Source organism: Monodon monoceros, unplaced genomic scaffold (assembly GCF_005190385.1).
Source record: "Monodon monoceros isolate NGI ecotype Baffin Bay Population unplaced genomic scaffold, NGI_Narwhal_1 Contig473_ctg1, whole genome shotgun sequence".
Classification (NCBI taxonomy): Eukaryota; Metazoa; Chordata; class Mammalia; order Artiodactyla; family Monodontidae; genus Monodon; species Monodon monoceros.
The window spans coordinates 453,297-597,475 of NW_021700609.1; positions in this window are offsets into that span (position 1 = coordinate 453,297).

Consider the following 144,179-nt stretch of genomic DNA (forward strand, 5'->3'; position numbering starts at 1 on the left):
TAAAGTTATGGTAAACTTTAATGTGCATTGACTGTGTAAGAGAATACAATAATCTCATATTTGGTTAGGTCCTCTGAGAAACCAAAACCAAGACAGGATTTAGTATGCGTTATTCATTAGAACTATTAGGGAAAATAAGCAGGGTGTTGAAGAGCCTGGGAGAGATTGTTAGATTTCAATGCAAGTCTAACCTCAAGTGAAGGAGAGAAGAAAGGAAGATTAGGTGAAAGTGTTAGGCTGCCCCATATATCCAAGGAAAATTTGGCAAGACAGAGGCCCTCAAGCCAAACTCTACTCTTAAAGGATTTCTGTACCCCTTAGGAATGGGCTTGTGTCAGTAACATTTTAATGATCAATTATTGGCTGGAAGTAACTCATGGAAAGCCTGACCTTGTGTGAAAACAGTGATCAGTTTCAGAGTTAAGTAGCTGGTGTGCTCAATAAAATAAATTCCCTGTACTTGAAGATATGATAATCACATTATCATGGTATATACCTAGGAGTGGAAATGCTAGGTTATATAGAAGTTATATGGTAACATTTAAAAATCTGCTAAACTGTTTCTTAAAGTGACTGCAATATTTTACGTTCCCATCAAAAGCCTATCAGAGTTCTAGTTTATTCCTCTCCCTGCCAACACATTGTATGGTCATCATTTTAAGTGTGAGTCCATCTAATACATGTATAATTGTATCTCATTACATTTTAAAATTAATATTTATGCTAAGCATCTTTTTATATGTTTATTTGCCATTTCATATATTTTTGGTGAATTGTCCAAACTTTTGTGCATTGTTTTAATTCAAGTATAGTTGTCTTACAATATAATGTTAGTTTCAGGTATATAACATAGTGCTTTAATAGTTTATAGGTTATACTCCATATTAATTTATTATAAAATATTAGCTATATTCCCTGTGCTGTATATTACATTCTTGTAACATTTATTTCATATCTAGTATTTTGTACTATCTAAGCCCAACACTTATTTTGTCCTCCCAAACTTCAGCCCTCTGTTTTGTTATATTTATTTGTTTTAATTTTTAGATTCCACATATAAGTAGACGTATTTGTCATTTTCTGTCTGAGTTATTTCAGTAAGCATAATAACTTCCAGGTCATCCATGTTGTCACAAAAGACAAAATTTCATTATTTTTTATTGCTGAGTTTGTGCAGTTTTAAATTGGATTGTTTGCCTTATTAAGTGTTAGAGTTGTTTTATGCATATTCTTGGATACAACTCTTTCATCATATATATTGTTGCCAATAATTTACCAGTCTGAGATATATCTATTAATTTTCTTAATAATGTATTTTGAAAAGCAAACTTTTCTATTAAATTTTGAGGAAGTCCAATTAATCATTTTTTATCCTTTTATGGGTCATGCTTTTGTTATTGTATCTAATCTTTGTACAACCTAAAGTTGCAAAGAGATTCTACTTTGTTTCTTCTGGAAATTTTATCGACATAGCTTTAACTTATGTCTCAGATCTATTTTGAGTTATATTTTTATATGAGTGAAATAAGGATATAAGTTCATTTATTTTTATATAGATATTCACAACCAGCATTGTGTTACAAAAGTTATGCTTTTTCATGAATAACCCTGACACCGTTGTTGAAAAATTAATTGGTTATATATGCATAGATCTATTTTTAGATCATATGTCAATTTAAATTATTTGTGAGTTATGACATCAATACCACACTATCTCAATTATTGTAGCTTTATATTAAGTACTGGAATCAAGTACTGTAAGACTGACAAATTTGATTTTTATCAAACTTGTTTATAACAAGAAGAAATCCTCTATATTCATTATAGGAGAAATCTGTTTAACCTTAGCTTCTGAAAAGCTTCCACTCCAATCACTTAAAATACACTTAGTCTCAACAATATGTAGAAAAATAAATCACTAAGTGTATCAAACTTGGGTATGATTTCCTTTCACTGAAAGAAGACTGCCAAGAAAAATTCTTGTGGATGGTTGTATGAAAAGGTTTTCTGGTTACTATGTGAAATTCTCCATTTTACGCAGGTTGAAAATGTCTTTACTTCTATTTTCAGTTAGAAGCCTGAATGGAGAAAATGCTCAAATAAGCCTATAGAAACACTAGCATTACATGTTTTTTAAATAATACTCTATCAGCTTCAGCCATTTTGGCGTAAGTTCCTTATACTGAAAGAGGACTGTGCATCAAAGTTATTTCATCTAGATTGTAAAAAACACATATATCTAGTATACGAGAAGATGTGCTTCCATGCCTTCTGAACAATTTTCACTGATGTTTGCTTTGAGAGCACAGACCTTAGTGCAGCTTTAAAGTAAACCTTAGAAAGTGTACGTGTGCAGGTCTCAAGTATTTCAGTTCATGCGCAAACTTTTGGGTGCAATTTCCATATACTGAAAGAACACTGCATAAGTTTTCTTTCATTTGGATAGTGAAACACAGACATATTTAAACTCTGGGAAATAAGTCTTTCCAGTCTGAAAGGCTCTCAATTCTATTTGCCTTTGGAACATAGACCTAAGCGTACCTTAAACTACCTCTACAAAGAGCACTATTAACTTTCTCTTAAACTGTACACTACATACATCACACTCCTAATATCTCTTCCACTCATTGCAAGAATAGAATGCTTAGTTCACTTTGCAAGAAGCATGTTCCTTATTTGATAATACTGTTTAACTATGCCTTCTGAAAGGCTTTTCTTCCATAAGCACACTTAGTTAACTTCATCACTCAGGAATATAGAAAAGCTAGGCTTACAAGTATCAAAAAGAAATATTAAATATATCAAAACTAACTATAATTCGTATTACTGAAAGAACATTGCCAAGAAAACAACTTGGAGGTAGCTTTGTAAAAATGTCCTCTGAATACTGTGGGAAATTCTTTGTTCTATGTGGGTAGAAAAGGCACTGGATTCTATTACCAAGTAACTGTGTTGAGGAAAAACTCAAAGAGCTTAGACTTTTATTTGTCTGTTAAATAGTCAGGACCTGCTTCAGCCAGTTTGGGTAAGTTTTCTATACTGAAGAAAGCAATACATTATTTCTTTCATTTAGCTTGTAAAAAAAAATATTTGGGAAGCAAGTCCTTCCATGTCTTCTGAACTGTTTTCACTGATATACATCTTGAGAGTGCAGAACTTAGAGCAGCTTTAAAGTAAAACTTAAGAAGTATAGCTATTCAGGTCTCTCAAGTCTTTCAGTACATGCTTATGCTTTTGGGTACAAGTTATATGTACTGAGAGAACACTGCATAAAATTTCTTTCAACTAGCTTGTGAAAAATACATATATTTCCATTATGGGAAACAAGCTTAACTAGAGAGTTTGAAATGTTCTCACTACTATTCACATTTGGAACATAAACCTAAGTGCAGTTTAAATTACCTCTAGAAAGAGCTACATTAAAGTTCTCTAAAAGTACACACTACATATATCACACTTCTAGTATATCTTTCATGAAATGAAAGAACATAGTGCATAGTACTTAGTTCACACAGAAAGAAGCAGTCTGCTACATTCCTTAGAAGAGAATCCTGCTTAACTATGCCTTCTGAAAGGTTTTTCTTCGATTGTACTTAAGCACACTCAGTTAACTTCAACAACACATAGGAATACAGCAATGCTACGCTTACACATATCAGAAAAAAAATTGCTAAATGTATCAAACATGGGTAATTTTTCCTATTATTGAAAGAACACTGGCAGATAATCTACTTGGGATTAGCTTTGTATAAGGTCCTCTGAATATTGAGGGAAATTTTACCTACTATGTGGGTTGAAAAGGCCTTTGATTCTATTCTCATTAGGTAACTGCATTGAGGAAAGTCTCAAAGAGGCTATAGAAACCATAGAATTACACGTATTTTATATAACATATGACCTGTTTCATGAAACTGGGTTAAGTTCACAATACTGAAAGAACACTGTGCATCAAATTTCTTTCTTCAAGATTTAAAAAGTACATATATTTGGTATATGAGAAACAGGTCCCTCCATGACTTTAGGACAGTTTTCACTGATATTGCCTTGAGAGCACAGAGCTTAAATGAAGTTTTCAAGAAACCTTAGAATTTGCATTTAGGTCTTTAATCCATTTTGAGTTAATTTTTGTGTACAGTGTTAGAGAGTGTTCTAATTTCATTTTTTACAGGTAGCTGTCCAGTTTTCCCAGCACCGCTTAGTGAAGAGACTGTCTTTTCTCCATTGTATATCCTTGCCTCCTTTGTCATAGATTAGTTGACCATAGATGTGTGGGCTTATCTCTGGGCTTTCTATCCTGTTCCATTGATCTATATTTCTGTTTTTGTGCCAGTACCATATTGTCTTGATTACTGTAGCTTTGTAGTATAAGCTGAAGTCAGGGAGTCTGATTCCTTCACCTTTGTTTTTTTCCCTCAATATTGCTTTGTTTATTTGGGGACTTTATCTATTTGGGATCTTTTGCATCTCCATACAAATTTTAAGATTTTTTGTTCAGTTCTGTAAAAAAATGCCATTGGTAATTTGATAGAAATTGCACTGAATCTGTAGATTGATTTGGGTAGAATAGTCATTTTCACAATATCAATTCTTCCAATCCAAGAACATGGTATATCTCTCCAACTGTTTGTGTCATCTTTGATTTCTTTCATCAGTGTTTTATAGTTTTCTGAGTACAAGTCTTTTACGTCTGTAGGTAGGGTTATTCCTAGGTATTTTATTCTTTATGTTGCAATGGTGAATGGGACTATTTCCTTAATTTCTCTTTCTAATCATTCATTGTTACTGTATAGGAGTGCGAGAGATTTCTGTGCATTAATCTTGTATCCTGCAGCTTTACCAAATTCATTGATTAGTTCTAGTAATTTTCTGGTGGCATCTTTAGGGTTTTCTATGTATAGTATCATGTCATCTGCAAGCAGTGACAGTTTTACTTCTTTTCCATTTTGTATTCCTTTTATTTATTTTTCTTCTCTGATGGCTGAGACTAGGACTTCCAAAACTCTGTTGAATAATAGTGGTGAGAGTGGACATCCTTGTCTTGTTCGTGATCTTAGAGGAAATGCTTTCAGTTTTTCACCATTAAGAATAATGTTTGCTGTGGGTTTCTGGACACTATAAAGCTCCTAGAGGAAAACATAGGAAGAGCATTCTTTGACATAAACCACAACAAGGTCTTTTTTGCCTCACCTTCTAGAGTAATGGAAATAAAAACAAAAATAAACAAATGAGACCTAATGAAACTTAAAAGCTTTTGCACAACAAAGGAAACTATAAACAAGACGAAAAAACAACCCTCAGAATGGGAAAAAAATATTTGCAAACGAATCAATGGACAAAGGATTACTCTCCAAATATATAAAGAGCTCAATATTTAAAAATCAAACAACTCAATCAAAAAATTGGCAGAAGACTTAAATAGACATTTCTCCAAAGAAGACATACAGATAGCCAAGAGGCACATGAAATATGCTCAACATCTCTAATTATTAAATAAATGCAAAGCAAAACTACAATGAGGTATCACCTCATACCAGTTAGAATGGGCATCATCAGAAAATCTACAAACGAAAATGCTGAAGAGGGTGTGGAGAAAAGGGAACCCTCTTGCACTGTTGGTGGGAATGTAGATTGGTACAGCCACTATAAAAAACAATATGGAGGTTCCTTAAAACACTAAAAATAGAATTTATGACCCAGCAATCCCACTACTGGGCATATACCCAGAGAAAAACCATAAATCAAAAAGACACATGTACCCCAATGTTCATTGCAGCACTATTTACAATAGCCAGTTTGTGGTGGCAAACTAAATGCCCATCGACAGATGAATGGATAAAGAAGATGTGGTACATATATAAAATAGAATATTATTCAGCCATATAAAGGAACAAAATTGGGTCATTTACAGAGACTTGGATGTACCTAGAGACTGTCATACAGAGTGAAGTAAGTTAGAAAGAGAAAAACAAATATCGTATATTAATGCATATATGTGGAATCTAGAAAAATGGTACAGAACAACCAGTTTGCAAGGCAGAAATAGAGACACAGATGTAGAGAATGTATGAACACCAAGGATGGAAAGTGGGGGGTGGTGGTGGTGGAATGAATTGGGATATTGGGATTTATATATATACACTAATATGCATAAAATGGATAACTAATAAGAACCTGCTGTATAAAAAATTAAATTAAATTAATTAAAAAAATAAACGTTAGCATTTGTAGGTGTACAAGACTCTCAACTCTTTGAGTATAGGCTGACACTTTTGGGTACATATTTCATATACTGAGAGAACACTCTGCAAAAAAGATTTGTACTGCTAGCTTGTGAAAAATATTATACATTACACTATGGGGATCAATCCCTTCCAGGCAGTTTGAAAGTTGTATGTTCCTATTCACCTTTGGAACATACGCCTAAGAATAGCTTCAGATACTTCCACAAAGTGTAGTATTAAGGTTCTCTTAAACTATACACTCCATACATCACACTTCCTGTTCCTCTTCCACTCCGTAAAAGAACACAGTGACCAGTACTGAGTTTGCATCGCAAGAAACAGACCACTACATTATTTATACAAGAATCCTGTTTAACTATGCCTTCTGAATGGCTTTTATTCCATTGTCCTTAGGCCCACTCAGTTAACTATAACTCTCACAACACTAGGCTTACAAGTATCAGATAATAATCAGTCACTGTATCAAGCCTGGGTACAACTTCTTATTACTGCAAGAACACTGCCAGGAAAACTTCTCTCAAGTGTAGCTTTGTCAAGTCGTCCTCTGAATACTCCAGGTACTTCTTTGTTCTATGAGGGGTGAAAAACCCTTTGATTCTATTCTTGGTTAAGTAAATGCATTGAGGAAAGTCTTAAAGAATCCAGTACAAACAACAGGGGTACAGGTCTTTTGAATAATACACTACCTGCTTCAGCCAGTTGGGTAAGTTGTCTATGATGAAACAACACTGGGCATCAAATTTCTTTTATCTAAGAGTCTCATGAAAAGAAATCCTATGTGTTAATATATGGCATTCAGGTCCTTTCATGTCTTCTGAATAGTTTTCACAGACGTTCACCTTGAGAGCACAGACTTTAGTGCAGCATTAAATAAATCCTGTGAAAATGTAAGCATGAAGGTATCTCAAGTCTTTCAATTTTTTCATAACTTTTTGGGGAACAAGTTCCCTATATGGATAGAACACTACATAAAGTCTCTTTCATCCAGTGTGTAAAAAACACATACATTTACACAATGCAAAACAAGCCTTTCCAGAGAGTCTGAAAGACCCTCACGTTTATTCTCCTTTGGTACATAGACCAAGCAATTCTTCAATTACCTCTGGAAAGTGCAGGACTAAAGTTCTCTTAAACTATACACAACATACCTCACACTTCTAGTGTCTCTTTCTACCAAAGGAAAGAACACATTGGATAGTAATTAGATCACATAGAAAGAAGAAATCCACTACATTCCTAATATGAGTATCCTGCTTAACTATGCATTCTGAAAGACTTTTTTTCCATTGACCTTAGGCATACTTAGCTAACCTCAACAGCACATAGAAATATAACTATTCTAGGCTTACAAGTATCAGATAATAATCACTAACTCTATCCAACCCAGTCATCATTTCCTATTACCAAAGCAATACTGCCAGGAAAATACCTAGGGGGTCACTTTGTAAATGGGTCCTCTGAATACCTTGGGAACTTATTCCTTCTATGTGAATTGAAACAGCCTTTGATTCTATTCTCAGGTATGTTACTGCATTGAGGAAGGCTCACAGAAGCCTATAGAAACATTAGTGTTCCACGTCTTTTAAATAATACACCAACGGATTTTGAACAGAAGGTGGCAGAATAGGAGGATGTGGAATTCATCACTCCTGACAAATATATCAAGAATTCATCTACAAATAAAAAAAATTCCCACAGAGCACCTGCTGAACATCAGGGGAAGACTTTGGACATCTAAAATAATGAAAGACAAAAAAATACATAAAAGTGGAATCAAAAAAGGGTTACCCTGGCAGGAAGCTGAAGGTAAAGGGAGGTCCCCACACCCAGATAAACTCCCTCATAGTGGGGAAATCAGCTGGGACAGAAAAAGACCTTTGGGGGATCAAATGAGAACGCAGCAGATGGTCTGTGGAAGGCAGGACAAAGTAAGACCTGCATGCATGTTCTACACCACAGCTCTGCACATTCCAGCCTGAATCATGAGTCACTTGTTGTGAAAGGGGTTTGGGTGCTGGAAAGTGGGGTTTGGAGCATGGACCCTGGGAGGAGGCAGATGTTGGCTGTGAAAACACAGCCTGAAGGGACAGGAGTAAGGAGCTCCACAGCTGGGAAAGTCTGTGGAAAAATCCTGAGATACCATAAAACAAGGCATCATTGAGTGGTATGCAAGGGGAAGAACCACCTTTATAACCCATTTCCCTAACTAGTAGCTTCTTCAGTCTCTGTGGGCATGGGGAGGAGCCCTCATCTAAGCTGCCCCACTCCTCCCTTGGGCTGAGGTCTCCTCCACCCATGAGGGCTCTGGGGGCCTGAGCGCTACGTATCCCAAAACTTCCTTGGGAATCAGCCATGGGCACACCTGCCTGGGATGGAAGCTCACTTATGCTGGTGGGGGCTGAGTGCTGAAACATGGGGTTGGGAGAATGGATCAGGGAGAAGAATGCTGTTGGCTGCGCAGATATAGCAGAGGGGATGGGAGTGAGGGAATACACGTCGAGGAATGCCCCTAGAGAAAGCATGGTCTGCCTGAAAATTGAGGCACTATTGTTGAGAGACACTCAGGGAACAGGGCTGCCACATCACCCATAGGCCAGTTCTGGCCTCCATGGACACTGGGAGGGAAGCCCACAAGAGCGAGTGCACCACCATCTGTTCCAACTGCCTGCCAGTCCCCCTGCCACAGGCAACTTGCAGACACTCCAATTGTGGCTGTAGTGTCACTGCCCAAACATGAGTGAGTGAGTGTGCCTCAAGCAGCCACTGCTTTTGCTCCCTCTCACCTGTGCAAGGAACAGATGCCTGAGTGCACTGCACATTCAGAGGTGGGGTTAAAACCAAAGCTGAGCCTCACGGGTGGTGTGACTAAGGAAGAGGAACAGAAATCTTTCTGTGAATCTGAACAAGCTGTGGATTAAATCCCTGAGATTGGCTGGGTAAATACTGTGTCTGTGGAATACCTGAATAGACAATAAGTGTTTCAACAATTGAGACCAGTCTAGCTTTCCCAGCACTGGACTCAGGGAACAAGTACATGTGGGAACAGGGCCAGGTCAGAGTCTGAACTGGCTCCACTGCACCCACAGCAGATACAGAGATCTACCTAGAGTATTGGAAGGCCTCCAGGGAGGCGGTGATTGGCTCTGGCTCACTATGGGAGCAAGGACATGGACAGAGGATGCCCTGGGAAAATATTCGTATTACAATTATTCTTTTCTTGTTTGTTTCATTTTACTTAGTTGTTGGTGTTGTTGCTTTTATTATTTTTCATTTATTTTTACTTTATTATCTTTTTAAATATATATAATTTTTATTTTTCCATTTTTACTTGTTTGTTGCTTTGTGTATTTTTCTTGTTTCTGTTCCTTGTTTATTTCTTTTCTTTCATTGTTTTTATGTGTAGATTTTATGTTTTCTTCACATTTTTATTGTTTTCTTTTTTTTTCTGTGTGTGTGGGTGTGTTGTAAGTGTGTGCTGTGTTGTTCTTGCTGCTGATTGCTTGCTGTTGTTTTTGCTATTTGTCTTGGGTTTTGTTTGTCTGGTTTTTTCCTTTTCTTTTCTTTTTTCTCAGGCCAAACTGTGTGGCTTGTGCCCTTTTGGTCCCTGGCCAGGGGTCAGGCCTGGGCCTCTGGTGAGAGCATAGAGACCAGGACACTGTACCAGCAGAGAATTCCCATGTCCAAGGGATATTAATTGGCATGTGCACTCCTGGAAGTATCCATATCAACACCAAGGCCTAGCCACACACAACTGCCGACAGGCTCCAGTGCTAGATACCTCATGCTAAACAATAAGCAAGACAGGAACACAGCTCCACCCATCAGTAGACAGGCTGCTTAAAGTCATACTAAGGTCACAAACACTCCAAAACACATCACCAGGTGAGGCCCTGCTGTACAGTGGGAAAAGACTCAACTCCACCCACCAGAGTGTAGGCAACAGGCCCTCCCACCAGGAAGCCTACACAAGCCCCTGGACCTACTGCACTCACCAGGAGCCAGACAGCAGAAGCAAGAAGAACTACTACCCTGCAGCTTGTGGAAAGAAGACAATAAACACAGTACTTTATACAAAATGAGATGACAGAGAAATATGTTGCAGATGAAGGAGCAAGGTAAAATCTCTAAAGGCTAAATAAATGAAGAGAAAATAGGCAATCTATCTGAAAAAGAATTCAGAGTAATGGTAGTAAAGATGATCTAAGATCTCAGAAATAAAATGGATGTACAGATCGAGAAGATTCAAGAAATGTTTAACAAGGACCTAGAAAAATAAAGAATAAACAATAAGTGATGAACAATACAATAACTGAAATGAAAAATATAAGAGAAAGAATCAATAGCAGAATAACTGAAGTAAAAGAATGGGTAAGTGGGCTGGAAGATAGAATAGTGGAAAAAAATGCCAAAGAGCAGAATAAAGGAAAAAGAATAAAAAGAATTCAGGACTGTCACAAAGACCTCTGAGACAACATTAAACACACCAATATTCAAATAATACGGGTCATAGAAGAAGAGAAAATGAAAGGTTCTGAGAAGATATTTGAAGAGATTATAGTTGAAAACTTCCCTAACATGGGAAAGAAAATAGTCAATCAATTCCAGGAAGCATAGAGTGTCATACAGGGTAAACCCAAGGAGAAAAACACCAAGACACATTAATCAAACTAACAAAAATCAAATACAAAGAAAAATATTAAAAGCAGAAAGGAAAGCAACAAATAACCTACAAAAGAATCCCCATAAGGTTATCAGCTGATTTTTCAGGAGAAACTCTGCAGGCCAAAAGGGAGTGGCAGGATATATTTACAGTGATGAAAAGATCTCATTCAGATTTGATGAAGAAATCAAAGTTTTACAGATCAGCAAAAGCTAAGAGAATTCTGCACAACCAAACAAACCTTACAACAAATGTTAAAGGAATTTCTCTAGGTGAGAAACACAAGAAAAGAAAAAGGAAGACCTACAAAAACAAACCCAAAACAATTAAGAAAATGGTAATAAGAACATACATATCTATAATTACCTTAAATGTAAATGAAATAAATGCTCCAACCAAAACACACAGACTAGCTGAATGGATATAAAAACAAGACACGTATATATGCTGCCTACAAGAGAACCACTTCAGAAATAGGGACACATACACACTGAAAGTGAGGGGATGGAAAAAATTATTCCATGCAAATCAGAATCAAAAGAAAGCTGGAGTAGCAATACTCATATCAGACAAGATAGACTTTAAAATAGGGACTATTACAAGAGACAAGGAAGGACACTACATAATGATCAAGGGGTCAATCCAAGAAGAAGATAAAACAATTGTGAATATACATGTACCAACATAGGAGTACCTCAGTACATAAGACAACTTCTACCATCCATAAAAGGAGAAATAAACAGTAACATAATAATAGTGGGGATTTTAACAACCCACTTACACAAATAGAGAGATCATCCAGACAGAAAATTAATAAGGAAACACAAGCTTTAAATGACATGATAGACCAGAGACTTAACTCATATTTATAGGACATTCCACCCAAAAGCAGCAGAATAAGCTTTCTTCTCAAGTGCTTGAGGAATATTCTCCACATCTTGCATCACAAATCAAGCATCAATAAATTTAAGAAAATTGAAATTGTATCAAGCATCTTTTCTGATCACAATACTATGTGATTGGAAATCAGTTATAGGAAAAAACTGTAAAAAATGCAAACGTATGGAGGCTAAACAATACGCTACTAAATAGGCAAGAGATCACTGAAGAAATCAAAGTAGAAGTCAAAAAATACCTAGAAACAATTGAAAATGAAAACATGATGACCCAAAACCAATGGAATGCAACAAAAGCAGTTCTAAGAGGGAAGTTTATAGCAATACAATCCTACCTCAGGAAACAAGAAAAATCTCAAACAACCTAACATTACACCTAAAGCAACTAGAGAAAGAACAAACAAAACCCAAAGTTAGCAGAAGGAAACACATCATAAAGATCAGAGCAGAAATAAATAAAACAGTAATGAAGAAAATAATAGAAAAGATCAATAAAACTAAAAGCTCGTTCCTTGAGAAGCTCAACAAAATGATAAACCTTTAGACAGACTCATCAAGAAGAAAAGGTAGAGCACTCATCAATAAAATTAGAAATGAAAAAGGAGAAGTTACAATGGACACCACATAAATACAAAAAAATAAAAAATAAAAAAAGAGAGACTACTACAAGCAACTACATGACAATAAAAGGACAACATAGAAGAAATGGACAAATACTTAGAAAAGCACAACCTTCCAAGACTGAACCAAGAAGAAATAGAAAATATGATCAGACCCACCACAACTAATGAAACTGAGACTCTGATCAAAAATCTTCCAGCAAACCGAAGTCCAGGACCAGAAGACTTCTCAGGTGAATTCTGTCAAACATTTACAGAAAAGCTAATATCTATCCATCTCAAACTCTCCCAAATAATTGCAGAGGATGCAACACTCCCAAATTCATCCTATGAGTCCACCATCACCCTGTTACCAAAACCAGACAAAGATATCACAAAAAAAGAAAATTACTGACCAAAATCATTGATGAATACAGATGGAAAAATCCTCAACAAAATACTAGCAGATTCCAACAATACATTAAAAGGATCATATACCATGATCAAGTAGGATTTATCCCAGAGATGCAAGGATTCTTCTTCAATATACACAAAACAAACAACATGGTACACCGTATTAACAAATTGAAGAATAAAAAGCAATGATTATCTCAACAGATGCAGAAAAAGCTTTTGACAAAATTCAACACCCATTAATGATAAAAAGATCTCCAGAAAGTGGTCATAGAGAGAACCTACCTCAACATACTAAAGGCAATATATAACAAACCCACAGCAAACATTATTGTCAATGGTGAAAAACTAAAAATATTTCCTCCAAGAACAGGAGCAAGGCAAGGGTGCCCACTCTCACCATTATTATTCAACAAAGATTTAGGAGTCCTAGCCACAAAAATCAGAGAAGAAAAAGCAATAAAAGGGATGCAAATTGGAAAAGAAGGAAAACTGTCACTGTTTGCAAATAACATGACACTATAAATAGAAAATCATAAAGATGCCACCAGAGAACTACTAGAGCTAGTCAATGAATTTAGTATTTGCAGGATACAAAATTAATACACAGCAATATCTTGCATTCCTATACACTAAAAACAAAATAACAGAAAGAGAAATTAAGGAAACAATCCCATTTATCATATGAACAAAAAGAATAAAATACCTAGGAATAAAACTACCTGAGGAGGAAAAGACCTGTACACAGAAAACTATATGATTCTGATGAAAGAAATCAAAGATGATACCAACAGATGGAGAAATAGACCATGCTCTTGGATTAGAAGAATCAACATTGTCAAAATGACTATACTACACAAAGCAATTTACAGATTCAATGCAATCCCTATCAAATTACCAAGGGCATTTTTCACATAACTAGAACAAAAACTTTTATAATTTGTACAGAAACACAAAAGATCTTGAATAGAAAAATCAATCTTGGGAAAGAACAGAGCTGAAGGAATCAGGTTCCCTGATTTCAGACTATACTACAAAGCTACGGTAATCAAAAAAGTATGGTACTGGCCCAAAAACAGGAATATAGATCAATGAAACAGGATAGAAAGCCCAGAGATAAATCCATGCACCTATGGTACTTAAGCTATCACAAAGGAGACCAGAATATACAATGGAGCAAAGACAGCCTTTTCAATAAGTGGTGCTGGGAAAACTGGACAACTACATGTAAAGGAAAGAAATTAGAATACTCACTAACATCGTACACATAAATAAACTCAAACTGGATTAAAAATCTAAATGTAAGGTCAGACTCTATAAAACTCTTAGAAGAAAACATAGAACAATCTTTGACATAGGTCACAGCAAGATCTTTTTTGACCCACCTCTTAGAGTAATGAAAAGAAAAAGAAACAAATGGGGCTTAATTAAAGTTAAAATCTTTTGCACAGCAAAGGAAACCATAAGCAAGATGAAAAGATGGCCCTCAGAATGGGAGAAAATATTTGCAAACAATGCAAATGACAAAGATTCATCTGCAAACTATACAAGCAGCTTATGCAGCTCAATATTGAAAAAACAAACCACCCAGGCAACAAATGGGTGGAAGACTTAAATAGACATTTCTCCTGAGAAGACATCCAGATGGCCAACAAACACATGAAAAACTGCTCAATATCACTAATTATTAGAGAAATGCAAATCAAAACTACAATGAGGTATCACCTCACAGTGGTTAGAATGGTCATCATCAAAAAATCTACAAGCAATAAATGCTGAAGAGAGTGTGGAGAAAAGGCAACCATCTTGCACTGTTGGTGGGAATGTAAATTGATTCAGCCACAGCCACTGTGTAGAACAGAATGGAGGTTCCTTAAAAAACTAAAAATAGAATTACCATATGACCCAGCGATCCCACTATTAGGCATATACCCAGAGAAAACCTTAATTCAAAAAGACACATGCACCCCAATGTTCATAGCATCACTATTTACAATAGCCAGGACATGGAAGCAACCTAAATGTCCATCCACAGAGGAATGGATAAAGAAAATGTGGTACATATATACAATGGAATATTACTCAGCCATATAAAGGAACAAAATTGGCTCATTTGTAGAGATGGAGATGGACTTAGAGAGTGTTATACAGAGTGAAGTTAGTCAGAAACAGAAAACAAATATTGTATATTAATGCATATATTTGGAATCTAGAAAAGTGTTATAGATGACCTTACTTGCAAAGAAGAATTAGAGACAGAGACATAGAGAACGAATGTATGGATACCAAGGGCAAAAGGAGCGGGGTGGCAGGAATTGGGAGATTGGGCTCAACACATATATACTATTGATACTATGTATAAAATAAACAACTGGGGCTTCCCTGGTGGTGCAGTGGTTGGGAGTCTGCCTGCTGATGCAGGGGATGCAGGTTCGTGCCCCAGTCTGGGAGGATCCGGCATGCCATGGAGCGGCTGCACCCGTGAGCCATGGTCACTGAGCCTGCGCGTCCGGAGCCTGTGCTCTGCAATGGGAGAGGCCACAACAGTGAGAGGCCCGCATACCACAAAAAAAAAAAAAAAAAAAAATAGACAACTGAGGGGAACATAATGTATAACACAGGGAACTCTACCTAATGCACTGTGGTGTCCCAAATGGGAGGGAAATCCAAAGGGAGGAGATATATTTACATGTATTGCTGATTCATTTTGGTGTGCAATAGAAGCTAACACAACACTGTAAAGCAACTATACTCCAATAAAAATTAATTAAGAAAATAAAAATATATAAATAATACACCACCTTCCGCAGCCATTTGGGGTAAGCTCCAAAGAATGGTTTTCACTGATTTTCTCCTTGATAGTACAGAGCTTACTGCAGCTTCAAAGCAAACCTTAGAAAGTGTAGGCATGCCACCTGTCATGTATTTCAGTACATGCTGACAATTTTTGTTGAGTTCCTTATGTTGAAAGAACACTGTGTATCATATTCCTTTCATTTATCTTGTGAAAAAATGCATACATTTACATTATGGGAAACAAGTCTTACCACCTAATCTGAAATGATCTTTTCTATTTTCCTTTAGTATATAGACCTAAGTTCAGCTTAAATTACGTTTAGAAAGAATAGTATTATAAGTCTTTTAAACTATAAACTTCATACATCACACTTCTAGTATCTCTTTCACTCAATGAAAGAACACCATGAATAGTATTTCCTTCTCATAGCAAGAAGCTATTCTCTATATTCCTATATGATAAAGATGTTTAACTAAGGCTTCTGAAAATCTTCCCCTCCATTAGCCTTATGCCCTTGGTTAACCAAACATCACTTAGGAATATAGAACACTAGACTTACAAGATTCAAAAAAAAATCACTAACTGTATGAAACCTGGATATAATTTCCTTTCTATGAAAGAATATTCTCACGAAAACTTGAGGGTAGCTTTGTGAAAAGATATTCTGGGTACTATGGGAAATTCTTTATTCTACCCTGTTTAAAAACTCCTTTCCTTCTTTTCTGTTAGGTACCTCTATTGATAAAAGTCTCAGAGTAACCTATATAAACACTAGTGTTACACATCTGTTAATAAAACACTACATGCTTCAGTCACTTGGTAAGGCAGGGTCTGGCTACTCTAGGTTCTTTAAACTTTCATTTAAATTTTAAGATTGCCTATTATTTTCTTAAAAAAAAAGAAAAACCTGCTGGAAGGAACAGGATCTTTGAGAAGAATTATATTGAAGTGATTGGTAATTCGGTTGATATTTAACATATAAATATATTGAGACTTCTCATCCATGAACATGATATAATCATCCTCCATATATGTAGTGCATTTGTTCCAGGACCCTGATGATATAAAATGTGCCTCATATAAAATGACGCATTTGTACACAACCTACACACATCCTCCTGTGTACTTTAAATCATATATAGATTACATATAATACCTAATACAATGTAAGTACTGTATCAGTAATTACCAGTGCAAGGCAAAGTCAATTTTTGCTTCCTGGAACTGTCTAAATTTTTTTTAAGAAAATATTTTAGGGCTTCCCTGGTGGCGCAGTTGTTGAGAGTCTGCCTGCCGATTCAGGGGACACGGGTTCGTGCCCCTGTCCGGGAAGATCCCACATGCTGCAGAGTGGCTGGGCCCGTGAGCCATGGCCGCTGAGCCTGCGTGTCCGGAGCCTGCACGTCCGGAGCCTGTGCTCCGCAACGGGAGAGGCCACAACAATGAGAGTCCCGCGTACTGCAAAAAAAAAAAAAAAGAAAATATTTTAATGGATTCTAAAGGCCAACTGTATTTTTAAAATTTATTTGCACCTTTAATTTTTCCTAGAAATGTTTTGTACTTTTCATTTTAAAGGCTTACACTCCTTAATTATTTAAATGTAGCTAAATTTATTCTTTTGAAGATTTTTTTGTTACTGTATATAAAATTGTTTTCTTAATTTTATTGCTGGAATGTTTTCCTCTAGTTTTTTTGTATAAATGCATTAAAGATCCTGTATATTGGCCCTTATGTTATTCATTACATATTTACCATGAGCCAATACTGCTAGCTCAAAAACTCTGTCATCAACCTCAAATTTTCATGCAACCAACTGTTTTAAATATGGCCAAAATAAATATACTTTTAGCCATTTAGAGCCTGCCTTCCATGCATACCCTTGAAAACTGCACCCTACAAATGCTAGCTATTTTTAGGATAAACCCTGAGGCAATAAAACATCTCTAGTTCCTGCTGCCCTTTGGAGCTCTCTTTTCCAGAGATGCTCTGATATGCTGGTAAGCAAAATGACATCACTTAAACACATAAGCACCCACTCTGATTTTTATTTACCTAGGAGTTTTGTGGCCTTCTACCTTTCTGGGTAATGGTCCCATACAACCTTCCTGGAAGGTTTTCCACTGTGAAGTAATCACCCTTCTATGCAACATGTGAAAGTACTGTCATTATAAATAATGGGTGCAGTTGTCACATTTTGATCATGACATTTTCATTGATCAGTTCTGAAAATCTTGAACTCACAAAGTATTGAAATACAATTGATTTTTGTATTGATTTTATATCCTGTGACCTTACTTTGCTGATTTTTAAAATCAGATTTTACAAATTTTATTGAATGTGAATATACCAAAACAAAATCTGCTTTCACCTGTTAGTAGGAACTATTTCTTGGAAAGAATTTGGTAAGATGTGGTGCAAAACCGTATTATGTCTTATAAGCTAAGTAATTTCTTAAATTCTTCAAGTACTATATGTGTGTGTGTGCCTGTGTGTGTGTGTAAGTGCGTAAAGTATGTGTACATTCTTTGTGATTTTCTACATGAAGGAAAATATTATCTATATTATAGATAACATTTTAGATATTATAATAGATATTATATATATATATATCTATAAACTATTAAGGATAGTTTTACTTCTTATTTTCAAATCTGTATGATTTTAATTTATTTTTCTTGCCAAATTTAACTGGCTACAACCTCCAATAAAATTTAAATAATTGAGGTTTTTCCTCTTTTTCATTTTGTCTTGTTGGACCCTACCTTATATGGTCAAACGTGCAAACCAGGCACAAAGTACTAGGACAAGTGTGTGATGTGTGTTATTTGGATTATCTGCTCTTGGAGATTAGTTATGCCCTTTTGTTTCAATTGGTATGGGATAGTTAAAAATTTTACCACACAGGATGACATAAAACAAGCTCCACCTTGGAATTAAACAGAACAGTGATAGCTAAATATAATTAGAAAATCCTCATAGATATTGAAATTCAATGATGTACTTTTAAATTAGTCACAGGTCAACAATGAAATAGCATTGCAAATTACAAGTCAATAAAGGAAAGCTAAAAACCTATTCACAATAATTTTCAGGAGGTATGAGCAGGTCCTGGGTAAAAGATATCTTAATAACCAAAGGAAATCCTGGTCTTTCCAACTCAGGAGGAAAAAATTAATGAAAATGTTAGATAATATTTTGTATATGTATTATTACATTTTCAGGTGGTATTAATGCAGTCTATAATATTGGCATTATTACAGACCTTACACTAGTATTTCAGCATTATACACATTTCAAGGTTTTCTCTGTGTAGTTAACATTGTAATGGTATCATGGGATTAATATCTTTCTTTGTTCTTTTCATTTTTCCCAAACCAAGTGAGACCTCTAAGATTGATTTTTTATAACTTAGAAGTATGAACACATCAGACCTCTCCTTTTTACTGGTTTTATGACTAAAATATGAGTATTCAAATAAAGTGCTATAGTAAACTTGGGTTTGTGTTTAAAGACACATATGAAGATTCTCCTTATTTGCAAAATTGTAGGCTAGTGTCAGGTTGGGAGAAGGAAAAAAATCAACCAGTATGACGGGGATTGCCTGTGAATTTAAACCCTGCTTGTTCTTAAAAATTCATATTCATGGGTGGAGTCAAGATGGCAGAATAGGAGAACATGGAGTTTACCTCTCCTCACAAGTACTTCAAGAATACATCTGCAGGGCTTCCCTGGTGGTGCAGTGGTTGAGAGTCCACCTGCCAATGCAGGGGACACGAGTTTGTGCCCCGGTCCAGGAGGATCCCACATGCCGCAGAGAGGCTGGGCTTGTGAGCCATGGCTGCTGAGCCTGCACGTCTGGAGCCTGTGCTCCTCAACGGGAGAGGCCACAGCAGTGAGAGGTCGTGTACCACAAAAAAAAAAAAAAAGAATACATCTGCAAATGGAACAAATCTCACAGAGCACCTGCTGAACACTAGCGGAGGACTTTGGACACCTAAAACGATAAAAAAAAAATCCCCACTCAACTGGGTAAGATGAAAGAAAAAAAAAAGAAAAGAGGAAATGGGAAGGGACCAGCACCCCTTGGGGGGAGCTGAAGGAGAGGAGAGGTCCCCAAACTCAGAGAAGACCCCTCACAGCAAGACGTCAGCTGGGACTGAGAGGAACACCCAGGGGATTGGAGGGGAACAACAGCAACCAGTCTGTGGAAGTCAAGAGAAAGTGAGATCTGCATGTATGATCTCTGCCGCAGCTCTGCACACCTCAGCCTGAGTGGTATGTCTCCTGGTGCTGAGTGGGCAGGGTGCCAGAAAGTGGGATTTTGAGAGTGGATCTAGAGAGGGGACTGGTTTCAGCTGTAAAGAGACAGCCCAAAGAGTTGGGAGTAAGGAATTCCACAACCACAAAAGTTTGTGGAAAAAGCCTAGGCAACCATAGAAATAAGGCGCTGTTGTTGAGTGGCATGCAAGGGGTGGGGCCACCATTGCAGCCCCCTTCCCCACCTACTGGCCCCTACTTCCACAGGCACTGGGAGGGGCACCTATCTGAGCAGGCTCACCCACCCCCCAAGCCAAGGCCTTCTCCTCCCAGACAGGCTCTGGAAGCCCACACAATGGCCCAGCCAGAGCTTCCCTGGGAGTCAGAGTTGGGTACCCCAGCCTGAGACTGGTGTCCGACAAAGCTGGTGGGGGCTGGGTGTTAAAGCATAGGGTTAGGAGAGTGAACACGGGGAGATGACTGCTGTTGGCTGCTTGGAGAAGGCCTGAAGGGACAGGAGTGAGGAGTTCTACAGCTGGGAATGCTCTGAAGGAAGTGAATTCTGCCTTGGAAAACAAGGTACCATTGCTGAGTTATGTGCAAGTGGTGGGGCCACCATTGTGGACTCTCTCCCCACACACCAGTCTCTGCCTCCATGGCACTAGGAGGGACTCCCACCAGAGTGAGTGTGCACCAATCTGTTATAGCTTCCTGCCAGCCCTTGCCTCTGTGGGCACTGGAGGTGGATCCCATTGGAGCAAGCACACAAGCAAGTATATCCCACTGAGTCGCTGCCATCAACCCCTCTTGCCTGGGTGGGGAACAGACTACTGAGGGTGACCCACACACAGAGGTGGGGCCAAAAACAAATGGGGCTGTGTGACAAAGGAAGAGGAACTGAAAGTTCACTGTGCAACTCCACAAGTCATGGATTAAACCTCTGTGATCGTCTTGGTAAATCTTGCATCATTGGAATATCTGAATGGACAATGAGTGTTCCCACAACTGAGACCATTCTAGCTTTAGCACCTGTAAACTACATGTTTGGGGGCAACTACATGTAGGATTTGGGCAAGGTCAGAGTCTGAGCTGCCCCCACCATGCCCACAGTGGGTCCAGAGACCTACATAGAGGTCTTTGAGGACCTCCTGTGGAGGTGGGGGTTGGCTGTATCTCACAGTGAGGGAAAGGACACTGATATTAGAAGCCCCAGATAAAAAAGAAATTTTTGTTTATTTTGTTTTGTTGTTTATTTTTCAATTTTTTATTTCTTTTTTAAAAATTTTAAATATATTTTTATTTATCATTTTTATTTTACTTTTCTGTTTCTTTTGTTTTCTTCTGTCTTTGGGTTTCTTTGTTGTCATTTTTTCTTTTTTCTTTTTTTCTAATTTGGTCATTTTCTTTGTTTTCTTTACTTTTGCACCTTATATAGGTGCACCTCAATATAAAAGGCAAATGCTAACATCCATAAAGAAGAAATCAACAATAATGTAATAATAGTGAGGGACTTTAACACCTCACTTACACAAATGAATAGATCATGTAGACAGAAAATTAATAAGGAAACACAAGGCTTAAGACATATTAGACCAGATAGATTTAACTGATATTTATAGAACATTCCATCTGAAAACAGCAGAAGACAGTTTCTGCTCAAGTTCACACAGAACATTCTCCAGCAAAGATCACATGTTGGGTCACAAATGAAGCTTTGGTAAGTTTAAGAAAATTGAAATCATTTCAAGCATTTTTTCTGACCACAACGCTATGAGATTAGAAATCAATTACAGGAAAAAAACTATAAAACCACAAACATATGGTAGCTAAACAATATGTTACTAAATAATCAATGAATCACTGAAGAAATCAAAGAGGAAATCAAAAAATACCCAGAGACAAATGATAACAAAAACAGGATGACCCAGAACCTATAGGACACAGCAGAAACAGTTTTAAGAGAGAAGTTTATAACAATACAATCTTACCTTAAGAAACAAGAAAAAATCTCAAATAAACAATCTATCCTTATACCTAAAGCAATTAGAGAAATAAGAACAAACAAAACCTGAAGTTAGTAAAAGGAAAGAAATAATAAATGTCAGAGCAAAAATAAATGAAATAGAGATGAAGAAAACAACAGCAAAAATCAATGAAATTAAAAGCTGGTTCTTTGAGAAGATAAATAAAATTGATAAACCTTTAGCCAGAGTCATCAAGAAAAAAATGGAGGTGATTCAAATCAATAAAATTAGAAATAAAAAAGTAGAAGTTAAAATGAACACCACAGAAATACAAAGGATCATAAGAGACTACTGTGAGCAACTATATGCCAATAAAATGGACAACCTAAAAGAAATAGATAAATTCTTAAACAGATGCAACCTTCCAAGACTGAATGAAAAAGAAATATAAAACATGGACAGACCAATCACAAGTACTGAAATTGAAAATGTGATTAAAAATCTTCCAAGAAAGAAAAGTCCAGGGCCAGATGGCTTCACAGGCCAATTTTATCAAACATTTAGAGAAGAGTTAACATCTACACTTTTTGAAAGTCTTCCAAAAAAATTGCAGAGGAAGGAACACTCCCAAGCTTATTCTGTGAGGCCCCCATCACCCTGATACCAAAACCAGACAAAAATATCACACAGAAAAAGGAAATTACAGGCCAATTTCACTGATGAACATAGACACAAATATTTTCAACAAAATACTAGCAAACTGAATCCAACAACACAATAAAAGGATCACACACCCTGATTAAGTGGGATTTATACCAGGGATGCAAGGAGTCTTCAATATACACAAATCAGTCAATGTGATACACCACATTGACAAACTAAATAAAAAAACCATATGACCATCTCAATAGATGTAGAAAAAGCTTTTGACAAAGTCCCACACACATTTATGATAAATACTCTCTAGGAAGTTGGCATAGAGGGAACCTACCTCAGCATGTACAATATACCATATAAGATAAACCTAAACCTAAAATCATACTCAGTGGTGAAAAGCTGAAAACCCTTCTGCTAAGATGAGGAGCATGACTGGATGTCCACTATCCCCACTTTTATTCAACATAATTTTGGAAGTCCTAGCCACAGCTACCAGAGAATAAAAGAAATAAAAGGAATCAAAATTAGAGAAGAAGTAAAACTCTCACTGTTGGCAGATGACATGATACTATACTATAGAAAATTCTAAAGAGGCTAACAGAAAATTACTAGAGCTAATCAATGAATTTAATAAAGTTTCAGGATAAAAATTAATATGCAGAAACCTCTTGCATTCCTATACACTGACAAAGAAAGATAAGAAAGAAAGATTAAGGAAACCATCTCATTTACTATCACATCACAAAGAATAAAATACCTAGAAATAAATGTAACTAGGAGTCAAAAACCTCTACTCAGAAAACTATATGATACTAATGAAATAAATCAAAGGTGATACAAACAGATGGGGACATAGACCACGTTCTTGGATTGGAAAAATCAACATTGTCAAAATGATTATACTACCCAAAGCAATTTACAGATTCAATGCAATCCCTATCAAATGACTAAGGGCATTTTTCACAGAACTAGAACAAAAAAATTTACACTTTGTATGGAAACACAAAGACCCTGAATAGCAAAAGCAATCTTGAGAAAGAATAAGAGCTGAAAGAATCAGGCTCCCTGACTTCAGACTATACTACAAAGCTACAGTAATCAAGAAAGTATAGTACTGGCACAAAAACAGGAATATAGATCAATGGAAGGGGATAGAAAACCCAGAGATAAATCCACACACCTATGGTCACCTAATCTATCACAAAGGAGACCAGAATATACAATGGAGCAAAGACAGCCTCTTCAAGAAGTGATGCTGGGAAAACTGGACAGCTACATGTAAAAGAATGAAATTAGAACATTCCCAGAAACACCATACAAAAAGATAAACTCAAAATGGATTAAAGACTTAAATGTAAGGCTGGATACTATAAAACTATTAGAGGAAAATATAGGCAGAACATGCTTTGACATAAATCACAGCAAGATCTTTTATGATCCACTGCCTATAGTAATGAAAATTAAAACAAAATAAGCAAATGGGACTTAATTAAACTTAAAAGCTTTTGCACAACAATGAAAATCATAAACAAGAGGAAAAGACAACCCTCAGAATGGAAAAAAAATATTTGCAAACAAAGCAACTGACAAAGGATTAATCTCCAAAATATAAAAACAGCTCATGGAGCTCAATATTAAAAAAAAAAAAAAAGAAAACCAAAAAAAACACCCAATGAAAATATGGGTGGAAGACCTAAATAGACATTTCTCCAAAGAAGACATACAGATGGCCAACAAACACATGAAAAGGTGCTCAACAACACTAATTATTAGAGAAATGCAAAACAAAACTACAGTGAAACATCACCTCACATCAGTCAGCATGGCCATCATTTAAAAAATCTACAAACAATAAATGCTGGAGAGGGTGTGGTGAAAAGGGAACCTTCATACACTGTTGGTGGGAATGTAAATTGATGCAGCCACTATGGAAAAAGTATGGAGTTTCCTTAAAAAACTAAAAATAGAACTACCATATGATGCAGCAATCCCACTACTGGGCATATACCAAGAGAAAACTGTAATTCAAAAAGATCCATGGACCATAATATTCACTGTAGCACTATTTACAATAGCCAGGATGTGGAAGCAAACTTATTTACAATAGACAGGATGTGGAAGAAACCTAAATGTCCATCCACAGAGGAATGGATAAAGAAGAAGTGGTATATATGTACAATGAAATATTACTCAGCCGTAAAAAGGAAAAAACATAGTGCCATTTGCAGAGATGTGGATAGACCTAGAGACTGTCATACTGAGTGAAGTAAGTCAGAAAGAAAAAATCAAATATTTTATAATATTGCTTATATGAGGAATCTAGGTAAACATTACAGATAAACTTATTTGCAAAGCAGAAATAGAGACACAGATGTAGAGAATAAACTTTATACTAAAGATGAAAGGGGGTGGGTTGAATTGGGATATTGGGATTGACATATATACACTACTATGTATAAAATAGATAACTAATGAGAACCTACGATACAGCACAGGGAACTCTACTCAATGCTCTGTGGTGACCTAAATGGGAAGGAAATCTACAAAAGAGGGGAGATTATATATATATATGATTCACTTTGCTGTACAGCAGAAACTAACATAACATTGTAAAGCAACAATGTTCCAATAAAAATTAAAAAAAAATAAAAAATGGTGAGAGTGGGCATCCTTTTCATTTCAAATTTTAGTGGGAAGGCTTTCAGCTTTTCACCACTGAGTATTATATTGGCTGTGGTTTTGTCATAAATAGCTTTTATTATATTGAGATATGTTTTCTCTTTACCCACTTTGGTAAGAGTTTTTATCATAAATGACGCTGAATTTTGTCAGATGCGTTTTCTGCATCTATTGAGATGATCATGTGTTTTTTGTCTTTCCTTTTGTTTATGTGGTGTATCAAATTGTTTGATTTGTGTATGTTGAATCATCCTTGTGAACTGGGAATGAATCCCCCTTGGTCATGTTGTATGATCTTTTGTATGTGTTGTTCGATTAGGTTTGCTGGTACTTGGTGAGAATTTTTGTATCTATATTCATCAAACATATTGGATTGTAATTTTCTTTCTTGCTGGATCTTTGTCTGGTTTTGTTATCAGGGTGATGGTGGCTTCATAGAATGATTTTAGGATTCTTCACTCTTGGAAGAGTTTGAGAAGGATTGGTAAAAGTTCTTCTTTGTATGTTTGGTAGAATTTGTCTGGACTTCTGTTTGCAGAGAGTTTTGAAAATTACAGATTCTATTTCACTTCTAGTGAGCAGTCTGTTCAGATTAGCTATTTATTCTTGATTCAGTTTTGGTGGGCTGTATGTTTCTAGAAAGATGTCCTTTTCTTCTAGGTTGTTGAATTTGTTGGCCTATAATTGTTCATAGTATTCTCTTATTTTTCTTGTATTTTTGCAATATTCGTTGATATTTTTCCTTTTTCATTTCTTATTTTGTTTATTTGGGTTCTCTCTCTTTTCTTCTTGGTGAGCCTGGCCAGAGGTTTGTCAATTTTGTTCACCCTTTTCAAATAACCAACTCTCGCTTTTATTGATTTTTTCTATTTTTTTAATATCAATTTTATTTATTTCCCATCTGATCTTTATTATTGCCTTCCTTCTGCTTACTTTATATTTTGCTTGTTCTTCATTCTAACTCTTTTAGTTGGTAGGTTATGTTGTTTATTTTTCTTGTTTTTTGAGGAAGGCCTGTATTGTTATAAACTTCCCTCTAAGAACTGCTTTTGTTGCATCTCATAGATTTTATATGGTTGTGTTTTCATTGTCATTTGTTCTAAGGTATTTATTTCTGTTTTCCTCATTGACCCATTGGTTTTTTAGTAACATGTTGTTTAACCTCCAAGTAATCATTTTATTCTTACTTCTTTTCCTGTGGTTGATTTCCAGTTTCATGCTGTTGTGGTCAGAGAAATTGTTTGAAATAATTTCCATATGCTTAAATTTCTTGAGGTTTGTTTTGTGCCCTAATATGTGGTGAATCCTAGAGAATATTCCATATGGATTTGAAAAGAATGTGTATCCTGGGTTCTTTTTTTGATGTATTGTCCTGAAAGTATCAATTAAGTTGAACTGTTCTATTGTACCAGACCCAAAATATCTCTAGTTCTCACATTCTTATTTTGATATTTCTGCCATGCTGTTTTCCCTTCACCCTGAATAAAGGCAAGTGCATATGAACCCACAACTTCACCTACATTTTGTTTCCCCTTTCCATAATCTCTGCTGAAAAAAGGGAGTAAAATTCCAATTTTCCTTCTCCTTTTAAGAGGTGATTAACACTCCTTTATATTTTCTTTCTTCAAGAGGGCAATAAGCTTCATAATTCTTGTTTAATACAAGAAAGAATATCCTCTTTACCTTATTAGAACAACTCTGTGATCTGTGTCCCTCAAGCATGGTACTTAATATGAACGTTATAGGAATACTGATAAGTAGGAATTACCAAGAGAAAATTTATTAATTATCATTCAAAAATATTAATTGAATATCATTCAAAAAGGGAATTATCAGAATACTATTTTAATTCCTTAGATGTTTAGAATCAAGACAAATTTTCTTTTCATTCTACTTTGATTTTATTCCTCAAATCTGATCAATGAACATTTTTGCCCTATAATCAATCAGTAATATTGTATGCCACACCATGCAGTGGAGTTCCTGATCTTTAATTTTTACAGCCTAGTATTATTTTAAGAATGCTTATGAAGGCAAATTTAACACACAATAAAATGGACACTTTTTAAACTATCTGGAATTTATTAATATTTGACCTATATGTCCATACATAAAATGATCACCAAATTAAGGTAGTCTTATCCATAACCCCAAAGGTTTCCTTGTATCCCCTCATAATTCCTCACCTGACCCTCAAGTTAACTCTCCCTCTTATTGTACCCTCCCTAGACAACCACTGACTTTCTGGTGTTACACATTCATCTGTAATTTTCTAGAGTTTTATAAAAGTAGTATTGTAAAATTATTTACTCTGCAAACTTTCATGTTTGGCTTCTTTCATTCTTTGTACTTTTTCAAGATTCAACCATGGTTTTACATTTATCAATAGTTGATTCCTTTTTTTTGTAGGGTAGTATTACATTGTATGGATTCACTATGACTTGTTGATATGTTTACCTGTTAATTGATATTTGGCTTTTTCCCTCATTCTATTCTATTCTATTCTATTCTATTCTATTATTATAAATAAAGATGCCGTGGACATCCATTATGTTGTAGGTGTGTAATATAGATTTTTAAATGGATGAATGGATAAATCTGGAGGTAATGTCTTTTTTCCAAATCCCTGAAGATTCTAACCTAGATTGCCTCAATTTTTGACAAAATTGTGAATTTTTATATTCTCATAAGTGGTAAAAATATCATAGCTTAATATTTTTACTGGAAAATTTTCATGTTTGAAGTGAGATGTTTGATTTATAACACCTCTTATAATAAACATATGATGCTTAATTTATCTGGAAACTAAACATAGTATGGTGAGTAAAGTAATACACAGAAATGAAATTTCTTACTGACATTTTTTCTGTGTAAATAAGTATCTGAAAAATTATCAGAGATTTAAAGAAAAAGGAATATTAAATAATGTTGGGGCTTCCCTGGTGGCACAGTGGTTGAGATTCTGCCTGCTAATGCAGGGGACACAGGTTCGAGCCCTGGTCTGGGAGGATCCCACATGCCGCAGAGCAACTGGGTCCATGAGCCACAACTACTGAGCCTGCATATCTGGAGCCTGTGCTCTGCAACAAGAGAGGCCGTGATAGTCAGAGGCCTGAGCACCGCGATGAATAGTGGCCCCCGCTTGCCACAACTAGAGAGGGCCCTCACACAGAAACGAAGACCCAACACACCAAAAATAAATAAATAAATAAATAAATTCCTACCCCCAATACCTTCTTAATAAAAATAATAATGTTAGTTTACCATTAATATAATAGTAATATTACATTTGCATTGTGGTTCATAATTTACTGGCTGTTTTTATGTGTATTATTTCATATAATTCTAATTAAAATCTATGATTAAATATAGGACATTGCCTTTGTACCCTTCCAGGGTTTAGAGTAAGAGTACATAGGCAGGTACCTAGGACTTTCATGCTCCTCCAGTGTAAAGATTAGAATAGGTGAATGTTCTCTAGGGCTTCTTATACTTACCTTACAGATATATTATTCAGCAGAGGTCTGTGGTAGACCACAGTGTGATAAAATTTATATCTTGCCCTTAGTAATACATCCAGAGAGCCTCCTCATTGAAAGATAAATACATGTTACTTCCTAGAATACAAGATACCTAGGTCTTTGCTAAGTTATGTTATTTAAAATGAGACTATGAAAGGATATCAACAAAATGGCAAAATAGAAATCCCCAACTCTCATTTTGCAACAGAAACAACAATTTGGCACCTATCCACAGACAATAGTGCCATTGTGGGAGCTTTGGAATCCAGGAGGGATGTTGTAAAGCCCTTGTGGAGCCTCAGATAAAGGAGGACCTCTTTGAGAAAACAGGCTCATGTCCCAGTGGCAGGACTGCCAATTGTGGGGTCCTGGCTGTAGACCTAGAAGTAGTTCAATAGAGGACTCATCTCTGATCTTGCTTGTCCACAGTACCACAACCAGCCCTTTCTTTGAAAAGATCTGTGAGATGCACTCCTGTCTTTGTCCTAGTAATAGTCCTACTGATTGCAGACCCAATAGCAGATACAGAAGTAGCACTGTGACCTGGCTTTAAGTCCAGCCTACTGTGGCTTGGAAGTATTCCTGCCTACTCAGGGGCATGATGGAAGGCACAATCTTCCCTGCCTCCAGTTAGAAACCCTCCAACCAGACCTGAAAGTAACCTTCAACAAGACTCCAGTCCTAAATGACCACAGCCCTGGAGGCAGTCCTACTCACACAAGTCTCTGCTCAGGGATCTGGTAGGAGCCATCAGGGACCTGGCTGGTACTGTATCTGTCCATTTCCCTTGTAACTGGTCTGCCATCTGCAGACCTGGCTGTGAACCAAGAAGTGGTCTCATGACCCAATTCCACCCCTGCTTGACTATGGTCCCAGAGGCAGTCTCGTTCACTCAGGAATATGCTCAGCATCCAGGCAGGAGACCTTTCAGGAACTAGGCAGGAGGTACATCTATTCATACCTGTACTAACAGGCTCACACTCTACAGACCTAACTGTGGACCCAGAAGTGGTACCATGACCCAGCTCAAGTCCTGCTCAAACACAATCTTAAAGGTAGTCCCATTGGACAAGAACCTGTCTAGATATCTTTATCTGCCTAAACTAGGTGCATGGCTACAGAAATCAATAAGAATCAAGCAAATGACACAACCAAAGGAAGTTAACAAAGTTCCAATAACTGACCTTAAAGAAGCAAAGATCCCATTATTGTTTGATAAAATTTTAAAATAATTATCTTAAAGATGTTCAGTGAGCTGCAAGAGAACACAGACATTAAATGAAATCAGGAAGACAATACATTAACAAAATGAGAAATTTAACCAGAAATAGAAGAGTTTCAATGTCAAACTTGATCAGGCAGAAGATAGAATCAGCAAGTCATTTGACACTGTCTAGTTAGAGTGAAGAAAGCATATGTGTCCTATGGAACACCATTGAAAGAAATAAAATATACATTATGGGAGTCTCAGAAGAAGAGAGAGAAAGCAGTAGAAAACTCATTTAAACAAATAATGCTGAGAACTTCCCAAATCTAGAGTGGGAAACAGATATCTCAATTCATGAACTTCAAAAGACTCCAAATAGGTAGAACTCAAAAAGATCTACATCAAGACACATAACTGAATTATCAAAAGTCAATGACAAAGGCAGCAAGAGAAAGATGACATCACAAAAAAGGGAACCCTCATAAGATTATCAGATTTCTCAGCAGAAACTCTGTAGGCCAGGAGAGAGTTGGACAATATGTTTAAAGTACTGAAAGAAAAAAAACCCTGCTAACCAAGAATACTTTAGCTGATAAAACTGTCCTTTAAAGATGGAGAGAGCTAAAGACTTTCCAAGACATACAAAACTGAAGAGATTTGTCTCCACTAGAACTGCCTTACTAGAAATGCTAAATAAAATTCTACAAGTTGAAATGAACAGATGTTAAACAACAACATGGAAGTGTATAGAGGATAAATATTATTGATGAAGGTGATTATAAAGACAAACACATAATACTGTAATAATGTAATGGTGACACATATAGGGCAAAAATCAGTAAGAACAACTAACCACAGGGAGTTAAGATGGAGGAGGAGTAGGAGGACTTCTAGTTCACCTTTCCCCCCAAATGCATCAAGAATACATCTACAAAGGGAACAATTCTCACAGAGCAACTGCTGGACACTAACAGAGGACCACATACACCTAAAAGGACAAGAAACATCCCTGTGTAACTGGGTAGGATGAAAGAAAGAAAAAGGAAAAGGAAAGGAGAGGAAGCAGGACGGAATCTGTCTCCCTTGTGGGGAGCTGAAGGAGAGGAGAGGTTCTTGCGTCCAGGGAAACCCCCTCACCAGTGGAGATATCAGCTGGGATAGAAGGGGAGCAATGGAAGCTTGGAAGAGAGTGCAACAACCAGTCTGTGGCAGGCAGGACAGAGTGAGACCTACACAGACGGTCCTAGCCACAGCCCTGCATGTCCCGTCCTAAGATATGTTTCAGCTGGTATGGACAGAGGCTGGGTGCTGGAATGTGGGGTTTGGAGGGCAGACTCAGGGTGAGGAGAGCTGTTGGCTGGGAGAAGACAGCCTGAGGGGATGGGAGAGAGGGGCTCCACAACTGAGAATGCTACTAGAGGAAGCCCAGACCACTATAGAAGTGAAACACCATTGTTGAGTGATGTGAAAAGGGTGGGATGGCCCTTGCAGCCTCTCTCCCAACATGCTGGTCCTTGCCTACTGGGGCACTAGGAAAGGTTCCCTCCAGGACTGTCATTCTCACACCCACAGACGTCAGCTCACCAACGCCACTTGCCTCCACCAGGGCAGGGTTTTGTGCTCCAGTGCAAACTTAGGAGCAGATGCCTGTGGGTGGCCCACATGCAGAGGTGGATCTTAAACCACAGCAGAACCCCAGGGGCCACAAAACTAAAGAAGAAGAGCTGAAATCTCTCTTTGTTGTTGTACAAACCATGGACTTACACCCCAATGACTGCATTTATAAACTCAGCACATCTGAATGGTCAATAAATGCTCCTGCAGCCAAGATGGGTCTAGTTAGCAGTTGTGGACTTTGTGGACATGTACACATGGGGGATGGGCCAGGCCAGAGTCTGAGCTGCTCCCATAGTGCTCATATTGGCTCCAGATCCATAATTACTGCAATCATGAGACCTGACTTCAGTGGATCTATACTGATGGCCTGCTGAAAAAAAAAAATGCCTAAGAGACACAAGGGCCAATTGCTAGCATACTCACCACTAAGGTGAGGCTGACAGGAGTGCCAAAAACAGTGTAATCTGAGAGCTCACACAATGGGTGATAAGTGACACAACAGAACACAGTCATAGGTGAACATCTTCAGAGGAGGAATACTTGATGGCTTCTCTCCCAGTAGGAGTGTTCCAATCCCACCTACCTCATACTGAGATTATAAACACAGCTAAGAAACAGGTCTGGGGACATCTACACCAACTAATAGGGAGCAGACTCCACCCCTGACAAGACAGTGACAACCACAGAGAAAAGGAAAGGCCCTGCTCAATATCCAGAGCAGGCTGTTGTCACCAAACACCAGGAAACACAGTTGTCAAGGGGAGAATGGCCAGTGTACACTGAAGAAAGAGATGGTAGACATCTATACTATGTCTAAGTCCTAGCACAAATATGTGTGTTTATATATATATATATTAGATCCATAGACCCATGCAGGTTACTCAGGGAGGTTCACACATAAAAATAACCCTCCAAGACAGAGAGTCTGGCATTGAGAGGAAGAACTCGCAGAGGACTTAGCTTTGAAAGCCAGGGGAGCTTGAGGGCAGGAGATCCACAGTTTGGGGGAAACAAAGGCACCACTCTTGGAAAGTATACACAAGGTCTCACATGCACTAGGACCCACAAAGCAGTACCTACAAAGGAACTTGGGGTAGACCTACCTATGGGTCTTTGAGGATCTTCTGGGGAGCTGGGACTTGCCTGTAGCTCACTGTGAAGGCAAGGACACTGATAGTGGAGGCCCCAGGGAATATTATTTGGTGTGAGCTCTCCTAGAGGTCCCCATTTTGGCATCAAGATCTGACCCCACTCAACAGCCTGCAGGGTCCACTGCTGGAATGTCTCAGACCAAACAACCAGCAAAACAGAAACATAGTCCCATCCATCAGCAGACAGGCTGCCTCAGGTCATACTAATTTCACAGACACCCCAAAAAACACCCCTTGACATGGGCCTGTCTGACAGAGGGACAAGACGCAACTCCACTCACCAGAAGGTATGCTCCTGTCCCCCCACCAGAAAGCCTGCATAAGTCTTTGGACCAACCTCACCCACCAGGTGACAGACACCAGAAGCAAGAGAAAATATGATTCTGCAACCTGCAGAAAGGAGTCCACAAACACAGTAAGTTAGATAAAATTGAGAAGACAGAGAATTATGTTGCAAAAGAAGGAGCAAGATAAAAACCTACAAGAACAACTAAATGAAGAGCAGATAGGCAATCTACCTGAAAAATAATTCAGAGTAATGATAGTGAAGATGATCCAAAATCTCAGAAAAAGAATGATAGCACATATTGAGAAGATACAAGAAATGTATAACAAAGAGATAGAAAATTTAAAGAACAAACAGAGATAAGCAACACAATAAATGAAACGAAAAATGCACCAGAAGAAATCAATAGCAGAATAACTGAGGCACAAGAACGAATAAGTGAGCTGGAAGACAGAGTAGTGGAAATCACTGCCATCGAACAGAATAAAGAAAAAAGAATGAAAATAAATGAGGACAGTCTCAGAGACTTCTGGGACAATATTAAATGCACCAAGATTCACATTTAGGGGTTCCAGAAGAAGAAGAGAAAAAAAAAAGGGCCTGAAAAAATATTTAAAGAGATTATAGTCAAAAACTTCGCTAATATAGGAAAAGAAATAGTAAACCAACTGCAGGAAAGCAGAGAGTCCTATACAGGATAAACTCAAGGAGAAACATGCCAAGACACAGATTAATCAAACTAACAAAAAATAAATGCAAAGAATAAATATTAAAAGCAACAAGGGAAAAGAAGCAAATAACATACAGGGTAATCCCCATAAGTTTATCAACTGATTTTTCAGCAGAAACTCTGCAGACAAGGAGTGGCACAATATATTTAAAGTGATGAAAGAGAACAATCTACAATCAAGAATATTCTACCCAGCAAGGCTCTCATTCAGATTTGAAGGAGAAATCAAAAGCTTTATAGACAAGCAAAAGCAAAGAGAATTCAGCACTAGCAAACCAGCTTTACAACAAATGCTAAAAGAACTTCTCTAGGGAGAAAAGAAAAGCCCACAACCAGAAATAAGAAAATCACAAATGGGAAAGTTCACTGGTAAAGGCAAATGTATTGTAAAGTCAGGAAATCATCCACACACAAATATAATATCAAAACAAGCAACCATGAGAAGAAGAGAGTACAAATGCAGGAAATGGGAATTGCATTTGAAATTAAGAGACCAACAACTTAAAACAACCTTGTATATATACAGACTGCTATATCCAAACCTCATGGGAAATGCAAACCAAAAACCTACAATAGATACACACACAAAAAAGAAAAAGCTATCCAAAGACAACATTAAAGATGGTCATCAAACCACAAGAGAAGAGAACAAAGGAGGAAGTGAGGCAAAAAGACCTACAAAAACAAACCCAAACAATTTTTTAAAAATGTCAATAAGAACACACATATTGATAATTACCTTAAATATAAATGGATTACATGCTCCAACCAAAAGACACAGACTGGCTGAATGGATACAAAAAGAAGACCTGTATGTATGCTGTTTACAAGAGACTCATTTTAGACCTGGAGACACATACAGATTGAAAGTGAGGGGAAGGAAAAATATATTCCGTGCAAATGGAAATCAAAAGAAAGCTGGAGTAGCAGTACTCATATCAGACAAAATAGATCTTAAAATAAAACTCTTACAAGAGACAAGGAAGGATACTACATGATAATCAAGGGATCAATCCAAGAAGAAGATATGACAATTGTAAATATATATGCACCTAACATGGGAGCACATCAATATATAAGGCAAATGTTAACAGTCATAAAAGGGGAAAAGGGCAATAACATAATAATAGTGGGGGAATTTAACATCCCACTTACACCAAAGGACATATCATCCAGGGAGAAAGTTAGTAAGGAAACACAGGCCTTAAATGACACATTAGACCAGATAGACTCACTTGATATTTATAGAACATTTCATCTGAAGGCAGAATAATACAATTTCTTCTAAACTGCACTTGAACATTCTCCAGGATAGATCACATCTTCAGTCACAAGTCAAGCCTTGGTAAGTTTAAGAAAACTGAAATCATATCAAACATCTTTTGTGACCACAATGCTATAAGAGTAGACATCAATTACAGGACAAAAACTGTAAAAAACACAAACACAAAGAGGCTAAACAATATGTTACTAAACAAGAAACACTTCTTTGAAGAAATCAAAGAGGAAACTAAAAAATATCTAGAGACAAATGAAAACAAATGCATGGTGATCCAAACCTATGTAACACAGCAAAACTGTTCTAAGAAGGAAGTTTATAGCCATACAGTGTTACCACAAAAAATCAAGAAAAATCTCAAATAAACTACCTAAACTTACAACAAAAGCTACAAGAGAAAGAAGAATAAGCAAAACTCAAAATTAGTAGAAGGAAAGAAATCATAATGGTCAGAGCAGAAATAAATGAAATAGAGGCAAATAAAACAATAGCAAAGATCAATAAAACTAAAAGATGGTTCTTTGAGAAGATAAAATTGATAAACCATTAGGCATACTCATAAAGAGAAAGAAAAGGAGAGAACTCAAATCAATAAAATTAGACATGAAAAAGGAAAAGTTACAACAAACATCACCGAAATACAAAGGACCATAAGAGGTTACTACAAGCAACTATATGCCAATAAAATGGGAAACTGGAAGAAATGGGCTAATTCCTAGAAAGGTACAACCTTCCAAAAATGAATCAGGAAAAAATGGAAAATATGAACAGACCAGCCATAAGTACTGAAATTGAAAATGTGAATAAAAACTCCCAGCAAACAAAAGTCCAGGACCAGATGACTTCACAGGCAAATTCTATGAAACATTTAGAGTTAAAACCTATCCTTCTGAAACTCTCCCAAAAATATTGCAGAGGACTGAACACTCCCATGCTCATTCTATGAGGCCACCATCACCCTGATACCAAACCAGACAAAGATACCACGAAAAAAGTAAAGTACAGGCCAATATCACTGATGAACATAGACGTAAAAATCCTCAAGCAAACTGAATCCAACAACACTTTGAAAGGATCATACACCTTAATAAAGTGGGATTTATCCCAGGGATGCAAGGATTCTTCAGTATATGAAAAGCAATCAATATGATACACCACATTAACAAACTGAATTATAAAATCCATATAATCATCTCAGTAGATGCAGAATAGATTTTGACAAAATTCAACACCCATTTATGATAAAAATTCTCCAGGAAGTGTGCATAGAGAAAGCCAACCTCAACATATAAAAGGCCATATACAAAAAACCCACAGCAAACATCATTCTCAATGGTGAAAAACTGAAAACATTTCCTCTAAGATCAGGGACAAGACAAGGGTGTCCACTCTTGCCACTTTTATTCAACATAATTTCACAAGTTCTAGCCACATAATCAGGGAAGAAAACGAAGTAAAAGTAATCCCAATTGGAAAAGAATTAAAACTATCACTTTTTTTCAGTTGACATGATACTATACATAGAAAATCCTTTAGGATTTTAGGTTAACAGAACACAACTAGTGCTCATCAATGAATTTGATAATGTAGCAAGTTACAAAATTAATACACAGAAATTTCTTGCATGACTATACACTAACAATGAAAGATCAAAAAGAGAAATTAGGGAAACAGTTCCATTTACCATTGCCTAGGAATAAACCTACCTAGAGACAAAAGAACTGTAGGCAGAAAACTATAAGATACTGATGAAAGAAATCAAAGATGATACAAAAAGATGGAGAGATATACCATGTTTTTCGACTGGGAGAATCAATATTGTCAAAATGACTATACTACCCAAAGCAGTCTACAGATTCAATGCAATCCCTATCAAATTACCAATGGTATTTTTCATAGAATTAGAACAAAAAAAATTAAATTTTTATGGAAACACAAAAGACCTCAAATAGCCAAAGCCATCTTGAGAAAGAGAAATGGAACTGGAAGAATCAGACTCCCTGACTTCAGACTATACTACAAACCTACAGTAATCAAAACAGTATGGTACTGGCATAAAAACAGGAATATAGGTCAATGGAATAGGACAGAAAGTCATATAAACCCAAATAAAGTCAAATAAACCCAAGAACATACGGTTAACTAATGTATGACAAAGGAGCAAGATTATACAATGGAGAGAAGACAGTCTTTTCAATAAGTGGTCTTGGGAAAACTGGACAGCTACATGTAAAAGAATTAAATTAGAACATTTTCTAATCCCATACACAAATCTAAACTCAAAATTGATTAAAGACCTAAATGTAAAGCAGATTACTACAAATCTCTAGAGTAAAACACAGGCAGAACACTCTCTGACATAATTCGCAGCAAGATCTTTTGATCCACCTTTTAGAGTACTGAAAATAAAAGCAAAAATAAATAAATGGGATCTAATTAAACTTAAAATCTTTTGCACAGCAAAGGAAACCATAAACAAAACGAAAAGACAACCCAAAGAATGGGAGAAAATATTTGCAGATGAAGCGACCAACAAGGGATTAATCTCCAAAATATACAAACAGCTCATGCAGCTCAATATCAAAAACAGAAGCAACCCAATCAAAAAATGGGTGGAAGATCTAAACCAACATTTCTACAAAGAAGACATGTAGATGTCCAAAGAGTGCATGAAAAATTGTTCCACATCACTAATTATTACAGAAATGAAAATCAAAACTACAATGAGGTATTACCTCACACTGTTCAGAATGGCCATAATCAAAATATCTACAAATTATAAGTGCTGGAGAGGGTATGGAAGAAATCTATCCCTATTACACTCTTGGTGTGAATGTAAATTGGTACAGCCACTACAGTATGGAGGTTCCTTAAAAAACTAAAAATAGAGCTAATATATGATCCTTCAATCCCACTCCTGGGTATATATCCAGAGAAAACCATAATTTGAAATTATACATGCACCTCAATGTTCATTGCAGCACTATCCATAAGAGCCAGGACATGGAAGCAACCTAAATGTCCATCAACAGTGCAATGGATAAAGATGTGGTATGTATATACAAAGGAATATTACTCAGCCATAAAAAGAAACAAAATAATGTCATTTTCAGCAACATGGATGGACCTAGAGATTGTCATACTGAGTGAAGAAAGTCAGACACAGAAAGACAAATATCATATAATATCACTTATATGTGAAATCTAAAAATTATATATAAATGAACTTAATTTCAAAACTGAAATTGAGTCATAGATGTATCAAACAAATTTATGGTTACCGGGGGGATTGGGGTAGGGATAAATTTGGAGACTGTGATTGACATATACACATTACTATATATAAAATGGATAAGTAGTGAGGACTTACTGTATAGCACAGGAAACACTTCTCAATACTCTGTAATGATCTATATTGGAAAATATTCTTTAAAAAGTATATATATGTATATGTATAACTGATTCACTTTTCTCTGCAACAGAAACTAACACAACATTTTAAATCAACTATACTCCAATAAATATTATAAAAAATAACTATAGCAACAGAAATTTGTCAGTATTTCATAATACAGAAAGAAGTATAATCTAACTTCAGTTAGATAAACTTGTGTGTGTGAATGTGTGAGTTGTCAATATTTGTGTGCAATTCAAGTTGTTGTTATCAGCTTTAAAGAGATTTCTATAATTATAAAACTGTTGATGTGAGCCCCATGTTAACCATACAAAAAAAGAACATATGCAGTAGACACAAAATTGGAAAAAAATGAATGAAAGCATACCACTATAAAATAAATAATCAAACCACAGAGAAAATAACAGAAGAGAGAAACAAGAGAACTACAAAACAGATGGAAAATAATTAACCAAATGGCAATGGTAGGTCCTTACCTATCAAGTTGGTCTAAACTTCCCAATTGAGTCTTCAAGCGGCTGAATGGATAAAGAAAAAAAATTTTTAAAGATCCAACTATATGTTGTCTATAAGAGATTGTCTTTTACATTTAAGGACATACAGAGGCTGGAAAAGAAGTGGAAAAGATATTCCATGCAAATAATAACTAAAGGAGAACAGAGGTGGCTATTCTTAAAGTCAAAGAAAGTAGACTGTAAGTTAAAACTCTCACAAGAGTCAAAGAAGTTCGTTTGGAAATGATAAAATCATCAACAGGGAGGTATAAAAAATACATACAGGGAGGTATTGTAAATACATATGCACCTAAAATCAGAGCATATAAATTTATAAAACAAACATGGAGAGAGAAATATATAGCAATAAAATTATTTGATAGACTTCAATACCTTATTTTATAATAAATCATCCAGAGAGAAAATTAATAAGAAAACAGCAGAACTGAAGAACACTATAGAGCAAATATAACTACAGTCATATACAGAGCTTTGTACTCAATAGAAGAAGAATACACATCCATCTCAAGTGCACAAAGAATATTTTCCAAGATAGATCACATGTTAGGAAGTTAGGAAGCAAAACAAGTATTAACAAATTAATATGATTGAAATAAATCCCAGGTATGTTTTCTGACGACAGTGGAATTAAAATAGAAATCAGTAACAGTAAGAAAACACAGAAAACACACAAATACATGGAAACTAAAAAACACACCCTTAAACAAACATTGGATTAAATAAAAAATGAAAAGGGAATTTAAAAAATATCTTGATACAAATGAAAACAGAAACATAACATTCAAAGTGTATGGGATACAGCAAAAGCAGTACTAAAAGTTTTTATAGTATTAAATGCTTATATTAAAAAAGAAGAAATCTCAAGCACACATAATAACTCTATATCTTAAGGAACTATAAAAAGAACAAACTAAGCTCAAAGTTAGCAGGAAGGAGATAATAAAATAAGAACAGAAATAAAATAAAAACCATAGAAAATCAGCAAAACACAGAGTTGTATGTTTTTTAAACATAAAAAAGTTGGAAATCCTGCCTCTTGTGACAATATGGATGGAGTTTGAGGGCATTATGTTACCTGAAATAAGTGAGATAGAGAATGATAAGTACTGTATGTTCTCACATATATGTGGAATCTAAAATAGTTGAACTCATAGAAGCAAAAAGCAGAGCACTGGTTGCAGGGCCTGCAAGGTGAGGGAAATGGAAAGATGCTGGTCAAAGGGTACAAAGTTTCATTTATGCAAGGTAAATAAGTTTTGGAGCTCTAATGTATAGTGTGGTAACTATAGTTAATGATACTGAATTTATTATTGAAATTTTCTAGAAGTATAGGTCTTGAGTATTCTTTTTGTTTGTTTGTTTTTGGGGTTTTTTTGTATGTTTTTTTTGTTTGTTTTCTTTTAATATCTTTATTGGACTATAATTGCTTTACAATGGTGTGTTAGTTTCTGCTTTATAACAAAGTGAATCAATTATACATAAACATATGTTCCCGTATTCTTATCACACACACACACACACACCTAAATAATAATTATTGAAGTGATGTATATTGTTTGTTAGCTTGATTGTAGCAATCATTTCACAATGAATACATATATCAAAACATCATTATGCACTCCTTAAACATATACAATATTTGTTAATTATACCGCAATGAAGAAAAATAAAGTTTTGAAACTTTTTAATGGAACGTATGTCAATAATTCCAATAGTTTCCTGCTGATGGTTTATAATGTCTAGTAGATTATCCTTGTGTTATTTTCAGGACTGGTAAATATTAGATCTCAATTAATAGAAGCTAATAAATTAATAAAAACTAATAAGTAAGACAAGCTAATGATAGCTATTGAATTACAGATATTATTTTTATTTTATTTCCAGGTACTATTGGTGCCATTTAGAAATTAATTAAAAGTAACCTAGACAGCATAATGGAAGTTGCTATAGGTCACACAGCTGATAAGAGGCAAATCAGTTATTAAACCCAGTCAGGCTGCATAAGAACATACATTTGAAAACACTATTCTATGCTTCCCTAGAAAGGTAACTTACCACACTGAGCTATGTAGAGTTCTGTGAATCACCTGGACATACTGTCTGAGCAGCTTTGAATCTGCTGGACTTTTAACAGTTTTTACAATCTGAAAAAGTGGTCAAGTTAATAAATGTGGATTGGACTTTCTAGTCACTTTAACATGTATGATGTCACCAGAGATTTAACTGGCAGTATAGTTAAAGCTCTAGAACCAAACTACCTGAGTTTGAACCTCAGATTCTTCATTTCTTAGCTACTTCATTTTGATCAATTTGCTTAAACTCTCTGTGACCAGTTGTCTCAGCTTTATTGGAGACAATAAGAGTAGTAAACTCAGATTTCATAGAATTATACCACGCATTTAATTTATAGTCAATACAGTTAAAACAATGCCAGCAACCTAGTAAGCATCAATTTATGAAGGCTATTTACAGTTTATACTCTAGACAGAAAAATTATCCTAAAATCTTAGTCTCTAGAGCAAGTATTATTCAGTCTTTGCAGAACTCTTTAGAAACGAGCCAATCTCATCTTAGATTGCAATGTTTTTCTGCACATTTTTTAACCCATGAGAAGATTCACAGTGATTTTGGAGGTCCTTTCCATTAATAGCTTTGATCGTATAGTTATAGTTATTCCCTGCCTTCCTCTCATCATGATCAAGTCCACATATATATATATATACATGCATCCAAGCCTAATCCTAATTCTTTAGTACTCTCTACATCAGTGTAGCCTTTGTCTCATAACACCCTAACCCCCTTCATCACTTACTTTTTCTCTATGTTGTTCATCACTTTCTTATAGAATCTATATTTATGTTGCTTTTTACTTGACTCACTCCACTGGAATATAAGCCACATGAGGTAAAAACAAGATGTAATGGAACAAAGAATAGGGAGAAGCTAAATTTCTTGTAGTAGAATTCACTGTTTACTTATTATTTCTCATACGTTTCTCCTATTCTTACTTGAAATCATTCCTTAGTTTTTATTGTATGGATCACACTTTTTCAAAATTTCTACACTTTCTCATAGCAACAGACCAGAAAAGAATGAGAACTAATTAATAGTATAATCTGAGATTCTATATTTGTGTGTCTTCTGTATAGCATGTCAAAATGTGAATCCATTTTAAAACTACGTGCAGGTTTTTAAATACTTAATCAGCAGCACAAAATATTACTATAGAGACATTGTCATATATGCTGTGGAATCGTGCAGCACTTGAGAGTAAGCATACAATAGTCACTGAACTTGGTCCTATAAATCTATCATCCTCAGCAATGCCCCTCTATGTACTATGATTTTCTTTTTAAATGGCCTAGGGGATATTAATACTACCATTGTAAGTTAGAAATGAAGGGACTGAGACTTATAGAAGTTGAATAACATTTATATTTGGATGATGAAAAACAGAAGTTATAAAGTGTCTAAATTTTTTTCTTTTTCTTTGGAAAGCTGTTCACTGAACTTTACTGCAGGTACATACCATTGTGATGACTACAGAAGAAATATTAAGCTATCTCCTTGAACTTAAAAATTTAGTTGTGCTGTTGAAGCATCCAGGAATGTTATGGTAAAAACAAGCAAACAAACAAACAAAAAATAATTCAATAGTATAAAGTAAGTATTAAATGATTTTAACAATGCCATAGGAATTTTAAAAAATATTAAAGTACCAATGTGAGCTACAGACAGGCAACATATGTAAGGGAAAATAATATTTGAAGAATTTTGTTTTGTTTTTTTAATTATTTTTAAAAGTTTTATGGGCAGGCCACCTTAGATGGCTGTTCTCTTGTTCTCTGTACATCCCCTGCTTGACCAGTGCCTACTTCACCTACACCCTACTCACATGACTGACCTTCTCACATACTTGCCCCCAGCCCCAGCTAGTGACTGTTCTAATCTTGAGATCAGAACACCTCCACCATGATAGCTTATCAAAGGCGTAGTGAGGGGCACGTCTCTCTGCTGGTTTCCCTGGTAACTGATAAACCAACCTGATGTCAATTCCTCTTATAACCGGAAACCTCCCCCTACCCCAGGGGCAAAGATGGCTGCTATGTCCTGCCCACTGTCTGCTGCACATGGTGCGGTATCACTCCAGGACCTTTCTTCAGACATGTAAGATCCCTCTATCCATTAAATCACTGATGTCTTTTTTGCTGACTTTGGGCTCTTTCTTTGGTCTTGAAGCTGGGCAAGTACAGGGCTGTAGGACTAGAGTGTACAGCCCAATATAGGTGGAAAACAAAAAACTACTCCAAGTATTTAAATGGGGAAAAAAGAAAACAACACAGGTATTGACACAAAAAGCAATAGAATATGAGAAACCACAGAACGTACTATTGGACAACACAGAGATTAACAACAGCATGAACTGCTAATCACCACAAAGTCGGAATTAATGAAATCAGCTGTATTCTTAAAGTTCAAGGCCTGTAGTTACTTTGAATGTGGGTGCACTGGAGGGAGCTGGAGACACAGAGGAAATGCAGTAGAATCTACCTAAGGCAGAGAAAACAATAGAACGTGCATGCCTTCTTCTTTCTGTTGTCAGTGACTCCCGTTGTCTGAACCCAGCTGATGTAACTTGATACAGGAGCCCGGGAAACAGATACTGTAGAAGTCAGGCTCTGTGATATAGAGCTGGAAAAGTCAAAGAGGTAAATAGGAGTAAAGACTTAGTAGTACATATAAATACTGGAGATCAACATAGGCATCTGAAGGCTGAAGCTGAGCTTTCCTGTTGCATGCCATAGATGAGGAAGTTGGAATTCATCTCCTAGGCAACATGAAGAAAAAAGGGAAAGAAATAAAGAAAAAAATAGGAAAGAAGGAAGGAAGCAAGGAAGCAAGGAAGCAAGGAAAAAGGAAAGAGAATGGAGGAAGGGAACTGATGGCCAGTGGTGGAAGGACCAGTTAATAATCTCTTGTTAAATTATGAGGGCTGAGAATTACATTGGTGGTAGCAGTGAGAATAATATGGGAGATGTAAAAAATATGTTATAGACATAGAGTGTATGGTTACTAATTGCGTATAGGGAATAAATTACAAGATAATTAGACAATTTCAAGTCTGAGAGATAAATACCTTGTTTCCATAATAGATAAATAAATTGGGTGGAGCATCTCCTTTATTCCAATGTGTTCAAATATGGCTATCATATAATATTAAAGATCATGAATTCCAGAGACACAGTTCCTATGCCACTTACTAGATTTGTGACTTTGGATAAGTTGCTTAATCATTCTAAGCTTCAATTTCTTTCTTTTTTTTTTTTTTTGTGGTACACGGGCCTCTCACTGTTGTGGCCTCTCCCGTTGCACAGCACAGGCTCCGGACGCACAGGCTCAGCGGCCATGGTTCACAGGCCCAGCCACTCTGCGGCATGTGGGATCTTCCCGGACTGGGGTACGAACCCGTGTCTTCTGCATTGGCAGGCGGACCCTCAACCACTGCAACACCAGGGAAGCCCCTAAGCTTCAATTTCTTAATCTGTAAAATTAAAATAATAATATTATCACCTAATGTGATTTTTATGAGAATTAAATGAGTTAATACTTATAAAGTCTCCCTAACACTAAATATTGTTAAATTTAGGTAGCATCTCTGTGGAGATATTCTATAGGCAATTAAAAATTGTGTTTTGAAGAAAGATTACATAATGAGATATATATTTGGAAGTCAGAAGAAAGGTGTTGGAAAAATCTGTAAGAAAGACGTGATCTTAAGGAGAAAAATTCTGGAGAATCTTTACTAACAGTGTGGCAATACTACTTAGTCAAAATATAAGGAAATAAAGAAAGGGTAGCATTTGAAAGATTGAAGGAAAAATTAAGAAAATAAACACAAAAGTATAACATTTGAAGAATTATGGAGTCATAAATAGTCAAGTATTACAAGAAATGAGAACTGACACAAGGTGATAGCTTTTGCTAAAAGAGGATTTTTTAAATAAAAATAATAATTTAGAGTCCCAGTTCAGTACAGGGATAGAGCATGGCTGAAGACTACCTGAAGCAGAGAATAATAAACATCCTTTATCGGTAATGCATGATAAGATTAGTAGGATAAGGGCTTCCCTGGTGGCACAGTGGTTGAGAGTCCGCCTGCTGATGCAGGGGATGTGGGTTCGTGCCCCGGTCCAGGAAGATCCCACATGCCACGGAGCGGCTGGGCCCATGAGCCATGACTGCTGAGCCTGTGCGTCTGGAGCCTGTGCTCCACAACAGGAGAGGCCACAATGAAAGAGAGGACCGCGTACCTCAAAAAAAAAAAAAAAAAGTTTAGTAGGATAAGAAGTAAGAAATAAGCCATCCACTTGAATATAAATGCATCTTAAAGTGATAAGCAAATCACTTTAGATGCATGTTGATTCTAACATGCAAATTTAAAGTTAAAATGTGATTGGAACAGGTTTTCTACTTTCTCCTGCAGATTTAAGTACTTTCTTATTCTTGGCCCTCTGTCATTTAAGTTATGTGGTTACACAAACATGATTTGAAGTGTAGCTGTCATCTAGTCTAATTTAGAGTTCTTCCCAAATTACTATGTCCACATTTACATATTTGTGGTCAATATAAAATTCAATTCCTAGTCAAGAGACACTGCAAAGAGTTTAACAGAATTTTTGGAATAGTACTGAAACTAAAAAAGTAAAATTAGAGAATTTTAAACTTAGGATTTGAAGTTGGTTTAAAAGTTATGGAATGAAATACTCCATAAAACAAGGTGTCCAGCCTTGGATGAAATAATTCTAAGTACTGCATTCTCATAGAAATATACTTTTCTTTTTTCTTCTTTTATCAGTTGTAATGTTCATAATTTGTAATTGCACATATTTGTAAAATAAAATTTTAAAGACATAAGTATAAGATTAAAAACAATATCCTCTTTTCTTCAAGCTCCCTTCTCAAAATAAATAACTTTCAACTTTCTAGTTATTTCATCTAGAATTAATCTCCCTAAACCTGCATGATAAAAACTGCTATATTTTAATCATAAGTAATAGGGATCATTAAATATATGTTATATTAGATAAAGACTGTAGCACACTTAAACCACTTTCCTCCTCCTCTCCATTCTTCAAATATAGCTATCTCACATTTTTCTTTAAATCTATTATTCTGCTTATGAAAATATTGTTCTATACCAAGATAAGCAATATATTTGAATTACACTTCCATTTTTGTAAAACTTTCTCTTTTACTCAAATACCTGATTGAACTTTTCATTTGCATAACTTTTTTTGAATTTATACTAAAATATTTCCAACCTTCTGAAAGCTCTGTAATATACTTATAAATTTTCACATGTTTAATCCCATTAGATAACTGAAAAGTTCATTTTCCTTATTGGACATAAAAAAGGAAAATGAACAGTTGTTCTTTCTCCTACACTGCTGTAACTCTAGGGTTTCCTTGTATGGTCATTATAGGAATTCCCTCAATGACCCAAAGCTCCATGCCACACAGACATATTTCTTCTTGTGTTAGGTCCATTGCCTCCATCACAAGTATCTTTCCTGTTTTCTACCTTGAAATATCCTGAGAAAGGACACATATCAGGAAAATTTGTTGAGACTGCTCTTCTGAGTATATTTTTCTACATGCTTTATGCTTGATGAATAATTTATCTGAGTATCAATTTCTAAATTGAAATTTATTTTACTTCATAAAATTAAGGAATTACATCACTGAATTTTAGCTTCCAGTACTAGTGTTCAGAAACTTAATACAATTTATATTTTAAATCTTACTTCACTGTGACCTGATTTTGGTTTGTCACTTCTTACAAGGAGCTTTTAGTATGTATTATTTTTCCCTGATTTTCTAAAATTTTACACTATATGTCCTCGTATGGACCTATAACTTAGTTGGGCAATAGATTATCCCTTTCATCTGGATACTTATGACACTCAATTATAAATGTTTTTTATTATTTCTCTGAATATTTTCTTGCTACTCTCATCCCAATCCAGTCACTGCCTTCTCAGCAAAATAATTGTTTTAGCTGAATATTGAACTGTCATGACTGCTCCTCTAATTTCCTTATCATTTTCATCTATTGACTTTGTCTTTCTGTTCTAAATTTTAAGAGATTTATATAACTTTAACTTACACATTTTTATTTGTCTATTTCTATTAATTTTATGTATCACACGTTTAACATCTAATATTTATAATATTCTCTGACTTTTCTTATTATTAGCATAGATACAATGTATTTCCTTACCTCTGAGGATAAGATTCTGAGGTTTCTTTTAGGTTGGTGGTGTTCCTTAATCATTTTGCCAACATGCTTATTTAAAAGTGAGATATTGGGCTTTCCTGGTGGCGCAGTGGTTGAGAGTCGGCCTGCTGATGCGGGGGACGCGGGTTCGTGCCCCGGTCCGGGAGGATTCTGTGTGCTGCGGAGCAGCTGGGCCCGTGAGCCGTGCCAGCTGGGCCTGTGCATCCGGAGCCTGTGCTTGGCAATGGGAGAGGCCACAACAGTGAGAGGCTCGCATACCGCAAAAGAAATAAATAAAAAATAAATAAAAGTGAGACATTAATGTGCTGATTGGACCATTTGTGTACATTGTGGACATCTCTATATCTTATCATCAGTCACACCAGGTAGCTAGCGAGTTCCCCCCCCCGCCCCGCAAAATATCAGTGCATGCAAGTAATTCAGCTGCTTCAGAGAAAGATTCCCTAATCCCTTGTTAAGGACTTTAAACTGTCTGTCTAAACTCTGGAGTTGTGATGGAAGGTTAAAAGAGTTTGGAAGTTGTGCTATGAGCATTAAGTGCAGCAGGTCTAATGGGCAAAGCTATGTTACTGAAATAAGAAGTGTACCTGGGTGTCTCCGATCCTTGGTCAAAACATAAAACATACTGATTTAGAGTGTAACTTTTTAACCATGCATGCGAAGCAAGTTTCTGGACTATTGATACCAGTGATAACAGTGTTGATCTCAACACTGTTTATTGATAACTCTAATATTGACAATTTGTAGCCGGTTTTGCTAAGATTGGAAGAAGGCTATGCCATTAGGGCTAGTTATATGTTGAGAGTATGCTTATATGAACATCTGAGTGTAAGAAACCACAGTTGAGACTCTCGAGCTTCCTCATGCTGAGGTGTTTTGTGCATGTGTTGGTGGTTTCTGATTTGAAATAGAAAGCATATCCTGTATGACACCTACAGAGACATAACAATTCCAACTAACGATTATGATGCAGGTCCTTACAATAATTTTGTCACTATATTGTATCACTTATTAGTAACAATGTTAGATTTGTATGCATTGCTATTTTGAGTCCTGTAAGCTTTTTTTCCCCCACAGTTGGGCTTCTCTAACTGCCACTGTTACTGTTTAAGCCCTCTTTTAAGTTATTTATATTCCGTAAATCCCCAGTTTAGTCTGATTCCTCATCTAGACTTTTTGCTATTACTTGTGTTCCTGTGACTTCAGTCTCTGGCTAAATATATTCATAGAGTACACCTTCTAGTTTCTGTGGGAATGGTTTAGTTTTGGGATATAGTAATTTGTCAGGCTTATCATACTGACTTTCAATCAGGTCCTTGTTTTTAAACACTGGCTGCTTTAATTTAACTGTTTCCCTTACATGCTTTTAATTCCTGACTCTCATGGATTTGATGGGGGAAGCAGCTTACTCTTCCTGGTTTTTCTGATAAGTCATTTTTGATTTTTAGTCTACTCTCTAATTTTATTTATCTTAGTAATTTTGTTTAAAATGGAGTCTGTGCTTTTTGTTCTTGTTTTTTCTTCTGAATATGTGTGGGGCGTGGCAATTTCTGTAGCTACCTCCAAGCTAGAAGACTCAAAGATAGAGTTTTCATGACTGGAGCTAATCAATCTAGACTTGAGCTAATCACAGAGGTAGATATACCCCCTGGGGAAAAAGCCAAAAGAAAGTTAAGAAATTTTTTTTAAAGTTAGACTTTTGTTTCAAACCCAAAGGCAAAATTCCCCATTGGAAATTCTGAGTGTGTGTGTGTGTGTGTGTGTGTGTGTGTTGATGTGGGAAAGAGTGTGGGTGTTCACGTTTTCTTCAGTAATCCACACCCAAACATTTGTACATTAGGAAAAGAGAAGAAAAAAACATAAGAATATTTAAGCATGTCAGTAAAAAGACAGGGAGATGATGGCCATGCTTTCTTCCATGTGACAAAATGCTTTGGCCCATTTTAATAGTTTTATACATGTGTTAAAAAGAAACAAAAGAAAAATATTTCATATACTAAATTATTCAGTTCAACTAATTATTGTGATGTACAAATCAATGTGACTCAGTCAGTGATCTGCAAAATAAAAATATGCTTGAGTATATGTTCCAACTCACTAGGAGTGAGCAGTTAGATAGGAAAAAATGGCAAAGAGCTTTCTTTACTTCATCTTTTCATTGGCAGCCAAGTTAATCTTCACGGACTTGTAATTGTGCCAAAATATGTCTTCTTGGAAATTTTATCCATTCATTCTATGACCTTTGCACTCTTCAACTTAAACTCTCTTCCCTAATAAAACAGAGATATTACCTAATCTCTACTGTAGACATAATGCACCATGTGTTAGGTATTCTTATTTTGAGACAGTTGGTTATTCCCTTATTTTCTTAATCACTTTCTTGGAACTTGCTCAAAATTCTTGATGCCTTTTAAAATTCTGAAATCTAGGATATCATATTGGCTTTTATGTATCAAATGTAGTCAAGATAAAGCCTTCTGTAACAGGCATTTGGGAAGGAAATAATTAAGAGAAGATCTGTAACTAATCTTCTTCCTCCTATATTGGCCTGTATCAGACCTTCCTGTGAGCACTTTTTGGAATTTACCAACAAGAAGATGACTGTGGAAATTCTTATGCTAGATTGGTTTTAGCAAAATACCTGGTCTGCCTAGACTGCTTATCAAAAATAAATCTGAAATGTGTAAAGTAATGAAGCTCAACTGGTTGGAAATGGAAATAAGTCACTTAGATTTTCTTCCTGCATAAAACAAATGGAGTATAAAAACAAAGACATTTCAGGCTCCTCAGAGCTATGTGGTATCACATCCAGAGTCTGCAACAGTTCTCATACTCAGAAACCAAAATGGGTTCCAATACCGATTGAAGACTTAGCAGAGAGCAGAATCTGATTGTTTAGGCTATTCTGGAGATGTTGCTGTGTTAAAACCTGTTTGATCTTTATTGTATTTATTTATTTTTATTGTATACATAAGTAATCATTAGTCACTATTATCCAGTAGTGCTAGAAAAGATTCGTGATTAGTATTTAGTACTTATCCCCCTGCATATTGTATGATGTAAAACTGATTATTGAATCATTATTAACACTAAATTTAGACAAGAATATTAGTGTTCTACTGCAGGTCCTTAACTTTAATTTTATATATCTAACATTATTTGAAGGGATTTCCAACAGATAAAGGAAGTGTATTTAAATTTGGAAAGAAATCCATTTACAGGTATGGGTTTAAAAGACTATGCAAAGAATTTTGCAAGTGCTATAACTAGTGTTTGCACAGGTAAGTTAAACTGAGTTTCAGAAATAAAAACTATATTAAAAAATTTTTTTCAGGGTAAAAACCCAGATTTGTAGTGTTTCCACGGTGAACACACCTCACCATGGCTGCATAAAGCTGTGTTTTAATAAATGACTTTAAAATTCCTGAGTACTTAAAGATCTACTTTCAGGACCCAATAGAGTCAACACACCACTGGCTCAAGTTTGAGCAGGAAATTGTGAGATAAGCTTTGACAGTGTTTTTTTTTTTTTTAATGTCTGAAATTTTGATTCTAGAAATATATACAGAACTATACATTTGTCACTAATTTTCATTATTGTGATTTTGGCAGGGATGTGCTGAGGAAGTGTGGTTATTTTTTCTCACTACATAAAATAGTTCACTTTCTTATTTTAAAGAATTAAATTTTTCTTTTAAATTTTTGCCTGTGAGCACAGTGTTGACTCATTTAAACTGTTGAATGTCCAGTTTATGCATACTTTTGATCATTTGATCAATTCCTATATGCTAATATTAACTAATTTTGTCTCAACTGTACTTTTACAATTATCAAAATTATTTCCCATTCTATACTTAATTTTATAAAAACACATCTAAGCAAACTAAAAATAAATATACTTCTAAAGTCAATAAAATAACTATATAATAAATGTAAGTAATAATATATATACCATATTTATTATTTAAATGTATAAAAATTAAACTATATAATATGATAAATATCAAGTTATGTGTGAGATATTTAACTGTCATAAATGCTCTAAATATGTTTTGCATTTGTTTTATATAAGTTATACCATACTATGGATATCATTCTGTTAATTCCTTTTTAAAGTTCTATAGTTTTGTTGCTGGGGGATTTGTTCAAGTGGCTACATATAATTCTAGTTTACTCAACTTGTAGACATGTATATTTTTTCCAATGTTTTGCTCTCACAAGCAAGTCTCAATAACTACTTCTGCACCTGGACAGTCTTTCTTTCAAGGAGTGAAATTGAATTAGTGGAATAATTAAGATTTAGGGCTTACATGTTTTTCACTTTCTTGGGTTTTTTCCAAATTTTTCTCCAAATGTCATGCATCAATTTATACTCTACCACCAGTGTATAAGAATGTTCTTTGCTTCACATCCTTGCTAATGTTTAGAATTGTAAGACTTAAATTTTGTTATTCTCATGTGAAAAACCCATGTGAAATGGATTTTTACTATCTATTTTACTTCAGGCTTCAAGATTTATGTTTTGTGATAACAATTATTGCTTTTGACAGTTATTTTCCATTTTCTTCTTTCCAGGCACATGATAAATCTGTATTTCCTGGCTTATTTATTGTTATCTGTTTCCTTGTACTGGAAAATAAGTGCTTATAGCAGAAGTGAATGTGTGTCAGTTCTGGTCTAGATCATTTACTTGTCTATGCAATTCTCCATTTCTATATGGTAAAGCAAACAGAAGCATTTGGTATGGCAACCACTCCATCAGATTGGGTTCTGTGTGACTATGCTCAACAGATGCCCTTGAAAAAAGATATGATTGTAAAATAAGTGTTTGTTGTTTTAAGTCATTGAGATTTTACAATTGTTTGTTACCATAAGAAAATACAGACTTTCTTTACTGTTTTTCAAAATACAAGGATTTTAATCAAAACATCCATACTATATAGCCTACAAAAATCTTTGACCTACATTGTCTTAAAGTCCCCGAACAATAGCTCAGTAAATCAGATACTATTATGATTTTACATGTATGAACATTGAGACATAATGAAGTTATCATTGCCTCAAAGTAACATTGAATTTAGCAACTACAATTCAAAAATCAACATTTTGCATCCAAGTCCTATTCTGTCTTGTATTATAGCATGATGCCTTTTCCCCAGAATTGCTACTTAGTTATCCTAAAACCCAAAGCCTTGTAAAAGGCTTTTAAAATAGTTATGATTTTCATACGTTTCTTTTTAAATTTTACATAAAATAACTTAACGATGCCTTTTAATTATCAGTAGGATTTTAATTTCTAGTATAGATGTATTTCTTCAGGAATATTTAGAAAAGGTGTTTCACTTTACTTTATAGTACTGTTAGATTTAAGACCATCTAGAATACTAATAAAAGCAAAAAAAAAAAAAGCCTTCTGCTTTGGACTAGGGTATTAATCAGTATTTGCCAGTGTTACAGTATCTCCCTGAGTATTTCAATCAATTTGACAAATTCAAGTGCTGAGCTCCTATTATGAGCAATGGTGAATTTAGCAGAAATCAACTGCTAAATGTTTCTCTCAGGTTGTGCCTGCCTCATAAAGTGATAAAAATAATTATAAACCAAGTAAACTTGACATGCTGCTCAAGTCATTGAGAGGATAACTATAGAGGCCAATAATGTCATTTTCACAGTTATATTTTACATTATAACCACATATTGAGGGAAAAAAAACCCACAGCCTTTTGCTACATAGCAGCCTCCAAGAGCTCATGGCTTAATTAATATTTTTCGAGATGGGTAATATCTGAAAGACTTTGTAATTAGGATAAAAATTATTTTGTAACATTTGTGAGAGCATGAAAATAGAACAAAAATTGTTGCTTGATATTTGGATTTTGTAATCCTTTTTAGTGAGAGAATGATTTTGTACCAAATAATATTTATTTGTCTTTCATTCATGTGTTTTCTCATTAAAAATAGGAAATATACAAGGCTAACTTTTTAGTTCTGTTTTTTCCATGAATGAAGCTTTCTATCACTTTCACATACTGCCATTGAAACTATTGTGACAGGATTTCATCTCCTAACTTAACTCATAGTTTATTTCCATCCTTCTGAATCATGAGTGCTACCTTCTAACTCTTTGAGTCTGGAATACTAGATTAACCTCGTCTGCCTTTTTATAAGGAAAAAGAAATGTATTACATTAGCTAGAAAAAATATTGTGGTATCATTTTAGCCACTACTACTATTCATTTTGAACACTTTATTCCATGTAATTATATACATTTTCTGTTGATTAAGAGATTTTTAGAGTAGAGTTCATAGCAAGATTGAGGACAAAGTACAGAGATTTCCCATATACTCCCTGCTGGTACATTATCCATGTGTCCTACATAATTGATACATTTGTAACAATTGATGAACTTTCACTGACACATCACTATCACCCAAAGGCCATAGTTTATAGTATGGTTCACTCTTGCTGTTGTACATTCTATGGGTTTGGAAAAATGTATAATGACATGTATCAATCACTATAGTATCATATAGAGAAGTTTCACTGCCCTAAAAGTCTGTGCTCTATTTATCCCTCCCCTCCTCTACCCCTGGCAATCACTGATCTTTTCACTGATTCCATAGTTTTGCCTTTACCAGAATGTCATATAGTTGGAATCAGATGACATGTAGCCTTGTCAGACTACTTTCTTTCACTTAGTAATTTGCATTTAAGTTTTCTTCAAGAAAAAAGAAAGACATGGCATGACAGCTCATTTCTATTGCTGAATATTCCATTCTCTTGATGTACCATAGTTTATCCATTCTCGTACTAAAGGACATCTTGGTTACTTCCAAGTTTTGGCAGTTATAAATAAAGCATTCATGTACAAGTTCTGAGCTGAACATAAATTGAGTAAATATCAAGGAACATAACTGAATCTATGGTAAGATTATGCTTAGTTTCTGTAAGAAACAAACAAAAAAAACCTTTCAAAGTGACTGTACCATCTTGTATTCCCATTAGCAATGAATAAGAGTTCCTGCTGCCCAAAATCCTCACCAGCATCTGGTGTTGTCAGTGTTATAGATTTTGCCCATTCTAATAGGTATGTAGTAAATTGCTTTGCCCTGAAGAAATATGATGTGGAGCATCTTTTCAAACACTTATTTGTCATTTGTATATCTTCTTTGATAAGGTGTCTGTTAAGGTCTTTGACATTTTTAATTGGGTTGTTTGTTTTCTTATTGTTGAGTTTTAAGAGTTCTTTGCATATTTTGTTAGCAGTTCTTTATCAGATGTCTTTTGCAAATATTTTCTCTGTCTGTTGCTTGTCTTCTCATTCTCTTGAAATTGTCTTTCACAGAGCAGAAGTTTTTAATTTTAATGAAACCCAGTATCAATTACAGTACTTATTTCATGAATCATGCCTTTGGTGATATATCTAAAATATCATCACCAGGCCCAAAGTATTCTAGGTTTTCTTGTTATCTCCTGGAAATATTACAGTTTGATGTTTTACATTTAGGTCTATGATCCATTTTGAATTATTTTTTGTGATGGATATCTTAAACAGATTCTTTTTTCTTTTCAAAATGAATGTGCAGTAGATGTCCAGTTGTTCCAGCACCATTTGTTGAAGAGAGCTTGCTCCATTGTTTTGCCTTTGCTCATTAGTGAAAAGTTGACTATATGTGGGTCTATTTCTGGGTTCCCTATTCTGTTCCATTGATCTACTTGTCTGTTCTTTCACCAGTACCACACAGTCTTGGTTGCTGTAGCTTTATACTAAGTCTTGATATCAGATACCACCGTGTCAGTTCTCCAACTTGTTTTTGTTCAATATTGAGATAACTATTCTGAGTCTTTTGCCTGCTACTTCCTTTTTGATTATTTTTGAAGGTAGTGAGATAGTCTAAAACTAGTTATTAGTATGTTATTTGTATAAATCTAGTGGATTTGATAAAATATTGGAAGTTTTACATATGCCCTTAGTTTACATAAAATATCAGGAAATTGGAGGTGCAAAGGGAAATTGAGAATGAAAATTATCATGGATGTGAATCAAAATAAGCTTAATTTTCCAGAAAAATATAGGGGCAAGAAGATTAATTTTGATATTGTAAAATAATTTTATGGAAGCAAATTAAGAAAGTACATATAAAATCAGAGGAATACACAATTTTAATAGAAAATAATTTATAATATAGTTAATTTAAATATAACACTTCTAAAACAATTATGTAAAAAGATTAAAACAATTTCAATGTCATTGTGTCCCTGTGCTCTCTTGCTGTAAAATGTTAGCAACAATTATTATATCACCATCTGTATTTGATACCAAAATTGAATTATAACTGCCTTGAAACACCTAAAATTTTAATTAATATTACCTTGGAATCTTTAACTAGAGAATTAAGCAAAAACTTTCTTAGGTCACATATAAAATCCATTATTGTAGGAAATTGCCTACATAATTTAACACTAAATAACCAACCAGTTTTGCCAGTGTAGTTAAGCTTCATAAGAATTTATGAAAGCATATTTGATTAAATTCGTTGATTATTAAGTTGACAAATCATTTTATTCAAAGTATTTGATAAGTTCATATAGACATAGTCTATAGTCAGCTTATTTTCTAATGTGCAAAAATAAGAGAAGTCAGAGAAGAGATGAACTGCATAAGTCTAAGGTATTATATTTTAGTAAACATATATTAGCTTGGCACCTTTTACTGTAGCTCTTTAGTTACTAATCAAAGCTCTTTTACGACTAGCCATTCCACTATTCACTTTTTCATTTATGAGTAACTTATACAAATAATGGCTTTTTAAAAACAACAAATTCAGAAGATACTGTGAATTAGGTCAATGCCATCTTTAAGTTACCTTGATATTATTTTTATTAGTGACATGAAGAAGGGATCTGTAGTTCTTTCGTAGAGGCTCTGACATTTATCAAAGAGCATAATGATAATTTTATATAATATTAAAGTTCAAATTCTTAAATTTAGTAATTTTTTTAAAAGTTGGCTACACTGACCACTGCACATCCATAGTAAATATAAGTTAAACATCTTAAAATTAATATTCATGAATTTATTATGTCCTTTATCTCAGTGATAGCTAAAAAATAAACTTTAAAATACCCTTGTCTTTCTTTTTTTTTTCTTTTCTTGCGGTACGCGGGCCTCTCACTGTTGTGGCCTCTCCCGTTGCGGAGCACAGGCTCCAGATGTGCAGGCTCAGTGGCCATGGCTCATGGATCTTCCCAGACTGGGGCACGAACCCATGTCCCCTGCATCGGCAGGCGGACTCTCAACCACTGTGCCACCAGGGAAGCCCACCCTTGTCTTTCTTATTGAATACATGTAGAATTTCTATGAAACATTTCAGTTTACAAGTTTTATTTCATTGATTTAATATAACAAGATGGGTAAAATATTTTAACTCATCAACAGAATTTATCAGAGAAAATGTTGTTTCATTGGGAAATTCTTTCACAAATTTTTGGGATTAGAACATAAGCCTTCCAGGGCCTGAGATCCATTGTTACCAAGATATCCAAGTAAGGGTAGAATTGCTCTTAATATAATGGAAATTATATATGCACTCTGTATGATTTATGTGTGTGGGTGAAATAACATTGGGAGTGTAACAAGCAAAGATGAGCAAGATAGTAACAAGCCATGCTCTTTACTATGACTCTAACCCAAACATTTAAAATTAGGAGAACTTTGAAAACCTTCAACATTTTGGAATTATTATAATTTGTGCATATATGTGTGAGTGGATACATACAGATAAAAGGTCTAAGTTTCACTTCTAAGGATGTCATGCATAGGAGTTTTGAACACACATTACTACTGCCTGATGGAGCAAATATAAATCAAGTTTATTTGGGAAAAATATGTACAAGTAAAGGAGTTTCAGGGCACATACTCTTTTCCAACTTATATCATTCCACAGCACAAGCCAGGCATAAGTGCTCTATTTGGGCCATGGTCAATGTTCCAAGAGAGAGCAAAACCTACTCCATACTATGGCACATGTTTATAGAATTATAGGGTATCATAAAATGGGTTGGAAACACCTATGTTCTCAAATTAACAAGAAATTTATCAAGGAATTCTTGGGCTCAGGAATTACTCTAGAGGCTGTGTATACTGAGGGAGAAGGTACACAAATGAGGGCCCTGGGAAAAGCCTTGCTACCAGGAATGAAGACACCATAGTAAGGTCTTGTCTTTCTGCCAGCAGACACATTTCAGTTGACTACAGATAACAAGAAAATGCATGTGATTTGACATGATGAGTGTTACTTCCAGGCTGAAGCATTTCACTAGTGGTCATCCTGTGGACAATTCAGGAGAATGGGCTCTTCAAACAGAATGGCTAATTGGGAAGAAGCATTGTTTGTGCATAACTAAGGTGAGTATATTCCTCCTGGTCACCTGAGTTGGGTATATAGCATGAATGAGAAATAAGCTAATGCTATTTTAAACCACTGAAATCAGGGCATCATTAGCCAATTTAGCAAAAAAGTTTTAAATTAAATAATAAAGACACTTAAATATATATTATAATATATCAAATAAACATTAAAACTCCATGACTTAATCCATCCTCCAGTTTTAGTTGACTTACAATATTATATTAGTTTCAGGTGTACAATATAGTGATTCAATATTTTTAGAGATTATACACCAACAATGTTATATTATTGACTATATCCCCTGTACTGTACATTACTTCCCTGTGACATTTTATAGCCGATAGTATGTACCTTAATCTCATTCACCTGTTTTGCCCATCCTCCTACTCCCTTACCCTCTGACAACCACTAGTTTGTTTTCTGTGAGTTTGTTTCTGTTTTGGTATATTCATTCATTTGTTTTGGTTTTAGATTCCACATATAAGTGAAATCATACAGTATTTGTCTGATTTATTTCATTAAGCATAATACCCTCCAGGTCTATCTAAGTTGTAAGAAATGGCAAGACTTTATTCTTTTGATGGCTGAGTGATATTCCATATATGCCACACTTCTTTATCCATTCATCTCTCAATTGAAACACTTAGGTTGCTTCCATATCTTGGCTATTGTAAACAATACTGCAATAAACAATATGGAAATTCCTCCAAAAATTAAAGATAGATCTACCACATGGTCCAGCAATTCCATTCCTGGATATTTAGTCAAAGAAAATGAAAACACTAATTAAAATAAAAAATACGCCCCTCAACATCTTGCATTCAAATGATTGTCAGTATTTTACCCAATTGGAAATGTGAGTATGGATACCTTGAAAAATACTTTATCTGAGGCAACACTGATTAATAATAAGATCTTATATGAGGCAAAGCAGGATTACTGGATCCAGTCCTTGCTTCACTGAGTAGAAGAAATAGAGGAGGAGGCACTTAGTAACAAACAATTTCACTTTAATATACAAATTTACTTATCTGTGCATAAGCCTAAATACTTACGGCACAGACATTTTGCTAATAATCAGTCATTTTTTGCAATAGCCCTTCTAAAAGCAATATAAAGCTCGTTGCTGATTGTACTATAAACTGTTTCATGTATTCAAGTAATTGATTAAGACAGGTAATTGATGTTGCTGAGAAACTTCTTAAGTATGTAGATGACACTTGTGCTTATAATCTACTTGTCCCAGATTCCAGGAATCATCTTTTTTTTTTTTTCAAAAGATCATGAGCTAAGCAAGTTTTAAAAGGCTGCTTTTTTAATATTTGTTTCTGATCTGCCTTGCACAGAGTCATATAATTCTATGAGTGAATTTGTAACACATACCTATTTTTTCTGAAGATTAAATAGATTATACTCCCCATATTCTATTATGTAGGAACCTGATTATTCTGTAGTATCATTTAGTGTTTGGCATAATGGTAAAAGTGAGAAAAATTATGCAGTCAATGAAAGAAGAATATAAAACAAAGGTGGAAAAAAAACGAGAAGAATCTCTTAGGAAGGAACTGTTGAAAGCATATTAGATTTATATATTAAATATGTTACTCAGGTTTCTTAAACATGCTGATGAACTTTGACAGGAAGCACCTCAGTTCTATATTTCACCTTGCTTTCACAGAGTCACAACGATTGTTAATGGAGTGAAGTTTTAAAAATCAGGGACTAAATCTTCCATTAGTTTTTCACAACTATAAGACATATTTAAGGACAAGAGAGATTTTCAGGAAGTTCTACTTTTCTTTTTTTATCAGAACTTTATTGGAGCATATCCATGGGAAATGTAATCAATTCAACAACTAAGAGAATCAGCTCTAAGATAAAATATATTTAAACGTGTTGTGCAAAAGTAAGAAAGATACAAAATAAAGAATTATCTGATGTTAGGATGATGAGTCTATGGCAGCTTCAAAAATGTAATGTTAAATATTTTGCTGACAGAAAATACTTTGCCATATGAAGCTATGATTTTATTACACTTATATCCATATCTATGAATTTATTTAGACATCTCCATAAAAGAATACAGAGTAGACAGACATGGGTTTGAATAATTTGGAAGAGGAATTAACTTTTACATTTTTATATTTATGTAAACTTTAGATTAATTGATTGTATTTATAGTTAAAATAAATTTATATCTAGAACCTCACTTTGAATTTATAGTCATTCTCTAATTTATCCAAATAATAAACAATTGTGCATATATTATATACCAGTCACTTTTTTAGGAAATGGAATCCCAAAACAAATAATGCTCATTGTTATGAGATAGGCTAGGACCTGGGACCTGGGACCCTTTACTGGCATGCTTGCACCTGGACAAACATCTCAAACAACAGAATACAAAACAACTATAAGGAACTAACAATAACTGCATGCATGCACAGTTGGGGCAAAGTATGAACAATAAGATGCAAAAAAGCCAAAACCCAACTGCCACTTCTGAGGTGCTAGCAGCAAAACAGGGTACCGTGTATAATCCTTGCACACAGCACCACCAAGGGGCTGGGCAGACCACCTAAACCACTCCTTCATCCTGACCCACTGATCCACCCCCACTCTCACCCCGTTTAAGGAACCAGCTCGCTTCCCCTTGGGGAGCAAGCAAGGCCATCTGTTACTTGTTCTCACTCCCTCATGCTGCACTGCAAGTCCCCCAAAGCCTTGCCTGAATTTCTCATGTGACCTCTTATCAATTTCTGTTTATTAAAGTGTCCAGGAAGCTGGGTGGGTAACAATTATGGAGTGAATTTTTTTCCCTAAAAGAATATATGTTGTAGTTATAATCCCAATCCCTCAGGATATAGGGTTTTTCAGACTTAGCCAAGTTAAGATGAGGTCATTATGGTGGATCCTAACCCAACATAACTAGTTTCCTTATTAAAAGGGAAAATTTGGGCACCGACACACAGAGGGAAGATGATGTAAAAAGACAGAAGGAGAATGTCATGTGAAGATGGAAAATTGGTTTGGTGCACCTAGAAACCAGGAAACACCAAAGATTGCTAATGTGAATGGAAAAGGTTGCCTGCTATGTCAGTAAACAAAGGATGTTGCAGCCATCAAGCCATCACATTACAGCCGCCTCTGATGGTGGGCCCTGATGGAAATCAGGATGGTAATAGGACGCCTGCCATCAAGCCATCAGCCACTGAAGCCCCAACAGTTCATCCTGAGGAGACTCAGGATGGGAAAACACAGGATACTAGCCCCAGATAGCTGAAGTACATATCAAAGGAATGATTTCAATGAGCCCATAAGTTTACATCTTCCTATACATATTGTAGAAAAGCACTAAATTCATTAACTTTAGAAGTCTGGTTTTCTTTAATTAACAGTTATCTTTTGATATTCTGATTACCTGTTTTTTGTGACAAAACTTCTATATATCCTGGCTCCTCCCTTACTTCTTTGACGGACCAGTCCCTTAGAGCAAAGAGGCTGTCTCCTGGGCTTGAAATCCTCAGAAAGTCCTCCAAATAAAACATAATTCTCATATTTTAGGTTGTACATTTTTTTTCAGCTGACACTAGCAAACCACCAGAAGCTAGGAAAAGGCAAAGAAAGACCCCTACAGTTTCCAGAGAGCTCTGCCAACACCTTGATTTTAGACTTCTGAGCCCCAGAACTGTGAGTCAATAAAAAATTTCTGTTTTTTTCTTGTTTTTTTTTTGTTTTTTTTTAAGCTACTGAATGTGTGGTACTCTGTTATGGCAGCCCTAGTATACTAATACACTCAAGGTCTGCATTCAGATTTAATAGGAGAACAAACCTATAGAAACACTTGCTATGAATTTTTACAAATTTCATGATAGATATTGAAGTAACAATGTGCTATACTATTAAATTTTTTATGATAGTTACAGTAACGATCTTACATTTTGTCCTCAGCAAGGACCTATTTATGCAATAAATATGTGTTAAATTATTAATTATCTGAACACAGTGGTTAATTCTACCTGAAGGTAGGGATAGCCAACATTTAAATTGTACTTATCAGGAGACATTTGCAAGATTGGCAATGGAGAAATGCCTTATATCACTTCATTGGTGAAAAAGAACCCCAGTTCCATTCAAGATATCTCAAGAGAGAATCTGACTCCATATATAAAAACAAAGCATTAAAAAAGAAACAGTGAAGCTAAAATGTGGAAAAACCAAGGAAAGCTGGATTAAAATGTTTAATTAGTCCAAAAATTAGGGAGAGAGTGAGATTAGAAGATAAGCCATAAAAATGAAGGACTATGCTAATAAATTATATCCTTTTGTCTATGTTAACAACAAAGAAAAGCAAACCCATTTTACACATTGTTCAAATTTACTGGAAAAAGTGCTGAACCATCTACTTTATTCACATAGAAGAAAGTAAATTGTAGTGCATGTGTCCAGAATAAATTCATTACAACAGAATTGACTGATGAATTATTGAGTAAAAAGGAAATATTTAAGCCAGCTATGTCAGTTTTTCTTTGGGCAGAAAATATTAGAGAATTAATCATATTTAAGTAGAATAGCAAGAACATTGTAATTTGTAGTATTCATTTCCACAATCAGGATGATGAACATATTCATCACCCGCAAGTTTCCTCATAGCATTATCAATGTTTCCTCTTCCATTCTCCTATCATCCCAAGGCAACTACTGATATGCTTTCTGTCTCAATAGATTAGTTCACTTCTCTAGAATTTTAAATAAAGTGATCCATGGAATGTAAGCTCTTTTACTGTGGTTTCTTTTTCTCAAAAAAATTGTTTTGAGTTTCATTCATTTTGAGTGATCTTTACTAAACTTTTCTCTTTTGTGCTCTTTTAGAAGCTTGTACCTTTACTTCTTATATACAAATCTGTGAACAATCTCAAGTTAACTTTTGTATATGCTGTCACATCAAGGGTTGAATTTCACTTCTTTTTTATTTAGATACTCAACTGTTCCTACTGCTTTGTTGAAAGAATAAATTGATGCTTCAAATTGCCTTGGGAAAAGTGTCCACAGTCTTTTGTACATATTATGTAGCTCCATGTATTCTGTTCCATTTTTGGATAAACAGACGAGATAGATAGATGATAGATAGATAGATAGATTGATGACATATAGATAGAAAGCTAATGCCATTCTCTTCTGATAACTATGGTTTTATAAATAAGATGAAAATATGTGTTGTGAGAACTGTAATTTTGTTCATCTTTTTAAAGTTTGTTTTGGCTGTGACTTCCCTGGTGGCACAGTGGTTAAGAATCTGCCTGCCAATGCAGAGGACACAGGTTCAAGCCCTGGTCTGGGAATATCTCGCATGCTTCAGATCAACTAAGCCTGTGTGCCACAACCACTGAGCCTGCCATCCAGAGTCCCCAGGCCACAACTACTGAGCCCATGTGCCACAACTCCTGAAGCCCATGCACCTAGAGCCCGTGCTCTGCAACAAGAGAAGCCACTGAAATTAGAAACCTGTGCACTGCAACAAAGAGTAGCCCCCGCTTTCCACAACTAGAGAAAGCCCGTGCAGAGCAATGAAAACCCAACACAGACAAAAAAACCAAAAAAACAAAAAACAATCAAGTTTGTTTTGACTATTCTAGGTTCAGTCATTTTTCCATATACATTATTGAGACATTTTATCAGTTTCTAGAAAAAAACATAATGAGATTTTTACTGTTATTGGATTATATCTGTAGATCAATTTCAGGAAAATTGACATCTTAACAATATTGACTTTTTCTATCCATAGACATTGTGTATTTTTCCATTTAATTATATTTTCTTTTGTTAGTGTTTTATAGTTTTTAGAGTTCAGGTTTGACAAATATTTTGTAAATTTATTCTTAAGTGTTTCCTATATTTGTTATTATTGTAAATGTTTTAATTTTAATTTCTGATTGTTTGTGACTAGAATTTAGAAACACATTTGTTTTTTTGGCTCTTGACCTCATATCTTGCAATATTGCTAACTTAGCTGATGAGTGCTCATAATTACTTCTGCTTATTCATTAAAATTTTATACATAGTTATTTCATCTGTGATTAAAATGTTTTATTTCTTTCCAACTGCTATGCTTTTTTTATCATTTTTTATTATTTCATTGTTTAAAATATATACATAGAATGTTTTATTGAACTTCTCTTTGTTGCATTTCACAGATATTGCATATTTAACAAATTGAAGCTTTGTGACAGAACTGTGTATAGCAAGTCAATTAGTGTCATTTTTCCAATAGCATTTGCTCACTGAGTGTCTCTGTGTCCATTTTGGTAATTCTTGCAATATTTCAAAACCTCCACTAGCAAAAAAGATTACTACTCACTGAAGGCTTGGATGATGATTAACATTTTTTTTTTTTTTTTTTCAGTACGCGATCCTCTCACTGTTGTGGCTTCTCCCATTGTGGAGCACAGGCTCCGGACGTGCAGGCTCAGCGGCCATGGCTCACGGGTCCAGCTGCTCTGTGGCACGTGGGATATTCCCAGACCGGGGCACGAACCCGTGTCCCCTGCATTGGCAGGCGGACTCTCAACCACTGTGCCACCAGGGAAGCCCAACATTCTGTAGAAATACAGTATTTTAAAAATTAAGATTTGTACATTGTGTTTTAGACATAAAGCTATTGACATTTAAAAGATCACAGTCTAGTATAAACATAACTTTTATATGCACTAGGAAACCAAAAAACAAAAAAATCCTGGATCTCATTTATTGTGAAATTTGTTTTATTACAATGGTCTAGAATTGAACCCAAGGTATACCTGTATCTAGTAAAATGTTAACTAGGAGTGATAGGCAAGAACATTATTGCCTTGTCTCAATCTTTGATAAAAATAACTTTCACTGTTAAGAAGGCTGTTAATTGTACACTCTTCATAAAAGACTTTTATCAGTTTGAAGAAGTTTGCTGAGAATTATTTTTCTCAAAAATGTCAAGTAGTTTTCTGTATCTCTTGACATTATAATATTGTTTTCTCTTGATAGTCTGTTAATGTGTTGAATTACATGGATCAATTAGAATGTTAAATTAACTGCTCCTGGGATAAACCCTGATTGCTCATGATGTACCGTTATTTTTATATGTTGTTGGATTCAAGTTGTTAACTTTTAAATAAGATTATTTTAATATTTTTCTTCATGAGATATATGTCTATTGTTTTCTTGTAATGCCTTTTTCTTTTTACTTTTTAACTGGGATAATACTGGCTTCATAGAATTAGTTAGTTTGTGTTCCTGCCAACTTATTATCCCTCTTCAATTTTCGGGAGGAATAGGTATCTGAGAGAATATGTATAGAATTAAATCTGGCACTGAGGTCTTATTTGTGGTAATGTTTCTAAGCATACATTCAATTTCTTTAATATATATAGAGTATTAAATGTTATATATTCCTTCTTATGTAAAATTGATAGTTTATTTTTTTCAAAAATTTGTATATTTCAATTATGTTAAGACTGGATAAAAGTTATTCATAACAGTCTCTTGTTATCTTTTTAATGTCTCTAGTGTGTGTAGTGATATTGCTAATTTCATTTTTAATACTGCTAATTTGTGCCTTTATCTTTTTGCTTTAAAAATTTTTTTACTATTTATTTATTTGGCTGTGCCGGGTCTTAGTTGCTGCATGCAGGATCTTTTCAGTTGCAGCACGCAGGATCTTTTAGTTGTGACATGCAGGATTTTTTAGTTGCAGCATGCAGGATCTAGTTCCCTGATCACGGATGGAACTGAGGCCCCCTGCATTGGGAGCAAGTAGTCTTTTTTTTTTTTTTTTAATGTATTTATTTCTTTATTTATGGCTGTGTTGGGTCTTCGTTTCTGTGCATGGGCTTTCTCCAGTTGTGGCAAACGGGGACCACTCTTCATCACGGTGCGCAGGCCTCTCACTATCGTGGCCTCTGTTGTTGTGGAGCACAGGCTCCAGACGCGCAGGCTCAGTAATTGTGGCTTACGGGCCCAGTTGCTCTGCAGCATGTGGGATCTTCCCAGACCAGGGCTCAAACCCATGTCCCCTGCATTGGCAGGCAGATTCTGAACCACTGTGCCACTAGGGAAGCCCATGGAGCAAATAGTCTTAACCACTAGACCACCAGGGAAGTCCCAGCATTCACCTTTTTGTATCCTAATCAGTCTGGCTGGAAGTTTACTAGATTTATTGATTTTTTCAAGGAAAGAGGTGTATCATTAATTTTCTTTGTTGTTTTTGTCTTTCCAGAAGCCAATTGTATTGGTTTCTGAAATTATCTTTATTATTCTTTTATTTTCTGCTTGTTTTTTATTTCACTTGTACTTTATTTTCCCAACTACTTAAATTAGAAGCTGAGTTCAGTGATGTAAGACATTTATTCTTTTCTATATTTTTTTTGGTTTATAAAATTATTTGTTTCATGTGTACAACTATATTTCTACTTCTGTATACAGTACAGTGTGGTTACCACCAAAAGTTTAGTTTCCATTCATCACCATACAGTTGATTCCCTTTACTCATTCTGCCCTCCCCCCAGCTCCCTTCACCTCTGGTAACCAATAATCTGTTATCTATATCTATGTGTTTGGTATTTTTGTATTTTCCCCCACATATGAGTGAAATTATACAGTATTTGTCTTTCTCCATCTTATATATTTCCCTTGGCATAATACCCTCAAGGTCCGTCCATGTTGTCACAAATGGCAAGATTTCATCTTTTTAAATAGCTGAGTAGTTTTCCATAGTATGCATATGCCACATCTTTATTCATTTACCTGTCAGTGGACACTTAGGTTTCTCCATATCTTGTCTGTTGTAAATAATGCTGCGATGGACATAAGGGTCCATATATCTATTCAAATTAGTGTTTTTGTATTCTTTGGATAAATACCCAGAAGTAAAATAGTTGGAATATGTGGTTGTTCTATTCTTAATTTTTTCAGGACTCTTCATACTCTTTCCATAGTGATTACACCAATTTATATCCCCACAAAAAGTATACAAGGGTTCCCTTTCTCCAAATCTTCTCCAACACTAGTTATTTTTTGCCTTTTTGATAATAACCATCCTATTGGGTGAGATGATATTTCATTTTGGTTTTTGATTTGCATCTCCTTTATAATTGGTGGCAACGAACATATTTTCATGCGCATGTTGGCCATCTGTATGTCTTCTTTGGAAAAATGTTATTCAGCTCCTCTGCTCATTTCCTAAATTGGGTTATCTTTTGGTTGTTGAGTTGAATAAATTCTTCATGTATTTTGAATATTAACATCTCAATGCCTATATGATTTGCAAATATATTTTCCCATTTGGTAGGTTGTCTTTTTTGTTGATGATTTCCTTTGCCATGCAGAAGCATTTTAGTTTGATGTAGTCCTACTTGTTTATTTTTTCTTTTGTTTCCCTTGCCAGAAGAGACATAACCAGAAATAAGACCAATGTCAAAAAACACACTACCTGTGTTTTCTTCTAGGTGTTTTATGCTTTCAGGTCTTACCTTCAAGTCTTTAATTCATTTTGCATTAATTTTTGTGTAAGATAAATGGTCTAGTTCTATTCTTTTGCAAGTGGCTGTCCAGTTTTTCCAATACAATTTATTGAAGAGACTATATCTTTGTATGTTCTTTACTCCTTTATCATAAATTAATTGTCCATATACTTGTGGCTTTATTTCTGAACTCTCAATTCTGTCCCCTTGATCTGTGTGTCTGTTTTTCTGTTAGTACTATGCTGCTTTGATTACCATGGTTTTGTAGTATAATTTGAAGTCAGGGAGTGTAAAATCTCTAGTTTTGAGCTTTTTTTCTCAAGTTTGCTTTGACTTTCCAAGGTCTTTTGTGGTTCAAAAAAGTTTAGGATTTTTTTGTTCAATTTCTTCAAAAAATATCCTTGATATTTTGATAGGAATTGCACTGAATCTGCAGATTGCTTTATGTAAAATGGACATTTTAACAATGTTAGTTCTTTCAATACATGTGTATGAGATATCTTTCCATATTTTTTGTGTCTTCTTCAATTTCTTTCAACAATATCTTATAGTTTTCAGTGTACAAGTTTTTCTTCTCCTTGTTTAAATTTGCTCCTAGGCATTCTATGCTTTGTATTGCATTTGTGAATGGGATTGTTTTCTTAATTTCTCATTCTGCTAGTTCATTGTTAGATATAGAAATGCAACCTATTTTTGAAGTTGATTTGGTACCCAGTACTTTATTGTATTTGTTTATTATTTCTAACAGTTTTTTGTGAAATATTTAAAGTTTTCTATATATAAAATTATCTCACATGCAAATAGTGACAGTTTTACTTCTTCCTATCCAATTTGCCTTTTATCTCTGTGTCTTGCTTAATTGCTCTAGATAGGCCTTCCAAAACTATGATGAGGAAGAGGGATGAGAGTGGGTATCTTTGTCTTGTTCCTGATCTTAGAGGGATAGGTTTCAGTTTTTCATTATTGAGTATAATTTCTGTTGTGGGTTTGTCATATACAGTCTTTATTATGTTGAGGTACTTTCCTTCTATATCAATTTTATGGAGAGTTTTTAAATCATAAATGGGTGTTAAATCTTTTCAAATGCTTTTCGTATATTTATTGAAATAATCATATGATTTTTTTTCCTTCATTTGTTAATGTTGTGTATAATGTTGGTCAACTTATTGATGTTGAACCATCCTTGCATCCCTGGAATGAATTCCACTTTATCATGGTGTATGATTCTTTTAATGTATTGTTACATTGATTTTGTTAATATTTTCCTGAGAATGCATCTATATTTATCAGAGATATTAGCCATAATTTTATTTTTTTGTGTGTTATCCTTGTCCTTTAGTATCAGGGTAATGTTGGCCTCATAACATAACTTAGGAAGCATGCCCTTTTCTATTTTTTGGAAGAGTTTGAGAAGGATAGGTATTAAATCTTCCTTAAATGTTTGGTAGACTTCACCTGTGAAACCATCAGATCCATCCATCTGACTTTTGTTTTTTGGGGAGGTTTTTGATTACTGTTTCAATCTCCTTACTAGTGGTCAGTCTGTTCAGATTTTCTGTTTCTTTATGATCAGTCTTGGAAAGTTGTATGATTCTAAAAACCTATTCATTTATTGTAGGTTCTAATTTGTTGGCATACAGCTGTTCATAATATTCTCTTATAGTCCTTTGCATTTCTGTGGTATATTTTTGTAACATCTCCTCTTTCATCTTTGATTTCATTTATTTGAGCCTTCTCATTTTTCCTTAGGTTTGTCAATTTTGTTTATCTTTTAAAGGAACTAGTTCTTTAGTTTCATTGAACTGATTTATTTTCAGCCTCTATTTTACTTATTTTTCTCTGATATTTATTATTTTCTACTGACTTTGGGTCTTGCTTGTTCTTCTTTTTCTAGTTCCTTTAAAAGTAAGTTTAGATTGTTTATTTGAGAATTTTCTTATTCCTTGTGCCTGTATTGCTATAAACTTCACTCTTATTGCTGCTTTTGCTCCATCCCACAGATTTGAGTATGTCACATTTTCATTTTCATTTGTTTTCCAGTATTTTTAAATTTCTCCCTTGATTTCTTCATTGATCCAGTAGTTGTTCAGTATTGTGTTGTTTACTATCCAAATATTTGTGTTTTGTCCAGCTTTCTTCTTGCAGTTGTTTTCTAGTAACATTGTGATCAGAAAAGATGCTTGATATGATTTCAATCTTATATTTATAGAGACATTATGCATCTCAACATAAGAGAATGTTCCATGTGCATTTGAGAAAAACATGTATTCTGCTGCATTTGGGTGAAATGTTCTATATTAGTCTATTAAGTCCATTGCATCTAATGTTCTTTTTAATGCCACGGTTTCCTTTTTAGCTTTCTGTCAGGATAATCAATCCATTGATGGAAGTGGGTTGTTAAAATCCCCTACTATTTTTATATTGCTGTCAAGTTCTCTCTTTAGGTCTACTCATAATAGTTTTATATATTTTGGTGCTCTTATGTTAGGTGCATATATATTAATAACTGTTATGTCTTCTTGATGGATTCCCAGCTTTGTCATTAAAAAATATTTATCTTTGTCTCTTGTTACTTTTTTTGGTTTGAAGTCTATTTTGTCTGTTATGAATATGGCTATGTTCACTTTTCGGGAGGGGCTGCCATTCACTTGGAGTATCATTTTCCATCCGTTCACTTCACCCCATGTTTGTCTTTAGAGCTGAAATGGGTCTCCTGGGCAATATATATTTAGGTCTTGCTTTTTAATCAATCCAGCCACTCTATGTCTTGATTGGTGAATCCAATCCATTTATACTTAGGGTGATTATTGGTAAATGAGGATTCAGTACTGCTGTTTTATCTTTTTGTTTTCTGGCTGCTTTATATGGCCATTGTTTATTTTTCTTTTTGCTTCTGTCCATTTTAGTTTTGTGGCTTTTCTGTTTTTCTCAGTTTCCTCTTTTTATGTTTTGTGTCCTTGTTTTAAATTTATGTTTTTCTGATTCATGAGTTTTATATAAAACATCCTATAGAGAAAATAGTCCTTTTTTTGCCAATAGCATCTTATCTTCATTTGCCTATATGGGTTCTGTTCTTTTCCCTATCCCCTTTTATGTTTGGTTGTCTTAAATTATACCTTTTTAAATTGTGAGTTCATTACTAATTTGGGTCACTATAGTTATTTTTACTGCTTTCCCTCCTTTTACCTTAATGCTACACTTAAGTGTTTCACAACACATATAGAGTTGAAATTTACTTATTCTGTCTGTCTATTTATCATCTTACTCAGAGTTTTGTGTACTTTTACCTTTTTGTTTTGAGCAGAACTCCTTCAACATTTGTTATAAGGCAGGTCTATTGTGATGAACTCCCCCAGTTTTTCTCTGTCTGGAAATTCTTTATTTCTCCATCATATCTGAATGATAACTTTGCTGTATAGCATATCTTTCAGTATTTTGACTCTGTCAGTCCACTCTCTCTCAGACTGTAGAGGATCTGCTGAGAAATCTACTCATAGCCTAATTGTTGGGGGGGGGTGTCTGCTGTAGGTTACCATTTTTTCCCCCACTGGCTGCCTTTAATTCTCTTTGTAATTGACTTTTGACAATTTTAATATAATTAGTCTTTGAGAAGGTCTTTCTGCATTGAGATAATTAGGTGTGCTCTTAGCTTCATGGGCCTGTATATTCAGTTCCTTCCCCAGGTTTAGAAAGTTCTCAGCTATTATTTCTTTAAATAAACTCTCTGGTTCCCTTCTACCTGTCTTCTTCTGGGATACCCATTATCCTTATGTTGTCATTTCTAATGGAGTCAGATATTTCTCATAGAATTAGTTTATTTTTTAAAGATCTTAGTTCTGTCTCCTCTTCTACTTGTACCATTTCTAGATTTCTATCTTTGACCTTGCTAATTTTCTCTTCCACTAGTCTTCTCTATTGCCAGTGCTTTCTAATGAGTTCTTATCTCATGTATTGAGTTCTCAAGCTCCAGAATTTGTTTGATTCCTTTTTAGAGTTTCACTCTCTTTGGTAAAGTATTCCCCCAGTTAATTAATTTTATTCCTGAGCTCATTGAACTGCCATTTGAGTTTTCTTGTAGCTCTTTGAGATTTTTCATAATAGCTATTTTGAATTCTTTCTTTATTAGTTAGATTGCAATATTCCATAAATTTAAGTTTCTGGATAATTGTCTTGTAGGTCTGCGTGTGAGATACTGTGTTATCATGGTTTTGCATGAGTTATTCCTCTGCCAGTAGCTAACACCTTTATTCCGTAGGTAAAGTTTTGCTTTGTTTTTGCTTCCTTGATTCTACCAATTCAAAAGGTTGGTAATTAGGGACTTTTTTTTTTTTCAGTAGGTGACACTTATCTCTAGTGTTTACTTTCTCCCACTTGAAATGTCTCTGGCTATATTTAAGAATTGGCAATTTCCACCCTATACCACTTCTGCCAGAGATGTCACCTACAGCCCTTGTTGTCTCTGCTTGTGCTTCCTGGTTTGCCGGTGCCTTGATGTTGCTGGTGTCACTGCTGTTGCTGGTGTCACTGCTGTTGATGACATCACTGGCCGGGGCACCCAGATGACAGGCATGTCTGCTGCACCTGGGTTGTTGGCATCAACTGCTACTGCAGGAGGAGGGGACAAGTGGTGGGGAGCATTGTTAGGCAGGGAGTCAGAGCCACAGGCAACTTTATGGCTGGGAGAATCAGGGTCACAGGACTGGTTGTCACTGTTGCTCAGTTCTCTGTGGCCACGGGTACCACTACAGTTGGGAGGCCAGAGCTACACAGCTACACAACACAGCTATCCCTGCTGCTTACAGTCTCTCTGGTGCTGTGGGCTCAGCCTCCACAACCAGGGTACGGGGATTGTAGTCACCACCTCCATTGTTTCCCTGGTTCCACTTCTTCTGCATGTTCCAGTCCACCCACCTTTAGATGCAACAGATGTGTGGAACTTTCCAGCATCTTGGTGTGTTGGACCAAGGAAGCTTTGTTAAGTTATGCATGTTTTACTGGTCGTAGATTGAAGGGGAGAGAACAGGGAGTGTCTATCAGCACTATGACAACAATAGTAGTCTCTCCTTTACTAATATAGAAATTTATTATGCTTTTGTTGTATCCAATGTGTTTGCTGTGTTGTATTTTAATATTTTCATTAAGCTCAAAATAGTATCTTATATTTTACTTTAATTTTATTTCCTTCAAACCATGATTCATTTAGGAGTTTTTTTTTATTTCATTCAAATATTGGGGGATTTTTTTATAATTATCTTTCTGGTGTTGCTTTCAAATTTCATTCCATAGTAGTATATTATGACCTAAAATATGTTGGTAATGTTTTTGCTTTAAAAAGTCAATTATCTTTAAAAATGATTTAAAATAAAAATAATCTTTTATGTTTTCCCACCTTTTAATTACATCTGAATTTTTCATTCCTTGCTGTAGATCTATACTTCTATATGCTATTGCTTTCCTTCTGTCTGAGAATTTCATTTAACATTTCTGTTGTGTGAGTTTCCTGTTGATGGATCCTTTCAGTTTTTGTATGTACAAATATGCCCTTTTCCCCCTTAATTATGTGAGATATGTTGGCTGAATATAAAATTTTAGGTTCACATATTTTTTGTTTCAGTACTTGTAGATGTTTCTCCACTGTCTTCTTGCTTGCATTTTTTAGACAGTAGTCAGCTGTCATCCTGATCTTGTTTTCTGTGTATATAATATGTCTTTTTTAAGTTCATTAACATTTTATTCTACAGTGCTCAGTATGTTGTTAATCTCTTACTGCTTATTCATCTCTAGAAGTTTTATTTCAGTCTTTTAATATATTTCTATGTCTCTTTTAAACAAGTTTAGTCTTTCTTCTGCCTTCTTTGATGAAACAGAATTCGAATATCCTTGTTCACTGTTTCTATCATTGTATGATTTCTGCATTCATTTCAATAAGTTATTTATTTGTCTCTTTCTTTGCATATCTGACAAGTTTTGGTTGTATAAGAGACATTGAGAGTTTATGTTGTCTCTTAATAGATATTTTTACTCCTATAAATACTCTTGATTTTTCTGAGGATGCAGTTATCTGGAAATGGTTGAAATTTTGAATATTTCTTTTAAATTATGTAATGTGGAACTAGAGATTCTGGGATATTTTTTTTTCTGTATTGAAAAAATACCCTTCTGAGTCCTCTACCTAATGCAATGTGACTTTTTTTTCACTATGGCTAATGAAAATATAAACAATATCTGTGTGATACTGGGGTTTTTCCCCCTGTTTTGCTTTTGGGAAATGAGGTTCTTTCTCTAGCTTTGGACATTTTCTTCATCCACATTATATAATGAGAATTAAACTAAGATCTCTAGAGGCCCCCTGTAGATTTATGAAACTATCCTTTTAGTTCTTCACTCTCCTTTCCTCTCATTGTAAACTTAGCTGCCTTGGTAACCCCTGACTTCCACTTATATTTCCCCAACTCAAGGTGATAAGTGGACTCTATTTGGGTTTTTCCACTTGCTCTGGAAACTCCCTCAAAAAATAATCTGGGAACAAACATAGGCTTAAATATATTTGTTTCCCCTTTGTCAGGGATCAGTCTTTGAGATTGCCTGATGTCCATTATTTGAAAACAGTTGTTTTATATATTTTGTCATTTTAAACTTGTTTCAGGAAAGAAAGTAAATCCAGTCCCTCTTACAGAATATTAGTTGAAGGCACAAGTGTAAGAGATGATAGAGTTTGAGGGACAGATAAAATTTTCTCACTAGTACCAAATTCTCTCATTAGGTCATGTAAGATATATATAAAAAGTTTATATTGTATTTTCTAAGGAGTTCAGTGGTGAGATCAGTTTTGAGCTTTATGAAAATTTCCATTCTGAAAGATTGATTTTGACAATAAATTTTTGTTTGAAGTAATGCATATTTTTTTCTTTTTTTTCCACATTTTCTACTTTGGTTAGAAATTACAAAACAGTAAGCTTTAAATGACCTCAGCATTTCCCTTCCCAAATAACTGAGTTATAAAAAAAAAATAGTTTTAGGTCATTTTAAAGTTTAAATATGTGGTTAAAATAAAGATCTTCAATTAAAAATATTTATTTTATCTATTGCATAATTCCTGTGTCCTGTGTAGGGGAATGAAGATGATAGAAAAACATAGCACACAATTCTTTGACCTTAAAAAAACTAATGTTTTAGTCTGTATACATACTATATGCAAAAATCCTGGCATATAGTATGGCAATTGCTATAAATGAATGTGTGAGTAAAATACTCTTCGAATACATATATCTTAATAACACTACTTAGTGCCCTGATTATTTTATCTACATTTTTTTTTTAACTCACACAGCTAAAACATACAAGCATATTTTGGACAACTGTTACCTTGAAAGAAGGTATAAGATTTCAAGTTTCCATTGCTTTGTCAAAAAAGAAGTTACTTTATAAGACAATTATAGTAAATTATGTCCAAAAGTATTCTTTACTACAACACCTTGCTGTCTGATAGGATTATAGAAAGCATTCTGCTTCCAAAACAATAACTCATAAACAGATACAGTGCTATGGCTCTTTACCTGATTTTATACAATTGTGTCAACACTGAGCCCATTTTTCCTTTCCTCAGCAAAATCCTTCTTATGCCTCATAGTTTGCATGCTTACTTCAAAGACAATAGTTAAAAATTCCAGGAAGAAATGTAGTGGGTAAAAGAAAAATGAATATATATATATATTTTAATATGTCTCTCAAATAACCAATGATGTTTTTTATTTTATCTAAGATAATGCATATGAATAGTTATAGTACTGTAACACTTATATGTTATAGGAGATGCTACTTATAAAAGTTGACAAATATATGGAATAGTTTTGATGGTAAAATTATAAAGAGAGTAAAAAGCTTTTAATTTAGAAAATCTTTCCTCCAATAATGCGGTTCTTCCTATGGAAAACTACATGAGTTATATGTAATGAGATTGGCATTTATTTGTGAATGAGTTTGCATTTAATAACATATATGAATAAAATGAATAACAATGTACACAAACAAAATGGGTAACTGATATATAAAGGAATTTATGCTAATTTTAAAATTAGAAATAATAATAATGACAAAAATATTTTTTATTATAACATATTGGACAATTAAAACAATATAATTCATATTTAGCTTAGGTTAAAAATACTTTTAATTTTTGGGGCTTCCCTGATGGCACAGTGGTTGAAAGTCTGCCTGCTGATGCAGGGTACACGGGTTTGTGCCCCCATCCAGGAAGATCCCACATGCCATGGGGTGGCTGGGCCTGTGAGCCATGGCCATGGAACCTGCGCATTCAGAGACTGTGATCCATGGCAGGAGAGGCCTCAACAGTGAGAGTCCCATGTACCACAAAAAAAAAATAATAATGAATAAATAAAAATACTTTTAATTTTTTAAATCAAAGTAAACTAAAACATTTTTCTTTATTAAAATATCAATTTATTTTAGCTCTAAATTTAATAGTTTCACATAAATATAGATTATATTAAAAGCATATACTATTGAAATCTCCTCTAGATGTTTTAGTAATGTGTTGTGTTTTTAAATTAAGGCAAATCATAAACATTACATTATATCATTTCCTTTTTATAAATTAATAAAATGGTAACTAACAGAAAAGTATAAATCTATTCTAATCTATTCTAATCTATAAATTTATTCTATAAATCTATTCTAATCTTTCTTCTTGTCTATACACAAGAAGAAAGAAATAGTGTTAAATTTAATGTCAATGACTCAAAAATGACGAAGCTGAGATGTTATTCATTTTGGTTTTTTTTTGTTTGTTTGATTTGGTTCAATGCAATCCCTATCAAATACCAATGGTATTTTTCACAAAATTAGAACAAAAAATTATACAATTTGTATGGAAACACAAAAGACTCCGAAGAGCAAAAGCAATCTTGAGAAAGAAAAATGGAGCTGGAGGAATCAGGCTTCCCAACTTCAGACTACATTACAAAGCTACAGTAATCAAGACAGTATGGTACTGGCACAAAAACAGAAATATAAATCAATGGTACAAGATAGGAGGCCCAGACATAAACCCACACACCTATGGTCACCTAATCTATGAAAAAAGAGGCAAGAATATACAATGGAGACAAGATAGCCTCTTCAATAAATGTAGCTGGGAAAACTGGACAACTACATGAGATGTTATTCTTGATGTTCATTCATATAACAGATTTCTAGTATGTAGTATCTGCATGGGATATAATGCTGAATATGAACACAAATATTCCATGACTTCATGGGTTTACAATCTAGTGTTAAAGACAGACATTAATAAAATTGTGATTGTGAAAAAGTTTTTCAAATGAGAAGTTAATGAATCTCATAGATGCATTTATAGAAAAGGGAGTTTGACCTGGATTGAATGACCAAAAGTAATCTGTATTAAAAAGAGGAGGGAAGCAGAAGAAACATGTACAAAAGACCTACAGTAAGAAACAACATGAAGTATATACAGGACTGAAATATTGGAGAGAATATTGGAGAGAATAGGGAACAGAAACTGAATAATAACTTAGAGTGTCATACAAGATAAACTATGAAGAACTTTGTGTCTCAAGAAATTTACCTTTATATTTTGACCAATAAAAAGATATTGGTTTTCTTTTAACGATGAGTAAAGCAGTCATTTTTTACAGTTCAGCATGACAAGCTTGTATTAAGTGTATAGAGATGCTAGGAAAGGTTATTAAAGGAATAAAGAATTCAGGTGTAACTTCAATAATCCAGCTGAGAGAGGATGACAGCTTACATTACATAATAGCAGTGGTCACATGGATAAGTGAAAAGGTTTGAAAAATAATTAGAAAGTAAAATTTATACAATATGGATACCTATGATAGAAATGAGAAAAATCAGCACAGTTTAAAGAAACAGCAGACACTGAATTATACACTCAAGTATTTGAAGTTGATGAACTCAGGAACAGAAAATCAACCATCATTCAAAATTGAAATGAACTTTAGGGAATAAATCAAGGGAATATCCAGGTTTATTCTCTGACAGTAATGTTGCATTTTAAATTGTGAGATAGTTCGGGGAAGTTTAAAATCATTGGTTTATTTTAACAGAAATGAATATGCGGTGTTAGAATATGTACTAGAAATATAATGCCAAGTTTTTTGTTTGTTTGTTTTTTGCAGTACGCAGACCCCTCACCGCTGCGGCCTCTCCCATTGCGGAGCACAGGCTCCGGACATGCAGGCTCAGCGGCCATGGCTCACGGGCCCAGCCGCTCTGCGGCACGTGGGATCCTCCTGGACTGGGGCATGAACCTGTGTCCCCTGTATTGGCAGGCGGACCCTCAACCACTGCGCCACCAGGGAAGCCCTAATGCCAAGTTTTGAGTAAGAGCTCAGGGGTCATAATTAGAGCCACAATTTACAGTAAAAACATTTTTTTTATAGAGTAAATGGGTAAACAAATAAAATCTGTGAGAGGAGGTTAAAAACAGTAATTGGAATCATCATAGGTAGTCAAGTATTTTAGGATGAGAAAACGTTCTGAGAAAACACTGATATAGCTATAAGAAAGTGATGATAGTCTCTGATGGAGTAATTTCAGGGAAATTATACTGTCAGAACAAAACATACAACAGTAATAAAATGAAACATAGCATGATTATTACCATGTAAAACAAAAGCAAAAATAGGTATTGTCTGGTAAAATTCATTAAATTTAGTAAAAGTCGCTCTCTCCACTACTGAGAGTCAGCAGTCTAGATGCTCACATTAATAGAGATGCTTCTATATTATGGTCCTTGAATATTGTTTCATAAAGCACTTTCAAGGCTTGCCTAGCTTTTTAATTTTATGCTGTCAAATAATTTTATATTATAATTGAATATAATTATAACCTTTCCTTTTATTACTTTATGAGCACAATTTTATTTTAGGAGAATGAGTGACTTTTCTAAAGCTACACAGCTTATCTGTGGCTGAATTATGGTGGAATCTGAGCTTTTGTTTTAATCTTGTCTCCATATATTTGTTATTATTTAAAGACATCTATATGATCTTGTCTATATTTATCATTTATTAGATTAAAACATTAATAGCAAACAAAAAATGTTAAAACATTTGATATTAGGTAAGAAAAAATTATTGGCTGAATTATATGCCTAAACTTTTTTACTTGATATTATGCTACTGTAGCACTATCAGAAAATTTTTTTTTTTGAGGTAAAAGGTGTAATCAATCTTATCCATTTTCTGCCAGGTTTATATATTCCTGTGTTTTTCTGTGTATGTGTGTATGCATGCAAGTGTGTGTGTAGAGCAACGGAATGAATTGGGAGATTGGGATTGACATATATGCACCATTATGTATAAAATAGATAACTAATGAGAACCTGCTGTATAGCACAGGTAACCCTACTTAATGCTCTGTGGTGACCTAAATGGGAAGGAAATCCAAAAAAGAGGAGATATATGTATACATATAGCTGATTCACTTTGCTGTACATCAGAAACTAACACAACATTGCAAAGCAACTATACACCAATTAAAAAAAAAAAAGACACACAAAAGTAATGTTCCATGAATAATTGTCCATGATCTACTTATGTCTTTGTAAGAAGGTAGGTCAGAAAACAAAATAGAATGCATTAGCTTTTAAGGAAATCATTTCACTTCAAATATTCCTCTTATTTGTTGATTCTTCTTATATCACAAAGACACTTTACTTTGTATGCATTATTTGTCTGATAAATGTACTTTAAAGATGTTTCAGTAAAGCTTTGATGTTGACTGATATAAACATTGGCTTTGATGTGGAAATACTTTGTTCTGATTAAACTTAAAAAGCACATATCTGAAGGTTGAAGAGTTAAGAACATGGAAGCTGCTTTGTATTTTATTTGCTTCAACCTGTCATGTTTGCTGCTTTGAAATATTTATGTCCTCCATTGTTCTGTCAAGTATGACATCCTTGTTAACATTTAGACATAATTTAAGACATTTCATAAACAAACTGCTAAATATTTATGCCTAGTGCTCATTACTTACAAAACACTTCACATATGTATCCATGGTTCAAATATTAATGAAGAGTTTGGACAGACCTTGTTTTTACTGCTCTGTTCTTCTGAAAGTTAACTTTTTCATATCTTTCTATATTAGTATCCTGATTTATTTATTGCTTGGTTTAAAGAAACTGTCTTTTGATGTTAAATTTGCTTGTGTTTAAGTTTTTAGAAAAGTAGATTTAAGAAGTACAGGAAAATGATAAAATAAAATTGAATCCATTGTGTTAGCATATAAAAACCCATGTGCACATGTGTGGATTGTGTAAGTTTAACAAAGATATCAATTTATTTTTGAAGGGGATATGTAATTCACTATTAAACAAGGATATTTATGAGACGTTTTAGCCTTTTCAGTCATATATGGTTAACAGCAATACCATTCATAAGTATAATGGGAAACAATATTCTTCACTTCTCTGGCTAGTACAGTGTAGACAGCTCTTACACACAATTACATAAGGAGAATCATCTCAATAGTTTTTATTACTGGACATAGGAATCACTTAAATTTTGAAATTTCTTACAACTGCATAAATTACTGCACATATTTTAATTTAATGTTATTTACATTGTTGATATTTTAAAACAGATGACAGCCTTAGAATTAACCTGTCCTTTACAGCCTCTTATTTGACATTGCAGTTAATTTTATGTCTGGTGAATCTGTGAATTTATGTGTCTCTTATCTCTGATTGCTTAAATAAACATGACACAAGTGGAAGAAAGATTAAGGGGATTTAGCTAGGCCTTTCACCCAACATATTTTCCAGTTCTTAAATTTGAAATATCTCCTTTATAAACAAAGAAAACTTTTCTTAAAAACCATATATCTGAGGCAAATTTATTTTAGGTTAAATTTTTAATAGAATTCAACTACTTTCTAAAAATGAACAGCTGTTTAGAAGAAACCATTGCACTGTTTAAAAGATTAGAAAGTGTAGTGTAACAATACTAAGAGGAGTAACAAATGACCAATTATACAGACAATAAGAATTCAGATGAGCAACTATAACCCAAGTCACTGCCCTATCTGAGGTAAGATTTTTAAGACCACCTTGCATAAAACTCAATGAGTATTTTACTACTTTTACTGAACTGTAATCAAGACAATTGAAAATGTTCTCATATATACACTACCAAACATAAAATAGATAGCTAGTGGGAAGCAGCCGCATAGCACAGGGAGATCAGCTCAGTGCTTTGTGACCACCTAGAGGGGTGGTATATGGAGTGTGGGAGGGAGGGAGATGCAAGAGGTAAGGGATATGGGAACATATGTATATGTATAACTGATTCACTTTGTTATAAAACAGAAACTAACACACCATTGTAAAGCAATTATACTCCAATAAAGATGTTAAAAATAAATAAATAAATAAAGTTATCCTTTTCTTCCTAAAGACTTATGTCGCAAAAAATGTATGGAGAACATAGATATTAGCATTATGAAATAATAGAGAAGGAAACAATAGTAGAGATACTTTGATTACTTGAAAATAAAAAGGTATTTAGTTCCTTCAGTCTTTCAAAATGTATTTTTGGAGCTTCAATTAGTAGGGGAAAATAAACAAATATATTTCAGGTAGTAATCATTGCTATGAATAAGAAGCCATAAAAGAATGAGGGTGAGAATGTTGTGATACAAAGAATGTCTAAAGAAGATTCCTCCATAAAGGGAAACTTGAGCACTGTTGACAAAAAAAGAAAAAAAAAAAAAAAAGCACAACCTAAAAGTTGAGAGTTATGTTTTATTTGGTAGACAAAACTGAGGATTTAAGCCTGGGACACAGCATCTCAAAGATGACTCTAAGAGATGACTCTAAGAGACTGACTCAAGAGACTGCTCCAAAGAGGCGAGGGAGGGAGCCAGGATATGTAGGAGTTTTTACAAGAAAGACCAGGAAGTCAGAACATAAGATAACTGTTAATTAAGGAAAACCAGACATCTCAAGTTAAGGAATTTAGCACTTTTCTATTTATGGGGAGATGCAAAATCTGGGCTTCTTGAAATCATTCCTTTCATATGTACTTCAACTGGGCCAGTATCGTGTGCATCTCATCCTGAGTCTCCTCAGGTGTACTCTTGTGGGTGGCTACAGTGGCTGACTGCTAGATGGGAGGCATCCTGCCTCCATCCTGAGTTCCTCCAGTGCTCACCATAGGGGTGGCTGTAATGTGATGGCTTGACGGCTGAAACATCCTTTGTTTACTGATATGGCAGGTGGCATTTTTAATTCACATCACAAACTGAAGAAAATGAGGGATCAAACAATGTAAATATTTCAGAGGAGAGTTTCCTAGTCAGAGACAGTAGCGCTGGCAAAAGTCCTATGAACAATTTGATTGCATTCTAGGGATGCCAAGGAGACTGTTGTAACTTTAAATAAGTGAGCTAGGGAAAATTGTTAGAATATGATATTATGGAAGGAACAATAATGGGTGGAGGTAGGAAATGTTGGAGATTTCTGCAAAAGGCCATCAAGAGATGGAGGGGGTAGTAGGAGAGAGGAATTGGAATGGAAGTGAAGAAAAATCTGGTAATTAGATTGTCTATAAAGATATGGGCTTGGATAAGATCATCTGGATTTAATAAACACATAAATTTAAATAAAGCAATGAAATATTCCCTGAAACATTCTCTTGAAATTTCAGTGTTTGAGAGCAGAAGACTAAAAGGAAGGGACTAGTAAAAAAGGAGGAAAGGTAAGAGAACATTATATCTGGGGCAGAGGTGGGTATTTTAAGAAAGAGGAAGTGGGTTTTGGAAAAGTGAGGTTTTTGTGTCATTGAAAAAGTGAGAGTGAAATTCTAATTATAATGGGTTGGAAAGATAATATGGAAAAAATAAAACAGGAACACAGAGAATACATAACTCTCTCAGCCTTCCTCCCCTTCTCCCATAAATTTTGGCAAAAAGTTGGGACAGTACTAGGAGTGGAATATTGGGTTGTAGGAGAAATTTCTTTTGATTGTAGAGAAATTGATACACATTTTTGTATACTGAGAGGACCATTATGTGGAAGGGAGAAAAACCATAAAACCAACAACTAATGATACAGGAGAGAAAGGGGAAAATTGCTGGAGAAAATTCCTGGATTAACAATAGAGAAAGGAATCTGAAGCATATATGAAGCAATTAGTTTAGATAAGGTGTTGAACATTTCTATCTTAACAGCTGAGAAGACAGATTCTGTGTATATAGATATTTTCCCATGGTAAAACAAAGCTATGCATAGGCTGATGTGGGTAATTGTCTTGAAGAGGGTGAAAGTGAAAAAGTACAGACATGTTGTAAGATTACTGGGCAGATTTAAGGGCACCCCTGATTCAAGCGATCATGAATTTAAATTAGAACCAGATGTGGACAGTGAGAAATTTTTATGGTAGCTCTAGGAATATAGACATTTAAAGGATGGAAGTGGGGTTAGATGGAGAAATGACAGAAAATTATAAAGGAAGAATCAATGAATTGGAGTGCTTGGTGAGTTAAAATAGTTGTAACCAAGATTTATATAGCAAATAGAGTTTGCTATTTGATTGTGGATTATGAGGTAATGATATTATGAGGTAAGTGAAGCTATTGGTAATGACAACTCCTAGGATATGGCCATGAAACTTTGTGACTCAGGTGAAGGGTAGAACAAAATTAAGGAGAGATAAGACTAATTAATTGAATACTGAAGCCAGTAAAAATTTGGTCAGAAGGAATGAGAGAGAGAGAGAGATTGAGCCATTTACTAACCCTTCAAGGATTGAGAAAGAGTGCCCAAAGTCTACCAAGAATTGTTAAAGATTCATAAACTAATGTTCTAAGCGTCAGTGGAGATACTGAGAATTTTTTCCTCTGGCTTCTTTCAAGATTTTTCTTCACTTTTCTGCAGGTTGATTATTATATGACTTGGTCTATATTTTATGGTATTTTCTTGCTTGATGTTCTCTGAGCTTCATGAATCCATGATCTTTTTAGAGAGTTTCAATCTCTCTGTTGAAATTATTCACCTGTTCTTGAATGTTATCCACTTTTCCATTAGAGTCCTTAGCACTTTAATCATTGCTGTTTTAAATTCCCAGTCTAATAATTCCAAAATGTCTGCCATATCTGAGTGTTTTTCTGATGTTTGATATGTCTCTAAAACGGTGATTTTTGTCTTTTAGTATGATTTGTAACTAAAAACAAAAAGCTGGGTATGATGCACTGGATAAAAGGAATTAGGTAAATAAGGCTTTAGTGTGAAGTTTTGTATTTATCTGGCTAGTGGTTAGGCTGTGTTTACTGTTTGCTGCAGTTGTCAGTGTTAAAGGCTAAAATTTTCTCTGGTGTCCTTGTTTTAGTCTTCTTTATTGTCTTTGGGTTTCTCTTCTTTTTAACATGTGAGATACATAGCTTATTGTTTAGAGATTATAGTTGTATTCCTGAGTTATTACACAGGAGGCTTACTGATATGGTAGTAAACTGTGAGTGGAAGGTTGGTGTTCTATACTCCCATGATCAGATCTCAGTCTTTTAGTGAGCTTGTGCTCCTGTGCTATGACCTACAGAAGTGCTGTTCAGTTTTGCTTTGTTTGCTCCCCCTTAGGTGAAACAGGATGGCTAGTGAGGGTTGGAATTTGGTATTTACCTTCCCCCAGGTCAAATGGGGAGAATACTTCAGTTGGGCAGGCTCACTGAAATACTCTTGAAGTGAGGCTGAGTTAAGAAGAATAGAATGCTCTGGGTGAATTACAAAATGTCTATTTTCCACTATCCCTGCTGGAGCAGGGAATTTTTTTTCTGATCTTCACCATGAGAAGCTAGTAGGGCTGCTGGATATAAAATTCATGAAAGGCCCTTCTCTCAAATTTGTCCACATGGACCCTTCAGAAATTTAAAAGCTTAGGTTTTCTTACCCTGGTACTCCTTCCAATGCAGTTTTCTGCTTCTGCACTTATGTTCCAGTAAGCTGTGGTGCTCTGTATCCACCTGTCTGTATCTTCAATTTGGGGGGCAGTAGTTTGCACTGTGACCTTAGTTCTCTAATAGATCAATATTTTTCTTTTTATTCAGTCTTTTTATTTTCTCTCATGTTAAAAGAAGTGACAATTTCCAAGTTCCTCATAGGCCAGACTGGAAATCAGAAGTTCTATGCAGGATTTTAGGAAGAGTCAAATAATCAGGTTATAGAATCTGCAGTTAAAATTAAGCATTACTTCAATTTAATGTTATACAAAGTATGATAGGGAACTCTATATTTCAACTCAGCCAATATGCTTCCTTCTAATGAACTATACAACAACAGAAAAAATATTAGAAGAAAGAATTAAATACAGTAGGACACATGATGTTTTATTTAATTAAAGGAGCTTTGATCAGAGCATGGGCATATTACAAATAATTAATTTACTTATATATTTCTGTCTTGGACATATAAATTGCTGTTAATAGTATAATTGAACTCTAAAACACAGTGTCTCAGTAAGCCTAGCAGGTTTCCTTCACAGGTCACTAATCCTATCCAGTGATTCCAACAATTATACTATAAATATCAGAGGCATTCACCATCCATCAAGGGCACATTTATATTGAGAGGGCTCCTGGATCATGATATGGAATCCACATCAACATCTATGGAGAAGAATGCCAAGTACACATTTTTGGAATATTATAAACAGCATTGGGAAAATACAGATATGTTGTAAAGGGGATAGAATCTTGAAAAACACTGTAATAAGAAGGAAAAAACTGTAAATGTAGCAAAAACACATTATGTTCTAGCAAAGCACAAATATACTGTTTAGCTCAGCTGCAATCTTCTATGACTGCCTTAGGTAGCTACAGCACAAAAATTAAAAAAAAATATTTTTGTAGGGCCTGTTGAGATGTAGAAATGGGCAGAGTGAGAAGAGGATAGAAGTTAAGGAATAAAGATTCTGAGGGGATCTTAAAAGATAACCAGAAAAATTTTACAGTTTTAGCAAATCAGACAACATGGAGCTATGCAGGTATTATATACACCATCTAGCTAGGATCTTTGAAAGGTTTGACAATCACTATGATATAGTCAAGATAATTCTCATTCTTCACCATTATGGTCACAATTTGTTTTGCCATTCCTTTGGAAATACGTTTTTTGTAAGCATGCTTCTGAGGGATGCAGGTCAATAGTTTCTTTGATATAACTTTTATCTATTGAATATACAGTACAATGTGCCTTGTGTTTTTCGTATAGCTGTGTGAGTAACTTTAATTTACAAATAGACACACAAGCTGCCATAACACTGTATGCTCTGGTCATTCTTCATTTTGTTGTTCTCATTACCTATGAGTGTATTGGTTCTAATAACCAGTTATTTCCTTGAAAAACTAAGTCATTATTCAGTTACAGAACTAAGGTAAGCCACCTTTTTAACTTGAAAACACAAGCCTGTAATGAGAAATGAAATACCTCGTACATGAGTTCCTAAATTTCAAGGCCAGGCTAGAGCCCCTGGAAGCAATAAAGGAAAAAAAAATGTTGTTTTTGTAAAAGAGTGACACTTAGGGGCACACAGATTATACAAATGAAAGAAAATAGTGTCAAGGAAATGGTAACATTTTGGAAGCGAGAATTTTGTTTCAGCATATGAACACTGGATTGAGGAAATTTCAGTTCACAAATGTAAATGCAAAACATTTATATACAGAATTCACAGCTGTGATTAAAAGGAGCATTCAATATCCTTTTATTGGAAACTGTGATATAGTAGGACTTAAAACTTATTGCAAATTTAAGCAGACTTAGGAGAAAAAAATTAGGAGGCAAAGCTGAAAGAATGTAGACTTCAAGAGAGGAAAGGACTAAATTGTTTCTATGGAATAGGCCTTAAAATTCAACACTGGGTAAAGATTATAGGCAAAAGGAAACTAGGTACCTTAAATCTATTTAGTACCTTGGTAAGCGGAAAACAAAGTTTTACTTGAATAATATGGATCTAGTCCATTCAACTTAAGGAGTGATAGAGTTTTCTTTTGAAAACTAACAAAATTTAATGAAAATCCAAGTCTCTTGTTCAGGCAATCTTGTAAATCCATTTTGAATATTATTCAAGAGTAAGAGAGGGGATTTGAGAAGACGGTGGAAGAGTAAGACGCGGATATCACCTTCCTCCCCACGGATACATCAGAAATACATCTACACGTGGAACTGTTCCTATAGAACACGAACTGAACGCTGGCAGAAGACCTCAGACCTCCCAAAAGGCAAGAAACTCCCTCACGTAGCTGGGTAGGGCAAAAGAAAAAAGAAAAAACAGAGGCAAAAGAATAGGGATGGGACCTGCACCAGTGGGAGGGAGCTGTGAAGGAGGAAAGGTTTCCACACACTAGAAGCCCCTTCAAGGGCAGAGACTGTAGGTGGCAGAGGGAGGAAGTTTCAGAGCCACAGAGGAGAGCACAGCAACAGGGGTGTAGAGGGCAAAGTGGAGAGATTCCCGCATAGAGGATCGGTGCTGACCAGCACTCACCAGCCCAAGAGGCTTGTCTGCTCACCCACCAGGACAGGTGGGGTTGGGGAGCTGAGGCTCGGGCTTCAGTGGGATCACAGGGAGAGGACTGGGGTTGGCTGTGTGAACACAGCCTGAAGGGGCTAGTGTGCCACGGCTAGCCAGGAGGGAGTCCGGAAAAATCTGGAGCAACCGAAGAGACAAGAGACTTTTTCTTGTCTCTTTGTTTCCTGGTGCGCGAGGAGAGGGGATTAAGAGTGCTGCTTAAAGGAGCTCCAGAGATGGGTGGGAGCCGTGGATATCAGCGTGGACCCCAGAGACGGACATGAGATGCTAAGGCTGCTGCTGCCACCACCAAGAAACCTGTGTGCAAGCACAGGTCACTATCCACACTGCCACTCCCAGGAGCCTGTGCAGCCCACCACTGACAGGGTCCCATGATCCAGGGACAATTTCCCCAGGAGAATGCACGGTGCGCCTCAGGCTGGTGCAACATCATGCAGGCCTCTGCCACTGCAGGCTCGCCCCGCATCCATATCCCTCCCTCCCCCAAGGCCTGAGTGAGCCAGAGCCACAAAATAAGCTGCTCCTTTAACCCCGCCCTGTCTGAGTGAAAAACAGACACCCTCAGGCAACCTACACACAGAGGCGGGGCCAAATCCAAAGCTGAAACCCTGGGAGCTGTACGAACAAAGAGAAAGGGAAATTTCTCCCAGCAGCCTCAGAAGCAGTGGATTAAAGCTCCACAATCAAATTGATGTACCCTGCATCTGTGGAATACCTGAATAGACAACAAATCAACCAAAATTGAGGAGGTGGACTTTGGGAGCAAGATAGATTATTTTTCCCCTTTACCTCTTTTTGTGAATGTGTACATCTATGCTTCTGTGTGAGATTTTGTCTGTATAGCTTTGCATTCACCATTTGCCCTAGGGTTCTGTCCATCCGTTTTTTTGTTGTTTTTTACTTAAAATTTTTTTTCTTAATAATTATTTTTTATTTTAATAACTTTATTTTATCTTACTTTATTTTATTTTATCCTCTTTCTATATTTTTTCCCTTTTATTCTGAGCCATGTGGACGACAGGCTCTTGGTGCTCCAGCCAGGAGTCAGGGCTGTGCCACTGAGGTGGGAGAGCCAACTTCAATAAACTGGTCCACAAGAGACCTCACAGCTCCACATAAGATAAAATGATGAAAATCTCCCAGAGATCTCCATTCCAACACCAAGACCTAGCTTCACTCAACAACCAGCAAGCTACAGTGCTGGACACCCTATGCCAAACAACTAGAAAGCCAGGAACACAGCCCCATCCACTAGCAGAGAGGCTGCCTAAAATCATACTAAGGCCACAGACACCCAAAAAACACCACACCACACGTGGACCTGCCCACCAGAAAGACAAGATCCAGTCTCATCCACCAGAACACAGGCACTAGTCCCTTCCACCAGGAAGACGACACAACCCATTGAACCAACCTTAGCCACTGGGGACAGACACCAAAAACATCAGGAACTACAAACCTGCAGCCTGTGAAAAGGAGACACCAAATACAGTAAGATAAGCAAAATGAAAAGACAGAAAATCACACTGCAGATGAAGCAGCTAGGTAAAAACCCACCAGACCTAACAAATGAAGATGAAATAGGCAGTCTACCTGAAAAAGAATTCAGAATAACGATAGTAAACATGATCCAAAATCTTGGAAATAGAATAGAGGAAATGCAAGAAACATTTAACAAGGACCTAGAAGAAATAAAGAGGAAACAAGCAATGATGAACAACACAATAAATGAAATTAAAAATACTCTAGAAGAGATCAATAGCAGAATAACTGAGGCATAAGAACGGATAAGGGACCTGGAAGATAAAATAGTGGAAATAACTACTGCAAAGCAGAATAAAGAAAAAAGAATGAAAAGAACTGAGCAGTCTCAGAGACCTCTGGGACAACATTAAACACACCAACATTCGAATTACAGGGGTCCCAGAAGAAGAAGAGGAAAAGAAAGGGACTGGGAAAATATTTGAAGAGATTATAGTTGAAAACTTCCCTAATATGGGAAAGGATATAGTTAATCAAGTCCAGGAAGCACAGAAAGTCCCATACAGGATAAATCCAAGGAGAAACACACCAAGACCCATATTAAATGAACTGTTAAAAATTAAATACAAAGAAAGCAGCAAGGGAAAAACAACAAATAACACACAAGGGAATCCCCATAAGGTTAACAGCTGATCTTTAAGCAGAAACTCTGCAAGCCAGAAGGGAGTGGCAGGACATATTTAAAGTGATGAAGGAGAAAACCCTACAACCAAGATTATGCTTCACAGCAAGGATCACATTCAGATTTGATGGAGAAATTAAAATCTTTACAGACAAGCAAAAGCTGAGAGAGTTCAGCACCACCAAACCAGCTTTACATCAAATGGTAAAGGAATTTCCCTAGGCAACAAACACAAGAAAAGGAAAAGACCTACAATAACAAACCCAAAACAATTAAGAAAATGGGAATAGGAACATATATATTGATAATTACCTTAAATGTAAATGGATTAAATGCTCTCACCAAAAGACACAGACTGGCTGAACAGATACAGAAACAAGACCCATATATATGCTGTCTAGAAGAGACCCACTTCAGACCTAGGGACACATACAGACTGAAAGTGAGGGGATAGAAAAAGATATTCCATGCAAATGAAAATCAGAAGAAGGCTGGAGTAGCAATTCTCATATCAGACAAAATAGACTTTAAATAAAGACTATTACAAGAGACAAACAAGGACACTACATAATGATGAAGGGATCGATCCAAGAAGAAGATATAACAGTTGTAAATATTTATGCACCCAACATAGAAGCACCTCAATACATAAGGCAAATACTAATAACCAGAAAATGGGAAATCGACAGTAACACATTCATAGTAGGGGACTTTAACACCCCACTTTCACCCATGGACAGATCATCCAAAATGAAAATAAATAAGGAAACACAAGTTTTACATGATACAGTAAACAAGATGGACTTAATTGATATTTATAGGACACTCTATCCAAAAACAACAGAATACACATTTTTCTCAAGTGCTCATGGAACATTCTCCAGGATAGATCGTATCTTGGGTCACAAATCAAGCCTTGGTAAATTTAAGAAAATTGAAATTGTATCAAGTATCTTTTCTGACCACAACGCCATGAGACTAGATATCAATTACAGGAAAAGGTCTTTAAAAAATACAAACACACTGAGGCTAAACAATACACTACTTAATAATGAAGAGATCACTGAAGAAATCAAAAAGGAAATCAAAAATACCTAGAAACAAATGACAATGAAGACACGATGACCCAAAACCTATGGGATGCAGCAAAAGCACTTTTAAAAGGGAAGTTTATAGCAATACAATACTACCTTAAGAAACAGGAAACATCTCAAATAAACAACTTAACCTTGCACCTAAAGCAATTAGAGAAAGAAGAACAAAAAACTGCAAAGGTAGCAGAAGGAAAGAAATCATAAAGATCAGATCAGAAATAAATGGAAAAGAAATAAAGGAAATGATAGCAAAGATCAATAAAACTAAAAGCCAGCGCTTTAAGAAGATAAACAAACTTGATAAACCATTAGCCAGACTCATCAAGAAAAAAAGGGAGAAGACTCAAATCAATAGAATTAGAAATGAAAAAGGAGAAGTAACAACTAACACTGAAGAAATACCATGGATCATGAGAGATTACTACAAGCAACCCTATGCCAATAAAATGGACAACCTGGAAGAAATGGACAAATTCTTAGAAATGCACAACCTGCCAAGAATGAATCAGGAAGAAATAGAAAATATGAACAGACAAATCACAAGTCCTGAAATTGAAACTGTGATGAAATATCTTCAAACAAACCAAAGCCCAGCACCAGATGGCTTCACAGGCAAATTCTATGAAACATTTAGAGAAGAGCTAACACCTATGCTTCTCAAACTCTTCCAAAATATAGCAGAGGGAGAAACACTCTGAAACTCATTCTACGAGGCCACCGTCACCCTGATACCAAAACCAGAAAAAGATGTGACAAAGAAAGAAAACTACAGGCCAAAATCACTGATGAACATAGATGCAAAAATCCTCAACAAAATACTAGCAAACAGAATCCAACAGCACATTAAAAGGATCATACACTGTGATCAAGTGGGGTTTATTCCAGGAATTCAAGGATTCTTCAATATATGCAGATCAATCAACATGTTACACCACATTAAGAAATTGAAGTACAGAAAAGATATGATCATCTCAATAGATGCAGAGGAAGCTTTTGACAAAATTCAGCACCCATTTTTGATAAAAACCCTGCAGAAAGTAGGGATAGAGGGAACTTTCCTCAACATAATAAAGGCCATATATGACAAACCCACAGCCAACATCGTCCTCAATGGTGAAAAACTGAATGAAAGCATTTCCAATAAGATCAGGAACAAGACAAGGTTGACCACTCTCAACACTCTTATTCATCATAGTTTTGGAAGTTTTAGCCACAGCAATCAGAGAAGAAAAGGAAATAAAAGGAATCCAAATCGGAAAAGAAGAAGTAAAGCTGTCACTGTTTGCAGATGGCACTGACACTATACATAGAGAATCCTAAAGATGTTACCAGAAAACTACTAGAGCTAATCAATGAATTTGGTAAAGTAGCAGGATACAAAATTAATGCACAGAAATCTCTGGAATTCTTATATCCTAAGGATGAAAAATCTGAAAGTGAAATTAAGACAACACTCCCATTTACCATTGCAACAAAAAGAATAAAATATCTAGGAGTAAACCTACCTAAGGAGACAAAAGACCTGTATGCAGAAAATTATGACACTGATGAAAGAAATTAAAGATGATACAAATAGATGGAGAGATATACCACGTTCTTGGATGGGAAGAATCAACATTGTGAAAATGACTCTACTACCCAAAGCAATCTACAGATTCAATGCAATCCCTATCAAACTACCACTGGCATTTTTCACAGAACTATAACAAAAAATTTTGCAATTTGTATGGAAACACAAAAGACCCCGAATAGCCAAAGCAATCTTGAGAACGAAAAAAGGAGCTGGAGGAATCAGGCTCCCTGATTTCAGACTATACTACAAAGCTACAGTAATCAAGACAGTATGGTACTGGCACAAAAACAGAAAGATAGATCAATGGAACAGGATAGAAAGCCCAGAGATAAACCCACGCACATATGGACACCTTATCTTTGATAAAGGTAGCAGGAATGTACAGTGGAGAAAGGACAGCCTCTTCAATAAATGGTGCTGGGAAAACTGGACAGGTACATGTAAAAGTATGAGATTAGATCACTCCCTAACACCATACACAAAAATAAGCTCAAAATGGATTAAAGACCTAAATGTAAGGCCAGAAACTATCAAACCCTTAGAGGAAAACATAGGCAGAACACTCTATGACATAAATCACAGCAAGATCCTTTCTAACCCACCTCCTAGAGTAATGGAAATAAAAACAAAAATAAACAAATGGGACCTAATGAAACTTCAAAGCTTTTGCACAGCAAAGGAAACCATAAACAAGACGAAAAGACAACCCTCGGAATGGGAGAAAATATTTGCAAATGAAGCAAATGACAAAGGATTAATCTCCAAAATTTACAAGCAACTCATGCAGCTCAATAACAAAAAAACAAAGAACCCAATCCAAAAATGGGCAGAAGACCTAAACAGACATTTCTCCAAAGAAGATATACAGGATGCCAACAAACACATGAAAGAATGCTCAACATCACTAATCATTAGAGAAATGCAAATCAAAACTACAATGAGATATCATCTCACACCAGTCAGAATGGCCATCATCAAAAAATCTAGAAACAATAAATGCTGGAGAGGGTGTGGAGAAAAGGGAACACTCTTGCACTGCTGGTGGGAATGTGAATTGGTTCAGCCACTATGGAGAACTGTATGGAGGTTCCTTAAAAAACTACAAATAGAATTACCCTATGACCCAGCAATCCCACTGCTGGGCATATACCCTGAGAAAACCATAATTCCAAAAGAGTCATGTACCAAAATGTTCATTGCAGCTCTATTTACAATAGCCCGGAGATGGAAACAACCTAAGTGCCCATCATCGGATGAATGGATAAAGAAGATGTGGCACATATATACAATGGAATATTACTCAGCCTTAAAAAGAAACGAAATTGAGTTATTTGTAATGAGATGGATAGACCTAGAGTCTGTCATAGAGAGTGAAGTAAGTCAGAAAGAAAAAGACAAATACCGTATGCTAACACATATATATGGAATTTAAGAAAAAAAGGATGTCATGAAGAACCTAGGGGTGGGACGGGAATAGAGACGCAGACCTACTGGAGAACGGACTTGAGGATATGGGGAGGGGGAAGGGTGAGCTTTGACAGGGCGAGAGAGAGTCATGGACATACACACACTAACAAACGTAGTAAGGTAGATAGCTAGTGGGAAGCAGCCGCATGGCACAGGGATATTAGTTCGGTGCTTTGTGACAGCCTGGGGGGGTGGGATAGGGAGAGTGGGAGGGAGGGAGGCGCAAGAGGGAGGACATATGGTAACATATGTATATATATAACTGATTCACTTTGTTATAGAGCAGAAACTAACACACCATTGTAAAGCAATTATACCCCAATAAAGATGTTAAAAAAAAAAAAAACTACAATGAGATATCATCTCACACCAGTCAGAATGGTCATCATCAAAAAATCTAGAAACAATCAATGCTGGAAAGGGTGTGGAGAAAAGGGAACACTCTTGCACTGCTGGTGGGAATGTGAATAGGTTCAGCCACTATGGAGAACAGTGTGGAGGTTCCTTAAAGTAGTACAAATAGAACTACCATATGACCCAGCAATCCCACTACTGGGCATATACCCTGAGAAAACCAAAATTCAAAGAGTCATGTACCACAATGTTCATTGCAGCTCTATTTACAATAGCCGGAGATGGAAACAACCTAAGTACCCATCATCGGATGAATGGATAAAGAAGATGTGGCACATATATACAATGGAATATTACTCAGCCATAAAAAGAAACGAAATTGAGCTATTTGTAATGAGGTGGATAGACCTAGAGTCTGTCATAGAGAGTGAAGTAAGTCAGAAAGAGAAAGACAAATACCATATGCTAACACATATATATGGAATTTAAGGGAAAAAGATGTCATGAAGAACCTAGGGGTAAGACAGGAATAAAGACAGAGACCTACTGGAGAACGGACTTGAGGATATGGGGAGGGGGAAGGGTGAGCTGTGACAAAGCAAGAGAGACGCATGGACATATATACACTACCAAACGTAAGGTAGATAGCTAGTGGGAAGCAGCCGCATAGCACAGGGATATCAGCTCGGTGCTTTGTGACTGCCTGGAGGGGTGGAACAGGGAGGGTGGGAGGGAGGGAGATGCAAGAGGGAAGAGATATGGGAACATATGTATATGTATAACTGATTCACTTTGTTATAAAGCAGAAACTAACACACCATTGTAAAGCAATTATACACAAATAAAGATGTTAAAAAAGAAAAATCTGGAAGCAATAAATGCTGGAGAGGGTGTGGAGAAAAGGGAACTCTCTTGCACTATTGGTAGGAATGTAAATTCATACAGCCACTGTGGAGAACAGTATGGAGGTTCCTATAAAAACTACAAATAGAACTACCATATGACCCAGCAATCCCACTACTTGGCATATACCCTGAGAAAACCATAATTCAAAAAGTGTCATGTACCAAAATGTTCATTGCAGCTCTATTTACAATAGCCAGGACATGGAAGCAACCTAAGTGTCCATCAACAGATGAATGGATAAAGATGTGGCACATATATATAATGGAGTATTACTCAGCCATAAAAAGAAATGAAATTGAGTTATTTGTAGTGAGGTGGATGGACCTAGAGTCTGTCTTACAGAGTGAATTAAATCAGAAAGAGAAAAACAAATACTGTATGCTAACACATATATATGGAATCTAGGAAAAAAATAAAAATTAAAAAAAAAAGGTCATGAAGACCCTAGGGGTAAGATGGGAATAAAGACAGAGACCTACTAGAGCATGAACTTGAGGATATGGGGAGGGGGAAGTATAAGCTGTGACAAAGTGAGGAGGTTGCATGGACACATATACACTACCAAACGTAAAATAGATAGCTAGTGGGAAGTAGCCACACAGCACAGGGAGATCAGGTAGGTGATTTGTGACCACCTAGAGGGGTGGAATAGGGAAGGTGGGAGGGAGGGATACACAAAAGGGAAGATATATGGGAACATATGTATATGTATAACTGATTCACTTTGTTATAAAGCAGAAACTAACACACTATTGTAAAGCAATTATACTCCAATAAAGATGTTTAAAAAAATAAAATAATTTACAGCCTTAAAAAAAAAAGGAGTAAAAGGAAATCTCATTAAAATATAGGATAACTGAATTACAGTAGTATATTTTTCAATTTTGTAATCACATTCCAAGAGTAATTTCACTGAGGGACTCATTACCATATTTTTGACACTATAATTCAGATGTGGACAGATTTTTATTATTTATTTTAGAAATAAAGCATACCATCTACTCATTTGTTTATTCATTGACCCATTCTGATTTGTACAACTAATTTTTTTCAACGAAACCACATAAAGAATATAATTTTTTTTCTCTCAAAAGATAACATTAATTTTATTTTAGCTGTTCTTCATACTTTAGTAGACAGTAAAGACAATGAAAATAACCAAGAGGTTCTCAGAAGACAGCTGGCTTAAGAAATGTTAATAAAATAAATAGGATGAATGTAAAATCTGTACTTATATTCCTAAGTCCCATCAATTATTTAACAAGTATCTATAGTTAATTTATGTTTATATGATACCCAAAGATGAGTGCACTCTATCTGAGAGCTGATAATTTTCAAAATTACTTAATTGGAGACAGTTTTTTTTTTTTTTCTAAATTGTTTTTTGGAAGTGAGGACTTTAAATCCAACCCCAAAGAAAAAAACTTAATGATTTCATAGAATCTCACAATAAATTTGCAAAGAAGGTATACAGCATCATGGTGTTGAGAAAAATATGCTCAGAAGGATTAAATTATTTGTCATGTTCATAGTAGACATGGATCCAGGTTTATCAGAAATCAAATACATATTATTTACATTAAGCTCCCTACAAGCACTCAGAACTAATACGCCTTACCAATTATGTATCTCATTGTCTCTTTCACTTGATAGATAAAATAGGTAATAGATAGATATGTATAAATATAGATCTGTTGCTATAAATAGTTTACATAAAAGTTCTTTGTAACTTTGAAGTGTTTAAAAATTAGTTGTTATTATCTGTATCATACTTATTTTTGCAATTGTACTGCAAGTCCTTGTGACAATGTAGTGACTTCCTTTCTGACTTCTGCCCTACTTCACTATTCCCATTATTTTACTGGTTCCTCTCCCACTTTGTTGCAAAATGACAAATATCCAGTATGGATTACAGCCCAGCTCCCATATCTTTAGGCCCACTATTTCATTTTCTCCATGTCTGCCTTTTCTGGGCATCAGTGATCAGCCCATGCCCTAGTCAAATTTTTCCACTCCCTGGGAGACATCAAAATTTAATTTTGTCCCATTTCATTTCTTGGATAACAGCTAAGATGGAATTCAGTTTCATGATTCTGTATTAAGAAAATTCAATTAAAAACAAACAAAAAACAACAATCATCCCTTTTTATTTTTATAAATTTATTTATTTATTTTTGGCTGCATTGGGTCTTTGTTGCTGTGTGCAGTCTTTCTCTAGTTGCAGTGAGTGGGGGCTACTCTTCATCGTGGTGCGCAGGTTTCTCATTGTGGTGGCCTCTCTTGTGTCTTTGGATTTTTTTGGGTTTTTTTAATTTAATGTATTTTTTATATAGCACGTTCGTATTAGTTATCTATTTTATACATATTGGTGTATATATGTCAACAATTTCCCAATGTGGTGGCCTCTCTTGTTGTGGAGCATGGGCTCTAGGTGCACGGGCTTCAGTAGTTTTGGCTTGCAGGCTCTAGAGTGCAGGCTCAGTAGTTGTGGTGCATGGTCTTTGTTGTCCCATGGCATGTGGGATTTTCCTGGACCACGGCTTGAACCTGTGTCCCCTAAATGGGTGGGCAGATTCTTAACCACTGAGCAAGCAGGGAAGTACCAGCAACCACCCTTTATGTAGAGTAGAATAGATCCACATTACCCAAACAAAAACTTTTGTTTTTCTTCCTACCCAGTCCTCATTAATAGCATGTGTTATTTGGGTCAAGACTTAGAGGACTTTGGAATCTTATGAGTGATTTCCAGGGTGCAGCTACTGTGGAGACCAAAATACCTGGAATATTAAAAAAATGATATGTTTTAGATGTAAAGCTATTTCTCAATACATCACCACCTTTTCTTGTTCCCCATACTATCCTCAGCCTCAAATAATTTTGAGAATTTGGGCAACTTTTTCTTTTAAGAGTTTTTATAATGTTGATATTTATAACTATTGCTGATTATTTTTTGGTCAGTGTCTTGTTATGACTCAATATAACTCTTTCATAGGAATTGTATTCAACATAAAATACTTAGCAAAATGTTGTATGTAGCAATATAATGCTACATTTTAGTTCAATAGAAAAAATATCATTAATTATTTATATTTATTTAAGATCATGATTGTAGACAAAGTATTACATATGAACTAATTTTATCTTTCTCTTTTTTACTTTTAAAGTATTAACATCATAATGTAAGTAATTTTGTGCCTGCAGGAGACATAAACCTGTAATCATATTAAAAATCACTGCCCTGTCAGATGATAGGAATCAATTCAAGGAGCTTCGTCTAAATAATATTGTAAGTATTCTGCAAAATAAATTTAAAGTCACACCCAGTGACAAAAGATTTTACTAAGGTGGATTGAAATAAAATTACTTCAGAGTACAGGTATTTTGCCTCCTTAGGTAAGTTTATTCCTAGATATTTTATTCTTTTGGATGCGATGGTAATTGGGATTGTTTCCTTAATTTCTCTTTCTGATAATTCATTGTTAGTGTGTAGGAATGCAAGAGGTTTCTGTGTATTAATTTTGTTTCCTTCAACTTTACCAAATTCATTGATGAGCTCTAGTAGTTTTCTGGTAGCATGTTTAGGATTGTCTATGTATAGTACCATATCATCTGCAAACAGTGACAGTTTTACTTCTTCTTTTACAGTTGGAATTTCTTTTCTTTTTCTTCTCTGATTACTGTAGCTAGGACTTCCAAAGCTATATTGAATAAAAGTGGCAAGAGTGGGCATCCTTTTCTTTTTCCTTATCTTAGAGGAAATTCTTTCAGCTATTCACTGTTGAGTATATTAGTTGTGGGTTTTTCATATATGGCCTTTATTATGTTGAGGTAGGTTCCCTCTATGCCCACTTTCTGGAGTGTTTTTGTCATAAATTGGTGTTGAATTTTGTCAGAAGCATTTTCTGCTTCTTGAGATGATGATAGGGTTTTTATTCTTCAGTTGTTTCATTTGGTGTTTCACATTGATTGATTTGCATCTATTAAAGAATCTTTGCATGCCTGGGATAAATCCCACTTGATCACAGTGTATGACCCTTTTAATGTGTTATTAGATTCAATTTGTAGTATTTTGTTGAAGACTTTTGCATCTATGTTTACCAGTGATATCGGCCTATACTTTTATTTTTGGGGTATCTTTGTCTGTTTTTTGTTTTTTAATAAATGTATTTATTTATTTATTTTTGGGTGTGTTGGGTCTTCATTTCTGTGTGAGGGTTTTCTCTAGTTGCGGCGAGGGGGGCCACTCTTCATCGTGGTGCACAGGCCTCTCACTGTCATGGCCTCTCTTGTTGCGGAGCACAGGCTCCAGATGTGCAGGCTCAGTAGTTGTGACTCACGTGCCTAGTTGCTCCACGGCATGTGGGATCTTCCCAGACCAGCACTCGAACCCATGTGCCCTGCATTGGCAGGCAGATTCTCAACCACTGAGCCACCAGGGAAGCTCTCTTTGTCTGGTTTTAATATCAGGGTGATATCAGGGTAAACTGAGTTTGGGATTTGTTCCTTCCTCTGCAGTTTTTTGGAAGAGTTTTAGAAGGGTAGTTGTTATTTCTTCTGCATATATTTGAGAGAATTTGCCTGTGAAGCCATCTGGTCCTGAACTTGTGTTTGATGGAAGTTTTTTAATCAGTTTCAATTTTAGTACTTGTGATTGGTTTGTCCATATTTTCTATTTTTTCCTGGTTCAGTCTTCAAAGGTTGTACCTTCCTAACAATTTTTCCATTTCTTCTAGGTTGTCCATTTTATTGGACTATAGTTGCTTGTAGTATAAAATGCTGATGAAAGAAACCAAAGATGATACAAATAGATAGAGCAATATACCATGTTCTTGGATTGGAGGAATCAATATTGTCAAGATGACCATACTAGCCAAAGCAATCTACAGATTCAGTGCAATCTCTATCAAATTACCAATGGCATTTTTCACAGAATTAGAACAAAAAAATTTAAATATGTATGAAAACACAAATGTCTCTGAATTGCCAAAGCAATCTTGAGAAAGAAAAACGGAGTTGGAGGAATCAAACTCCTGACTTCAGACTATACTATACTACAAAGCTACAGTAATCAAAACACTATGGTACTGGCAACAAAGCAGAAATGTAGATCAATGGAAGAGAATACAAAGCCCAGAGATAATCCCATGCACCTATGGTCAACTAATCTAAGGCAAAGGGGGCAAAAGTATACAAGGGGCAAAAGTATACAATGGGCAAAAGTATACAATAAGTATACAATGGGCAAAATAAGTATACAATGGGCAAAAGTATACAATAAGTGGTACTGGGATAACTAGACAGATACATGTAAAAGAAATGAAATTAAAACAGTCTCTACACCATACACAAAAATAAACTAAAAATGAATTAAAGACGTAAATGTAAGGCTGGATACTGTAAAACTCTTAGAGGAAAACATTGGCAGAACACTCTCTTACATAGATTGCAGCAAGATCTTTTCTGATCCAGCTACTACAGTAATGAAAATAAAAACAAAAATAAATGGATGGGGCCTAGTTAAACTTAAAAGCATAGCACAACAAAGGAAACCATAAACAAAACAAAAAGATAACCCACAGAATGGGAGAAAATATTTACAGACAAAGTGACTAATAAGGGATTAATCTCCAAAATATGCAAAGAGCTCATGTAGCTCAATATCAAAACAAAAAATCAAAAAAGCAAACAACCTAATCAAAAAATGAGTGGAAGATCTAAATAGACATTTTTCCAAAGAAAACATACAGATGGACAAGAAGCAAATGAAAAGATGCTCAATATCACTAATTATTAGAGATATGCAAATTAAAACTACAACGAGATATCACCTCACACCAGTAAGAAAGTCCATCATCAAAAAATCTACAAATAGGGGCTTCCCTGGTGGCGCAGTGGTTGAGAGTCTGCCTGCTGATGCAGAGGACATGGGTTTGTGCCCTGGTCTGGGAAGATCCCACATGCTGTGGAGTGGCTGGGCCTATGAGCCATGGTGGCAGAGCCTGCGTGTCTGGAGCCTGTGCTCCACAACGGGAGAGGCCATGACAGTGAGAGGCCCATGTACCGCAAAAAGAAAAAAAACAAAATCTACAAATAATAAATGCTGGAGAGGGTGTGGAGAAAAGGGAACCCTCCCAAACCTGTTTGTGGGAATGTAAATTGGTACAGCCCTTATGGAGAAGAGTATGGAGATTCCTTAAAAAAACAAATATTAAGCAACCATATGATCCAACAATCCCACGTCTGGGCATATATCTGGAGAAAACCATAATTCAGAATGGTACATGCACCCCAGTGTTCATTGCAGCAATATCTACAAGAGCCAAGACAAGAAAGCAACCAACTGCCCATCAACAGAGGAGTGGATAATGAAGATATTGTAATATATAAAATGGAATATTAGTCATAAAAAAATAACGAAATAATGTCATTTGCAGCAACATGGATGGACCTACAGATTGTCATACTAAGTGAAGTAAGTCAGAGAAAGGCAAATATCATGTGAAATTACTTATATGTGAAATCTAAAAAAAAAAAAAAAGCACAAATGAACTTATTTCCAAAGAGAAATAGAGTCACAGATATAGAAACAAACTTATGGCTACTGTGGGAAAATGGCAGGAGGAATAAATTGAGATTGAGATTGACATATACACCCTACTACACATAAAATAGATAACCGGTAAGGATTTACTGTGTAGCACAGGAAACTCTACTCAATACTCTGTAATGACATATATGGAAAAAGAATCTAAAAATGAGTGGATATGTGTATGTGTGTAACTGATTCACTTTGCTGTACACCTGAACCTAACACAACATTTCAAGTCAACTATTCTCCAATAAAAAATAAAAATAAAATAACATAATTCCAAAACAAGAAAATGATCATTGTGAATGAGTAATGCCTGTTTGTGTGATTTTCTACATGAATTCAAACATAAAACAATCATGTTTTCTTTTTCTTTGTTAGAACACAAAGGGTGCATAATAAGATGATCATATTTGTGCCTATAGGTCATTGAAGGAAACATTATATTCAGGATAAGCAGACTTCCTTAAAGCACAGCTTTTTACTGCTAAACTTTATACACTTCCAGTCATAGGGAAAATTAAGCTAAACCACACATAAACACAGAAAAAAAATTTTAAACAAAATACAATTGATTAAATTGAAACACACACACACATAATTCCACTGATTCTCTTTTGTGTGAAAAGTTCTAGAGGCAAAAAAAATTTTAAACAAAATACAATTGATTAAATTGAAACACACACACACATAATTCCACTGATTCTCTTTTGTGTGAAAAGTTCTAGAGGCAAAGTTTGATCAATTACAATTATCTTTAACTTCATTGTATAAAATCTTTTGAAAACATAATAGCAATATCCACAAAGGAATTTTTTGCAACTCCTTTTTATTGACTCATTTTTTTCAGGGTTTGTTATTGAATTGAGTGTGATTTAGCTGAAAATGGGCTAAACATGATTTTACAAATTTGTATATTATCCCCAGCCTGCTATCCCAAAATAACCTAGCTCTACATCTAATTTAGGAAGCATAAAATTGAATTCTGAAAGGGTAGTCAATGATCTTGTGCCTCTGTGAATGTCCAATTTATAGACTGTTCACTGAGTAAATGAGATATAGATTTTTTCTCTAATATTTGCAATCTTAAAACAAATTCTCTGGGCAATTTTATATCAGTTAGTACTGATGCCAGTAAAATAGCAAATCTAGAAAATGTGACACTGATTTCCATTCATATTCGCAGATTTATTTTTTGAGAAAATTAATATTTATTTCTTATAACTTTAATGGCTAAGATGCTATGTTTAAAATAAAGAGTAGTAAATTTTTCTTTCCACAAATATAAGAAAAAATGGGTCATTATCTCCAATGACAGAAAAAATATTGATGCGTATAGACTATGTTTTTTACAATATTAACCATAGTTAACATGCATCTCTTTTGACACTCTGGAGCAATTAATTCTTTCCTGAGATTATTGAGGAAATCATCAATAAATTAAATATTTTATACAGAATTCTTAATATTGAACTTTAGAGCAAAATAAGTCATTGTGACTAAAATATCACATGCATTTTTTTCATAAATCTTCAATTCTCTATGAAGTTCAATTAAGACACAAGAATTAAATATAATTTTAACCACTATTTCATCAGAGGAACAAATAAATATGTGTCTTATTAAGATAATCTGCATATTAATTGGCAGATATCTTGTGATGATGTCTTAAGCCTTTAACACCTTTATATTTACTGCTCAGTATGTTCTCTTGTAACTGTTACTAATTGTTCCTCTTTCTAATTGTGTGATTGAAGGTTTATACAAAATTTTAATTTCACACTTTGATTTATTATTCCTTTTCTCTTTTGTCTCCTGTTACTGTACTTTAAAATATTCCATGGCTTCCCTGGTGGTGCAGTGGTTGGGAGTCCGCCTGCAGATGCAGGGGACATGGATTTGTGCCCCGGTCCAGGAGGATGCTGCGTGCCGTGGAGCGGCTGGGCCCGTGAGCTGTGACCCCCTGGGCCTGCACGTCCGGAGCCTGTGCTCCACAGCAGGAGAGGCCACAATGGTGAGAGGCCCGCAAACCACAAAAAAAAAAAAAAAAATTCCATTATCTTTCTGTACCCTCTTCTTTCTCCTCTTTCTCTTCCTCTGTGTCTATCTCTATCTTTTGTCCTGTTTTGAATCTTTGTCTGTCAGTGTATCCCCAAAGCACTACACTAAGCCTCCTGTATTTCTGTCTTGAGAAGCACCATGGTTTGTCAATTGTTGAGAATGTGTCTCCTAACCAGACTTCCTCTGTTCTCATTCCAGTGCTACCACTTATGAGTTCTATGGTCTGGATATTTCCAACACACTCTCTGTGCCTCAAATTTTGTATCTGAAAAATAACTCAGTAACAGTGCCTATTTTAGAGTGTCATTGAAAATTATACATTATCATATATAAAACACCTAGAAAAATGCCTCACAAAGGCCACAAGGTATCTTACTATGTCCACCAGCAGGCTAGCACCTGCTGGGGACCCACAGGTCCTGCTGCCAGATGCTACAGGAACTGGCCCCACCAACCAGCAGGTCAGCAGCCTCTGTAACAAGGAGGGCCAGGCAACCAGACAGGCCATGGGGCTAGCCATGCCTATCAGTTAATCCAGAGTACTCAGAACCACCCCCTCATAAGTACCCATACATGGGGAACCCTTAGAGCATACAGCTCTGGTAACCAGAAGGAAGTGTGCCGCCAGACAGATAGGAAGTCTTCTACATAAGGCTACTTTTCCAAGATCAGGAAAGGTAATCAACCTAAATAATACATAGAATTAAACCCAATGATTTAGGCACAAGAGTCAACAAATGAATATCTTCCAAATGAAGGAACAAGATAAAACCACAGGAGAAGAAATAAACGAAGTGCAGATAAGCAATCTACTTGATGAAGAGTTCAAGGTAATGATCATAAAAATGTGCAACAAACTTGAGAGAAGAATGGATGAACACAGTGAGAAGATTAAGAAAGGGTTAGAACACATAAGGAAGAAAAAAAAACAGAGCTGAAGGATACAGTAATTTAAATAAAACTTACACTAGAAGGAATCAACAGTAGATTAGATAATACAAAGGAATGAATCAGCAAACTGGAAGACATAGTAATGGAAATTACCCAAGCTGAACAGAAAAAAATAAAAAATAATTTAAAAAATGAAGACAGTTTAATAGACCTCTAGGGTAACCTCAAGCATACTAATATTCCTATTATAGGGGTTCCAGATGAAGGGAGAGAGAAAGGGACAGAAACTTATTTGAATAAATAATAGCTGAAAACTTCCTTAACCTGGGAAAAGAAACAAACATCCAGGTCCAGGAATCACAGAGAGTCCCAAATAAGATGAATCCTAAGAGAAACGTACTAATACACACTGTAGTTAAAAATGGCAAAAATTAAATTTAAAGAGAGGATCTTAAAAGAAGCAAGGGAAATGCAGCTGGTTATATATAAAGGAATTCCCATGAGACTCTCAGCTGATTTTACAGGAGCCTGAAGGGAGTGTCATAACATATTCATAGTGATTAAAGAATAAAATCTACAAACAAAAATACTCTTTAATTTTGTTATAGAGTAAGACTATAATTCAATTTTGAAGGAGAGATCAAGAGGCTTACAAAAAAGCCAAGAGAGTTCAGCACCAGTAAACCAGCTGTACAAGAAATGTTAAAGGGACTTCTCTAAGCAAAAAATATATCACAACTAGAAATATGAACATTATAAAAGAAAGTCTCACTGGTAAAGGCAAACATGGTAAAAGTAGTAGACCATTCACTATTAGGATGTTTAAAAGACAAAGTAGTAAAATTATCTATATCCGCAATAAGTAGTTCAGGGATACACAAAAGAAAGAGATGCAAAATATAATGTCAAAAATATTAAATGTAGTGGGGGGGAGAGTAGAAATTCAGGGTTGTTAGAATATGATCAATCTTAAGAGATAATCAATGTAGAATAATCATTTATAATAAATACACACACAAAGAAAAAGGAATCCAAGAATAACACTAAAGATAGTTTCAAATCACAAAGGAAGAGAGCTAAAGAAAAAGGAGGGAACAAAAAGAACTACAGAAAAAATGAGAAAACAGTTAACAAAATGGCAATATGCACATAACTAGCAACGATTACCTTAAATGTAAATGAACTGAACTCTCCAAGAAAATACATATGGTTGAAGAATGAATGAAAAATAAGAGCCATATATGTTGTTTACAAAAGACTTGTTTAAGAGCTAGACACACACAGACTGAAAGTGAGAGGATGGAAAAATATATTCTAAGTAAATGGAAATGAAAAAATGCTGGGATGGAAATACTTATATCAGACAAAATAGACTTTTAAGCAAAGACTATAACAAAAGACAAAAGGCATTATATAATGATAAAGGGGTCAATCCAAGAAGAGGCTATAACATTCATAAAACTACATGAACCTAACATAGGAGCACCTAAATATATAAAGCAAATATTTTGAGACATAAAAGGAGATATTGAGAGTAATATAATAATATTAGGGAACTTTAATACCCCACTTACTTCAAAGGAAATATTATTCAGACAGAAAATCAATAAAAAAACCATTAGCCTTAAATGGCACATTGGAACAAGTGCAGTATATATATATATATATATATATATATATATATATAACTTTCTATCCAAAATCAGAAGAATACACATTTTTTTCAAGAGCACATGGAACATTCTCCAGGATAGGTCACATACTAGGTCACAAAACAAGTCTCAGCAAATGTGAGAAGATTGAAATCACATCAAACATCTTTTCCAACCACAATGGTATGAGACTAGAAATCAACTACAAGGAAAAAACTGCAAAAATCACAAACACGGGGGAGCTAAATAATATGCTACCAAACAACAAATGAGTTACTGAAGAAGTCAATGAGGAAATTGAGGAAATAAAAAAAAAAATACCTGGAGACAAATGAAAATGGAAACACAACTGGGAAACAGCGAAAAGCATTTCTAAGAGGGAAGATTATATCAATATAAGCCTACCTCAGGAAATAAGAAAGATCACAAATAAATGACCTAACCTAACACCTGTGGTAAATAGGAAAAGAAGAAAAGCCCCAAAGTTAGTAGAAGAAAAAATAACAACAAACTGAGCAGAAATAAATGAAATAGAAACTAAGAAAAAAATGGAAAAGATCAATGAAACTAAAATCTGGTGATTTGAAAGATAAACAAAATTGATGAACCTTTAGACAGACTAATCAAGAGAAAATAGAGGGCCCAAATGAATAAAATCAGAAATGAAAGAGAAGTTACAACTGACACCAGAGAAGTACAAAATATTAAATGAGATTACTATGAACAATTACATGCTAATAAAATGGACAAACCAGAAAAAATGGATAAATTCCTAATGCACAATTTACTAAGACTAATCAGGAAGAAATAGAAAACATGAGCCAACCAATTCACAGTAATGAAATTGAATCAATAATTTTTAAAAAACCCTCAACAAACACAACTCCAGGAACAAACAGCTTCACAGGTCAATTTTACTAAACATTTGAAGAACACCTATCTTTCTTAAATAATTATAGAAAATTCAAGAGGAAGAAATACTTCCAAACTCATCTACAAGGCCAGCATCATCCTGATACTAAAACCAGACAAAGACACCACAAAAAAGAAAATTACAGGCCAATATCACTGATGAAGATAGATGCAAAAATTCTCAACAAAATATTAGCAAACCAAATGCAATAATACATTAAACGGATCTTACACCATGATCAAGTGGGATTTATCTTAGGGATGCAAATGTGGTTCAATATCCAGAAATCAGTCAATCAATGTGATACACCATATAAACAAACCCTAAGAATAAAAATCATATGAGTATCTCAATAGAGGAAGGAAAATATTTTGAAAACATTCAACATCAATTTATGATAAAAAAAAAACTTTCAACAAAGTGGGTATAGAGGGAACATTCCTCAACATAATAAAGGCCATATATGACAAACCCACAGCTAACATCATACTTAACAGTGAAAAGTTGAAAGCAATTCCTCTAAGATCAGGAACAAGACAAGAACGCCCATGCTCACAAATTTTATTCAATATAATATTGGTAGTCCCAGTCACAATGATCAGAAAAGAAAAAGAAATAAGAGGAATTTCAACTGGAGAGGTAGAAGTAAAACTGTCACTGTTTGCAAATGATATAATACCATGTATAGAAAATTATAAAAATGTCACCAAAAAACTATTATAACTAATAAAGAAATTCAATAAATTTGTAGGATACAAAATCAATACACAGGAATTTGTTGCATTTCCATACACTAACAATTAACTCTCAGAAAGAGAAATTAAGAAAGCAATATGATTTACAATTGTATCAAAAAGAATAAAATACCTAGGAATAAATCTAACTGAGGAGAGAAAAGACCTGTACTCAAAATAATATAGAGTATTGATGAAATAAATTGAAAAGGACACAAACAAATGGAAATATACACTGTACTCATAGATTGGAAGAATCAATATTGTTAAAAATGACCATACTACTCAAGGTAATCTACAGATTCAATGCAATCCCTATCAAAATACCAATATTATTTTTCACATAGCTAGAACAAATAATTCTAAAATTTGTATGGCAGCATGAAAGACGCTGAGTAGACAAAACAATCTTGAGAAAGAAGAATGGAGCTGGAAGAATCATGCTCCCTGATTTCAAATTGTACTATAAACTACAATAATCAAAACTCTATAGTGCTGGCACAGAAACAGACAGATACAGCAATAGAACAGAATAGAGGGCCCAAAAATAAATCCACAAGGATAAGGTCAATTAGTCTATGACAAAGGAGGCAAGAACATGCAATGGGGAAAAGACAGATTCTTCAATATATGGTGTTGGGAAAGCTAGACAGCTACATGCAAAAGAATCAAACTGGACTACTTTCTCACACTAAACACAAGAATAAACTCAAAATGGTTTAAAGAATTAAATATAAGACCTGAATCCATAAAACTCCTTAGAAGAAATCATAGGCAGTACGCTCTTTGATTTCGATCATAGTGATATTTTTTTGGATATGTCTCATCAGGCAAAGGAAACAAAAGCAAAAATACACAAATGGAACCTAATCAAACTTAAAAGCTTTTGCACAGCCAATGAAACTGTCAACAAACAAAAAGGTTGCCTAATACATGGGGTAAGATATTTGCAAACAATATGTCTGATAAGGGGTTAGTATCCAAAATATATAAAAAACCCACACAACTCAACATTAGAAAAACATACAACCAGGTTAAAAAATGAGCAGAGGAACCGAGTGGACATTTTTCTATAGAAGATGTACTGATGCCCAACACACATATGAAAAGATGCTCAAAATCACTAATCATCAGGGAAATGCAAATCAAAACCACACTGAGATATCACCTCACACCTGCTTTCAGGATAGCTATTACTGAAAGGACCACAAATAATAAGTGTTGTCAAGGATGCTGAGATAAGGGAACACTCATGTACACTTAGTGGGAAAGTAAATTGCTATACCCACTATGGAAAACAGTATGGAAAAGGTGATGTATGTATATATATATATATATATATACATATATATATATATATACACACACACACACTGGAAAAGGTGATGTATATATATATATATATATATATATATACACACACACACACACACTCACACACACACACATACATATATATATACACACACAAAATGGGATATTATTCAGCCCTAAAATAATGAAATCTTTCCATTAGCAGCAATGCATGGACCTAGAGGTTTATGCTATAAGTCAGACAGAAAAAGACTTTATCCTATGTTTTCACTTATATTTGGAATATTTTTTTAAAAATGAACAAACATAACAAAACAGAAACAGACTCTTAGATACAGAGAACAAACAAGTGGTTGCCAGAGGGGAAATGGGTGGGGGATGAGTGAAATAGGTGCAGAAAATTATGAGGTACAGACTTCCAGTTACAAAATATATGAGTCATGGGAATAAAATGTACAACATAGGGAATATAGTCAATAATATTGTAAGAACTTCTATGGTGATGGAATCTGTCTGGATTTATCATGGTGATCATTTTGTAATGTATAGAAGTATCATATCACTATGTTTTGCATCTGAAACTAACATAGTGTTGTAGGTCAATTATACGTCAATTAAAAAAAGAGGTCTGCACATATTAAGTGTTATATAGTTTTTCAATTATATTATTGTATTTTTATTATATTATATATATGCTATTATATCTATTATATTAGATATTACTATTATTTCTACTTTTCTTCAGTTCAGGTTATTTCAATCTTCTTTTTTGAATTCAAATCACAGGGGAATATTTGCTATTGTTTCTGTTTCTCGGAACATGTTACTCTTTGATTTGAAAAATACATGATTGCTAGAGTGTCCTCCATTCATAAGGAAAGGGAGTTCCATCCATTTTAGAATGACTGGTTCTGGGATATGAATAGGTTTCTTGAAGCTAAACATTTCCCTACCACTATTGTGATAAACTAAATATTATCAGGTAGAATGTAACATGTAGCCCAAATATTGTCCACTTTAAACAAATCAGTACTATAAGATAATTAAAATACCTAAACTTCATGGATTCCGTTTTCTCCATGTACTATGATCCACTATCTTCAAACTATTTGTGGTGTTTTATTGTCATCTTTATGTTCTATACGTGCCTCCACGCATTTCTTTTGTGATTGTCTATGTGAGGAATTTTTAACTGGGGATTATTTTGTTCCGTCAGGGACATCTGGCAATGTTTGTAGACATTTTGGTTGTTGAATTTGGGAAGTGAGAAGGGTGCTACACGCATCTAACAGATGCTGGCCAGAAATCCTGCTCACCATTTTACAATGCACAGGATAGTCTTCCACAGCAAAGGATTTTCCATTTTAAAATATCAATAGTGCTTCGGGTGACAAACCATCATGTACATTATTCTTTACCCTCCTATCTGCTGCCTTCAAATCCACTCCTACAGAGGCCTTCTGTGAGCATCCTATCCTGACCATGCTGCTCTTCTCCACTGCTTCCCAGACTGTACAACCTTCAAGGTAAAACAAATGCCATTAGATTCCCGCAGTTCTCTTCTCTACCAGAGTTCCACCACATTTAATTTTGAAATGAGGTGATTACCTCTCTATCTGAAAGGCCTTAGACATTGCCCTTAAGAACAAACACCATGATCACCTTTAACCTTCATGAAAACTTCCAGCTTCTACAACCCTGAAAACTGCATTCCCTTCTTGAGTATATAGAAATCAACACATATTGGCCATGTACAAATCAACTCATGTACAATGATGCAAGGGGACTGCTAAATCATTAATACTTCTGACTCAACAAAGTTTTGACAAAGTTGAGACACAGTGTCCAGTATACATCACTAAATTACTTTTCAGCAGTTCACATGCCTTTTGTTTGAGGTAAAATTGTGATGCAGATGTCAAGCAAAATCTTATTCAAATTCTTGCACTATATCTATCAATTTAATAATGTTGAGAAAAACTTACTTGACATCACCAATATCTACTTAGTGTCCTCATTCACAACATATGATAATAATAGTTAACTTTAACTATTTGGGATGTTACATTGATTAAACCTCTTGTGATGATTAAATTAAATAACACACTAAAGCAGTTAGCACTGTATTTACACATAAAAATTTTGAATAGTAATTATTTTCATATTAAACTTATTTCTAGTTAAGACAATAGACTCTGCTATTGGTGTTTTCTCTGTTACTCATTGCTGCTTAAAGCATATAAATATGTTACCTCCCTCCCTCAAGTCACTGCTCATTTATATATTTCAGTATCCTAATGAACTGCTCAAGTCTACTTGTGGCCACCATCATCTCCAGCTTATTGAATACTGCTCTGATTATTATTAAAATTAGCTTTTGGTTCACATTTCTATCCAACTCAATGCCTTCTCCTCATTATCCCTTGAGCATTCATACAAGTGATCCATCTAAAACCCTGACATTTCACTTTCCTGGCTTCCTCATTACCAATGACCTTTTTCTTTACTTCCTGATAGCCATCTATTTCTATGACCATAATGAAACTTATTTTCACCAAAACTTTGCCATCTCTGGAATCTCTAACATTTTCCTTTCTTACCAAAACTTAATGCTCTGAAACTGCACCTGTTTAAGAACCTGTGTGCAAAAATTATTTAACTGTATCATGTGTATCCATTGATTCTACAAGTTTCTAACCACTTTCAGCCTCTTCCTACTTTCTATTATTTCTCGACAATCTAATAACCCATTATTCATTATTGCAATTACTTCGTTAAAATATATAAATAACTCTCTTCTTCTAACATATCCACCTGACTACACTATACCCCTGGTTTAACTTAACTGTTTGGTGCCTGGACACATACAATTGAACATTGTTGAAAAATGCACTCAATGTCACAACTGGCTGTACCTGAAATAGATTCAAACTTCAAATATCCCTTCAGTCCTGCTCAGGAAACATAACGCTTTTCTCTATAATGCTTACTTTCCCACTTGACAAAATGTCAGCTTCAACCTTTTCCTCTCTTTTCAAAATTGCCATTTCTTCCTTTTATAAAGTTTAGTAGATTAACTGTTGCTCATGCCTTTTTAATAAAATAGAAACTATCATGTATGTACTCTCTTAAATTGTGATTGCCAAATCTCCAAACATACCTGCAACTGCATATGTCTTATCCTCTACCCTCTTGTAACATCCTGTGAAATCCCTGTCTTCTTATTAAAGAGCATCTCCTCAGGTAAAACCTGGACCTCAAAGATTTTACTCCTTCAGTTACCACCTCTCTTTGATACTCTACCTATGTAATTTATTAATCCTGTAACATCTTTAATCCTTAAAAATAACCCTACTGAACTCTCATTCTCTTCCAGCTTTTTTTTTTTTTTTTTTTTGCGGTACGCGGACCTCTCTCTTTGTGGCCTCTCCCACTGCGGAGCACAGGCTCCGGACGCGCAGGCCCAGCGGCTATGGCTCACGGGCCTAGCTGCTCTGCGGCATGTGGGATCTTCCCGGACCAGGGCACAAACCCGTGTCCCCTGCATCAGCAGGCAGACTCTCAACCACTGTGACACCAGGGAAGCCCCTCTCTTCCAGCTTTTAAATAATTTCTCTGATAATATTTATAGTCACAGATTTGAAAAGATGTCTGTGAGCATATCCAGTCCCTCATTTCTAATTTATTGAGTGGTAATAGTGTACTTTCTACTCCACACTGCTACAGCAATTCTTATTTATTTGGACACCAATCATTCTCATATTGTCAAGCTCAATGCAACTTTCATGCACTTACCTTCTTTAACCTCTGACATAACTGTTGAAGTGGTGCCATTCATTTTTCTGAAGATACCCTCTATTCTTGACTTCAGTTACACCACACTTTGGCTTTTCCACCTACATTTCAAAACTCTCCTTCTCAAAGTCCTTCACTTATTCTTCCTCTCTATCACAACTTATCCTTGTTCTCTCTCTTCCCCTTCTATTTCTCAGGTATCATTTCCATGTCATTCAAATATTTTAAATTAAATGCAATATGCTGATGACCCACAACCCTCTCCTCTAAGTACCTAACTTTTTAATGATATCTTTATCAGAGACAAACCAAACCCAGTAAATTCCAAATAGAATGCTCTTCCTAAATATTTTTTTTCTGGAAACATTGAATAGAATCTCCATGCTGCCTCTTGCTTAGGAAATAACCTTCATTATTAACTGTGATCTCTCCCTTATCTTCCAATTCTACATCCATTATTTCTTAAAAGGGGATGGCTATTTCTTCATTTTCCTTCTCCTTTCTCATCACATGAGTTCTTGTATTATCTTCTGTTTACCCTGCATCTTCAGCTTACTGTATTAGTTCTGCTTAGTCAGTTTTCACAAAATAGAAGGAATTATTTTATTAAATAAACTAAACAATATTATTCTTGGGTATCTGACTCTTCAAAAATGTCCAGTAAATAACAAATAAAATGCAAACTATTTTACTGTATACAAAAAGTTCTACACAGTAAAGCCTGACTATTTCATTTGCCTCTTCTTTCTCTTCTCCTACCTACTAAGATTTGGTCCATTAAAGTCCACTTAGTTTTCCTGTGTGGCATGCTCTTTTCTACCTCTAGTCCTTTATACATACTGTTCTATCTACTTGAAATAACTTTTCCCTCACATCTCACATCATTGGTTTATTTTGTATTCTAACCTTTGGTTTCAATTTCTTCTATACAGAAAACATTTTTCTGATCACCCCATCCAAATAATCCCTTCCTAGCTACATTTTCAAATCTCTGCACAGTTTCCTTCTCAACATCAGTGTATGGTATCATTTACACATTCATTCCTGTGTTTAGTTATTTACTTTTGTATAAATTTCTTGCATTAGATTATAAATTCCATGACTTATTAATCAGGTATATTTTGGTTATCCAAATCTTAATAATGTGTCTGGTATACTACATACAGTAAAAATAAAATGTTTAGGGAGGCATTTTCTCAGGGTTACTTGAGATGTTGCCTCCTGGGCTTGAAGGCCTCAGTATGTCTGTTGAATAAAACATGTCTCAACTTTTAGGTTGTGTATATATATTTTTAGTCTACATTTATGACTACCAATGAGAGAGCTGGAGCAGAATTTTCTCCTTTGCCTGAACTCTACAAGGATCCAGAGGCTTGGTACCAGCAGAGGTCTCTTGTGCCCGTCTACCTCCTCACAGATTCCAAATGAATTATGGGTGAGTTCTGGTTCTCTAACCTCCCATTATTGATTGATGATTCTAAGTTTTATTCGGTGATGTTAAACCCAACTCTGTAGGAGTAGGTTACCCTTGAAATTTGGTTTCAAGAAGAGGTACCTAGGTTATCCTTAGTGTAAGAGACACTGGGAAGATTTTGCTCAGTTTAGACACTGAGCAGGTTTTCCTCAGTGAAAGGCACTGGGAAGATTTTACTCAGTTTAGACACTGAGTGTTTTATCCTCAGTTTAAAGACTCGGAAGACTTTGCTCAGTTAAGCACTGAGTAAGGTTGGACTGAGTAATTAGGGGGAAGACTGGCCTGTCATTTTTCCTTGAATTGGCTACCTTAATAGAGTTTGTTGAAATGAAACCGAAATCTTATGAGAGCTTCTGAGCTCTGAAGAAGGGACTCTCTCCTCACAGGCTGGCAATGGTTTTCTCAGTTGACTGAAAAACTTGCAGGAGTGGTGGAGCAAGACCTCATGTCATGCAGCTGTCCCTATAGCGAAACCTACTCATTTTAATTAACAATCTGCTCAACTCAGGAAGCGAATAAGAACTGGCCATTCTGAGATCTAAGCACCCGTGACAGTCTTATACTTCACTGGGAGAACCAAAGACATGTAAAAGGGGTCTGAAACAATTATGGAGCAAGAAACCTAGAGAAGGTAAGCTCTCAAGCAGCACATTGGCTCACCACATGATCGATCATCACTAGCAATTTTTATTTTCACAAACCAACCTCAGAATGTGAAATAAAGCTTTCAAAACAAAAAAGAAAAATTACAGATTGCCAGCCTCCAACTAATACCCCAGCCAGGTTTATGTACATACAAAACTTACACTTACAAGCACTTACTTAAATGGGAATTAAAGAAAATTTCACCCTAAAAATAAGGGGGCTCTTTTATTGTGTAAGCAATTAAGTTAAATCAAGTTTAAAAACTGGCTTGATAAAAATATTTTTTCAGAATTCTGACCTAGAATTCCCCCTTCTAGGGGGAACATGCATTTCTCTTTCTATGTGTTTGAGATGTAAATGTTCTACCTGATCTTCTTAGGGCCTTCATGTGTGTGTGTGTGTGTGTGTGTGTGTGTGTGTATGTGTTTTAAAAATACTTGACCTCTGCTATACTATTTTTGAGAGTAAACTCTCTGGATCTTACTTACATGACATCCTCCCCCATTGTCTTGTCGAAAGGCTCTTGTATCTTATTGGTTTGAATCACCATTAACAAATATCATTAATGGCCAAATGACGGATTCTTTAAATTGGAAAAACTTCTAAATTGGTAAATTTCTAGAGTGTTCTCTTTATAAACAGCTGTTTTATTTTTTGTTTGTACAAGTAAAAAACAAAAAATCAAATTAAAAATGGAAAAAATAAATATATCTCATGGCTAACCTAATAACTTCTTTAGTTTAAAAAACAAAAAGAAAAACCAATTTGAGAAGATTTATTTGTGGTCTTTGCTTCCCTTCAATGGGTCTTACAGATACTAACAAAAACATTAGAATAATTAATGTTAACAGAAAAAATAACTGTAAAGAAAGTCTAGATATTTTTTCCAACAAGGTAGAAATTTTAAAAAGGACTCATCTCAAATAAATAAAGAAATCTTTAAATGTTTATTTAAAATGGGATAAAAAAAAGAACATTTATGTGCTTAAAACACAAGGTTTTGATATCACACTATGTAAAGTTAAATGGGCCAAAAGGGACCTCCTACTGGTCCTCATTATTAAAAGCCAAATGAGTCCACTCTATTTATCCTAGTTTAATATATATATATATATATATATATATATATATATATATATATATATGTTTAAACTTAAAAAATTGACTTAAAAATTCACAACGTGAGAGTTGGGAGTTAAGTTTTATTTGGGAAAAATGAGGACTATAGCCAGGGAGACAGCATCTCAGATAGCTATGAGAAACTGCTCCAAAGGGAGTGGGAGGAAAATTCAGTATATATGTGATTTTGGTGAAGGAGTACATGCAATCAACCACATATTTTTTTGCAAAATGTTTCTGCTAGTCTCGTGAAGTTTACTGCTAGTCAGGAGGAGCCTACATCAATATGAAGAATTTTAGTGCTTTTATAGATATGAGGAGATACAAGAGTTGGGCTCATAAAATCAGCTCCTGAAAATATACAACTATCTGAAGATCTGTTCTGCAAGTTTTCCCCAGAGCACAGAGTGCTTCATTTCTGCTCTTCATTCTGAACTTCTTTCAGGGCTTGTTGAAAGTCAGCGGCTGCAGCAGCACAGATTTAATCCTTGTAGAAGTAGATGGCAGTGCCAATGGCAAATGCCAATTTGTAGTTGACAGGGCCCCCACGTGGCCATAAATTCAACCATGATTTGTGAGGCATTTCATTCCATGGTGTTAGGAAGTCTCATTCCTTGTTCTGAAGAAGATTTTGCTAATAGGCCATTCAATGTGCTATCACTGGACTAGGTCTTATTAACAATAGTCAAAGTTCTGTGGAGCACTTGTCTTTCTAGTCTGTTATGGTCCAGGAAAAAAAATTTCCTCCCGGCCACTCGGTCATCACTATTTTTGTTGGAGGCTCAGTCACACATTTGGTAATACAAGGAATCTTGTAAAACAGACAAAATACAAATAATATAGCTAATAACATTAATGGAGTTATAAGTAAATATTTAAGCCAAGAGCTTCCCATGCCAAAGCAGTTTTTGAAGAGGTCGTCAAGCCTAGGGAGTGGGTCACTTAAGGCAGAAATCTGATAGTTCATATGGTTCATTAAACGTGTTACATTGAAGGATTTATCAGGTATGAAAACACAGCATTCAGTTTGAATTATGACACAAGTGACTCCCTGAGATGCTGTAAGTATGTCAAGGGTCATGTTGTTTTAGAGTAATGCTTTTCCCATCATAGAGACCTCAGAATTCAGTAGGCTAATAGCCTGGTGTTAACCACATAAACCCATCCCATAAATATGGGATGTTTCCTTCTAATAAATGGGAGGCTACAGGGGGTTTTGTTTTGTTTTGTTTTGCAGTATGCGGGCCTCTCACTGCTGTGGCCTCTCCCGCCGTAGAGCACAGGCTCTGGACGCGCAGGCTCAGCGGCCATGGCTCATGCGCCCAGCCGCTCCATGGCATGTGGGATCCTCCCAGACCGGGGCACGAACCCGTGTCCCCCGCATCAGCAGGCAGACGCCCAACCACTGCACCACCAGGGAAGCCCAGGAGGTTACAGTTTTTGATTGAGACTTACCTTGTTCTGATTGAGCTTGAATGACAGTAAAAGAAAATTCTTATCTATGGCCAGGGTCAGAGCAGGTATTATTAATTGTCTAGGTGAGAGGATCCCATCTAGTAATATAAAGAGTAGCCTGAACAGGACTGAATTTTCTTTCTTCTAAAATAAATTTTCTAAGGGCTATCCAACCAGAGCCTTGGAGGTGATAAATCCACCAAGGTAACCCAGAAGTATTAGACACAGCTAACTGGCCACAAACTCAACAATTGGATTGATTTTTTAAATTAGCATAGGATAATGCTCATGATAGGAAAATATTTGATTCATATACAAAGGTCCAAGAAGTCAGGGAAACATTATAAATGATCATATGAGCCAGGTCCAGGATCTTAGGCCAACTGTCTACTCCTGATGCTGTCTTTTTCTCTTCCTAGTGTGTGTAGTTTCTCCTCTGTTTGAGCATTGTTTTAAGGTGATTTTGAGGCCAGCCATCCACTGTATAGGCCAGTCCAGGGTAAGGGTCCTTTTTTTTTTTTTTTTTTAATGGGAGAGGAATGTTGCTGAAGGCAAAGGAAGAAAGCTTTTTTTGTTTGTTTATTTTGTTTATTTTGTTTTTAAATTGTATTTATTTATTTATGACTGTGTTGGGTCTTTGTTTCTGTGTGAGGGCTTTCTCCAGTTGCAGCGAGCGGAGGCCACTCTTCATCGCAATGCACGGGCCTCTCTTGATGTGGAGCACATGCTCCAGATGCACAGGCTCAGTAATTGTGGATCACGGGCCCAGCTGCTCCGCGGCATGTGAGATCTTCCCAGACCAGGGCTCGACCGTGTCCCCTGCATTAGGAGGCAGACTCTCAACCACTGCGCCACCAGGGAAGCCTGTAGGGGTCCTTTTTAAGTGGGAAATATGAATCCAAGAGTCAGTTCCCTTTTGTTTTGCTGGACATGAGCTAGTTAAGAGTACCTGGTGAGGGCCTTTCCATCTGTGTTGTAGTGAGTCTTTTAAATTATGTCTTTTCCAGTATGAATAATTCCCTAGTTGTAGGTCATCTAATGATAGATTATGAGATAAGCTTCAAAAACAAGCTTAGAGTGTTTTTTTTAATGATTCAATTAAACCTTACATTAATATAATGTAACTGCAAGGAACTATCCAGGAAGTGAGTATTAGTAAATACAGACCTCCATTAGCAAAACTGAGATTTAACATTCATTGAAACATCTTTTTCTCTCTAAAATTTTACTCATTTCTACCAAATATAACCAAATTAAGAATAATTTGTTTGCAAAATAAGTCTGGTCTCAATAAACTTGGCCTGATGATTTATATAATTATAGTTGATCATATAGACTTTTTGCTTTGCAGAAACTTTTGTAAGGAGTCTCAGACTGAACTTTTTTTTTTTACACATCTTTATTGGAGTATAATTGCTTTACAATGGCATGTTAGTTTCTACTTTATAACGAAGTGTTTTCTTTCTTTTTTTTTTTTTGGAGTACACAGCTATAGACTATTTTTATTTATCTATAAAAGAAATTGATTTTGTGTCATTTGATTACAATATCTAGGTCAGCAGCCATCTTTTGTGTCATTTGATTACAATATCTAGGTCAGCAGCCATCAGTTTTCCCATTAGAATTCTTTAATTTCTTACCCAGTTCAGCATTATGGCCTGAAAGTCAGAAACTTGTATTTAACCAAAAGTCCTTTCTATAAATTTTCTTGAAGAGGAAACATTTTTGCAAAGGCATCAGAATAAAACCATAACTGTCTATAGTGACAAAAGACTTAAGAAGGCATGTTTAAAATCTGATTACAATGCAATTGACAAAGAAACTTGGTTATTGCTGTGTCATACAACACTTTAAGATAATGGCTAGAATTACGACAAATAACATTTTACCAGGATATTTCAGAATTTTAGGAACTCCATATAATATATAGAATATCTATATTAGTAAAATTTACCATACAATATAACCTAAGAAGATTGATTACTCATTTGACAAAAGTTCTCATGTAATTTAACATAACACACAAACATAACAAAACACACAAACACATAACATAACACACAAACACAAACACACAAACATAACACTCTCTCTTTGGGAGGTTTCAGGGGCGCTTTGAAGCATCCCAAAGTTAGCCAGATGTCAAAAGGACTTCATGAGAATTTGATTTAGGAATTTTTGTCAAAAATATCAAAAGGGTTTAGAACATTCAGTCAGATAGGGTCATAGGTCACTGTGAAACAATAGTTATTCACTTAGCCAAAGTAACAATAAAAGATCTCAGGGCTTCCCTGGTGGCGCAGTGTTTGAGAGTCCGCCTGCCAATGAAGGGGACATGGGTTTGTGCCCTGGTCCGGGAAGATCCCACATGCCGCGGAGCGGCTAGGCCCGTGAGCCATGGCTGCTGAGACTGCGCGTCCGGAGCCTGTGCTCCGCAACCGGAGAGGCCACAACAGTGAGGGGCCCGCGTACCGCAAAAAAAAAAAGATCTCAAAGGCAAATACAGATCGGATCACTTAAAAGGTAAAGAAACTTAAATCTGTTTTCAAAGGCAGTTCTGCATCTTAAGAAAACTTGCCTCTTAACAGAGAGAAAAGCCAAATTCAAGTTTTGCACCAGCTTACTTTTAAAATTCATTTTCTCAATTAAATTTATTTTAAACTTAGTCAATCCTAACCAAGCATAAAACTCTTTTCTCAGGGTCCACTTTATACAAAACTTTCATCACTTTCTGTATCCATCACTTTATTTTTGCATCCAGAAACAGCCAGCTCTAAGTCAGACCTACTTACTTTTCCCTCATAAAATGCAATTCCATTCCTCATACCTTCTTTACTGAAAACACACATGTTACTTTCCTTAAGCAACAATGCACTGTTCTTCATATCCACACTCTGTAGATTAGTAAACATAAGTCCAAATAACAATTTCTTGAAAAATGTGCTTTCTTACTGAAAATATCTCAGTGTGGCACCAAACATATTTATTAATAGTTCTAAACCATTTTTTTCTCTGTAAAAGGAAGCCATGTTCAGTAATTAATGTTTCAGTATCTTGTTTTATTTGGAAATGACCTAGTTATTCAATAATCTTGCATCATTTAATTTACCACAACCACAATTTCAAGTTACCAAATCTGAAGAGACTAGTTTAGATAGACATTCCTTAAACATAATTATTCTGAATCGAGTTTATCTAAAAGCTCTTATGTCACTTACTTTTTCTTTCCTTAAAGGTTTCTTCGTTTCAAGTTACTTTCCTTCCTGACACATTTGCTACAGATATAACAAGATTTTATTTAACTTATATTAAACCTATGTGAAATAAATGTATTATACTCAATGTTGATGACACTAAAGACATGTCTATATTAATTAGAACAACAAACATTAATATAAGGTATTAATTTAATATTTAATATTTTCCAGTTCACATAAACCTAAAATTGATTCTGGCCAGTTATGTTCTGTATTTTTTTTGAGAATTTATATAAGTGCTTAATTACCTTTAGTCCAACTAAGTAGAGCTCACTTACAAATTAATTTTGATAATACCCTCCAAAGGTAAAAATGAAGAAAATGTACACATAAACATATAGACAGAAACAATGAGATATCTCATAGCTTCATTTTCTAAACTTAGTCATCAGTCAGATATCACAATATAAAACTCACTAGTTGTAGATATCAGTTGGAATAAGTTAAATTTAAAAAGAATTTTTTCTGTCCTTTTTTTTTTCCCCCATCAGTCTCAGGAATTAGTGATGATCTAGATAAACATAAGTGATCCTGAGAGCTCTGATCTCAAGGCACAGGGAGAGAAAATCAGTTTATCCTAGTAGGACTTGTTCCCTCAGGATCAGAATTCTGAAGACTTTTTTTTTTTTTTCTCTTCAAGCTAGATTTCTCTACCAGTTGGGAATTAAATGGGGGATGGTTAACCTTCAGCTGGCCTTGTGTACTTAATTGGTACAATTGAAGGTTCATAATTTTTGTAGATATCCCTTTTTATTTTATGGTTTTGAAAATTTGGTCAGTCTGTGTAACAAGGGTATTTGTATGTAATGCAGATCAACCTAGATTGTGCCTTTTGACTAGAGTAGTCAAATCCTCATCTAAGCCTTCTAAAAAGGTGGAGTTAAGCAAAGGATCATTTTGGTGGTTAGAGAATGATTCAGGTATCAAGCCAGAATACTGCTTAAACGTTTTTTCAAACCTTTCATAATAGTCCAGAATTGATTCATCTGAATCTTTGCTTGCACTGTTGACCTCTGTCCAGTCTATGCTTTTTAGGAAAAAGTTCTGGGATAAGTTTGAGTAATTTCTGAGCTAATTCCTTGCATTCAGAGTGAGCCTGTGGTTCAAAATCCATTAAGGGATGTTACTATTCTGCTTTCTTTATCCATTCCCTTGCTTTACTTTCAGAAACTAACAGCTGTATTAATTGATATCGATCTGAAAACCTAGGATAACAGGTCAGGGTGGTTAACTCAACTTCCTTAGCAAATCCCAATAGGTCCTGCCTTGGACTGTGAAATTCCTTAGCCAAGGCTCTAAGTTCTGCTTGGATCCAGAGTGTGTACATAAGCACTAAGGACAGTTCACCTCTCCCGTAATAGCTTTCTCCTTAAGGGGAGCTATAATCATTTCTGATTTTTTCTTTTTCCTTTACTGGAGAACAGGGAGCAGCAGGAGGTGGAAGAGTTGTAAGGGAAAAAGTTATAGCATCTGGGCCAAGCAATTCAGATAGAAGAAGATATGTGGGAGGAGCAGAGGGAGAGACAGAGTCAGTGCTAGCAGCCTATTTTAGGTCTGCTATAGTTTCAAGGAATTTCTTGTTAGTTTTGCAAAGAAGTTTATGTTTCCACTTTTAGAAGCTTCTGGATACCAAAGCAAGCATTCTATTCAGTCTGTTTGATCTTAATGGCTGGCTTTTACTAATAGTGCATGCAAAAATAACAATTTTGGAATATTAAAAGAACCCCAATTTTGGCCATATTCCTTTAGTATAATTCCCCCAATTAAGTAGGTACTTGCAAGTATGAGTTTTGTACGTATGTAAACGTGGCTGAGGTGTTAGTCAGAGGCTGGCTTTCTGATGCCCCTAGTTTCTGTGTTTGAGAGGCTCTATTACCCATTTTAAAGTTGAATTTGTCAGGGATAAAATTTACTAGTGAAATTGTGTCATGGGCCAGTGTGCTGCTTGTGAACTTAACTCCTCTAGGCATCTCCCTAGAGTCATTTCAGCCTTCTAACGTGTCTTGGTTTCTCCCTTTCGTGTCTTAGGTCACCACGGGTGCTCGGTTTACTGAATTACCAATTCTTATTCTCAACCCCTGGATAAGCAAGTGTTTTAATTAATGAGTGGTTTTCCCCATGGGACTATGGCACCGTGTGAGGACTCTGCCTCCACCACTCCCGTAAATTTCTCAGTCCCCTGAGTAAGTCATAACTGGCCAGGTGGAGTCTTGTCCGTTTTCTTCAGAACAGAGCTCTCATGTAATATCTTCACTTTTATCCTGACAAATTCTATTAAGGTAGCTGAATTGAGGAAAAGAATCAGATCAGCCTCTTAACTAACCACTCAGTGCAGACCACTCAGTCTCCTACAACTGAACAAACCCTGGAATCTTTCAACCAGCACCTCCCACCAATATCTTTCACCTGGGTGGGTATTCCCAGTATCTTTCAACTGAGCACCCTCCCAGTATCTTTCAACTGGGTGGGTATTCCCTGGTCTCTTTCAACTGGTGAGACAGGTACCTGCTACATACTGCCAAGTAAAACTCAGGATCATCAACCAACACTGGAGATCCAAGAACCAGAAGAAACTTATCCAAATTTGTCTGGACTCTCCAAGGATGTGGATGGGCAAAAGGGGCCTCTGCTGGTACCACAGCTACAGTTCCTCATATAGTCCAGGCAAAGGAGAGAAGTCCACTCTGAGTCCCTTATTTGCAGTCGCCATAACTGTCAACTTTAAAGAAATGCACAATGTGAGAGTTGTGAGTTAAGTTTTATTTGGGGCAAAATGAGGACTATAGTCCAGGAGACAGCATCTCAGATAGCTCTGAGAAACTGCTTTAAAGAGGTGGAGGGTAGGGAATGTCAGTATATATATGATTTTGGTGAAAGGGGAGTTTATGCAATCAAGCACATAGTTTTTGCAGAAGGTTTCTGCTAGTCTCGTGAAGGTTACTGCTAGTCATGAGGAGCATACATCACTATGGAGAATTTTAGTGCTTTTATAGATATGAAGAGATAAAAGGATTGGGCTCATAAAATCAGCTCCTGAAAATATCTAACTATCTGAAGACCTGTGATGCCAGTTTTTCCCAGAGCACAGAGTGCTTCATTTCTGCTCTCCACCCTGAATTCCTTTCAGGGTGTGTTGAAAGTCAGCGGCTGCAGCAGCACATGATTTAATCCTTGTAGAAGTAGATGGTAAGTGTCAATGACAAGTGTCAATTTGTAGTTGACTATATATATATATTTGAAATAATTTTTTTATACTGAGATAATAGACCAGCAATTATTTAGCTAGGCCAACAGCAACAGTTAAGCCAAAGGACCTGAGTTCCTTGGCTCAACCCCACTCTGGAGATCCCAGAGCCTTTTTTAATAAAAATAGGTAAAGTGAACAGGGAATAAAAACTAAACAAAGACAAAAACTTCTAGAACTCTTCTTGTAAGATCAAACCTTGTTGACTGGATCCTAATAAAGCTAAAGTTAGAGATATAAAAGTTGATGGAATTGAGATGAAAGTGTATAAAATTGATATATTTAAATGGGCTTTATATAAGATGGTTACATCTCTTTTGTTTAATTACATTGTGGGATAGGCATGTTTCACTGGGAAATGCTTTCCCTGCAAGGTATAAGACAAGGCATATAGATCTGCCCCTGAGGAAATACTGAAAATACTAAAGGAAACAAATAAGGGTACCTGAGCCATTCAAAAAAGTAAAAACTGGGAACTAACATTCAAGGGCTAATAAAAATAAAAGTAGTGATTTTTCTCTGGGTTTAACTTATAAATTCAGAAAATATGTCTTTGCTGAATGCCTTATACAAGCTTTAGAAGGCACAACAAACTAAACCCTAAAGTTCTAGAATATAGAGCTCATAAATTTCAGTTTAGTTAGCAATTTCACTGATATAGTATGTCATTGGGCCACTCAATCTTTAGTATCATTTAGGTGACAGACCCTTCTTTGGGGAAGTAAAAGCAACTTTCTCTTACAAACCTCTGCAAACCAGACATGTAAATACAGGCCCCAGTGACCTGAGACTACATCTAATTAGCTCAATCAGGCAGAATATGAAACCAGGGAAACAAAACCAATAAAGTGGCAGCTTTAAAATTAAAACTGCTGGGAATGCTCCCTCAACCAAACTTTACAAATAGTAAGGCCTTAGTCATCTGAGCAAGCAACTTTAATGTATTCCAACTGTTCTTTGTAAACTAGTAAGTTTATATTGTAATACCTGATTCATAACTGAGTTTTTTTTTTTAAGTGAAACTGTGATATCTCTAGTTTTGCCTGATTATATGTCTGTGTACACGTTATGTATGTATGAGATACCTCTACCTCTGGAAAGTATTATCAAAATTGAATTTATAAAGAGCTCAATTTAATTTAAAAGTAAGTGCTTACAAATTAAATATAAAAGAAACTGGCCAAATTGACTTTCAGGTTCACATGAACTGGAAAATATTCAATATTACATAGATACCTTGTATTAAAGTTAGTTTGTTTATCTAATTAATATAGATATCTTTAGAATCATCAACATTATGTATAATACTGTATTGTACCTAGGTTTAATAGAAGTCAAATAAGACCTCATTATATCTGTTGCAAGGAAAACATGAGACAAAGTATATGTAAATGAGATAAGAGCTTTTGGGTAAACTTTTTAAAAATAATTACATTCTAGAAATGTCTACTTAAAATTATCTCTCCAGATATTTGGTAACAAAATTCTAGAGTTGTGTTAACTTAAGTGATGGAAGTTTGTTGAATAGCTTGATCATTCCCATTAAAATAAGATACTGAGACATCAGTTACTAAACAGAGAAACTAAAGGTATTTAGGAGTATTAATGAATATGTGTGGTTTCACCCTGAGATGTTCTCTATAAGAAAACAAAGATTTGTTTTGAAATTATCACTGTTTTTTATGTTCACCACTCTATAGAATGCTAAGGCAAAAGACAGTTCATAATTGTTTACTTCTTAGCTTTCACTAGAAATTAAGGTTTTTAAGAATTGAGGACTCTAATTTAAACATGTAATTAAAGCTAATAGGAATAAAAGGAAGCATTTTAGTATACAGTAGGAAAGTAAAATGTGTGTTATCAGTAAAAACAGGTATCAGGAATGGAATTACATTTTACTGAAGGAAAAGAAAAAAACTATGTCTTAGATCTGGTTGTTTTATGATGGAAAAATAAGGGATGAACTAAAATGGATATAGAAAATGATGAAAGATGTGGAAAGGAATCCTGACAGCAGGTGCAGGAGAGAAAAAAGAAAAGTTTTATGTATGATTAGGATTAACTAAATTAACCTTGAAGTTAATTAAAAAATAAATTTTCTTGTTAAGTAAGCTAGTAAAGGACTGGAATTTGAACAAAGTGTCTTAGAGTGCCCCTTTTTGATAATAGATTGTGTGAGTTTCTGTGCTCTTAAAGGATCTGTATGTTTTTTTAATTTTTTTTTACTTTGGTTACATGAATAAGTATTGTTTCATAGAGACCTATAATCCTGTTGTGTTTTAAAACATTTTGATCTCAAATATCAAAATTTAGCTGAAATTCTTTTAACCTCCAGCTGGCTCTGGGATGATTCTAAGGAACCCTGAGACATCTCAGAGAGGAATGTTAAACTATTCAATATATTTGTTATGTTAAATTACTTGAAAAACATTTTCAAGTGATTGGAGATGAACCTCCAATGAACCAGGTTGTAATGCATGGATAAATGTCATTAATATAGATATTCCAAAATTTATATGGAATTCTTAACATCTGATATGCCCTGATATAATGTTATCTAGTTATTATTCTAAAATGTCCTGTCACAGAAATATCCAAGTTTCTTGCTAATTGCATGGTACTGAAATCTTTAGTCATGCTATTTTAAGTTTTCTCCTTTATAGACAATCATTATTTTACACTGATGCTTTTACAAAATGAAGATGTTCAAGAAGACTCATGAAAAGGCCTTTTTAATTTTATTTTTAACAAATATAAGTTCCTGATAACCTTTAGATAATATCAGTGAACTGGGTAAGAAATGACAAAACTCTAATGGAAAACCTGATGGCTTCATCCAGATCAACAGGAATTACATGGGACTGAATAAACAGATAAATATGGTTTATAACTTTATGGCTTTTGGGGAAATATACTAGTTTAACCATTGTTTTCCAGAAAAACCTTTCTTATTATGCTATGACCTACAACAAGTTGATAAAGTATATGTTTGTAAACAAAGATGAAACATTTATCTTTTTCTCTCTACCTAATCCTGCTAGAGTTGGCTTCTCCAGCTGCTCTCCTGTGGACTTGGTGGTTTATCGCAACCAGATTACAAATACTTATCGTAATCATTGTTTTGATTTGTTCTTTGTTTCCAAATTGTTTATAATTTGTGTCTCCCTGCTACATTATGACATTGTCAATGTCACTAGCTGCATTACTTATATCCAGTCTATTTTATAAGATTGTTGTCTCTTTCGGTACCCAATGTGTAACCAGAACTCTAACAAAATTGATGATGGCTAAACATCTTGCAGAAGTAGATCACATTTATGACTTTTATAGAAAAATTGTAATAGTGTGATTATAGGTATGGAAAGAAGCAACAGGGAAAAACATATCCTGGATCATAATAGATTAGTAAGACAGAAGATCCAGAGAACTTTAATTATCAACAGGGCCTAATCCAGAAATTAGCACCTGGAGTGGCATATCAATAAGAATTTTCACCTGATCTGGGATGAGGCTCCCAGAACTGTGGGGCAAAAGTTAGCCCTGAAATATCTCCCAAATATAGGTCAAATTTCAGACCAAGAGGAGGAATTGAGAAATAAAATATTGCCTGCCTTATCGGTAAACAAAGGATGTCACAGTCATCAGCTACCTCAACCCTCCAACAGTGAGCCAGTGAACCCTGAGGGAACTTCAGGACATGAAAACATAGGATACTGGCCCCAGATACCTGATGTGCATATCAGAGGAATGATTTCAGTGAGCCCAGATTCTTGCATTTTCCCATATATAGAACTTGACTTGAGATATCTAGTTTTCATTTATTAACAGTAATCTTTTATTCCTACTACCTGTCCTTTGTTGCTAAACTCCTATATATCTTAGCTATTCCTTCACCTCCTTGGAGCAGTTTTCTAAGACTTAATTGAGATGCTTCCTCTCAAGCTTGAAGTCCTCAGTATTTCTGCTGAATAAAACATAACTTTCAAAAAAATGTTATATTTTAATACAGAAATTAACTATTTTCCAATGCTTTAGAGATTAAAGCATCTACTCTTCTTAAATATCCTCATGAAATATAAGATACACCTAGTAAAAGCTCATGAAAAAATCAGCAAGAAACAACAATAACAAGATTAGGTATTGTTGCACTTTAAAACTCATTTTTATTACCTGACTACCTCAGAAGATCACACTTTGAAAACTTGTTACACTGTCACTCTCATCATTATTCTCTTACATCAGGCAAATAGGAATATTTTCCCATCACTCTTTTGCTTTTATTCATTACCTTTTACATATCATCTCTTTCTGGAGATTTCTGCATATTAGTACACACACTTGATTCTTCAGAAATACAGAGAAATCTAGTTAACTCTCATATGAAAATTTTTCAAAAGTGGCAGTATATAACAACCTCACAACTAATAATATTAAATTTTATAGATTTAAAAACTATAACAAAGGATTAACTGATTTAATCCAGATAGTCAGATTGGTAATTGTTTATGTAGCATAAATGTGTCTGGGCTATTTTTGCTATTTTTTAAAAAGTATTTGATAGTTTGGTTTTGGGATTTAGAAGTGTTAATTTACTCCAGATCATGACATACATTAATCTGAACACATATTCCATCAGAATATAAATAAGTCAGAGATTGTCTTTGAAAAACCATATTACCACACTAAAGAATTCATACTATAGTTGCTCACTTTTATACCTGGTGAAAATTCTCTAGCTATGGAATACTATAGAGAGCCCTTGGCATGTAAGAAAATATTTTCACTGGTTTGCAGATTTTGTTGAGTTTATCATAAAGGTATTGATGGATAGACAATTTGGATTTCAAGGAAACTACCATCAATTAACCGTCAGTTACTTCAATAGCTTTTCACTAGATCAAATCCCTTTCTTCTCTTAAACACTATATATGCTATAAAAGGAATAAAAGAAAAATTCAGACAAATTATTGAGACCTGATATTTTGTTTTCTTACATCATTTGTGTCTCTACACTTCTCTCCTTCCCTAGAGCCACTGGCACAGCACAAGACACCATCTTTTCTCAGAATGACAAATAATAGTAGGCAAAAATGAATAGGGGCACTGCCTGCCAGATTTCCAGGTAATTTTATTCCCTATACTTATCTGTGACTTTTAGTGTAACCATCTATAAAGTATGAATAATACTGGCAACTAATTATTTGGGGTATTTACAGACTTAAATGAAAACTACTTAGAAGAATCCCTATAACAAAGTAGACACTCCTTTATTATTGTTATTAATAATTTTTCTAACTGGTCTTTCAGTTTCCAGTCTTGTTCATTTCCAATGCAGTCTTCTCATTTTATACTCTTTTCAATTCTAATCAAGATTCTTTCACATATGTGTAAACATCTTGCTTCCAGGATGTATTTTTTTTCCTCTCAGAATGTGGTATACACAATTTTGATGAGACCAATTAAGAAGCTAGAGATGCAGAAATATCTTATTCTCTCTGATTATAGGTCGGCATCATGGCCTGGTAAATGAGTACTGAGACTGTATCCCTATGGCATGGCTGATGTTGGGTACACCGATCTTGGTCTTTGTTTCTGAAAGCTGCTCAAGATAATAGATATTGTTTTTTTCTCAAAATGGTCCATTTATTGCTCTATTCAATAACCACAAGCAAATCATAAAGAGACACCAAATGTGTCTGTCTGCCATGGAATTAATATTTAAAGTCAGCATTAAAAAACATGGCCACAATCACCCTGATACCAAAACCTGAAAAAGATATCACAAAACAAGAAAATTACAGGCCAATATCACTGATGATCATAACCCTCACAAAAATCCTCAAGAAAATACTACTCAACAAAATCCAACAATATTTTAAAACAATCAAACACCATGATCAATTTGGATATATTCCAGGTATGCAAGGATTTTTCAATATCCATGAATCAGTCAGTGTGATACACCACATCAACAAAATGAAGAATAAAAGCCATATGATCATCCCAATAGATGCAGAAAAGGTTTTGACAAAATTCAACACCCATTTATGATAAAAAAAAAAAAGAAAGAAGAAAGCTCTCCAAAAAGTGGGCCTAGAGAGAACATACCTCAACATAATAAAGGCCATATATGACAAAACTACAGCTAGCATTATACTTACTGGGGAAAAGCTGAAATCATTTACTCTAAGATCAGTGACAAGATAAAGAGGTCCACAATTTTCACTTTTATTCAACATAGTTTTGGAAGTCCTAGCCACTGCAGTCAGAGATGAAAATATAAAAGGAATCCAAATTGGAAAAGAAGAAGTAAAACTGTCACTGTTTGCAGATGACATGATACTATATACATACACAATCCTAAGCATGCTACCAGAAAACTACTAGAGCCATCAATGAATTTGGTAAAGTTGCAGGATATAAAATTAATATGCAAAAATCTCTTACATTCCTATATACTAAAAACAAAAGATCAAAAAGAGAAATTAAAGGAAAACTCAGTACCATTGCATCAAAAAGAATAAAATACATACGAATAAACCTACATAAGGAGGCAAAATACTTGTACACCGAAAAGTATAAGATAATGATGAAAGAAATGGAAAATGAAACATACAGTTGGAAAGATACCATGGTCTTGGATAGGAAGAATCACTATTGTCAAAATGACTATACTACCTAAGGCAATCTACAGATTCAACGCAATCTCTATCGAATTACCAATGCATTTTCACAGAAACAGAACCAAAAAAATTTAAATTTGTATAAAGACACAAAAGACCCCAAATAGCCAAAGCAATCTTGACAAAGATAAACAGAGCTGCAGGAATCAGGCTCCCTGACTTTGGATTATACTACAAAGCTACAGTCATCAAAACAGTGTGGTACTTGTACAGAAACAGAAATATAGATCAATAGAACTGGATAGAAAGCCCAGAAATAAACTCATGGACCTATGGTCGATTAATCTATGAAAAGGAGCCAAGACTATACAATGGAGAAAAGGCAGTCTCTTCACCTAGTGGTGCTGGGAAAACTGGACAGTTACATATTAAAAAAATGAAATTTGAACATTATTTAATACCATACACAAAAATAAACTCAAAATGGATTAAAGACCTAAATGTAAGTTTGGATACTATAAAACTCTAAAGGAAAACTTAGGTAGAACACTCTTTGACATAATTTACAGCACTATCTTTCTGATCCATCTCCTAGAGTAATGGAAAGAAAAATAAACAAATAGGACATAATTAAACTCAAAAGCTTTTGCATGGAAAAAGAAACCATAAACAAAACAAAAATACAACCCACAGAATGGGAGAAAATATTTGCAAATGGTGTAACTGACAAAGGATTAATCTCCAAAATTTACAAATAGCACATGTAGCTCAACATCAAAAACAAACAACTGAATCAAAAATAATAGACAGAAGACGTAAATAGACATTTCTCCAAAGGTATACAGATGAAAAAAATGCTCATAAAAAGATGCTAAACGTCACTAATTATTAGAGAAATACAAATCAAAACTACAGTGAGATAGCACCTCATACCAGTCAAAATGACCAATATCAAAAATACACAAAGAGTAAATGCTGGAGAGGATGTGGAGAAAAATGGAACCCCCCTACACTGTTGGTGGGAATGTAAATTAGTACAGTCACTATTGAGAAGAGTGTGGAAGTTCCTTAATAAACTAAAAATAGAGCTACCATATGATCCAGCAATCCCACCCTTGGGCATATATCCTGAGAAAACCATGGTTAGAAATGTTCATTGCAGCAGTGTTTACAATAGCAAGACATGGAAGCAACCTAAATGTCCATCAACAGATGAATAGATAAAGAAAATGTGGTACCTATATACAATGGAATATTACTCAACCATTAAAAAGAATGAAATAATGCCATTTGCAGCAACATGGATGGACCTGGAGATTATCATACTAAGTGAAGTAAGTCAGACAGAGAAACATAAATATCATATGATATCACTTATATGTAGAATCTAAAAAAGGGGTACAAATGATCTTATTTACAAAACAAATATTTACAGATGTAGAAAACAAACTTATGCTTACCAGGGAGTAAGTGGGGAAGGGATAAATTAGGAGATTGGGATTGACATACCCACTACTATACATGAAATAGATAACTATAAAGACCTACTGTATAGCACAGGGAACTCAGTACTCTGTAATGATCTATATTGGAAAAGAATCTAAAAAAGAGTAGATGTATATATATGCATAACTGATTCACTTTGCTGTACACCTGAAACTAACAGAATGTTGTAAATCAACCATACTCCAATAAAAATTAAAAAACAAAATGTTCATTGTTCACAGGTGGGGTGATTTTGGAGCACTTCTCTGTCTTCCATGAATTACTGAAAATGCTCACAGTTTGTATCTACCAGGATCTTGGAGGAAGTGATCTAATACAAACATTGATGATCATAACTTTTAAAAATAAATAAATAAATAAATATTAAAAAACAAAAAATAAAATTAAAAAAGACCCAAAAAAAAGCTGATTCCATATTTTATTTATTTGTTACAGCAGCATGCCACTTCCAGATACCAAAATCTTTATTAGTTTTCTGTTAAAACTCAATAACATTACCACAATCCTGAAAAAAAAAACAAAAAAAAAACACATAGTTCCAAGATAACACATTTTGCTAAAGAGATGCACGCATGTTGACAGGCCTTCAGCATGAGCATAGACACAAGAACACATACAAAACTAAACGTAGCAAGCTCTAAGACTAAAGGATCTTTGCCTTAGCCCTGGGTGCTATAAGCTTCCTTTCCTTAATATGTGATATGGAAAAACAATGAATATAGTGGGGAGAAAAGGAAGATGTGTGAATTTTAAGGTTTTTAATAATCTCTTTTTCTGAAGTAAAGATAGATATTGAGTCAGATGAAAATATTAGAGACTGAACTTTCACCCATTTTCTCATGATTCAGATAGCCACTGAAATACATAGAAAATACAACTTATAATTTTGCTATAGGTGTGTTGCTGTTTTTAAATTGAGAATTAGAACTCAGTCAGAAAACATGGTAGCTCTCACTCTCTGGTTAATAGTTTGCCTCATATGAGAGATTACTACAACTGAATCTTAAAGTAACATTTAAATATAATTTACTTATTCTTTACTAATCATAAACTCTTTCATTCTTTTCACCAAGGAACTCTTTTCATGTGTGTAATTGGTACATGACATAAATTTATTATTGTGTTTTTATTACAAATTATGTATGTAACATTACATTGTATTTACTATGTTTATTTTATGATTACCCCCTTGTCACTTATATTAGTATCTATGTACAATTAACAATTGTGACATAAAGTTTTATTTTAAGGTAAACATTTATGTTAAAAAAATCAAAATTAAAGGAAATATTTTGAAATGATAAGAGTATATAAATTTAGATGTAGCAATAGTCATGAAATTGTACTGGAATGATTGGTCCTTGGGAATTTACCTGTATATAAGGCACTGTGTTTGAATGTGTAGTGAGGGAGATAATTATACAAATATCATACTGAAACATCATGGTGAGGAAGTCTAGTGTTGGATGAGCACATAGCACTTATTTAAACCTGGCCTTGGATAGCATAAGGGAGGCAGCTTGGTAAGTTGTCATGCAATATTTTCCAAGATAATTTGGACCAAAACTTCTCCAAGAATTATTAGTAGGTGATAATTAAGTGAAAGGAGGAAGAGAGACAAATGTAGAGAGAGTGCTGACAGCTTGCTTTCACTTCAAAAAATTAGAGTTGCACCCTTTCAACTCAGGCTCCTTGCACAAGTTATTCCCCAAGCTTGAGATACATTTTCCTCTAAAATTCTTTGCTGTACACTTGAAACTATTATAATACTATAAGTAAACTATACTTCAATAAAAATAAATAAATGTTTATCTATAATTAACTTCCTAAATCTTATAATTTCAGCTCAAGTGTCCCTGTATCAGAGAAAACTTACCTGACTCACCAGAGTAGATAAAGCTCTCCTATGTTTTCCTTATCTCCCTGTAGTTTTCCTTCAGAGCATTTATCACAGTTTACAATTATAGATTGCTCTGGCTGTTTAATATGTGTCATTGGCTACAGATGGTAAACTGCATGATAGCAGATACATAATTCTTATTTTTTTTTGGCTAACAATTTATCCCCAGAAGTCCTGAATATATATATATATATAGAGAGAGAGAGAGAGAGTGCTGAATAAATATCAACTGAATAAATGAATGAATAAAAGAATGAGTGAAATATTCTAGGCAGAGAAAACAGTGTAACATTGGAGAAGTGCGTGTGTTTCATGATGGCTTTGTACAATCTCTGGGGATTTGCAAACCCACTGTATTGTAATTCTCTGTTTTTCCTCTCCCTTTGTTATTGTGAACCTGTGAATAGGAACTTTGTCTCATTCATTATACCTTCAATACTCAGTATCTATGTTAGAGTCAGACAAGAAACAGAAATCTAACCAATTATTTCAACAGGGAGAATTTCATATAAAAACCATTAACTGGGCATTAGGGAATTGAAAAGTCTTCTATGATGAGAAGGAGGTTTCATGGAGTTAATAATTGCATAATAATAACCTTTAACCCTGAGGAAACAAGGGAAATCTATGGTATCATAAAACTGAGAAAAGGCCTCAGGGAGCTGGAACTCAGATCTCAGTGGATGGGGAGGCAGCCAACTATCCTGGGAAGGTTCAGTAAGGCTGGTTCTGACGTGTGCAACCTGAAAACTGAAATTAACTGCTCTTATTTGTTTCAACTATCATTGCCAAGATGAGAACAAATTATAGGAGTGACTGATAGGGATAGAAAATAATAATAAGTTCATTCATTTGCATTCATCTTTACTTTCTTACACTAAAATCCCATATTGGCAGAGTCTAAGAGAGATCTAGCTGACAAAATAGAAAAGTGGTTTGTAGAGTCCCATCACTAGCAAATCTGGAATATAAAAGTGTTGATTGAAGGTGAGTGCAAATAGGTAATTATCTAGCACAACATCCATAATTATTTTAACAAAAAAATACCCTATGATTTTTCTTAACAAGAGATAATTTTCATTTTGTATAAACAAAATTATTCTTCCACTCTTCCTAAAATTTTACAAGTCTCTGCTGTCAGTATCCTATCTGGGAGACAGTCACAATATGCATCTGTAAGCTTTGTTAATTTCTTCTCACATTCATTTACAGTTTCATCTGAATACTTTGTACCTACAGGAAAAAAAAAGTGTAAAATAACCACTAACAAAGACCTTTATATACAATAATTAGGGAAATACAAAAAGGAAAAAGAAAAATATAGTTTAGGTAAAAATATTGAGGTAGATATAGACACAGATATAACAATCAAAGGAAAATATGCTACATATGGCTGGTACAGTTCTTATTCCTGTAACTGGTCATGAATCCGTAGCTGATCTGCCACTACATTTTTCATGTTTCCTTTGCTCTCAGACAAGAACTCAGTAGGTCTAATTCTTTACCTGTGGAATGACAAAAATCTTCCCTCCTGAAGAGACTGAATCCTTAATGATTCTTCCTTTGTTTTTTTGCTATAACTATGTATTAACTTTTACTATTGGACATTAAAGTACTAAGAAGAACCCTGTAGAGATTCCAGAAGTAATCCTCTCAGATCCGCTTCTGAGGAACAACAATTCTATTTTCCCTTGAAATCTTAATCACTCTGCCAATAGAGTAAAACTCTTGTCTGCTGGTTCAAGATCATAAAACAACAACAAACAAAAACAAAAAAGCTAAAAGCTGAGTGTCAGATTCAACTCCCAATTTATTGGAACAATATTATTTCCTCTCTAAAAATATTCTTCTTGGGAACCAAAATCTTCATAACAGTAGATCTCAAACCTGTGGGAATTAAATGGAGGGGAAAATGAGGTGAGATAATAAGGGTAATCATGAGAGAAACCACTCTCATTTTTCCTACTGTATTCTCAGACCAATATATCCTGTGCCATATCTTGGTTGTTGATGCATGAAATATACTGCTTTCTGTAGGATAGAACCCCACCCTTCCTGGATGTTAACTCTCAACTGGCATACATTGGTTGATTCTGCCAAAGGCACATACTTATTCCACCAGGCCAATTACTTATAGCTAATGAGGTCTGTGGTAAGACCAATGAATTCTATGGGCATGAACCCATTGTTCTACTTCTTATGCTATGAAATCTGTTCCTTTGTCAAAAGCAATTGTGTACAGAGTATCAGTTGATAAGTTTATAGATGGTAGTCCTAGAAGTGCTTTGGGCCAAAAATGCAATTCTATATTCCCAAAATATTTCTGTTCCTTTGAGAACAAATGACTTTCTCTCTGATATACAATGTAATCAATCTACCACCAGGAAGTAGTTCCACATGGAAAACAATGTTTTTCTCTGCTATTAATAGGTTAGATATAGCCTGGTAAAGGGAAGTTCTGTACTTACATTACTAACATTATGATATTTTTTATTGAGTCTGTTGTGTAAGCACAGGATGGCTAAAGAAAGAAACTGAATTTTATCCACAATATATGTCATCTTGTCCACTTGATTACTGAAAGTTTCCCTTGTAGATAATGACCTTTGGGGAGTATACACATGGAACACAAGTATCTTCACAACCTCTAATTGTTCTGAAAGCCCCATCCTGATATTTCTTCCTCAGAGCTCCTTGCTACCAGTCTTCAAATCTTATTCTTTTCATGTTCTTTATCATTCATCCAGACTGTGAACAGCTGCTCATAAATCTATGTCATTCTTTACTTATAGCAATTTCTCATCTGGATTAAGGAGAAAAGAAAATACACTGGTTGAATTTCTACCCACTCAAAAGATTTATCTCTCTTACTGTCCTTCAGGACCACTTCTGTATTGGGATTTATCTCTTCACCTATTCAGTCACAGTTGGAATCAGTATAGCATGTAGACTGTCTATAAATCTGAACATGCTTTTACTTCCTCAGTCAACTGGCCATTATACACTATTCATAAGACCATAAGTCTGAATTAGGAAAAATAGACAATGTCACAGGAATTGATATTGATGTAGTATGAGCCACCAACTCTTGCAACCTCTATCCATCTTTCTTAAATTTCCTGAGCTTAATTTCTTATCGACTATTTTCACTATAGTTTTTAGGGTGGATCAAGGAAGAGCTTAGAAAGCCTGGGGTGGAGCTAAGTATAAATAGATAATACCTGACAAAAAGAGATATTATTGGTTTGTTAGAATCTATAAATCTGACTGAAAGAGATAAATTAGTGAAGTTTCAATATACCCAGGTTTCAGAGAAAGTAAGAAAACTTTTACAAAAAAATCAGCCAAGCTCACCAGTTAGACATTTGGAATGTCATCATAAATAGCAGAAAATCAATGAGAAATAGTGTCCTTCATTTGAGCTTTTAGTTTCATAGCATTAATTTTTTTTTAAATCCTGCTTATTTACTACTTTTATTTTACTTCCAATCAATGTTTACATTGATTGTATTTTGCTTTACAAAATCTCTTTCCTTTCAACTCCTGTAAGTATAAAATATAAAGTGTTATATATATATGTTCAATAAGATATTTCATTGGATAAAGACAAAAACATTGACTACAACAATTAAAATACAGGACAATACAAATACAAATACAGTGAGCTGAATTAAATTATAAGGGTATTAATCAACCATAGGTATGGTTTAATAAATATATATATAGAAAATTGCAGAATTAAAACAAAGATTTTAAATATTTCCTAAATTACATGTTCATCATTTTCTTCATGTTTATCCATTTATCTTTCACATGTGCTTTATTTTCCTGCAGGGGTCTATAAATTTTGTACCATAATTTGTATTTCCTGCTAATCATTTATTCCTTTATTGATTAAGCAGCATTAAGAAGTCATAAACCATTCATTGATCTTTGCACTATGACTATTCAAAGCAATAGAAATCCAACTTGGAATAACCTAAGCAAAAATAGAGGATTTATTTGTTTGTGTGACTAAGTTTTGAGAATGACAGAATTGATGCTGGTCTCAGATGGAACTGGAACTCAGAACAAAAGTCACATCAGTTCTCTCTTCTCTGCTTTTCCTGTGCATGAAGATTTCTTTCTATCCTATTAAAGGTAGAATTTTCTCCTACTTGCTAAGAATATGACCTCTGGTAAGTTGACTCTCAGCTTCAGTACCCTACAGAAAATAGCCTCTTCCTCAATCTCCTGATCTAAGAATCTCAGGAAGAATTCTACTTGATCTAATCAATTGGCTAGAAATCACACAGGCCAGAGATAGTAAGTATTATGACTGCCCACCCTTAGACCAATCACTTTGCCTATGGGATAAGGGCATATAAAATAAATTAACTTAAATTTGGACCACAATGAAGAGGAGGCAGTGAGAAGAAGGTAGGGAGATGAGTAAGCCTCCAAATGAATAAGAAGAATGGAGTAACCCCAGCCTTTTCTTTTAGTGAGATAAGTTAAATGGAATGGACTCAAAGTTATGTGCTTCATCTATTTGCTAAAATCAGTTTATTGACAATAATAGCTTAAAAGATATGGAAAATTTAACTTATGGGTATCCCTAGAAGGTAATTGCTTATGATTTTTAACATGCCATCCAGGGACCTTTATATATATGATGTGTTCCTGCATCCTGTTTTTTCTCTTTTTCTCACCTGTATAAATGTTAATATTTAGAACTGAAGAGAAGTAATGAGAGTGAGCTGATTTTCCAAACTCATCTGAATAACAAGGCAGAGATTATTAATAAAATGTGGGTGTCAATTCTACCCCATTCTCAATTTATTCTTTACATTTAAACATTCAGAGATAAGCTAAGGAATGACAAATTCCTCTGAAGCTTGAATAACATTAGGTTTTATGACATAAAGATTGCAAAATAAGAGAAAACATATAGCTGGATCTAAATAGATTTTTTCTTTTATTCTTCTCATTCTTTTTTACTGATATACACATCCTTCTCATTGTTACTGCTGTAACAATATTATTTAAAGAATAGAACCCAAATTTCTGTTGTTTGAATACTTTCTACTATATAATTACAGGACTACAGGTCTTCTTTAAATTCTTCATTATTTTCTTGTCCCCAAAGCAGTGCTTTTCATGTGTTCAAGAGTTATTACTTCAGTTGCATTCACCAGGGCTATTACTTTTTCCTCATTCTTATCTGTTCACACCAGAATGACTTGGGAAAATGTTGTTTTCATTATTACCTTTCAAGATAGTGCTGATGTTCAAGCAAATAATGCTTACCAGACATTTCTAAAGGTGCTAAATCACCATATATCTGAGCAGCACTTTGGTCCCATTGAGATATGAGGAGAGAACTTCTTCTCCAGGGCTGTTCACACTTTGTCATATTTCTTCTCTAAGCTTGTGCCCAGAGTATACCATGTATCTCTTAAATAGTTGGATCAACTTGTTGCACTCATCACTGTAACTATAAGGAATTAAACCCATTCTTGTAACTGGAAGAGGGATGTAAGCCCTATCATTACTTCAACTCTGCCTTCTCTTCACAGCTACACCCCATATTTGAAATCTTCCCTTATTAGTTATAATATAAAGCTTTTACACTAATATTTCCTGTACTCAAAGAGAACCTGGGGGATAGTAGGAGATGTTGCTTATGTAAGAAAAATATGGGCCATAGTTCAATAGCTAAAAACATCTTGTAACAAGAAAGTAATTCTCATTTAACTGCACCACAGGATACCCAAATATAATTTCTCAGCCTTCTACATTTGTATTCAATTACTTTTACATTCACCATAAAAATTTTTTGGAATGCCTGTGTTACTTCCATCTCTAAAATTATTAATTTATTCATTTATGATTATGTGCAATTCACAACTTCAAAAAACAAGAACAAAGGGAAGAGTTTACAATACTGGGCAACAACAACAAAAAATAGAATAATCACACAGCAATCAACTAAAAACCAATAACACTATAGTACTGCTGTATTTCCTACATAAATACTATATAAATCAGGGTTGTGTAGATTTAATACACTGCAACTAGAATAAGCTTCATTATGGTAGTGATCAGGAAGGGGTACCATTTTTATGTTACCTCTACTTCAGGACTCAGCCATATTATGACAATTTTCTGTTGAGACCAACTCAATCCAGATGTTGCTAACCACACTTCTGACTCAATATTTGGTGAAATAGTGGAATGTAGAGGATATAAATGAAGAAAAACAATGGAATTATAGCCTACTTGACAAAAGATGTGGCCAAATTGAAGACTAGGTCAACCCTGCTAAAGCCAACCTCAGTGAATTTTAAATGCAATTAAATTTTGTTTTATTTTATAGTCCCTATGTCCTAACCAAATTTTGTGTATAAAGTATACCGTGTTGCCCTTTTTTCTTTTTCTTTTACATACATAATCTGTTGCAACATTTTTTTTTCAGAGCTAATTTTATGCCATATATTTTTTCATTGGACTGGTCAATATTTTACTAACCTCAGAGAAATACTAATTTTAGTGTAAAACTACTCAAGAAAGGAGCTTTTGCAATAACAACAAAAATAAATTTATCTATTTATCATCTATTGACTTAATTTTTATATTTATATAGGGAGGCTTACTTTCTTCATTAGTTCTCTAAAATTTTGAAGCCTATGTAAGTTTATTCTACTGTTTTCTGTCTCCCTTGGATGTTAGTGTTTCTCTGCTATATATTGGTGAATGTATAGGTGTGTCTGGAAGAGGAATTAATCTTTAAATCGCTCTAGTTAGAAGCAGAGAAGAACATTTTAAATATGTCACTCCACAGCTTCTTTTATTTTCTCAAGGACATTTCTATTTATTTTTTAATTTATTTATTTTAGTAAATAAATTTATTTTATTTTATTTATTTTTGGTTGTGTTGGGCCTTCGTTATTGCACTCAGGCTTTCTCTAGTTGTGGCAAGTGGGGGCTACTCTTCATTGTGTTGTGCATGCTTCTCATTGTGGTGGCTTCTCTTGTTGTGGAGCATGGGCTCTAGGCAAGCGGGCTTCAGTAGTTGTGGCACGTGGACTCAGTTGTTGTGGCTCATGGGCTTTAGAGCACAGGCTCAGTAGTTGTGGTGCACAGGCTTAGTTGCTCCACAGAATGTGGGATCATCCTGGACAGGGGATGGAACCTGTGTACCCTGCATTGGCAAGTGGATTCTTAACCACTGCACCACCCAGGAAGTCCCATCAAGGACATTTCTATTTAAACAAGACATTTAATTGGTAATACAACTTTACTGAAGTTTTAAAGTAACAGAGATATTTTGACTTTATAGTAACAAAAATTCGTAAATATATAATACTTGATATCCATGTTTCTAAAAGTCTTTTTAGCCTCCTGCCTCTTAGACCTTATCGCATGGGCTACATGTTTGGATCTCTGATAATTCTTCTATGTTCCTTTATTTTCCAAACCCACCCCCGCTCAGACTGTTTTGGGGAAACAATACCATTCTATTGTTTAAGGCAATTTCATTCTTCATTTTGTACTAGACTTAGGACCCACTTTTGCAAACCAAAGGATTCATTAACATGTAAACTAAACAAAGCCTTCTATTCTGATTCATTACAGGCTAAGAATTTTAATAAGCTCTGGTGATTCAGTGTTTTGTTGTTGTATCCCTAGCAATATTTGTAAGGGAAGTAAGCATTATAGAAATTTAGTTCCTATTAATAACGATTACACTGATACCATTGCAACCTTCATCCTAAAAGACTGTGTCATCTAAAATCATTTAAAACATTTAATTAATAGTGTCTGCTTCCTGCATTACTACATGATAACCATGAAAGAATTGTTTCCAAAAACTGTATAATGTGTTGAATTGCTATTACTACTCCAATAACCATTTATTGTTAATACTTTTTTCTAAGGAATTTCTTATATAAAATCACTTATTTGGCAAAATTAAAACTGTTCAGAATCATTTATTATCAAATTTGTAATGTTATATTTTGATAATTTCAGTAAGATTTTTTCCTGAGAGAAACATAAATCTTAAGGGAAAAATCTTTATTTCTCCATATTATTTTTAAATTCAAATATTGGATTTAAAAAGTTATTTCTAACAAAGAATGCAATTTAAAAATGTGTATGCTATAACAGAAAGAAGTACATTAAGGGTAGAGTGAATCAAGACGTTTTGATAGTTTTCAAATGAGAATAATCTGTTTGATTTGATATACTCTCAAAGAAGTTGATTTTATTATAAATCTATGAAATACTATTCCAGGAAAATAGAAAAGCTTTGTTGTATTATGTCTTGTATAGTGAACTTACTCCAAAGTTCCTTTGTTTTATAAACTAGAGACATATTCTAAGTAAATTTAGAAAGTGGGAATATTTTGTTTTGATTTATTGAAGAAGTCACTGAGGTCATATAAGTAGGAAAAGAATAATCTGGACCATGTCACTGCATAATGTGTGAAAAGTATTAAGAGTATGTTCTCCTTATGGTTTCATGTTACACAATGAAGATGGCAGTTAGTGCTGTAGCAGCAATAGAATAATATAATGTACCTTTCCCTGGTGTTCTGAGTTTATAAGCATCACTGATGAGGCAAAAGTGACTTGGTTTGGGGAAGAATAAGATTCAAGAGTTTAAATATTATTTCAACTTATGAAAAATCACATGTTTGGGAATTTACGTTTTACTTTTCTGAATGACAGGATTAAAATAAATGGATTATTAAAATAAATGAAACAGTAAAGATTATAATATATATATATTCTAACATTTGCAATCCATTTCAAATGAAAAAGGAGATAATGGACTTACTATTCTAAAATTTAGTGCATTGGTAAGAAATATACTATTCTATATTTTATATTTTAAATTAGTTATTTTGTTTGCTTCTTACTTCAAGTCTCCGGGAGTAATATATTCTAATTGAGCTGGTGACATGCTTTTCAAAGCCTTTGATTTGGTCATTTCATATTACTATAAAATAATAATAATACTGATAATTATGGTTAATAACTAATACTAACATAATATTTACCATATACCAAACAGCATTCTAGGAATGCTATATGTATTAATTTATGGAATCCTCATAGAAACCTAGGAGATAGAATTATTCAACCCCATTTAACTAAAGTTGAAGCTGAGATACCAAGAATTAAAATAATTTTCCCAAGTTCACATGCCTAGTTGGTGGTAGAATCAGGCTTGAACCTAGGTCGCTTAGTGTTCAGAATCTGAGTAATTAACTACTCTCTATATTGCTTCCAATTAAATATTTTTTTTATTGGAGTAAATTTGCTTACAATGTGTTAGTTTCTGCTGTACAAGGAAGTGAATCAGCTATATGTATACCTATATCCCCTTCTTCTTGAGCGTCCCTCCCACCCTCCCCATCCCACGCCTCTAGGTCCTCACAAAGCATGGAGCTGATCTCCCTGAGCTATACAGCAGATTCCCACTAGCTATTTTAATGCACAATTTTAGATTTAGTGTTATATACCTAGTAGCTATTAAAGGATTGGCCAGCTAGTTGGTTATAAAATATGTCATGTACATTTATAGCTTGAGTTATTTCAAATTAAAAATCAGTAACATGTACAAACTTCAGAAAATATATATGATGTTTCATGTTTTATTCAATGAAGAACTAAGATAATTTTCAAAATAGCAATTTTACATTTTAAAAATGAAAGAAGTTAAACTGAAACTGTACACACTCTTCCCCTAAATGACTGCCTTTAATTAAATCTTTCTGACTTTCATATTAAAATAATGAAAAACCTTAATGTTGCTAACTAAATACAGTTTTAAAGGGGGTATTCCCATTGTCTACAGGGGGAAATTACATCTTCAGATAAGAATTTGCTGTCTGTGAGATATCATCACATAAGTACTAAATACCCATTACAAAATATCTGTTATATTAGTTATATGGACCCTTCATATTTGAGAACTCTAATAGTTTTACATTTATAAATATATTTCATAATACAACAGAAAAGAAAATTTAATTATATACATGTTTCTTTTGTGATTCATTATATTTAATGAATTTTAAAATGTGTGACTCAAAAAAAAAGTTAATGGGAAAGTAAAAATGTTGATGGAGGTAAAATAAGGTAGCTTATGTTTAAAGAGAAATAATAGCTTAGTAATAAATCAATCAGAAGAAAAATAAGTGTACAACATTTTTAAATTTATGAAACTGGTTTTATCCCACAAAGTTAAAACTTAGTATCTTCAGCAACATGCACATTTACTCTACAAATTCTTCAGTTCAAAAAGACTTGCTGGGCTTCCTTGGTGGTGCAGTGGTTGGGAGTCCGCCTGTCGATGCAGGGGACACGGGTTCGTGCCCCAGTCTGGGAAGATCCCACATGCCGCGGAGCCGCTAGACCCGTGAGCCATGGCCGCTGAGCCTGCGCTTCCGGAGCCTGTGCTCCGCAACGGGAGAGGCCACAATAGTGAGAGGCCCGCATACTGCAAAAAAAATAAAAAAGCCTTGCTGTCAGGGTAATACAAATACACGAAAAGGATAGATCAAATGGAGCTGTTTAGCAGAACAAGAATATCAGTCTCTTCTCTACCTGATCACGTAAAAAAAGTGTAAATTATTGGCTTCTTAATTTGTTATGTGAATTTATTTCCTGTCTCTTCCAAGTCCATGCCTTGGTAGAAATGCTAAAGAGAATGAAATGACTAGAAGGAGAACAATAAGGAAGAGAAAAAAATATGGTTCATGGTTACAAATTAAACTGT